Below are 144,179 nucleotides of genomic sequence, written 5' to 3' on the forward strand. Positions count from 1 at the left end.
CACTAGCACCAAAATATAGACATGTGTATATGCATGGGCTAATACACATATACTCCCTAGTGCTGTCCAGTGAGAGAGCCTGGAAACAGTGACACATACCTTAGCAGCAAAAAGCACACCTGGCACCAAGATCTTGGCTTCTAACACCGAAAATCATTATCCAATAAAAGAAATCAGGATCCTTGGAGACACTAATTCTAGAGCTGGGTTAGGGAATACACAAGATAAGCCAGGAACATCTTCAGTGACAGGAAAAAAAAGATGTAAATAAAAAGGTCATGAGAGAGGGGCATAGTAGGGGGATGGGGGGAAATGTCAAAGAAACACAACACAGGAGCCAACCTAAAAGATCTCCCAACAATTAAAATGAATAAAATATATAACATGGCCTCAAAATATAAAATAAATACCCATGTGATTATTTAAAGTATAAATATATTAGTAAAAATAACTAAATGGGAGAAAAGAACCAAATCTCCTGCACAGAACTCCAAATAGTTCATGTAAATATCCCCACCTTCCACTCCCCACCTCCCACTCCAGCTGCTTGCCAAGAGTAGAGTATGGAAAAGAGGGGGAAAGCAGTTTTATAGCTAATGTCAGGCAGTAAGAAGACAAGGAACAGAGGGCGTAAATAATCAGGCTTACATAGCTGAGGGGTGGATAGGTATCCAAAAGCATTTTAAGCAAATTATAATTGGACCAAGTCACAATATAGGTACTCCAACTGCCTGCACCCAATTTATACACCCTATTTTTGTTTTTCCTAGAAGGCAAAAGGGAGAAGGCAATGGCACCCCACTCCAGTACTCTTGCCTGGAAAATCCCATGGATGGAGGAGCCTGGTAGGCTGCAGTCCATGAGGTTGCTAAGAGTCGGACACAACTGAGCGACTTCACTTTCACTTTTCACTTTCCTGCATTGGAGAAGGAAATGGCAACCCATTCCAGTGTTCTTGCCTGGAGAATCCCAGAGGAGCCTGGTGGGCTGCCGTCTATGGGGTCGCAGAGTTGGACACAACCGAAGCGACTTGGCAGCAGCAGCAGAAGGCAAAAGGCTCCAGAAATGATGCATGGCTCCAAAATGATCCAATTGCTTAAAACAAAAACAAAAAAAAACCCACACTGATTTCACATTTTCTCCCCAAGACATTTAGTTGCAAAAGTGTTTTAAATTGAGACAGGCTGACTTTTGGTGCTGAAAGATAAAAAAGAAAAGCAAGCAATTAAAATAGAACTCTTTTTGAGGCTGAATCAAAAACTAGGCTGGTAAAGAGTTCTGTGCCTCAATCGATATGGGAGGAAGCAGAGGGGGAACTGGAGATCTGGGAAGTGCTTAACCCTTGTTATGCAAAAAGGACACTTACGTAAACCCCTACACCATTTCTGAATTATTAGACAAAGATGTATAGATTTTACTAGGCCAGAGTTTTACTGTCTAAACTGCAAAAATGAACTAAGATTTTTTCCTCCCTTTGTTCCTCAAATTTCAAGTTTTGATCATTTAAAGTGAAAGTCGCTCAGTCGTGTCCGAATTTTTGGAGACCCCATGGACAACACAGTCCATGCAATTCTCTAGGCCAGAATACTGGAGTGGGTGGCCTATCCCTTCTCCAGCGGATCTTCCCAACCCAGAAATCAAACCGGGGTCTCCTGCATTGCAGGTGGATTCTTCACAACTGAGCTATGAGGGAAGCCCCCCTTTTGATCATTTAATGTCCACTGTAAATTGCGTAATCTGTGGACTCCCCTCCTCACTCTTTGGTTTGGTTCTTTGAGGTCCTACTGCCAAGTTCCTATCCATCATGCAAGTCATGACTGGGATCTACAAGCCAAGCACCCTATACCCTAGTGCCCCAAGTGATCACACTGGAGCTCTCCAGGAAAACGAAGCCTGCTTCTGTCATGATTCTCTGATGCTGAAAGGACCAAGAGTCCTGGGGGCAAGTGGACCTAGAGACCATATTGCAGACAATTCTTCATTAATTCCCCATCTAGATAAGCTCACCAGCCATCAGTTCTACAGACATTGCATGAACCTGCCTAACTAGCTGGACTAACTAGCCTTATTAGCTGTCTAACTAGCCCTCGAAGGATAGGGGGTAAAAGCAATAAAGCCCACATACCACACGATGCCACTCTTCTGTTTTTTATGGCAAGACACTGAGGGCCACCCATCCCTTCTGGAAAACTACTAAAAGCTACTAAGAACTGAGTCCACTCACTCTCTTGCTTTCCCTCCCTCCCTCTCCACACCTCTCCCCCAATCCCTAATCCTCCAATCCCTGCTCCTTCCTGAACATCTCTTCTGTTCTCATTTAACCACTTTCCCCTGCTTACTTATAATATCACCTTGCACAGGGCGAACACAGCCTCTCAGGATCCAATTCTAATTTATCTTAAGTTCCCACATCCTTATATACCTCAGTCTTTCAAAAGCCTCTAGTTTAAATTCCCAAGCCAGGAAATAATAATCACCTCTACCTGAGGGAAGGCCTTCATGTGAACAGACTGCCTTTGTCCATTCTAGTCAGTTGTTGTTTAGGGGTATGGAGGGTCACACAGAAAAGAACCAGTCCAGGAAAACTGCTGTGCCAGCAGTTGCACTAGGTACTACATCTAATCTTATTTAGTCTTACGTCAGTCCTAGTTAGTACGTAGTATTTTCACCTGATTACAAGTGAGGGAAAACTTTCAGAAAGATTAAGTAATTTGTTTAAGATTACACAACTGATAACCGGTGAAGCTCGAGAAACAACCTCCGGACTCCCTATCCATGTTACTTCTACTCTGCTGACCTGTTACACACAAATCACCTTTCACCTTCATCACCCAACCCCTACTAAGTTTGGGTGTGGGATTCCCAGGTGGCTCAGTGGTAAAGAACATAGCTGCCAATGCAGGAGACACAGGAGATGCACGTTTGGTCCCTGGGTCAGTAAGGTCCCCTGGAGGAGGAAATGGTAACCCACTCCAGTATTTTTAAGATTGATATATTTATTGGCTGCACTGGGTCTTCATTGCCATGCAGACTTTTTCTCTAGTTGCAGTAAGCGGAGGCTACTCTCTAGTTCTGGTGTGTGGGCTTTTCATGGTGGTGGTTTCTCTTGTTGCAGAGCATGGGCTCAGTTGCCCACGGCATGTGAGATCTTCCTGAAACAGGGATCGAACCAGTGTTCCTTGCATTGCAAGGAGGATTCTTAACAACCGAACTACCAGGGAAGCCCCACTCCAGTATTCTTGCCAGGAAAATCCCATCGACAGAGGAGCCTGGTGGGGTACACTCCATGGCATCACAAACAACTGGACATGACTGAGCATGCACACATGCACAGATTAAGTATGGGTGACAAGTGTCTAGTTTCCCTTTTAAGCATCAGTGCTGGTAATTTATGAAAACTAAGACAGGCTGGGGGCCACAAGGCAAGGAATAACAAACATGGAATGTAACATCAATCAAGCATTTGCTGAGGACAGCTACACAAAAATCAAGACCCATTTTCTGTTCTCACCAAGTTAACATGTGGGAAACAGACAAGCTAACTGCAGAACAGAATGCAACAAAAGCCTAAGACAGATGCACATAATGTGCTATGAAAATGTAGAGGAGAGAGCACATGCTCTGACCTGAAAGAGCTGAGGAAGACTTCTAGGAGAGGTGACCTGAACTGGGCCTTAAAGCCCAGCCAGTTTCATACCACACCAGCCCAGGCAGAGCACAGCCTGGACACACAAAGATGCCTAAAGTTCGAGGAGTTCCAATGGCTGCAGGATAGTCTGCAGAAGATGAAAAATAATCATGTGCTATGGAAAGCAGTCTGGGCATAACTCTATAGACACAGTAAGTTATTTATGTGTTTTGAGGAAACAAGTAAGGCGTCCAGAACATTTTATGAGTCCATGATCTGTGTTTGGAAAGAGATACTAGCTTGGATAGGGAAGAAATCACGGGCAGAGATGACCCCTAGGTTGCTACTACAATGAGACAGATGAGAGACAGCTGAGGCCCTGGACTATGGTTGAAGCTGGGAATGGAAAGGAGCAGACTGAGACATCTTGGGAAGAGAAACAGTCATTTGAAAACAAAGTGGATATACGTGTGGAGGACTGGGTGTGGTGAGGGAGCCACAGCAGTCAATCATAAAACCATCTCCTCCAGGCTTGGAGCCTCATTCTCTGGAGTCCAGCACAGTGCAAGGCGGGCACAGAACAAGTGCTCAACCAGCAGTTACTGCCATGAATGAACCCATGTTTACTTTTTGGAGGATAATAATGTCAAGTTACATATACCTTCCCCTTACTGAATAAATGCAAAATGTTTATAATAACAGACAATAAATCTCTCTTGCTCTTATACCATTAAGCCACAATATACATGCAGTGTATGGCTGTCTCACATTTTGCCAGGCAACACAGCAATATATTGGTGCTCAAAAATAAACCTCATATGACAAACACATTATTTTTGTAAGTAACGAACTAGCGTCTCTCTGCAGCAGCAAAAGATGAAAAACAGCACTGAAATCCTCACTCAAGATTAACTGCTTAAACTTTTCCAAAATTCTGCTTTTATCTTGTGAAAAAGAGTATTTATAATATGTCCTGAGAACTAAAGAACTGAAGGAGAAGGACTATAGACCGTTTCTAAAGAAAACCTCAACTGTCAACTGGACTACCTAACCATAAGCACCATGGAAATCCTTCAGAACACCTTAAGCCAGGACCACCATTCCACTTGGAATTCTGTGGTTACTGTTTCCCAGACGGGGAAGCCCTTAACCACCCCATCTAATTGAACAAATACCAATAACTAAATGCTATTCTCTAAGCACTCACATTTTAATTTATAATTCAAACAGAATTTATGGGGGAAAAAAGACCATACTGTCTAGAGTTTAAAAAAAAATATTGTTTAAAAAAAAAAAAAAAAAGCAGCACCCTTAGGGCTGTAATACAAAGGGCCAAAGCTACAGGTAATAAAAAAATGTAAGTGGTTTCCTATTTAGTGGTATCACAAGGGTATAGGCCAGACTATCTGCCTGAGCTTAGCTTTTTCACTTAAGTGTCTTAATTTGGAATTCTACTATCAGATATGTCCTCCTTTAAAGAAAGCTTTACGCTCTTCTTGCAGGTTTCTAAAAAGCATTCCATTTTCACATTTTATAAACCAGGGTCTGAGAGTTCAAAGATGAGTAAATCATTGATCTTGCCTTCAAAAGTTTACAGCCTGGCTGAAGAAAATAACTGTAAACAAGTACAAGAGAAGTAAGAAATTATAAACAAATAGTCATGGAATTCAACACATAGTGGGAGCTTGAAAAACAAATTAAGTTTTCACAGAGGAGACCCTCTATTGAAGTGAAGTGAAGTTGCTCAGTCGTGTCCGACTCTTAGCAACCCCATGCACTGTAGCCTACCAGGCTCCTCCACCCATGGAATGTTCCAAGCTAGAGTACTGGAGTGGGTTGCCATTTCCTTCTCCAGGGGATCCTCCCAACCCACTACTGTAGTTGTGACTGTTTGCAGACATTAAGAACGCTAGAGCCGGCACTCTGAGCAAGGGGAGCAGTAGAGGCAAAGGCGACACATGCAGCTGCGAGAGCAGGAAGAACCCACAAGTGGATCTGGCCGCAGAAGGCAAGTCTGAGCCTGACTGATGGGCGAGAGTCGGGTTGCGAGAGCCTTAAGAGTTATACTAAATGCTTTTTCAAACATATAGCATGCCACTTGAACCACATAAAAGTATCACGGAAAAAGTATATGTGACTGACTACAGACCTTACTCACAGCAAGGGAAAAGGGTTGTGTCACTCTCTGAAAGAGTAGCTTGGCTACCCACCAGCTTCTCCAGCCCTTCTGGCTCATCCAGAACGCACTCCCAACAGGACACAATTCAAACCCTTGGCTGAATTATAGCCCTCCACTAACTAACATGAGCTACGCTGATTCCCTCTTTCTGCCTAACAGAGTGACATCTCCGAACTCTGAAAACACATTCAAGGATGGCCACGCCATCACCATCTACTTAACAAAGATCATCGCTTACATGAGTGTGGTATGAAACTTTCCCCTTGTTTTACAAAGAGAAATTAATATAGTAGTAAATGTATAGATAGCACATTTAGCATAGTCTACAGCCAATAAATTAAAATGCTCACCACTACATACAGGTCTAAAAAGCATGGGAAAGTCTTAAGCCTCTGTAGCAACAAGTACCTGACAAAACAAGCTCCAAAGTGAATGGAAGTATACATCAAACTCGAATTGAAGCACATTCTATACACATATGCTTTATGTAATATACGGTATATCTGTTTCTACACTCCTACAAAGATGCATTAAAATTTTTAAATATCTGTATTTTTGTAAAACATTCCAATTCTCAAATGTCAAAACCAAGAAAGATAACACTTTCAATGTTAAGGACACAATTTAGGCATATTTTAGACATACTCTTCAAAGACAACTAAACTGAAAAGAAAAAAAATGAAGATACTGAGACTCCATGGTTCTCAAGCTGTTCATTCAGGCACTCTGCAAAATAAGGACTATAAGAGTTCAATTCATTACATCATCACCATTCACACTGCAATAGAAGCGGCTTTTCAAAAGAATCAGAAGATGGAATTTTCTTGCACTTTGCCTAATATTAGTTCTAAAATTTATTCCACTGAAACTTTTTTCCTTATTTAGAGCAAATATCAATATCCTAAAATAATTAGGTAAAGGCATCTTGAAAAAGGCTCTCTCCACCATTTAAGGTAGCCACATTAAGTGGGAATTTTAAAATATAGTTTTCCCCATGTAATTTTTTCAAGTGTATATGTTGGCAGGTTACATATTGTCTAAAAGAACAGTAATATACAGCTGCTTAGGGAATAGCATCCTGAAATATATATAAACATTTTATTACAATTCAACACAGTATTTGGTTAACAGTGAGGTTTAAGTGGGATTCCTAGCTTCTTTTACTAGTATCTAAAATATATATCTCATTAAAGAAATTCACTAACACGCTAAGAAAAACCTTAGCTGTGGTGTGAACTAGAGCTTTTGATAAAGATAGCATTTTTTTAACATAAAATGACAGATCTATCAGAGTGCAAGATAAAAATTTTGTAATATTTTTGTTTTGAGCTATGGTAAAACAGAAAAAATTTTACAAAATACAGTTGAACCAAAGTCCTCCCCTTCAGCAGAAGGTCAGACTAGGTCATCAATGTCAAAGGATCCAGCTATCAGAGCAATGTAGTTACTTGAAAATAATTACTGAGTTCAGTTTCTGAACACATTAATTCCTCTAATCTTCATATTGGTAATTCACTAACATAAACATCTCCTTTAATGGGTTTCATCAACTCTGCTAACAGTTACAACAATGAAAAAGATCCAACTGCTGTATTAAATTAGTAAAGACAATTTATGTTTTAAGAAATTGAGAACAGTTTTGATCAAATATAAATGAGTAAGTAAGAAATCAAATAAGCATGTGTGTGTACATACATATGACTTTAATTTTGGAAACACAAACACCTTTGGCCAATTATTTAAATAGAAAGCTACCCAATATTTTACAGCCACTGTAAACACTACAGGTAAAACCCTAACACCCTCCTATATAACTAAGAGAAACATTAACTTTATCATCCAGAAACCTGACGGCAGATGAAATTTCCTCCTATCTTCTCTTACTTCTCATGAACTCTGAAGCTTAGTGACAAATTATTAGTCATCATTTCCTCCTTTATGATGTATACCGAAGACAAAAAAACCACTGAAGTCATTTCACGTTAGTTTAACAAAGCTATATTATGCTAACGTTGCCAACAACATACAATTGACATTTCAGTATACCATGAACAATTTACATAGTATTTCACAACTACACTACTCTAACAAAATATTTATAAAAAATCTGTTCAAAAGGTTACATTCACTTCTTCATTTAATATCAAAACAATGGTCATAGGAGATTCAAAATCAGAAAATTACTTACCTTAAACATTTGTATTCTCCAAAGGCATATACTCTACTGGGATTAGTCAAGATTCGGGCTTCCTGGAATACTCAAAGGATTGTGGAGCTACTGAATTTAGTATACCCAAGAAACAGCCAAACTACCCCCCCATCCCCACCTGAGTTTCCTGATTTTGCCAATCAAGGGGTCCTTAACAATGTCAAAGGATGCCACAGGCTTCACCAGTGAACCAAGACCCTAAATGGGTGAATTAAGATGTAACCACTCAAAAGATTTTCATTCTGGGAACTTAAGTTACAGGTAATTCCTAGTCACTTCGAGCTCTCTAGAGAATTATATCAAAATGACATGGCTCCAGAAGGCTGAGTAATAACTCGGTTAACAGGCATAGCTCACTCTAGGTTTCCTGATCTGGCTAAACTCCCATCTGGAGACCTGGCTGCTGCATAGGGGTGGATCTCTCTTTAAAGAGACTGAGAGGAAGATGGCTGTGTAGCTGCTGCACAGATCTCACTTGACACCACTGCCCTTTTGCAAAAGACCAGAAGTAGATCCTGTTTTCCCAAACTGAAGTAAGCTGGAAAAGGATCATTCTTTCTATGAAAAAGCATGAAAAGTGAAAACAGTAATCAGTGTTTGTTTTGCAGTGAACTGGTGCAGAAGCAGCACACCCCCCAAGCAGCAAGAGGGATACTGCCAAGCTCCTTCCCTGGAAACAACCAGCTGCAGTGGCTCTTAACTGTGTGAGCATCTGTTTTATCTGGGTTTATTTTGTACATCACAGGCAAGATGTGTCCTCAGGTGACTGCTTCTTTGCTTTACACCCCTTTGGCTTATGAAAAAGTTTCACAGGAAAGCTCTACTTTTCAATAGTGGGAAAACCTGTATAGATAAGTCAATTCCAGACTCTGGTCCCTAGCTTTAAACAAACTTAGCTACATAAATGTTTATCAAGACAGTATCTAGGGTCTCCTCACCTATAGGTTTGACCAAGATTTTAAGCTATAAACAGATGCCAGGCCTGTCCCTCAATAACAACTTACTCTAGCTGGGAGATTTTAAACTGTCAATACTTGGGCCTCACCAAGGTTCTAATTTAACTGATTTCATTGAAGGGTCTGAGCGTTATACAGACTTAACTTCACAAGTAATAACAACAGGCATCCAGAATTGAGAACCACTGAAAAAGGTTAGAATTGGGTGGTATACCTGAGCCTCTTCAATATGTAAGACTGGGGTTTTGAGTGCTGGCATTTTGGCAGTCTCTCAGTTTATTTCAGTTGCTCAGTTGTGTCCGATTATGTGACCCCAAGGACTATAGCACATCAGGCTTCCCTTTCCATCACCAACTCCCGGAGCTTGCTCAAACTCATGTCCATCTAGTCGGTGATGCCATCCAACCATCTCATCCTCTGTCGCCCCCTTGTCCTCCTGCTGTCAATCTTTCACAGCATCAAGGTCTTTTCCAGTCAGTTCTTCGCATCAGGTGGCCAAAGTTTTGGAGTTCCAGCTTCAGCATCAGTCCTTTCAATGAATATTCAGGACTGATTTCGTTCTGGATTGACTGGTTTGATTTCCTTGCAGTTGAAGGTACTCTCAAGAGTCTTCTCCAACACCACAATTCAAAAGCATCAATTTTTTGATGCTCAGCTTTATGGTCCAACTCTCACATCCATACATGACTACTAGAAAAACCATAGCCTTGACTAGATGGACCATCCAGTAATATCTTTGCTTTTCAACATGCTATCTAGGTTGGTCATAGCTTTTCTTCCAAGGAGCAAGCATCTTTTAATTTCATGGCAGCAATCTTTGGGGGATTTCAAATCTTCTGTCATTTCCAGATGAAATTTTTGGAAATTTAATAGTCACAGATGCCACCATTGTTATCAAAGTCCCACGCTGGTGAAAAAAGATTCCATGGTTCCCTACAGTGTCTGTGTGTCCCTTCAATAACCTTCCGAGGATAGAGACATCCAACCTGTATTCAGTTCTCTATTAAATTCTAATTGGGGTCCATTGAAAGGAGCACCTACTGAGGTTAACAGCCAAGCTGTGTTCACACCCTATTTCAAAGAGAATTCAAGAGAAGGGGAGAGAGAAGGAAGGTGTGGGGAGGAGCAAAGGGAAAGGTAGAAAGAAGCAGGTTTAACACTGGGAATGAGAGTATCAAGAGGATTCAGAGAGACAGCACTATTTTCAGGAACTACTCACTCACTTATTGTAAGATGATTAACACCTTGAAAGTACACTTATCCCTCATGGTAAGTTATACACTGAAGACTTCTCGTTAAGCCTCACCTTGAAGAGCCCCGGAGAATCACCTCTTCAGTGGAGAGAGCAAAAGACCTGGGTCCTATGTTCCTCAGTGCGGGAGACTTCTCACAGGTCTCCAAGACAGAGCACATTGTCAATTTTTCTAAAAACACGCAGTAAAGAGACTGCCACTAGGACCACATTGTCGATGAGTTATCTTCCCAGTGTCGCTGTCACTACAGAAGATTCTCATGGGGTCAAACCTTGATCTGTGCTTCAGGTTCACAACAGGGTAATTAATCATCTGATTTTACAATATATTTTGATGTTTACCTTTGACTGGGTCCAATCTGATGTTAAAAGCACTTAAAACCACCCCATTTCTCCATTCTATCTCCTGCTATGCTTTTTCTTATTTATAAAATAAGAATTTAGAGCTGGATTTGATATATATATAGTTCAACTGCCTCATCTTACATGTAAATAACCAGAAATGACTTGACCAGTTTCACATGGCTGTTTAATGGCAAAACAAAGCACTAAAGATGAATATGAAAGCAACTGTGAATGCCCTCACTCTCTAGAGGTCTGATGTAAGTTACTCAATAAAAACAGGCTATCAAGAGATAAGCCCAAACACAGTAAGGAAATGAACTTTTACAATGCTTGTTTGGCTACACATATGCACCTATCTTAGGATAAGGGACAAGGCAAAAGATGGGAATGAGTGGGTAACCTTATTTCCCAGATACATCTTAAAGACCTACTCTCAGCAACTGTACCAAGCTGTTACTTCTAGCAGAGCTGCTGATCACAGGTGGCGCCACAAAGCTGGGACAAGATATTTGGTTCTCAAAATTTCTTTCATGCCTACTACTAATCTTAGAAATTATGGCTCAAGGGTAAAGAATCTGCCTGCAAATGCAGGTGATGCTGTTAGATCCTTGGGTCAGGAAGATCCCCTGGAGAAGCAAACGGCAACCTCTCCAGTGTTCTTGCCTGGGAAATCCCATGGACAGAGGAGCTTGGTGGGTTATGAGTCCACGGGGTTGCAAAGAGTCAGACAACTTAGTGACTATACAACAACAACCTCAGAAATAAATGCTTTCACTAACCTGCCTTCCTCCTCCTAATAAAATATATTTTCAGATAGAGAGGTGTCCCAGCTAAGTGGTAAATGAAGGGTGTGCAGGCACGAGCTGTCAAGGATAAACAATGAGGAGTTATTAGATAGGGAGCCACTGTCCAAAGCCTTGGTCAAAGATAACCATCCTGTAAGTTTATATAATTATAAATTATATAATTTTTAAAATAGGTTCAAAAATTCACTTAAAGAAAGAATAACTGAGAAACCCTACATTTAATTCTGAAGTTCTTCAGATAACCACTACTAAGCTGAGCTTGTTTCCTTAACTGTAAAATGGAACTGCAATCTTAACTTTACTCAGGCCCCTGTATAAAATACTGTGAAGGTATAGAGCAATACTACATGACACAAAGTAAAAAAGTGCTTTGCAAAGGAAGACAGGGTACTAAACATTAAGAAATCTTTGAATTCTAGAATTGTTTTTTACTATATCATGTCGACAAGTGTTTTAGAGGAGCAATTTTTCCAATTTTATTATTAAGAAGGATTATATAAAAGGGGGTTTAGTGAACAAATATCAGGAATAATTAGGTTATAAAAAGCAACAACTGTTTCTAACTTCAAGATTTCTTAAGAACTTTGAAAATAATGCATCCCATAAATCTCCAAGATGAAAGGACAAGTGAGCAGCACGTCCCAAAATTATACGCGACCACCTACCCCTTTATCTCTGTGGAACAGTGTTGAGTGAAGGGTGCTCAATATTCATCGTTCATTCAAGTGAACAGTGTTCCACAGAACATACTTTAGGGAAAAAGTCTTCCTAGATTCCTATTACTTGTCTGAATACAAAATTATAAGACACTTTTGCTAGAAGAGGAATTCTTTTGTCACATAAACACAAAGGTTTACAAGCCTTTTATATACTGTCTATTTCAGCTCTAAAATAACATACCTTCAAATCTGTTAAGGCCAGGCCGCTAGTATACCCTCTCTGTAAAAGGCCATTATGAGTACCTCATTGTTAGGACAGAGAAATGAACCCTTCAAGTTTTGTAGAAGTCAAATACTGCTATCTCTCAGATACAGATAAGTTACAACAGTCAGAAGCTCTTCCCTTGCTGGTCCAGGGACATAGTTTTCTTATACCCTGGACCAACCAGAATGAAAGGAAGACTTCTGCCATGCGTAATTTTATTATTTATCTAACAGTGGATTGATTCCAAACAAATTTGTATAGCTGATTAATACAGAAAATCTTAAAGACTACATAAGAGGCAGCAACTTGAGATGGAATTCGTATGAGAAAATACAAGGTAACATTTTAAAACAGTAACATCAACTAAAATATTGAGAGAGAAATGGTTGTAAAATTCAAATCTAGTACTGTCTATTTTTATAGTGCATATATGAATGTTATAAAAGCATCTGTTAGAAACTGGTGGCAATGGCAAAAAGTCCTATACCAGTTCTTGAATGTTCTCTTACAGCTGGTAGAAAGGAGTACAAAGTTTGGCAATACTTGGCATGGGCCAAGACAGGTCACAATCTTCTGAGCAGTGCATTAAAAAAAATATCTATAGATTACACCGAGAGTTCATTTTACAGCTCTTTACTAGATTATGTAAACCGCAGGCATGCATCTGTAAGCTGCGGGCATGCATGATGGTTTCTGTGATCTCAGAGCTTCACTCTGGCCGAACAAGATAAAAATGCTCGAACTTTACACTAGACCCAAAGACAGTCTCTTCTGTGGACAGAACAGAAAATTCCTTCCTCTACAAGGCTATGCGAGCTTGCAACATAAGACTAGGAGGATAAAGCTCCTTACTAATGAACAGGTTGACAGAGCGCAACATGGAGCATGATGTGAAAACATTTTAAATGGCAACCATACACAGTTCCTTCCTCCCATGACTGCAATGACATAAAACCCAAAGTCCTTCAACAAATTCCTGGTGCTTTTCCATCTTAAGGTAGCTTACCATTTTATGGTCCCAGTGTCCTGCAAAAGTGGGTGGGACAGCCCACCCATATCTTTATCTGATATGTTGACCCCTTTGTGGAGGAATAAAGTTACTTACAGGGAAATTCAGTTTCGCCAAAAGGTATACATACTAAGTCACATTGGTAAATAATGGTGTTTCTAACATCTCTTAGAAACTGGCAAGGGGACAGAAGTCTACTACCAGCCCCCAAATTCACCCACTTCCATACATCTTTGATTGCAGACACATCAATAGAAACAGTGAATTTATACATAAAGAACAAGTGAGACAGAGGTAAAGGCAAAAGCAGTGTCAGTCTGTCTGAGTGTAGGCAATGGTGCTTTGATTATACCCGTACAAACTCTTCAGTCCCTTTTAGTTATCCCCAGCTCAGCTCTTAAGCCGTAGACTTTTGCTGCAGAGAATTCAGATGTGATGTGGTTGCTCCAGTAACACTTTTAACAGTACTGCGTTCAATACTGGGAATGGTTTCTAAACAATTTAAACTGCACACGGAACTTTAGTAGAACAAGAAGTTTATTACTCCCACTCAGTAGTTCCTGGGGGCTTTGATGTTAAGTCATACATAATTCGAGAAATACCAGGAATCTTCTTAATCTCAGTGACCATCTTTAACACCACCTGTTATAAAACAAAGATTATAAATAAAGAGCTAGGGTCCATTGCATGTTCAACAGAGCTAGAATTTGTAATTTCATTTGTAATTTCAAATTAAAACACAATCTATTTTTACCACTGTTCTCTATGTATATGGGCTTCCCTTGTGGCTCAGCTGGTGAAGAATCCACCTGCAATGCAGGAGACCTGGGTTTGATCCCTGAATTGGGAAGATCCCCTGGAGAAGGGGATGGCAACCCACTCCACTATTCTGGCCTGGAGAACTCCATGGGCTATACAGTCCATGGATTCGCAGAGTCAGACACGACTGAGCAACTTTCACTTTCTAGGTGTATGGGATACATTTATGATTAATTTACGCAGTGACTCCACAGATTTAAGTGACTTAAATTCAGTAGTACTCATGCAGTCTGTAAGTCATGGGTGTTACTGGTCCACAGCAAATGTTTAGAAGCATCTATAGCAACCTGATACTGCTGCAGCATCCAAGCATGAGACTTCACGTGTGGAAGACAACGCTTCACAGATTCTCTGCGGCTCACAACTCCAAGGCCACTACGGTGGCACATAACACAGGTAATAATAATCACTGCTACATGTATAGACGAGGAAGGCCTTGTCACCTAACTGGCCAGAGGCTGGGCAAATGCAAGCCTAAGGGAAAACAGACTCTAAGCCACATTCTCCAAACCACATTTCTATACTAGCTAGTAATATAATCAGAGCCCTGTATTAGAGTCCTGGAACAGTGGTACAACTAATAAAGTCTTGCTTTGACTTTTACTTGCTATCTTAGAAACAGCTCCTCTGGAAACAACACTCTAGTGGAGGGATAACAAGAAAGAAGAAGATCAAAACTGTAACTGCTAGTTGGCAGAGCATGAAGAAATTCATGGGTGCCTGGCCATAATGCTATTAGATCTCATCCTTATATCTAACTGACTCTTCATCACTCCTAGGGTTTTCTTTTTCACTTGGAGGACATTATTTATAAGGCAGAGGTTGGCACGACTAGATAAAAAGATAGATTAGAGTTGGGAGTCTCCACATAGTAATCAGACATCTGGAGGAGAGGTTAATATACTTAGGGCCTTTTCCTACTATAATGTATTAAATAATGAATTATGTGGAGATTTAAAAAATTAGAGCCTATTTTATGAACAGAAAACCAACCTCAGAAATATCAACATTGCCATAGCCTATCCCATTCACCATTATTATAAAATGTTAAGGTATTAAATATGTACATCAGAAAAAAATGTATCTATTACCTCTATGGGGATCTCACTGCCAGGGGTTGCAGGTATACCAGTCATGAAATCGCTAGTAATAAAGGTTCGAATAACCACGGATCTCTGGCAAGAAGGCTGCTTCTGAAGTGGGTCCCGATCGAAATGCAAAGGTGTCAAAATCACCGGCATCTGGCTGATTTTCCCAGCATACCCTAGGGAAAGGAAGTTAACATGTAGAATCAATCACCATGCCACAGGAAAGCACTCAGTTCAGTTAAATCCTTCCAGACAGGACCTACAATCACACACACAGACACACCTCTTCTTAGGACTGTCATCACGTACTGTATTCAGCTACTCTCATAGCACTGTAAGCAAACGCAATCACAAATACAAATTACAGAGTCTGATGAATGCAGTGATATGCTATACATATAAGTCAATTCATTATTCATATAATTATCTTCTATACTGCAAACACTGAATAAGAAAACGCTGAGCCACTAACCCTAGAGGGAATACGGACTTAGGGTCTTGCAAACCTCTAGTCATAACATATTCATCAACTGATCAATACATAACCTTTCTTTATGTGTTTTCTGTTTAAAGACACCTTACTCAATATTTATTGTAGATTCATTACAGTGAACTCACAGCCAATGGCACTGTAACTCTAGCTTGAAGGAAGCTTATCTAACACACCTATTTTCTCAGTAAGGCACATGATGGTCTTCCTGTGCTTAGGAACCTAGTCAGCAGCACCTCAGCACTAAGCTTAGAGGACATTTTTAAACAGTGAAATCACCAACAAAAAGCATGAAAATGCAAAACAACATGGCATTAAATAGACGACAAAAAAGACACCTGTTTACAGAAACAGAGCTGAAACAAGACAGAGGACTGCCATCTTCAACCTCAGCTGGGAACATCTGAGCTGAGCAACTCAAGTTTTGTCATTTTGTGCATGTCTGCAAGTGACCATAAACATGAGTAAATTCTATATGGATAAGGCAATGTCACAGAACTACCCACAGAATCAAATAGGAATACTAAAAGCTGAATCCTCCTACTAAAAATCATAAAGCCAAGCTTTCAAAATCTAGTTGAAGCATCATGTAGTAATGAACAAAATGGGCAACTTACCAGACTCCCTGAGAATGTTATGGGCCTCAAAATCAGCTTGGCGTAAAGTACTGAGCACCCCTGTGGTCAAGAAAGTGGGAGTAACATCTGTAGGAGGTTCTTTAACTGGTGGGCCAAATATATAAACAACTCTAGAAGGAAGGAAGTGAAAATTATAAAGAAAATACATTTTAGTGTGAGGAAACAAAGCACATAAAATAACATTCTTTGCACTTGTTCTCAGGCCCATCTCTTACCCACTTCAAATCCCCAATGGGAAGGACAGGATTATAGAAGGTAGCTGTTGTCTGAACCTTCCTCAAAATACATTCTCTGAAATACTAGTGTGAAGATAAACTTGATTATCACAATCCTCTTTCCATTTAACATACTGGATTGAAAAGTATACCCAAAACTTCATGTTCATCTAGAATCTGGGGGTGAAAACAGGGTCCTTGCAAATGTAATCAAATAAAGGTCATAACTTGGGTGGGGGGGGCAGAAGGCTAATCCAATGATAGGTGGGTGTCCTTCTAAGCAAAAGGCAATCTGGAAACACAGACACATGGAGAAGAGAGGGCCATGTAAAGATGGAGATGAAGACTGGAGTTCGACTGCCTCAAGGCAACGACTACCAGCAAACATCAGAAACTATGAAGAGAAGAATTCTCCCCTAGACCCTTCAGAGAGAGCAATGCCCTGCTGACATCACCCTTAATATCAGAATTATAGTCTCCAGAACTGTGACATAATAGAATTTTATTGTGTTAAGCCTTCTAGTTCGTGGTGATTTGTTATGGTAGCTCTAGGAAATCCATTCACAAGAGCCTGGGGGAAAATGATTAAATAAATAGGTTTTAAGGGCAATGCTAAAGAATGCTCAAGCTACCGCACAACTGTATCATCTCACACGTGAGTAAAGTAATGCTCAAAATTCTCCAAGTCAGGCTTCAACAATACATGCACCGTGAACTTCCAGATGTTCAAGTTGGTTTTAGAAAAGGCAGAGGAACCAGAGATTAAATTGCCAACATCCGTTGGATCATCAAAAAAGCAAGAGAGTTCCAGAAAAACATCTACTTCTGCTTGATTGACTATGCCAAAGCCCTTGACTGTGTGGATCATCACAAACTGTGGAAAATTCTTCAAGGGATAGGCATACCAGACCACCTGACCTGCCTCTTGAGAAATCTGTACTCATGTCAGGAAGCAACAGTTAGAACTGGACATAGAACAGACTGGTTCCAAATAGGAAAAGGCATATGTCAAGACTGTATATTGTCACCCTGCTTATTTAACTTCAGAGAAGGCAATGGCACCCCACTCCAATACTCTTGCCTGGAAAATCCCATGGACAGAGGACCCTGGTGGGCCGTAGTCCATGGGGTCACGAAGAGTCAGACACAACTGAGTGACTTCCCTTTCACTTTTCACTTTCATGCATTGGAGAAGGAAATGGCAACCCACTCCAGTGTTCTTGCTTGGAGAATCCCAGGGACGGGGGAGCCTGGTGGGCTGCCGTCTATGGGGTCGCACAGAGTCGGATACGACTGAAGCAACTTAGCAGCAGCAGCAGCTTATTTAACTTATACACAGAGTACACCATGAGAAACGCTGGGCTGGATGAAGCACAAGCTGGAGTCAAGACTGCCGGGAGAAATATCAATAATGCCGATATGCCGATCTTTTTCCTTTTTGGGAAGAGAGGAAGGATTAAGAATGGAGGGAGAGAGAAACGAGGGAAAACAGAAAAGACAGGCAGAAAGACTAGAATACAAAAGGACAGAGATAAAGTTTAAACAAGAGTAAGGGCCCTTTGGTAAAAGAAAAGGACGGAGACAGATGAAACTATAAAAATGCTGCGAAATGAAAAATATACTAATTATATAGTAAAGCAATGGAGCCAAACATAGTGAAAGGGAATTTTCTGTATGACCAATGAATTTTATTTAGGTATTAGCATTTTAGAATTTTAAACCATTAACCAAGACAATTACATCCACTCAAAATAGGCAACTACAAATTTACCATTGTTTATTAATAATTCACTCTTTTCAGTGTATTAAAGGTTTATCTATATTTGGAGGCCTTTGGTTCATCTATGCAAGCCTTTTTAACATGTTCCCATTAGTAAAAATGTGACTTCCCTCTGACTTCTTATCTTAAAGGCCAACACCAGTCTAAAAACACTAGCCACATCAGTATATTTCTGTACTGATATACACACCACAGAAATTCCCTGGTAGTCCAATGGTTACAACTCTGTGCTTTCACTGCCGAGGGCATGTGTTCAACCTCTGGTCAGGGACCTAAGATCCCACAAGCCGTGAGGAATGGCCAAAAAAAGAGAAATGTACACACATGCTATGTAAACACCAACAGGTAGGTTTATAAACTCTGTAGCTAATTTGAGTAAACTGAAATCTCAAGTAATCCTTTTTGATTGTCAACTGCCTAACACTCATGAAGGAAATAGACAGAGTAAAAAACTGTGAAATAAGAACATTTAATTAGCAATCTGGTACTAAATGAGTAATATTTTTGAACTGTAAAGGAGACAATGCTACTGAGTATTACATATAGGTTATAAATCAGCTGTTGATATACCCGACATAAGAAATTATGTGTAAATTAAAGGAAAACTGGATCTGAAGAACTAAGTTCAAAATTTTTTAAATATTTAAGGCAGTTATTTTAATGATATCTGGTACGTTTTTATCTTTACTCTGTAATGATTATTAAATTGACCAAGTCCCTAATAGTAAGTAACTTGTACATTTTTTTCAATCTTTCTGGAATAAAACATCATAAAACAAAGAGTGTAAGTTGCTAGTTGGACAGACATTTTTAAAGTCTTTAAATTTCATACCAAAACTATTCTATAAAAGCCATCCTATTTACCTCAAACACCTTTTTTAATAAGCAGATGATTGTACTGCAATGAACAAACAAAATACAAAGTATTATTAAATACCTGCTGGGTTGTGACCTAAGCTGTCTTTCAACAATGGGAAGACCTTAAAAAAAAAAAAACCACCGCCTCATACTACATCTCACCCCTCTGCCAAATGCAGAACATACCTGTTAATGTTGTGACACATACGAGGTATAAGTCTAGCCAGGAAAATAAGAGATTCCCAGTCAGGCTCATCCTTACTGGAGATTCCACACACGTAACTGTAAGAACGACAGTCACCCTAAAAATAAAGATACAATTGATGATTTTTATTGATCTTATATTAATCAAAAGATGGAATGGAAAACACTTCATGCATGGTGACACCATGAAAAGTACTTTTAACAAAAATATGCTTGACTAAAAATATATATGGATATTTTGCTAACAACATAAATAAACCCTAAATAAAAATTCCTCGTTAAATTCTACTTAAATCACCTTAGACATTATAAAGAAAGTGTTACAGTAACTTCAACAATTTACTCAACATACACTTGAGATCCACTGGGATTTCATTCCAAATATCTGCTTAACTACATACAGATAGCCAATACATCTAATTTGGGAGACAAGATCTGTCCATATTTATCAGATAAATAATTTATTCCTTTAAAGTGAGTTAGTTTAAAAAAAAATAATAAAGTGAGTTAGTTTTAAAATAAGTAAAGAAAGCAAATTTTAAAACAAGCAAATAAAACTGATAATATTGATTCCTTTTTCATCTATCTTGTTTAATCTAAGTAATTTGCTTTGAAAAAATTAAACTGAAAAGTAACTCACAAGATTAAATAATTATTAAATACACAGTAAACTTGAGAATATAAGAATTCAGACTATTTGAATGCTAATATAATAGTATCTATTAAAGTTTAAAGCACACATGTTCTTTAATCCAAGAAATATTACTGAAACACATGAAATAACTCCTTGAAGAAATAAGATTACTTGCCTATGATAATGACAAAGTGAAAATGGTTTAAATGTCCACTGGTAGGAGAATAATTAAATAAATGATGGTATAATCATACATGGAATATAAGGCAACAGTTAACAATAAGAATCTACTTGCAATGGCATGAAAAGTTCATGATGCTCGGTTAAAAAGAAAAAGGTGATGTACAAAGTGTCAAATAATTTCCTTTCATTCTCATTCTATATGATTCTGAAAGGACACTTAACTACAGAGCAAAAACAGGGAGATTTAGTTTTTAAATGTATTGTGCCTTTGATTTTTTTTTAAACAAGTAGTTTATTTTGGTATTTAGAAAATAAACCTTATTGCTATACTAACCATGAATTATGATTTTTATCTGGATTTCTAAGTCTCAGCTTCAAAGACCTAAGAGACTAAAAGATAACTAACAACAAAAGAAACTTCTATTTTGACGGGAAAAGTAATAGAGCCTGAATAAGCGTCATTTTTTTTAAATGAAGTGTAGTTAATTTACAATGCTATGCTAGTTTCAAGTATACAAAGTGATTTAGTTATACAAACATATACATACTCTTTTTCAGATTCTTTTCCATTATAGTTTATAGTTCCCAGTACTAGTTGTTTATTTCATATATAGTAGTGTGCATATGTTAAATCATTTTTTAAAAAGAAATCATTTATCCTACAAATTATATTTATTTATCCATAGTATTATCTATGAACTTAACAAAAAATGAGAAGTCAGCATACAGGGCTGCAAGTTTTTTACAACAGACCTAGTTAGAACTGGGGGGGGGCAGGGGATCAACCTGTTTGCTCTTCTATCTTTATAAAGTAGGGTAATACCTGCCTGAAATAGCATATCATGAATTTAAAAATGAATCTATGATGAGATAATCCATATACCATTGAAAGAAAATTACTTCTACAATTCCAGGAACGGTTATTTCAATTTGATTTAAAAACAATGTAAGCAGCTTTCACATAAGGACCCTGGAAGAGGGAGAAAGGGGGAAATAACTGTCCCATATCATTTCCATGAACTAAAATACTTTAGTTTAATTATAAGATAACAATGAAGTTTTACTGTTTATTTACAAACAGGGCTACATGAATTCAGGAGAAAGGGGAATTTAAAAGAATGGGCTCAGATTCACATATTTCGGGAAAAGAGTGAGATCTGTAAAACATTTCTTTTCACGCTCAATTCTACTATACTGCTGCTGCTGCTACGTCACTTCAGTCATGTCAGACTCTGTGCGACCCCACAGACGGCAGCCCACCGGGCTCCCCCGTCCCTGGGATTCTCCAGGCAAGAACACCGGAGGGGGTTGCCATTTCCTTCTCCAGTGCATGAAAGTGAAAAGTGAAAGTGAAGTCGCTCAGTCGCGTACAACTCTTAGTGACACCACGGACTGCAGCCCACCAGGCTCCTCCGTCCATGGGATTTTCCAGGCAAGAGTACTAACTACATTAACCCACTAACACACTCACACAATTTTTAGTAGAATTACTGACACCTTTCCTGGTTTCCATTTAACTTCAAGTCCTAACTCACAGAAAAGAAACCTTACTCCTTCCCTATCCTCTCAAGCTTTTCCCCCCTAGAAGCTCACTGGATGATCATGTAAACAAAGGCAAACAATATAATCTATTTATGAACAGCATCTCAAAGATGAGAACTATGTTATAGTCACGTGCTTTTACAACTGGAAAGACTGCACAACAAATACTGAAAATGTTAGCTGTGCATTATCACAGCTCAGAGGAAGAGAGAAGACAGGCTGAGGAGGCAGAGGACACGGGGTTAAGGGAGACAGAAGCTGAGAACAAGGCCTAAACGGTAAAATCATGTCCATTCAGGGCCTTTCTTGCAGTCAGAGACTTCTAAAGCCACAGAACATTTCACATCAAGGATAAATGAGGACATGACCTCTCAGTACCTGTCCTTCAAAGCAGAAGCAAGCCAATCCTATGACAATTCATTCTTTGAAGTTTTACTTTTGGTTATAGATGACAGGTGTTTCAAAACTACAAAATCTCAGCCTGAATATTTAGTTCCTACAACCTTATTCGCACCATAAGCATTCATAAAATACTGCCTTTTTACATTTTTTAAACTTGTCGTATACACTTTCATATTTCATTTCCTTAAGTCATTCTTATTCCAATATTAGCAGAAAGAGCAGCCGAAGTTATGTCACAGGTCAATTAATTCACACAACTCACCTGCACACCCACAGTTTTAATTGGTAGCAGGAAGGCATTCAGTGAATGCAGACTTGTAATCTGCATCAGCTTTTCCTGATCCTCTTCTGTCGTGCAGGCTTTAACTCTTTGTAATAGCGTATGTGGCTAAGAAAATCAAAGACATACTTCTTAGGATTTCAAGAAATAAGGGAGTCATTCTTTTGGTACCTACTACTGTCTTATGTATCTATACTTTCCAGTTTATAAGCAATAGATTCTATTTGGTATTTCTAACTTGTGTGTGCTAGGCAGTGTTGTCAGAAGTTCATCTCTGAGGGCCAGGGCTATGAAAAGTTAAATATTAGGACAAGAAATACCGATAAGATTTATACACGTGGAGGCTTTTCCTCTGTCACCGGCAAGGAATACCTCACGAGTCAAATTCTCCTTATCTCCAGGGGAACTTTTTGTTATACAGTCAACTTTGTCTGAAATGAATTTATCAGTTTATTTGCCTAGTATTGAATATATGTCTTTCTATTCCTTTATCCTTTTCTATTCTTTTACCTTCCCTCTTTCTACCCCTAGGTAAACAGACTACAGTTAGATTTTACTCCTCAATCTAGTTTGACAGTTGTGTCCTCACTAAAGACGTTAGTCTTTTAATTAAGGCTCAATTCCATTCCACCAGTTTATTCAGTAGTTTCTGTTTGTGTCTCCATTTTTTATGTTTCTTTCTCCTTTCTTACATTTCTCTGAACTGACGATTTTTCCCAACTCATTTATTTCCCCTTTACTAGTTGTGAAGTTAAACCCTCTATTTTCATTCTTTAGCGGCTCCCCTTAAGTGGGGATCTTTAACAAAAGAGAATCAATCTGTGCTCATCTGGCAAGCAATACAAAGGTCTTTGAATGCTTTAACTCCAATCAATCCCCCTATGGCTTACAAGCTATTTTAGCTGTATGTTGTATTTAAAAAAAAAAAAAAAAAAACACCAAAATTGAGATCAGTTTATACAGCCTGTCTGATTAATTTTACCCACTTACCACTTTATTTGCTTCTCAGTTCTTCCTGTATCTCAGACCCTTCAAACTAGGATCCCTTTCCTTCTTCTCTAGTCAGTTCTTTAAAACAGTGGTTCTCAAACCTAGCTACATACTCAAATTATTTAGTACACTCAGGTCCCATTTCACATCAATTAAATAAATTCTAGGCAGAAGGGGTCCAATCACAGTATACTTCAAAAGCTTCCCCTGTTGAATCTAATACACAACCAGGGTTGAGAACCATTGCCGTTAGCTCCTTAAGTAATAGACTATTGGCAATAAATTGTTTCTGTGAAAATATCTTTATTTTGCCCAAGTTCTTTGAGACCATTTATCTGTTCACTATTGTTCACAAGTATTTTCTCTTGGCATTCTGAATTCTTCCTGCTTTTACTGTTCCTTTCACAGCCTGCACAACAGTATTTCCTTTATGCAGAAATCAATCTTTTCTTTGTAGTTGCTTTGTCTTTGGCAGCCTATAGTTTCCATGGCTATGCTTGTGCGTGTGCCAAGTCACTTCAGTTGTGACCAGCTCTCTGCAACCCTATGGACTGTAGCCCACCAGGCTTCTCTGTTCCATGAAAATACATGGACAAGCCAAGAATACTGGCATGGGTTGCCATGCCCTTCTTCAGGGGATCTTCTCCACCCAGGGACTGAACCCGCTTCTCTTGCAGGCAGATTCTTCACCTCTAAGCCAGCAGGGAAGCCCACATAGTTATGCCGATTAGATGTCAAATTCTTCTCCTTTTCCCTGATTGGGATGTACCGTATTTCCTGAATCTGAGGCATGGTGTCTTTCAACAGGGTGCCGTGCTGTGCTTAGGCACTTAGTCGTGTCCAATTCTCTGCGACTGGCTCACCAGGGAAGCCCTTTCAAAAGTGTTACAGAATTCAAATACTTTGTCTATCTCCTTCAGGATATACATTTAAGTTGGCGTTCTCATTTTGTCTTAACTTCTTCTAATCATATTTTCTCTTTGATGCTTTGTTCCAATTTCTGGATAATTCAAGTTCACTAACTCTCTCTCTAGCTCTTTTTAATTTCAGTTATTTTCATTTCTAGAACTTAGTTTTTTTTCAAAGCTCCCAGGCACTTTATATACCTTACATATCTTATTCTCATTAACAATTGCTTCTTTTAATTCTTTGTACTTTATATATGATTGCTAATTCCAGTATCTGAAGTACTTGAGGGTCGTCTTCTACTAGCTCTCATTCATTGTGCCTTATTTTTAGATGTATTGTGAGTTTTTTATTATAAGCTCATATTTGTTAAAGTCCTATTAATGGGGATTCTCTGAAGCCCAGATGAAGAGACTCCAAAGATAATTTACATTGCTTCTTTTCCGACACTCAAAAGCACTACCAACCAAACCCCACTTTAATACAGATTATAAATTTTAAGCACCAAATATACAGAAGAACTGAAGACTTCTCAATCATCCTCAGTTTGGAACTAAAATGATCTCCCTTACTTTCTCACAAGACGTATGAAAGGGTGTTTTAAAACACTTGATATCAAGTATTTTATTTTCAGGAATTCAAAGTATCTAATTTGTTAAAATATATAGAATAGCTGAAAAATATACAGAGTAGATGAAAAGAGAAGTCTGTATTTAAGAGCCTCTGTAGAATACTGTCTTCATAGTCATTTCCAAAGGCTAAATATCTCTGAATTTTCAAGTAACAAAACCCTAAGTAATTCATTGTAAATACTGAAATACAACAAGAATCCATTCAATTCCTTGTATTGATTAGCTGTATCTTTTTAAAGCTCCTATAATATACAAATTCAACACAAATTACCTTTTTAACACTTGCAGAAAAATCAGCTACTATTTTCAAAATATTGTTAGTTTCAGGAAAATCCTTACAAATATAAGGTTCTTCAGCACATATCACTCTGATTGCCAGTCCAGGACCTAAAGAAAGAGTACAATGATAATATAAATGTTATATTTAATATACAATCTTATTTTCTTTTTTCCTGGACAGAGTTTTTATTGGATGCTGCCCTTCCTGGGGGTGTGAGGAAGGAAGCCTACAAACGGGCACCTGAGACAGCCCCTCCAGCCAGCACTGGAGCGGCTGCCGGATCACGAGGGGGGGCCCAGGGTCGGCGGCAGTGATGAGCCCCTGGTGACCCACCGGCTCCGCTCCCTACTCCTCCTCCTGCGAGCTCTGCAGCAGCCGCTCCGCCTCCGTCAGCGTGCAGGCGCCAGGCCCGGGCTGTCGCTGGAGCCCTCATACTCGACCTAACCCCACTTTCAGGAGAGTCACTTATCCAGTGGCTTCGTGCACTGTAAGTGCCCATGTATAGCATCCAGTAAAGTGCAGCTGCCTTCTGTCTACTCATGAACACTACTCACCTCTCCCCTACCGGATATACCTTTAGCTCTGCGTCACAAGATACTGCTTTTATTGAAATATAATTGACATACACACTTTAGGGTTTTTAAAGTGTTTAACATGAAATGCAACTATTAGTTTCCCATACAACTCATCACTTTCAGAATGCTTCATTTCTCTTTGTATCAGTTATTTCCATCTCTTATTTTCATAGTACACGTATTAAGAACCTCAAAATTCTCTAATAATTATTTTTAATACACAATATATGTGCCAATCTATTTAAAACTACTTGCAGACACAATTCTTTGCCAACACACATTGGGACCGAACATCTCGAATACCAGAATTAAAGTTAGTAACATAAACAAGTGCTAATCTCTATGTGGGTCATTATCTTTGTAACACTATTTATGGAGGCAATAGGATAGTTAAGAGTAACCAGTACTGAGGTGGCCTTCGTGGGGCTACACTCCTGGTTCCAAATTCAGTCTGTGTAACTTTTGGCAAACTAGCCTCTGTCCCTAAATTCTCTCAACTGGACAACAGGATAACAGTAGTTATTATTGTGAGGATCAAATAACACAATATATACAAAATATTTACCAGAGTGCCTAGCTCATACTTGTACTAAAGAAATGTTAACTGTTTTTTTTAATTTGATTAGATCACTCTCAACTCATCACCTAATAACTGTAGTAGAGACATAGGAACTGAGGTAGAAGACTTGCCACGCTCAAGAACTCAAAACAAAAACAGGTTAAGACTTACTTACAGTCCTAATTAACAAATATCAGCTCTAATTATTAATGTTTTTATGACTACTTAAAAATGGAATATTTTCATTTGTTCACAAATGAGTTACATACAGCACTGTGAAAACAAATGGTTCATCCATTCAGACAAGTCAGTCAGGGGATAAGGGTTTCAAAGAACTGAGTTTTAAGTGCAAAGTGAAGTCACTCAGTCATGTCTGACTCTGCGATCCCATGGACTGTAGCATGCCAGGCTCCTCTGTCCATGGGGTTTTTTCCAGGCAAGAAACTGGAGTGGGTTGCCATTTCCTTCTCCAGGGGATCTTCCGGACCTAGGGATCAAACCTGAGTCTCCCACACTGCAGGAAGACTCTCTACCACCCGTAAAAGCAAAACTAAAAAGCAACAAAAAAATATGTACTACACTAAAACAAAACCAACTTATTTTATGTCATGTAAAGCAAAGGACTGACATTAAGGTAAGTGACAATGCACAAAGGCAGTGTGTCTTCTATGGGTGGTTTCAGCAGCAATGGGAAATATGGCACAATTCAGTTCCAGCTTTTAAAACACAACAGCAAAAAACTCCCTGCCTCCCTACAAGATGCAGGGCGAGGGGACAGTTCTGGGTTGCCACTGGTGAAGCATTCAGTTTGCTACTTTGCGTCACACTTCTCTTATTTCCAGTTAATTACTATCTGGAATACATCATGGTATAGTAGAAAGAACATAAAAACCCAAGTTCTGAGAATTGCATGGCAATGTTATTAAAATATTTCTTGGTTTTCTTATCTGATGGCAACATTACATGTCAACCTATTTCCACAAGGAGAATGCAACATTTACATACATATATAATAAAAAAATGAGTATTTAATAAAATGAAATATATACAGTAGGCACTAAAAAGAATGTTTATTCCCTACCCATCCTTTCCTTTTTTCCAAGTTACATAATCTCTAAGATGATAAACTACTTCAAAACATGTTTGAATTGATTCTCGTTCAACATGAAGACAATGGCAAACCAAACAGAACTCCATTTCTTACCTGGAAATGGATGCCTGGAAACTAACTCTTCTGGAAGTCCAAGTTCTCTGCCTAAGATTCTTACTTCATCCTTATGAAAATCTTTCAAAGGTTCTATTACTTTTCCCTACATGAGAGAAAAAGGCCAATTAATACAAATTATAATAGTAACCAAAATGACACGAAAAACAAAGAACAACAAATTACTCACTTTTCCTGTTGTCTTTTACCTTTAAAAATCATTTTTAAAACTTCATCTTTTAAAGTATTTCTTCCTTTGTCTTTTTAAGGAATTAGATATATCTCTTTGAGATACATTTTAAACACAAACCTTTTAAACAGACAAAAAGCAGAGAAAACCTACCCACATATCTCTGATCTAGTTCTCATTGTAATATAAGCCAATCAGAAAACATACTGGTGTTTAAAAATTAAAACTCTCCAAATGATACCATCAAGAAAGTGAAAAGACAACCCACAGAAGGCAAATCATGTATCTAATAACCAGTAACCAGACTACAGAATACATAAAGAACACATGCAATTCAACAATAAAAAGATAATAAGCCAATTTAAAAATGGGCAAAAGATCTGAATAGATTTTTCTCCAAAGATATACAAATAGCCAATAAGCACATAAAAGGTGACTGACACCGTTAGCCAATTAGGGAAATGCAAATCAAAACCACAATGAGATACCTACTACTTCTCATCTACTAGGATGCCTAAAATAATAAAAAGGGACAGGTAATTCACATCCATTAGGATGGCTACTTAAAAAAAAAAGAACAGAAAACAACAAGTGTTGGGCAATTTACAAATAAATAGGAAGCTTTTTGCACTACTGGTAGGATTTTAATATAGTATAGCTGCTGATGAGACATTAAGGAAGTTCCTCAAAAAAACTAAAAATAAAACTATCGTTAAGACTCAGATATCCCACTTCTTAGTACATATCCAAAAGAAATGAAAGCAGGGGCTCAAAGAGACATTTGCAAACCCATGTTTACAGCAGCACAGCAAAGTTCACAGCAACCAAAAAGTGGAAGTAATCCAAATGCCCATTGGTGATATGTGTATATACATACAATAGAAACCCTATCACAACATGGAAGAACCTTGAGGACTTACACTAAGTGAAATAAGCCAGTCACACAAAAAAAACAAAAACTATGATTCCCCCTCTAAGAGGCATTTAAAGCAGTCAAATTCATTGAAACAGAGTAGAATGGTAGATTATCAGGGGTTAGAGAGAGGGAGAAAAGGGTAGCTGTTGTTCAACAGGTACAGACTTTCAGTTTTGCAAAATGAAAAAGTTATGCAGATCTGTTTCACAACAATACAAATATACTGAAACTATTAAACTGTACACTTAAAAATGGTGAAGGAGGGAAAGAGGCTTTATGGTAAAGATTTCAAAAGCTTTTACCTCCTCTCTCAACTTTCTGATAAGTTCTGTGTCATTGTGATGGGTTTTGATGAGTTCAGCTTTGCCACTTGCAACAAGAGATGCACTTTCAATTAGATCAGGCCGTAAAGTACCTTGGGCAAGGAAAACCTCCTCTGGTTTCAAGTTCATTTCTCCAATTACTTCATTGGCAATCTATAATCAACAGGAGTAAAACAATCTTTTAAGGAACAAATTTTTTTTCAAGACAGCAAAATTTTATACTTTCAGCTAAATTTCTAAGAGTCCTTTTGCAGTGCTAATCAGGAGATGAAATTCACCAACCCTCAAATTAAACTCCTTTAAGGACAAATTCTGAAAGAGATGAGAATACCAGACCACCTGACCTGCCTCATGAGAAATCTGTATGCAGGTCAAGAAGCAACAGTTAGAACTGGACATGGAACAATAGACTGGTTCCAAATAGAAAAAGGAGTACGTCAAGGCTGTATATTGTCACCCTGCTTATTTAACTTATATGCATAGTACATGGGCTGGAGGAAGCACAAGCTGGAATGGGAGAAATATCGATAACCTCAGATATGCAGATGACACCACCCTTATGGCAGAAAGTGAAGAAGAACTAAAGAGCCTCTTGATGAAAGTGAAAGAGGAGAGTGAAAAAGTTGGCTTAAAGCTCAATATTCAGAAAACTAAGATCATGGCATCCGGTCCCATCACTTCATGACAAATAGATGGGAAAACAGTGGCTGACTTTTTTTTTCTGGGCTCCAAAATCACTATAGATGGTGATTGCAGTCATGAAATTAAAAGACACTTACTCCTTGGAAGGAAAGTTATGACCAACCTAAACGGCATATTAAAAAGCAGAGACGTTACTTTGTCAACAAAGGTCCGTCTAGTCAAAGCTATGGTTTTTTCAGTGGTCATGTACTGATGTGGGAGTTCGACTATAAAGACAGCTGAGTGCTGAAGAATTGATGCTTTTGAACTGTGGTGTTGGAGAAGACTCTTGAAGAGTCCCTTGGACTGCAAGGAGATCTAACCAGTCCATCCTAGAGGAAATCAACCCTGAATATTCATTGGAAGGACTGATGTTGAAGCTGAAACTCCAATACTTTGGCCACCTGATGTGAAGAACTGACTCATTGGAAAAGACTCTGATGCTAGGAAAGAGATCTATTCTTAAGCAATTAAAACAGCAGCCTGACAATGTAAGTACATGTTTTTTAAAACATAAAATAGTTTCTATTACTCAGTATAACAGCAAAACACAGTAAAACTCTTAGCCAAAAAAAGAATCAAAATTAGTCACAAAATTTGACTATTTGGTATAATGACAAGGAAAAAATACTAAAATTCACATTTAAAATAGTACACACTGAGACTATTTTAAAAGTACCTTAACAAAAGTATCCCCAATGATTTTTCTTTTCTCCTCAGGACTTGTAGTCATATTTAACGTTTTGCTAATTCTCTTTCGTGGAGTTCTGTCTTCATCTGATATTGGTAGAGTTGTTGTTCCATTGTAGAAAGAATGAGCAGCATTTATCACTGGGGAAGGGGAGAGAAGATATTTTAAACTAACAGATTTTTGAAAATAGTATGTAGTAGATCAACTACAAAAAAAAAAAAAAAAAAAAAAACCTATATGGATCCTCTGATTCTCCCCTTAAACTGCCTACATATTCCAGAACTACGAATGATTTATGACTAACAGAGTCCATATACGGGCACTCACTGAGTTTTGCTCCTTTGAGAATTCTGCGACATTTTACTATCTAGGACCATATTATGACAAATTATGCTAATCGCTTTCCCTCTATTCAGTGCTTCACCAGAGCAACAAGAAAAATCCCTCAAAGGGAGTCAAAGCAGCGGTACATATACAGAGATCAAAGTCCTTGGAACTGCAGTGACCAGTCCCCTAAAAAACTAATGTCTAAAAACATACTCTTAGTGATCCTTGGCTGTCCTTTTAAAGAGTAAAGTTAAAAAAAAAAAAAAAAAGGCTTCTCTACAAGATGCCAAAGCAGCTGGCTACTTCACTTTACTAAATTTGTAGGTCTTTCTCTCAAGCTGGTCAATTACCCACGGAAGACACCTCTAATTTCCTGTTTCTTAGCATTCTGATAGCCTGAATAGAGGAAGTGGCCAGTGGAGGGGAAGAGATATCATTCAGTACATAAGGCTTTTCCTTAATGTTACTGTTTTTAACATACAATCTTCCTTCCACTGTCAACTATGCCTGGTATTGACATGCCCAAGTCCAAAGCCTCTCTTGTTTAGCCTAGAGTCTAGAGAATAAATCCATGTATTCCGATGAAGGACAGCAGCAGCTATATTCCTGTTTAAAGGGAAAAGTAACTGCTTCTCAGACTTTGATCCAACATGTTCTAGGCTGACCCAGTGAGCAGGCCCTGTGAGGCAGCCAGTGTTCCCAATTCCTGAGCTTCCCCAAAGCCCTGCCTTTTGCTGGGCTTCCTTCCCGGAACCCTTCCCCAAGGTTCTGAGTCCTCCATCGTACCACCTCAGTTAACAAAGATGGATGCAAGTTTCTGTGGGGCTGAAACCAAACAATTCGGAGGGCCCTTTCAAGAAAAGGAATAACAAATCACGCAGGGCTAAGACAAACTACCCACTATACACAGAAACTACTGCAAGTCACAAATATAGCACCAAATCCAAACTAAATGTATCCGCAACTTGATGTTTTCTTAGCATAATTCCCAAATGCCTGCAGCCACTATAAAACCACCCAAAAGAGAGAAAGAGGAGAAAGACAAAGTAAATTAACTATAAATTATTAAAATACCTTACTTCAAACTTCATGTGTAACTATGAGAAGATACTGATAGGGTCATTTCCCAGATTTTGGGAAAGGCCTGGCTGGTGAGTAGTTCTAAAATTTAAGCTTCATTAGGTTATCAGAGAAAACCTATATAAACCATCTGCTTTCCACTTCCCAACATTTTGTTGAAACCATTAGACTGCTATTATCACCTCCTCTCTATTCCTCATCCTTCTGGCATTACACTTGTTTTATGCCTGTATTGTTATTTTAGTGATATTTCCAAAGAAGAAAGAAATAGACTTATTTTTACTTCATGTTTAACTATACAAGTCTTCATTTTACACTCAACTTTTTGGCATCAATTCCAATTAAGTCAATACACAGTTTATATCATTAAACTACTAATTTAATGTCACTATAACTATGGCTTACATCTTTTTTTATAAATGTGCAGATGATATCCATAAATGTAAAAGCAGTTAAGGCCTAAGAAGATGAATAGAAAGAACAGAATGGCGGCTGGAAAATGGTTACTTATTCATCTATATATAACATTAAGAGTAACCAGTTTTCAAAATTTATACTGTGGCCCCTCTTGAACCAGAAGTAATTACAATGTAAAACTAAAAAACATTTCAACCATAAGCTTACTGGGAAAACTGTACTTGATTACTGGGAAAACTCTACTTGGTTAATTTAATCACAAGCTAGATTTGATTAAACAAGTCCTGATATGTAAGTTAACTTTTCAGGAGTTCTTCAATACCTTTGACTTGAATTCCAAGCTTTTTGAGGCCCTCTTCAACAGACTGACTTTCTCGTTTTCTCATAAAGCCATTATCAATGTGCACAGCAATGACTTGATCTTGGTTCAAAGCACGATTTAACAAAGCTGTACAAACTGTTGAGTCTACTCCACCACTGAGTAAAACCTACGGGGTGAAATGAAAAGTCAAATTGAGTAAAATAAGCACAAAGATGGTAAGAGCTTAAATCACTACCTAAAAACACTGGGGAATTCCCTGGTGGTCCAGTGGTTAGGACTCACACATGCTCTCACTGCTAAGGGCTCAGGTTCAACCCCTGGTTTGTATTAAAGGTATGTATGGTAACTGAAAAAGCACTCTGAAACAGGGCAATTCAAAAACACCTATCACCCAGTCAAAATTTAAGGGCTATGCTAAGCAAGTCAACCTTGCGTCTAACATTACTGGCACAAAGTTTTAGACTCTCAGATGTAAACTGCTTACCAAAACTTTCGATGTGCCCACTCTCTCTTTGATCTCTCGAATGCACTCAATTTCTCTGTTCTGCACAGTGAAGGTCCCACTGCACCCAGCTATATCGTAGAGGAAATTCTTCAGTATTACTTTTCCATTTTCTGTAAGGCCAACTTCAGGGTGGAACTGGGCTCCATATAATTTTTTAGATTCATTTGCTATACCTTTATAGAGAAAATAATCATAAATAATTTTTTTCATATTGAAAATACTCAGCACCCACAGTAATTCCTCACAATTTCTTCCTCCATAAATGTGGAAACTGATTCAAATTAGTGGATTTTTAGCTATGGGGAAAAAAAATTTTCAAATAAAAACTACACTGCCATGATCTGGCTTTATAAGGTCTTCCTTCATATAGCAATTAATGAACTACATGGCTGTGACATCACTTCACAGTATCCTCACTTCTCCACACAGGTTACTGCAATCATTTTGTCTATTTAATGCAAGGGTAACTCAGTTTTAGATCTCAGTCTCATATGCCTTCAACACGCAATGTGCAGCTACCAATTTTCTATATTTGAAAATCCTCATACATTAAACCTATCAAAATATCCTAAGTGTTTCTTTCTTGCATACTATTAACCATGAATATAACTCCACTTACTTGACTAATGGGCTTCTGACAAATTATCATCTACATAGCAGTAAACAATAGGCTAGGTGTTTAACATGTACATGTACTACCCGCTGTCTATGGCTCTGAGATATCAAGAAACTGGCTTGCTAAACTCCCAAACTTACACTCATTCTCCTCTTCTAGGGAAGCTCACACTTTCTTTACTTGGCTTCTCAGATACCACTCTCCTGGTTCATTCCTTATTTCACTGTCTAATGCTGAACCTTCTTTGTTGGTTCCTCGTCTTATCCATCTCTACACGTGAAAGTCAACCAATATTCAGTCCTTAAATTTCTCATCTATACATGCTGAATGATTCCAAACTCTCATGACCTTGAATGTTACCTATATGTTGGTATACCCCTGAATTTATCCCTCTAGTCCAGTTTTCTCTTCTACAGTCCTACTCAAAAATATATAAAACTGCCTATTCACACCTTCATTTCAATGTTTAATAAGAAACCTTAAATTTAATATGCAAACCCAAATTACTTCATTCTTTCACATCAGGTAAACAGAAACCATCATCTCGTTGCTCAGGCTGAAACACTTGGAAGTTAAAATTGGACTCTATTCTCTCCTTCCCACTCCACAGCAAATCCTTTGTTTCTGCCTTCAAAAGAGACCAGAACCCAGTCTAACTTCTGGTTTTCAGTCCAGCATATGTAAGAAGCTAGAAGATACCACTATGTTCTAACAACAAATAAAAAGCTGATCAAATACCCTTAGAGAGACTGACAGGTAAATACAGAGAATCACAACTTACTGGAGAACTCCATGACTGCAAACCTCTATAGGCACCATTGCTGAGGTAGGGAAACTTGAACTACAATTGATATCACTGGAGGCTCAGCATGGACAAACCTGAGAGATAAAATGTCCAGGAAGACCCAGTCATTTGGGATCCCCACACTCTCCAGTAGCTTGACTAAGTTCTCACAGTGAATATTAGAGGAAAATCCCCTTGTGCTTCCAAAAGGGGAGGGAAAAAGAAAACATTTTGAAATACACCAAGCCATTCTTTTCTTCTTAATAAGGCTTCTACTCTCAGGAGAAACTATTTAACCAGTCTAATATGACAGGGTTTTATCAGAACCAAACTGACTTGGGAGAAAAGAAAACACCCAACCCTAGCCCATTCTAGTCCTCCTGTCCCATGTAACAGTGGGAAACACTGAAAACACTCATGAAATCTACAGCCCAGAGCCACAGGTTCACTAAGACTGAGACCTGCTCATAGGCCACAGAACACTCTCCCTTTCCCCAACACCTTGCCTTCTATAGCGATTCCTTGTACCCAGTACATCATGTCAAGCTAGCAAGAAAAAAGTACAAGAGACACTAAAAGGGAAAAAATAGGTTTGAAGAGATAGATCAAGTGTTAGAAGAGACTCAGATACTGCAGAGATATTGGAATTATCAGCTTGGGAATTTAAAATAAGTATTATGAAGGAGCTAAGGGCTCACATGGGTAAAGTAGAATATGCAAGAAGAACTGGGCATGTAAGCAGAGAGTTGGAAATTCTCCAAGGGACCAAAATGATTCAAGGGATCAAAAACACTATAACAGAAATGAAGAATGTCTTTGATGGGCTTATCAACAGACTGGACATGGCTTGAGAAATACTCTCTAAGCTAGGAGATAACTCAATAAAAATGGCTCACACTGAAAACTGAAAAGAAAAAAACACTGGAAAAAAAAAAACAAAAAACAGAACATCCAGGAACTGTGACACAAGTACAAATAACATAAACAATGGATCTTCTAGAAGAAAGAGAAAGAGGAACAGAATACTTAAAACCATAATGAATGAGAATTTCCCCTGAAATTAATATAAGACACCAAACTAACCCAGGAAGCTCAGAAAACACTGAGCAGCATAAATACAAAAAGAAAAAACATTACACCTAGGCATATGATTTACAAACTACAGACAACCAAAGAAAAGACAGTTTGAAAGAAGCCGGGGGCGGGGGGTGGGGGAGGGAAGCCTCATTTATAGAGGAGGAAAGATAAGAATTATTGATACGACCAACTGACTGGAAACCAGGGAAGTGAGAGTAGACCGAAATAAGTAAAATGTGGAAAGAAATACATATTCTTCTCGAGCAGAGTTGGAACATTCTCCAGAATAAACCACCTTTGGCCACAAAACAAGTCATACTAAATTCAAGAAGACTGAAATGATAATCAAGTATCTTTTCTGACCACAATGGTGGAAGTAGAAATTACAAGAAGAAAACTGGAAAATTTACAAATATGTGACAATTAAACTACATGCTCCTGAGAAACTAACAGGTCAAAGAAGGAACCAAGAGACCAATTTTAAAATCTTGAGACAAAGAAAAATGAAAACCAAACAACCAAAACTTACAGTATATGCCAAAAGCAATTCTAAGGGGGAAGTTCACAGAGATAAATGCCCACATCCAAAAAAAGGTCAGGCCTTAAACAACCTAATAACTTCAAAGAACTAGAAAAAAGAAGAGGAACTAAGCCCAAAGTTAATGAAGATCAGAGCAGAAATAAATAGACAAATGATGATTTTTAAAAAGATGAAAATAAGAGTTAGTTTTCTGAACAGATAGATAAACCTCTAGCCAGACTTCCCAAGAAAAAGAGAGAACTCAAAATTAGAAATGAAAAGGGAGACATTACAACAGATACCACACAAATACTATGAACAATTATACACCAACAAACTGAAAAACTTTAGAAGAAATGGGTACATTCCTAGACACACGTAACTTACCAAGACTAAATCATGAAGCAACAGAAAATCTGAATGGACTCATTTTAAGTAAGGAGATTGAATCAATAATCAAATACCTCCCCAAAGGTTGCAAAACCAGATGCCTTTACCAGTGAGTTCTACCAAACATTTAAAGAAGAACTAATAAACAACTCATGAGAAATAGAAGGAGAAGGAACACTTCCAAACACATTATATGAGACTAGCAATATTCTGATACAACAGCCACACAAGAAAAGACTACCAAAAAAAAAAAATTATAGGCCAATTTCTCTGATAAACCATGTTGCAAAAATCCTCAACAATAAATTAGCAAATCAAATACAATACATTAAAAAGATCATACACCATAACAAGTGGGATTTATTCCAGGGATGCAGGGATAGTCTAACATCTGCCAATCAATGTGATATACCATATTAACGAAATGAAGGATAAAAATAATATGGTCATCTCAATAGACACAGAAAAAGCAATGGATAAAATTCAACATCACACATGATAAAAACTCTCAACAAACTGGGTACAGAAGGAACATACCTCAATATAATAAAGGCCATATACAATGAGCCCACAGTTAACCTACTCAGTGATGAAAAACTTTTCCTCTAAGATCAGGAACAAGTCAAGAATTCAACAAAGTACTGGAAGTCCAAGCCAGACCAGTCAGGCCAGAAAAAGAAATAAAATTATCCAAATTAAAAGTAATAAGTAAACTGTCTCTATTTGCAGATGACACAACACTGGATCTAGAAAAACCTAGAGACTCTACTAAAATGCCGTTAGAACTAATTATTTCAGCAAGATTGCAGGATACATAATCAACATTCATAAATCTACTCTCTGTGTAACAACAAACTATCAGCCGAAGAAATTAAGAAAACACTGCCATCAACAAATTCAAAAAGAATAAAACACTTAGGAATAAATTTAACCAAAAAAGGTGAAAGATCTGTACACTGAACACTGTAAGACCTTGATGAAAGAAACTGAAGAAGGCACAAATAAAAAGATATTCCATGTTCATGGATTAGATGAATTACTAATACATTGTTAAAATGTCAATTCTAGGGACTTTGCTGGCAGTCCAGCAGTCAAGACTTCACCTTTCAGTGCAGGAAGTGTGTGCCGCTTTGATCCTTGGTCAGGGAGATAAGATCCCACATACATCTTGTGGCCAAAAAAACCCAAAAGTAATGTAACAAATTCAATAAAGACTTTAAAAATGGTCCACATCAAAAAAAAAGAAAAAAAAAAGGTATTTTTAAAAAAGTCAGTTCTACCCAAAGTAATCTACAGATTCAATTCAACCTCTATCAAAAATGGAAGGTACAAATGTGGTGACCTAGGGGTGAGGGAACAAGGGACTAGGGAGAGATGATTAAAGGGTACAAATTCTTGATTTTAAGATGAATAAGGTCTGAGGACCTAATGTATAATAAATATGGTAATTATAGCTGATGGCAAATTTCAGTGATCCAATACAGTGTTGAGAGCAGAATTTAAATGTTCTTACCCCAAAAAAAGTAAATATAGTTGACCCTTGAACAATTCAAGGGTTAGTTACCTACCCTCAGTGCAGTCAAAAATCTGTGCATAACTTTACAGTCAGGCCTCTGGATCTGCAGTTCCATATCCACGGTTTCAACCAACCCAGATCATGTAGTACTGAAGCACATATTTAGTGCAAAAATCCACATATAAGGTGACCCGCACAGTTCAAAACTGTGTTGTTCAAGGATCAACTGTATGTGAGTTGATGGATAGGTTAATTAACTCAATGGGGAAAAATCTTTTCATAATGTATATCAGGGGACTTCCCTGGTGGCTCAGACAGTAAAGCATCTGCCTACAATGCGGGAGACCCGGGTTCAATCCCTGGGTTCGGGAAGATCTCCTAGAGAAGGAAATGGCAACCCACTGCAGTACTGTTGCCTGGAAAATCCCATGGACAGAAGAGCCTGGTACGCTACAGTCCATGGGGACGCAAAGAGGCAGACATGACTGAGCAACTTCACTTTATCAAATAAATCATCACATTGCACACTTCAAATATTTTACAATTTTGCTGATTATACCTCAATAAAGCTAAAAAAGTTAATTTTTAAAAAAATGTTGGGGGAAAAAAACCACCAACCTAGAATTCTGTGCCTTGAGAAATTATCCTCCAAAAAGTTCAGGAAAAATACAAGTTTCAAACAAACAAAACCTGAGACCATCTGTTGCCAACAGGCTGCTATGCAAGAAATGTTAAAAGAAGTTCTTTAGAGAGAAGGAATATGATAAAGATCAGAAACTTGGATCCACATAAAAAAGAGCAGAGGAAGAATAAATGAAGTAAAATAAAAGCTTTCTTCTTCCTAATTGAGCTAATAGATAACTTCATTCAAAAGAATAGCAATAATGATATAATTATGTATGCTTATATAGAGGCATATTATTTATGCTTACTTTTAAGTGAAATGAAGACAGCAATGTACAAGAGATGCGAGGAAAAAAATCGTTTATTTTGCTATGATAAGGTACACTACCTGTGAAATGGTACAGTGTTATTTGAAAGTGAATTTGGGTTAGTTACAAATGTATATTGTAAAATCATGGGCAACTTTTTCTTAGAAAATGTAAAAAAAGAGATAACTGACATGCAAAGAAAGAGAAAAGCAGACCATATAAAATGATCAATTAAAAGCACAAAAGGTAGAAAAAGACAAAAATAATATGAACAAAGAACAAGGACAATAAATAGAAAACAACAGATATGATGGATATTAATCCAACACTATCAACAATCCCTTTAAACTCCAATAGTCTTAATGTACCAATTTAAAGACAGAGACTGTCACAGCGAATCAAGAAAGAAAACATAATTTATATATACTGTCTACAAGAAACCCACTTTAAATATAAAAACCCAGATCAAAAGTAAATGGACAGAGAAAGATATGTCACGATAACACTAATTAAAAGATAGCATGAGAGACCTTCCTCGTGGTCCAGTGGTTAAGAATCCACCTGCCAATGAAGAGGACACCGGTTCAATCCTTCATTTGGGAAGATTCCATATACCAATGGGCAAATAAGCCTGTGCACCACAACTAACGAACACACACTCCAGAACCTGTGAGCTGCAAGCCCTGAGCCCAAGTGTCCTAGAGCCCGTGTTCTCTGCAATGAGAAGCTCATTCACCACAATGAAGCCCCAGCACGGCCACGAATAAATAAATAAAAAGATAACACGAGTAGATGCATCAGTGTCAGAGCAGACTTCAGCCAAGAAAAGTTACCAGGGTTAATTTCTCATATAAATGCTTTCCTCTTTGCAATAATCCTGTGTTTTTTCAGTCTTCAACTTTTTTGAGGCTTTTCATGGCTAGATCCAATGATCTCTCTTGGTAAATGTCATATTGCACTTGAAAACAAGCGAGTTATTTTCAAATGTCTTTTGATACTGATTTCTAACACAATTCCACAGTGGTAAGAGAACAGACTCTATATGATTTCACTACCTTAAGACCACAAAATTTCTGCACCTTGTTTTATTCCCTGGATATGTTCCAGTGTCTCCTACTTTACAGTCTATAGGAACTTGGAATAGAATTTGTATCTGTTGTGTGAAAATTGTATAAATCTTAATTATGCTGAATTGGTTCATGGTGCTTTTCAGGTCTACTATATCCTTCTACTTCTCTGTATATTCACTGTTAATTTTTGAGACTTTTGATACTGCAACTAAAAATTTTAATTTATCTACTTAAAAAAATTTGTATGGTAGAACTATATATAACTTCATTCTGTATTTTTCCAAGTCTCTTGTAAATTTTCATAATTTAAAAAGAAAAAAAAGAGAAAAAAGACAATTTATCAGGGATAAAGAGGGGCATACATATAATGATAAAGGAATCCATTCCTAAAGAAGACATAATAATCCTTCATATATAAGCACCTAACAGGAAAGCATCAAAATATGTAAGGAAAAAACTGGTATAATTGTAAGGAGAAATGAATCCACTACTGCAATTAGATATTTCAAAATCCCTCTGTCAGAAATAAGAGTCAGTTACTATAATCCATCATATCAATAGGCTAAGGAAGAAAAATTATATGATCATATCAATAAATGCAGAAAAAGTATATGAAATATATCCAAATAATCATGATAATAACTCTTAGGAGACTAGGATCAGAGGGGGACTTCAAGTTGACAAAGAGTATTTTCTGAAAACCTACAACTAACATCATACTTAACCATGAGAAACTCAAAACTTTTCCACTAAGATCAGGAACAAAGCAAGGGTGTTCCCTCTATCCACTGCTTTTCAACATCATAACAGAAGTCCCAGTTAATGCAATAGGACAAGAAAAGGAAATAAAAGACATACAGATTGGGGGGAAATGGAAATAAAATGCTCTTTGTTCACAGCATGAGTGTCTATGTATAAAATTTTTAAAAATCAACCAAAAAATTCCTAGAACTAATAAGTGAGTACAACAGAGTTGCCAGACAGAAGGTTAATACACAAAAGTTCATGGCTTTACCATATACGGCAATGAACAAGTGGAATTTAAATTATAAATACAATTAACATTAACACTCCCAAATGAAATATTTTGGTATTAATGTAACAAAATATGTCCAAGATGTCTATGAGAAGCCAATCACTCCTCAGCGTTTATTCCTCTACCACTCTGCTCCTTACAGTCTCCTTTCCTGATTACCACAACAGATTTCTAGCTGGTCTCTGCTCCTACATGTAACAGTCTCTTTACTCCTCTGTAGCCAGGGTAATCCTGAAATTAGATCATGTCTCTCCTTTGTTCAAATCTTCACTCACTGTAAGTAAAGCCAACATTTTCACAATGGCCTCAAAGGTCCTGGGTTTCTAGCTCCCAATAGCCTCTCTACCTTATCTTCTACCACACGCCCCCATGCTTACCCAGCTCTACCCAAGTGGTTTCCTTGCTGTTCCTTAAACAAGGTCCCATCCCAGGAATTCTATACTGCTATGTACTCTTTCCCCAAATATCCAAAAGGGCCAAGCACCTACTTCCTCCATGTCTAGAATCATCTAATAGGAACACCATCTCTGAATATCCTATCTAAAAGATTAACAATCCAAATCACACATTCCATAACACTCTCATCTTTTTATTTTTTCAATGCATTCGAACACTGTCAAGCACTGACTTTTTCTGTATTGTCTGGTTACTGTCTGTCCCACCCCTCCCCCAGCCGCAGCCTCACTAACTAGAACATTAAACAGAGGCATTGTTCATTTTGTTCACTGGCACCTAGAACTGTGCCTGGGACATGTGGGTACTCAAATATTTGTTGAATGAATAAAAATATATAATCTCATCGACCACTGTTGATCTTGTATAAGAAATAGAAACCTGTCAAAAAAGCAAACTATTCTTAATAATTCCTATGCCAATACAATAATCCATTAAGTAACTGCAGGTAGAATACTCAATTCAATTTATCCTTGACAAATTTTTTTTCCCCAACATTTTAGGTGTAACACAACAAAGAACAACTTTATGATAACTCCACTTTTTCTCTTTTACATATATCCAGGATTACTGGTGATTATTTACAATTATTCAAGTAAGCAAGTAAAAAAAATGATGAACTGCCAGAAAATCAACTCCTCTTCAAGAAAAATAGAACAAAAAATTGTTTAGAGCATGAACTGGCAAACTTCCTACAAAGGGCTGGATGTTATAAACTAAGCTTGGTGAGAGGTATGCATACAGTCCCTGTCATTTATTATAACCCTTAAATAATATAAAAAGCATTCTTAGTTCCTGAACATACAAAAAACAGTCTGTAGGCTGGATTTGACCACAGGTTACCCTGGTTCAGAGCAATGTTCTGAATACTTAGTCTGATGTTTTATAGACATCCAAGATACATGCCTATCTATACCTAAAAGAGACATTTTTTAAAAGGGCAATTATGAATACAGCATGCTAGAGAGGTAAATGGTTCTCAAAATTTTCCCGAGTTATAACAGATATATTTACGTTTGAAAAGCATAGTAGAATGAACAATTTTAAAAGTATTTCAGAGCAAACTAGTGACTTCTAGATAATCCTTCTAATATTAAATATCCTTCATGAATTAACAATTGACCTTATGACACCTGCAGTATCTTTAAAAAAATTAAACATCAAAAACAGTATCACATACAGAAACATATGTTTATTAACTTTTCAAATAAACTTTTAAAAAGAAAATCTGCAAAAGTTTTAGAAGTTTTACCTGCTACAATGTTCCCAGAACGTGCCACAACCTTGAATCCATCAGCTACTTTGTCTACACTATCTCCATGGGTAAGTAAAACAATTTCTTCTTTCTGAAGACCCCTAAGTAAATAAAAAATAAAACAATATACAAATAGCTTTATTAGACACGATTAATGGAGTCTTTTGCTTTATTTTTTTTCTAGCTTTATTGAGATATAATGACACGTAACACTGTAAGTTTAAGGTGTACAATGTAATAATTTGATACACCTATATACTGTGAAATGATTACCACTAATTCAGTTAACACATCTACCACCTCACAGAATTACCATTTTTTGTGTGAGGTAAGAACATTTAGGTTCTACTCTCTTAGCAACTTTCAAATATACAATACAGTGTTGTTAACTGTAGTCATCACGCTTTACATTAGATTCCTAGAACTTAATTCATCTTATAACTGGTAGTTTTTTGCTTTAAAAATTACTAGCTTCTATGCGTAAATCAAGAAAACAGAGAAAGTAGGTAACAGCACAACACTGCTAGACTTTAATTTACTCTATTCATTATAAAGCCAATAACAATAATAAATACCAGGAAAAGGCAATCCATAAAAACTGAAACTGAATATATAAAGCTGGTGGTATAACCACACACACAGTTTCAAGAGGCTATCATGGTTTCAAAATTACATCTCTACTGGAATTAATCTTAAGAACAGAAGTAATTAATGGCATGGTTTAAAACAGATGTAAGTAATATTTATCAAATCAACTGTGTGGACTTTCTTTGGACCTTGATGTAAATGAACCAATTTTATAAAAAGATATTTGTTACATTATGAAAAAATTTGAACAAGGACTTTGTATTAAATAATATTAAGAAACAAAAATTAACACTAAAGCAAGAAGATTAAAAAATAAAGCAAGAAGATTAAGTACATTAAAACCAAAAGGATGTTTTGGGGTTGTTGTTACTGTCATCACTGTCCACTGTTATTTAGGATTAGTGTAGGCTGTAATTGAGTACCAGGATTTTAGAACTGTCAAGACAGGAAAACTTCAAATCTTTACCAGATCTTTACATTTAAAGTCTCTTGTAGTATCACATTCCACCAGCAAGATTCCTGAAGTCATTCTCAAGAATCTGTCACTTGAGATACAGATGAATGTAAGCAACACCTCTCCATTATAAAGGAGAACAAGAAATGCATTTCAAAAATGTATTTTGGCAATGAGTAGGTTCAGTTCATAAAATTATTTTCAGCAACTGCTGCTTTTTATTAATATCACTTTGAAAATGAGAATCTCTGAATACTGATATTCTTGCTCTTTCCAATATTAAAGAAAAGCCAGCCACAGCCAGTTTTGTGTAAAAACTGGGATAGCTCCATTTTAGACAAAAGGTCTTAACTTGGATTTTAAAACTGATTTGTCCAATTTGGAGAACACTATCCATTAAGAATTAATTTAGGTACAACTCTATGGAGGATATAAGAATATATGTTAATAAAACAAATCTATAAAGATAATTAGCACAGTTACAAGAAATGATAATAAAAACTACATATGCAAATTAACTGACACCAGCCTACGTTTTATAGATTTAATGCAGTTAGGGAGAAATGTGATTTTTAAAGAAAAATGAAGTCTATTTCAAAAGAAAGTGAGTAACTATCAACTGTTCACCTAAGTGGGTTATACCCAAAACATGGGAAAACCCAAAGAAAGAAAGCAAGTGACTAAAATTTAAGTTTTCTGGTCTTTCAGGAAGCTGAATGCAAACTCACCTGGTTTTTTGTAAAGCAGAAGATAAATGATTCTAGAAAGCTAATGAACAGCTCATTCACCAATCTTTAAATACATTAGAGCTAAATATACCTAAACTATTATCAACCAGCAATAAAAGCAATTAATACATTCACTATATTAAAAAGACAGTACACGAAATACAGTTATGCTCAGTACAAACAGTGCAATACATATTTAGTAATGAGGCCAGCAAATGGGTAGCTAGTTAAGCACCCAGAGAAAGAATATGGCAGAGGAAAATGTGTACAAATGCAGGCAGTTTAAAGCATTATCTGCCACATCTGTCATACTAACATTTATAATCATGCTCTGCTAAAAAGTGAAAAGGGAAAACTACAAATGTTGGCATCACCATCTGCAATCCCAAACAGGGGTTTAAGACTGCGCAAGTGCTTTTCAATTCTGTCATTAAGTGCTTTTCTTATTCCTAATTAGCATCACCACTATCCTCTTATGTCTTGACACTCAATTGGAAAACAAATATGACAATACCTTTGGCCAATGCAGTGGCCTTAATTTTGTCCAAGAATTACAGAATCTCCGATTTTGAAGATAACATTCCCAGCTTTAAGTTACTCCTCTAACATTCTTATTGATATAAAAATATCTATCATACCTGAATAAAGAACATGTGTTATCCACACTAATACTGAAGACTCCATCTTCTCTAACACTTTTTTTGTGCACAGTACCTCCAAATACCTTATTCATCATCTGTTCCAAGAGAAAATAAATTGATGTTAATATAATTCAAAAGAAAATTACCCAATTTCTTACACTAAAAACTTTTATTTCTTGTTCTTAGGATAGCTGTTATGTTTGTGCCTCCAAAATAAAGGAAGTTTGCTAACTGTAAATTACTTGTTATTATTATATATAATTATCTAGTTCTTAAAAGGAATAGTTACAAAACTACATTAGGAATTTGATCTGATGTTAGTTTTTATTAAACACTGGCAAATTTTCCATTTAGCATACTGTAATTCATCTGTTAAAAATAAGGATTTCTTTTATCTGAGTTTAATTTTTAAAGCATTTTAAAACACTCTTTGAACTCAGAAAGTACCTAGTTGGTATTAAAACTAGCAGCTATAAATTCCTCCAAACTGTTTAATCTTTGGCCCCAAAGGAACAGTCAGTCTACAGAAGGCTGTGCTGTGGAGATGGGATAAGCAATATAATCTGGTCTTTAATTTGTTCAAATCCCATTCACCTACAGACTTTTATTTTAACTAGTCTCTCCAGTCTGACCCTTCTGTGTCAATCTTCCATTTACACACGCCTAAACTCTTCTAACACAAAACAGATACACATAGGATTTTTAGGAACATTAAATCTGCATTGATAAAATCAATACAACCCATCTTCATATGTCTGCTCCACAACAGGTGTCACATCTGCCACAATAATACACGATGTAGGTGTACCCAGCACCCAACAGAAAAACAGGCAGAGGGCTAAATATGTGTTCAGTCTTGGAATGCACAATGGCATATTCTTCAAATATGCATCAGCAAATGCTGCCCTCTACATTCTCCTGTTAGACCTTCACAAAAAAACTTCCTGCAGTAAAGGTTTGCAGGAAGTCCAGCAGTTAAATAAAAAACAAAAAAAAAAACACCTCCTAAACCATTTAACCCAGTACTTCCTAAACTAAAGACTCATATGTAAAACACTTTCTGCAGCATCTTAACAAACACATAGTTTAAGAAACACTGCCGCAGTCTAATCAGTCCCTTTGCCTCTAGTCGTGCCCACCTTCCAGAGATCTATGAACGTCAGCTGCTGCTGCTACTGCTAAGTCGCTTCAGTCGTGTCTGACTCTGTGCGACCCCATAGACGGCAGCCCACCAGGCTCCCCCCTCCCTGGGATTCTCCAGGCAAGAACACTGGAGTGGATTCCCATTTCCTTCTCCAATGCATGAAAGTGAAAAGTGAAAGTGAAGTCACTCAGTCGTGTCTGATCCTCAGCGACCCCATGGACTGCAGCCTTCCAGGCTCCTCCATCCACGGGATTTTCCAGGCAAGAGTACTGGAGTGGGATGCCATTGCCTTCTCCGAAAAAATATAAATATGACTGTGTTAGTCCATGATTAAATTCTTAATGGCTATTATCTATATTTGGGTTGGCATATTTTTCCTGCAAAGGACCAGAGAGTAAGTATTTTAGTTTTTGTAGGCCCTACTGTTTCTGAAGCAACTATTCAATTCTTGTCGTTGAAGCACAGAAGGAACCACAGATATTTAAAGGAATGGATATGATGGTGTTCCAATAAACTTTATTTATGGACACTGAAATTTGAATTTCATTTCATTTTCACATGTCACAGCACACAATTCTTTTTTAAAAATGTTTTTCAACTCCAACCATAAAAATCACTTTAAATCATAAGAACCATTCTTAGCTTGCTGGTCATACAAAAAACAGGCAGTGGCCAGCTTTGGCAGCAGGCTGTAATTTGCTGACCCCCCTGTCTACAGGATAAAGTCCAAGTCCCGTATACTGAACGAAGACTTTTCAATGCACTGCCTCTATCTAACTCCACTTCTCATATTTCCCATTATTCTCTACTCAAGCTATTCAAGCTAGTGTGATTAGCAATGTAGAATTAGCATGTTCTCTTCCCATCATGTCTTCAGGTCTGGTCACAGTACCAGTGGCCTAGCTAAGTATGCAGCCCAGAACAGTCATTCAATTTGCTGAATGAAAAAACGAATGTTTTCCTCTATACACCAAATGAACCTTGTGTGCCTCTGCCTCCTCTAAATTTCCAGTTCTTAATCAAAAGACAGCTGAGTGATCAAGCTAACCAAAGCTGCTGGAACACAACACAATTTAAAACTCCACAAAGTCTAAATTAAAGGTTTTTATAAAGCCAAAGGCTTGCAGCAAAATTTAGAGCTATCTCACCTGTTCAGAAGGCTTTCATGTTTATTCTTGACTTCTGACTTATGTATGCATGTATGCTAGGTACAAGTGAAAATACAAGGAACTGAAGAATCAGCTAAGTGTCTGTGTGTGGCAGAGTGGGGAGGGAATAACTTTACGTAAAGCAGAACACTCTACTTGGTTAAAATTTTGTTTTAATATTCTATATTAACTTAAGGAAATGGCTTTCGCTTTGGATTCGTGATAACCTTGAGGTCCTAAATGCCTCAAACAACAACAAAAGCCCTGTAGGTCTAGCAGGTTTACCACTGCAATGGGTCCGGTCAGCTCCCCTTTTATCTATCTTGTATGTCAAGATTTCAAAATAAATCTTAGATTTGGGAGGGGGAAATGAAAGGAAATTCTCCCAACAAAAAATTTAACAAAGTCTGTGTGAGAGTATATACAGAAACCAAATGCTTGTAATAAAGATGTTTCTTTAAAAAAATGAAACTATAGTGAAGAGAGAAGTCAGAATCTAGAAGGTATATGCAATATACATAACTGGCAAAAGTTTAGCATCTAGCATATATAAAAACAATTTTAAAAATTTAACCAAAATGTGCAAAAATCATGACTAATCTTTTAGAGCAAACCAGACACTAATGACTAATGGCAAATAAATCCATGAATCTTAAAATAAGGAAAATGACCATTACGACTACACCATGTCATTTAACACCTCTTCGGCTAGGCAAATTGAAAAAAAAAAAAAATCTAACCTTGTCAAGGCCTGCAGGGATATAGAGCAAAAGGAATTTTTACATACTGCTGTGGGAAGGTATACTGGGGGCAAATAGTTCTTAGTGAAGTTGAGACTCAGCATTTCAACTAATGGTTAGCTTAGAGAAAATTTTGTGTATGTACAATACCAAAATTGAAAAATATTCATGGCAGCATCTGTAATTGCAAAAACTTGGGAAAAGAACAGCAACGCTAATAGTCCAATGTATCACTATTTGTGATATACCTGAATGTATCACTACATTCAAACAATAATTTCAGTAGTGAAAATAACTTAAAATTAGTGACTTTCAAAACCAAAAATGAAACTACACAAAGCATGATTTCACTTACATGAAGATCAATAAACAAAACTAGATAATATATTATCTAGAAATACAATGTGTATAAATCTATAAAGAAAAGAAAGGGAGTGAATAACAATTCAGTGAAAGTGTTACTTACCTCTTGCTGGAAGATAGAACAGTGTAGATTGGAAAAAAGTACAAAGAGAGTTTCAAGTTTTACTAATATTCTATTTCTTATGCTGAGTGATGGATAAACCATAATAGAAATAAACACTGCAAGGAGCAGGACAAACTTTTTTCTTCCAAAGCAAAGAATTACCAGGAAGCAATCAGTAAGACTCAAGAGTTAAGGGGAAAAGACAGTACATAAGATTTCAGACTACCATGGAGGGGGCAAAGGTATACACTAGAGGGAGGCCTTCGGTGCTAACGTTACCCAATCAGGAGTCTCTAGGAAATGTTAGTCCTTTACAAACTGCACATTAGCTTTGAGGCATTATTTATATCAGCATTTCATAGAAAGATAATTTCTGCCCAAAGGAACAAGATCATTCTATTCCATTATCCTCCTATGAAAGCAGTTCAGTTCAGTACAGTCGCTCAGTCGAGTCTGACTCTTTGTGACCCCATGAATCGCAGCACACCAGGCGTCCCTGTCCATCACCAACTCCCGGAGTTCACTCAAACTCACGTCCATCGAGTCTGTGATGCCATCCAGCCATCTCATCCTCTGTCGTCCCCTTCTCCTCCTGCCCCCAATCCCTCCCAGCATCAGAGTCTTTTCCAATGAGTCAACTCTTTGCATGAGGTGGCCAAAGTACTGGAGCTTCAGCTTTAGCATCATTCCTTCCAAAGAAATCCCAAGGTTGATCTCCTTCAGAATGGACTGGCTGGATCTCCTTGCAGTCCACAGGACTCTCAGGAAGTCTTCTCCAACACCACAGTTCAAAAGCATCAATTCTTCGGCGCTCAGCTTTCTTCACAGTCCAACTCTCACATCCATACATGACCACTGGAAAAACCATAGCTTTGACTAGACGGACCTTTGTTGGCAAAGTAATGTCTCTGCTTTTGAATATGCTATCTAGGTTGGTCATAACTTTTCTTCCAAGGAGTAAGCATCTTTTAATTTCATGGCTGCAGTCACCATCTGCAGTGATTTTGGAGCCCAAGAAAATAAAGTCTGACACTGTTTCCACTGTTTCTCCATCTATTTGCCATGAAGTAATGGGACCAGATGCCATGATTTTCGTTTTCTGAATGTTGAGCTTTAGGCCAACTTTTTCACTCTCCTCTTTCACTTTCATCAAGAGGCTTTTTAGTTCTTCTTCACTTTCTGCCATAAGGGTGGTGTCATCTGCATATCTGAGGTTATTGATATTTCTCCCGGCAATCTTGATTCCAGCTTGTGCTTCTTCCAGTCCAGCGTTTCTCATGATGTACTCTGCATATAAGTTAAATAAGCAGGGTGACAGTATACAGCCTTGATGTACTCCTCTTCCTATTTGGAACCAGTCGTTGTTCCATGTCCAGTTCTAACTGTTGCTTCCTGACCTGCATATTTAAGTGGGTCCTAAAAAAATATCCTGTGAGACTCTTCTTTATGTTATAATGGAAAATATAATGGAAAATCATAACAATTAGAAGGAAACAAAATCAACTAAAGCTGTTTTGCAGACCAGCAATTTCTAATATTCTGCCCTGTATTAAGAATAGAAATAAAAATATTCACATTCTTACATGAACACTGATTTATATTTCCTTCCTTTACTGAAAGCTCCAAAGATAGCTAGAAGAAAATATATCGGTCTGCTCACGTTCTAACTTTTGAACAGATTCCCTCTGAGCATTGTTCATATCAGTACAGAGGTTTCAACCAGACTGTTTAAAAAAAGATAATGTGCTGTTTTGCTCACTTTCTAAAATGAGGAGGACACAAAAATGGCACCAGCAGCCGTGTCCTCATGGCAGAAGGAGCGTCACAAATGGCCACCACGAGCATCCACGTCCCTAGGGTGAGCTCCAGTCGCCTTCTGCCCCTGCAGGAGACTCTGTAAGATCAGTCGATGAGTCTGCCGAGGCTCCTTTCAAATTACTGCATCTGCCCTAGGTCTTGGAGCATGGAAGATTTTGTGGGTGCCCCTTAAAAAAGGAATCGCTATTTCCCACAACCCTTTGTCTCTCCCAAAAGTAAGTCTCACTGGCCTTCAAAGCCAAATGTTCTGGGGGCTCATTTTCCTGGCATAGGATGCCTGTGCCCAAGACAGAAGGTGAGCTCAGGGTTTTCCTATTCCACTATCTTGGCCACTCCCCTACATACACTTAATTTACATTACATTGAAGACACTTGGCAAACACCATTTTAATCAAATAATCTAAAGGAACACCACCTATCACAGTATTAATTGACATATGGCAACCCACTCCAGTGTTCTTGCCTCGAGAATCCCAGGGACAAGGGAGCCTGGTGGCCTGCCATCTACGGGGCCGCACAGAGTTGGACACGACTGAAGCAGCTTAGCAGCAGCAGCAGCCTTCTAGTGAGATGCTGCGAAGGGCACAGCATTTGCTGTTGTTTAGTTGCAAAGTCATATGTGACACTTTTGCAACCCCATGCCAGGCCCCTCTGTCCATGGGGTTTCCCAGGCAAGAATACTGGAGTGGGTTGCCACTTTCTCCTCCAGGGGATCTTCCCAGCCCAGGGATCGAAGCCGGGGTCTCCTGCATTGCAGGGGATTCTTTCCCACTGAGCCACCAGGGAAGCACGAGCACAGCATTACTCCTGCGCTACTCCTGCCGAAAACACATAGCCTGAATCTAACAAAGAGGAAACATCAAACAAACCGAAACTGAAGACTATTCTACAAGGTAACTGGGATGTACATTTTTTTAAACTGGCAAGGTCATGAAAGAGAAGGAAAGATTGAGGAATGATTCTAAACTAAAGGAATGTAAAGAGACATGACAACTAAACACACAACACGTGGTCTAGATTAAATTCGTGACTTTTAAGAGACACTGATGAGCCTGTGAAATGTTAACGGAGTCTGTGGATCAGATGTGAACACCAAGTCAATGTTAACTTCCTGATTTTGATAGCCATACTGTGGTTATGTAAGACAGAATTCTAGTACTTAGGATACAACAAGTAACAGAACATCATGTTTGCAAACTACTCTCAAAATGGTTAAAAATTTTATAATTAGGGAATTGAGTAAATGTATAAAGGAGCTCTCTCTGAACTACTACTTCAACTTTTATGTATATTTAAATGCCTTTCTTTTTTTATAATGGACAAGGTTTTGTTGTAAGCAGTAATACATATAGTTGCTCTTTTGAAAATCCTCACTCAAATCAGTTTTGCCATACTAGTGCGGCAATTCATAAACACTTGTAATATGAACAAATTCTCTCATACAACTAAATATCCTAAATGCTCTAAAGACAGAAAACACTAAAACAGTAGGAGTCACAAGCAGAACAAAGTAACTTTTAAGGCAAATTCACAGATGTATGTACCTGCATGCCATAGCAAATTCCAAGAACAGGCTTGCCAATCGTGAATATTGCTGGATCAAACCAGGGAGCATCTTCTGCATACACAGAATTAGGCCCTCCAGAGATGATAATAGCACTGTGGATTTAAAGAAGACAGTAATGAAGAATCTCTGTTAATTTTTATACAAGGTCTATGCCCTCTCTTGCTTGTACCTCTGAGGGAAACTCAATACAGACTCAGATTTTGTTGTTTTCAGTATGCCACAGCAGATCCAGATTTTATCACAGCTAATTAATAGTCTCCTACACAGCTTAATTCTTTTCTTTTTCGGACTGTGCGACATTCGGGATCTTAGTTCCCCAATCAGAGATTGAATCCATGCTCCATCCCGCCTGCAGTGGAAGTCTCAAGCACTGGATTGACAGGGAATCCCCTACACAGCTATTTTTACTCTATTTTATTGCAATATGGGAAAGCTAACCAATTCAACAGTCTCTTGTTAATAAGCACAAACTTCCCAAATATATAAAACCAATGTCTCCATCTATGAAGGTAAGCCTAAATTTGTTTTGTTTTCCTCATCAGTGGAGGAAGTAAATGAGAATTCTCAAGGCAGAAGGTGAAAATACACGACTTCTGAGAGGTTAAGGAGTAACGCAGTTACACAGTAGGACAAGTAAAAGTATTATGAAGGCTCTGGATTATGTGGAGCAAAATATTCTACAATAAAGAATATCAGGAAATGTGAAGAATTACCTAATTTTGCCTGTTTAAAACCTGACCAATATTCCCAACAATTTCACCTGAGACCCTGAAGTAAAAGCTAACATGACCTGCCTCATATGCCCTGCTCTCAGAACCCAAGTCAGTATTCTATAAATTAGAATTTATAGAGCATTCTATGGGTTAACTTGGGAACAGACTATTTGTATAAAGAAAGCTGAAAAATGAGGCTGGCTTCTGATACAGGTAACTTTGGTCCTCCCCATTCAATCAAAAAATTTTGGAACACTTTAATATTATGATTTTTACATAAATATTCAGATGTCTATATTTTCTAAAATCTGCTAACATTGGACTTTCACTCTAACATGGCTACAAATAACTGGAATCACAGAAAGACTTGCACCTTCAGATTACTTAGGCTCTCCAGTTTGTCACACACGCCCACTTATACAATCCAGGCATGTTGCTGTTGCTTGGTCACTAAGTCCTGTCAGACTCTTCTGGGGCCTGGTCCATGGACTGTAGCCAGCCAGGTTCCTCTGTCCATGGGATTTCCCAGCCAAGAATACTGGGATGGGTTGCCATTTCCTTCTCCAGAGGATCTTCCCAACCCAGGGATCAAATCCAAGTATCCTGCATTGGCAGGTGGATTCTTTACCACTGAGTCACTTTGGAAGTCCATATTTCTAAAGGAAAACGCATTCCAACCAAAATCTACTTACAAACAAATCTGGATTACAATCCACTTATAATTAGTGGCTGCCTGCTATGTAAAAACATAAACTAAAATGACAGACTTGTAATACATCCAATAAAATAATATAAATCATGAAAATTACTCAACTTAAAAAATATATATATAATAATCTGAGTGAGCACAAAAGCCCTACTCTTTGAACTTTATATTGGTAACATGAATCTTGGTATACATTATGTTTGTTAGCTTATCTCTTGCAAACAGACTGAAGACAATCTACTTACTCAAGATGATAAATGTGACATCCCTTTAAGATAACAATTTTAAAGGGGAATGGGCTATCCCTAAGGGTAGATATGTAACCTAGCTCCTTAAAAATGAAGAAGCTAAAACTCTGTAAAATATATTTAATAACCAAGATCTCTAGAATTTCAGTATGTTTTAGTTTTATAAATGATAACCACCATGGGACTGCCCAGCATCCCTCATTAATCTGCTATAACATTCTTAATACTATTAAAAAGAAAAAGCAATGGACTTAGTCATGGATAAAACTCAAGCAGCATTTAAGCCAATTATGAAAATTCTTATCTCAATAAGCTTGAGAAGAGCTAATCACTCTTTCTGAGTTTTCTATTTCTACCCTGCTATTATTTTGAAACAACTTGCAATTACAAGGCCCAGTAAGTCTCAAGGCATTCCAGATACCAGCATATGTATCAAGCAGATCAAGCTTCTAAAAACAGGTAGGTTAAGATGTCTTTCAAGTCATAAACCTAAAATTTATTCTAGAAAAAGGGTGATCAAATGGCTATTTCAGCAGAAAAGATCATGGTAATGAAAGCAACAGTGCTATAGTTCCTGTTCTCCCACGGAGAGAAGCCATTGGTGTAAGCAGGACCTAGAAATTGTTTATGATCAGGTAATCAGGTGACAAGAAAATCAGTTAGACTTCATTGTCAATATTGGTTACCCTATTCCACAACATTTGGTTTCAATTAGTTTGCTGGGAATTTCTGTCTGTTTGCTTTGGATTTGGGGAATGATGGAGCTTGGATTTGACAGAGAGCCATTCAGATTTCTTACAGTTTTAATTCCCTTAAAATTGGTTCTCACTGGCAAATCAAGACAGTTGAATAAGATAAACTCAAAGCGTTCCTTCTTACTATAAAATTATCTGCATCCTAAAACTAAAACAGAGTTAAATGTTTTCTGATTCACAATTAACTCCATTTCAAAAATAAGAAACAAAGGATAATGTATACACATCTATAAAGTTTCTGAAAGGTAACCATTTGTCTAAAGGAAAAACCTTATGCTTTTAAGAAAAATTAAACATACTGTATTTTGGAAGAAATACAGCACAAAATCTTGAAAGCTAATTAAGGATATAAACTGTAGTTGCTTGCTTCTGAATAACACTCAATAAACAAGGAACATTAATTCCAAGAGAAAAGATATAGCATTAACCAAAAATAGCTGTTAAAGGATGAAGTTACATATAAATTGAATGTCACTTTGACTAGCTTTAATAGTACAAGTTATAGAATTAGCCCTTAAATTAGAAGTCTTCATAATTTAAAAACTAGTCTCCTGGGATAGGAAGCAAAAGAGACGAACTGTACACAGCATTCTCTAATTTAGATACTCTAACCATTATATATATCCCTTTGATCAAGTAATCTGGGATGAATGAATGACCGTAACAGCCAAATCTAAGTCTGATCCAGAAATCCTATACAACAGCAGTCCCCAACCTTTCTGGGACCAGGGAGTGGTTTCATGAAAGACAAGTTTTCCAGGGGTGGGGGTGGTGTCAGGATGATTCTTGTACATTACATTTTGTGCACTTTATTTCTAATCTAATGCCACCACTGATCTGACAGGTGCTGGACCTTGGCCCAGAGGTTGGGGACCTCTGCTATAAAACATAAAATATTCAAATGATAAATTCTTAAACTGTGCAAATAAAATTAACGTAATCTTTTCCTTTAATTTTAATTTCTTTTAATGTCAAAAGCCATGGAAAATGTCTTGTATTAAAACCAATCCATTTTATTTTCATTAAAAAATTAAGTGTCCAAGCAAATTAGTAATAAAATATCCTGCAATCGAATCTCACCGGAATCCTTGCTCTTTTATGGCAAATGCTGGTGTTTCCAAGGGGAAGATCTCAGACTGCACGAACAGTTCCCTCACTCTTCGGTCTATGACTTTTCCGTACTGAGCACCTGCATCCAGAATGACAACGGCTCCTTCACTGTGCTGGTGGCCATCCTTAAGGTCTCCTCCGGCATTTTCCAGCTGCAAATATTAACACAAACATCTTCCTAACTATGAAAATCAGATTACTTTTAAGAACTACAGTCACTGTCAGCTCCAAAAACACGCAGAAACACAAACTGCCAACTTAGGATTCTGGATTGCTAATTCAAAACACTTCTTTTAAAGGAAAGACTTGTACACATATTCACACACAGGCATGAACAAAAGCTACCATCCACTGACTACATGAGACAGTGACTTCATGTTTCCTGCATCTTACACACTACGTAGTACTAAGGTAAGCATACGGTCCAGCGGTGCCGAAACACTGCACAGGTCTACGCGAGTCTGTTCCGCTGGCATCATTACTAACAGAGCCTCCGTCAGGCGTCAGACGTGTCCCAGTCTGGGTGGTGAATTATATGATCACCCTCTCTAATTGTCACAGCATTCCCATGAGGGACATACTGATGAGACCAGGAAGTTTCCCGCCAGAGCAAACAAGCATACCCAAACTCACTTTACTAGGAGTTTTTATATTACCTGAGGCAAATTACACATATGCATGTGTCTGACCAGCAATACTAAATTTTTTAATGTGATTTAGAGGTTCAAGCGTCTGCCTCCAATGCGGGAGACCTGGGTTCGAGCCCTGGGTTGGGAAGATCCCCTGGAGAAGGATGGCAACCCACTCCAGTATTCTTGCCTGGAGAATCCCATGGATTGAGGAGCCTGGTGGGCTGCAGTCCACAGGGTCACAAAGAGTCGGACACGACTGAGTGACTTTACTACTTTACTTTAATATTTTCTCGGACTCCCCTGTAGCTCAAACCGTAAAGAATCTGCCTGCAGTGCAGGAGACCCAGGTTTGATCCCTGAGTTGGGAAGATCCTCTGGTGAAGGAAATGGCAATCCGCTCCAGCATTCCTGCCTGGAGAATCCCATGGACAGAGAAGCCTAGCAGGCTACCATCCATGGGGTTGCAAAGAGTCAGATACAACTGAGCGACTAACACACACAATCTTATCTCTGACAAGTATACACGGAGAACACTTTTCTGGAGAACAATTTGGTAAAAAAAAATTTAACTGTATGTGCTGAAATAGTTATCTGGAGTGTACTAAAATATTTACCTAGAACCGACTTCAAAATAATAGCATAGGTGGGTATGGATGAAGTAAGATTGCCTGGGAACTGAAATCACTAAAGGTGGGTGATACATGTACTGTCTCCACTTTAAGTCTCTATTCTGTTTTCACACATTTTTACATAAGAAAAAGCTTTAACGTGTATGTATCTTGAAAATCCACTTGGAAGCATAAAGAATAAGAAAAACATTTAAAACATTTTGAGTAAAAATGCAAGAGTATTTGTATATATGAAGAAGAAATGTATAAACAGATATACACCTAAATGAAAAATGGAACTACAGTAGGTGATTTAAAATTTTTCTTCACGCTCTTCAGTATGTTCATATACATGTCATAGTTTTTCCCCCTCCAGTTGTAAAATCTGCACAGTAAAAAATACTTAAGCCCAGCCCTGGAGGCATGTTTTTTAATCCTTTCATCCCTTATCCCTCTCCATTTATGTGAACAAATAAATGCAGGCCACACAACACCACTAACTCTTTACAGCAGTAATGAAAAAAGGCAACAATCACAGCCATCTATGGAGGAGGATCTGCAAGAGGGACCCAACCACAAGCCAGAAGGAATTCCTCAGATCGCAAAATGAAGGTTGTAATCATAACACTGAGCAATGTAGAATTATCAGAAACAGAAAACAGAAGTTTATAGAATATATTAATGCAACAAATGCTAAAACTTTTCCTTTCAAATCTTTACCCTTATTATACATACACAGAGATACACACATTCCCCTGTTAAGGAATTTATTGAAAAAAATATTTTTAATCTTTTTTTTTAAATATTTTTGAAAGACTATCATGTTACTGTATAAGTGTCTCGGATTAGTTCCATTATCATCTTCACAACTGTCACCAAATCCAAGTACAACCTGATATTTCGTATTAAGACAGAGTTCTCACTGTGCATGATTCTGTTGTGTAAGAATTTCATTCCATGTTTTACACCAGGGTTTGGTTAACTAAAGGCGTCCCTGGTGGCTCAGATAGTAAAGAATCTGCCTGCAATTTGGGAGACCTCAGTTTGATCCCCAGGTTGGGAAGATCCCCTGGAGGAGGACATGGCAAGCCACTCCAGTATTCTTGCCTGAAGAATTCCATGGACAGAGAACCCTGGTGGGCTACACACATGGGTTGCAAAGAGTCAGATACGACTAAACAAGTAACACTTACACTTTTTCTCACTTTTAGTTAACTAAAAACAGTCCCCAACACCATGGCTTCAATTTCTGCTAACATATTAACTATTACATAGAGTACAAACTTTGCTCCTCAGTCCACAAATCGTCACATAAATAGAAGATGAACATCATAATTAGTGGCCAATCATGTCCCCTCTTTCAAAGTGTATTGGCAACTAGTCACTGCACAACAAATAGCTGAGGGTACAACTGTGTCGTCTCCTTGTTGCCCAGTGACAAATCCACATTCCATTTTACACATATTCAAGGAGATCAGCCCTGGGATTTCTTTGGAAGGAATGATGTTAAAGCTGAAACTCCAGTACTTTGGCCACCTCATGCGAAGAGTTGATTCATTGGAAAAGACTCTGATGCCGGGAGGGATTGGGGGCAGGAGGAGAAGGGGACGACAGAGGATGAGATGGCTGGATGGCATCACTGACTCGATGGATTTGAGTCTGAGTGAACTCCGGGAGTTGGTGATGGACAGGGAGGCCTGGTGTGCTGCGATTCATGGGGTCGCAAAGAGTCGGACATGACTGAGCAACTAAACTGACTGAACTGAGAAAGGTAGTATAAAGTAGTCAAGTTATCTGAAAGTTTAGAAGGTAGTCTAAAATGCAAAAAGAAATGCTGGGACTTCCCTAGTGGTCCACAGATTAGGATTCTGTGCTTCTACTGCAAGGGGCACAAGCTCAATCCCTAGTTGGGGAACTAAGATTACCACAAGGCATGCAGGTGGTCAAAAAAAGCAAGAAACACACCTGATACTAACACAACATTGTTAATCACCTATACCCCAATATAAAATTAAAATTTTAAAAATTAAACTGCAAGAAGTTAAATTAGAATGTAAGAAAAACAATAAGCAGAGAAGTTAAATCCCATACAAAGTTATCAAAAGTAAAAAAGGAAATAAGGAATAGAGTAATATCTCTAAAGAGAGCAAGAGAGAAAGGCAAACTCAAATGCCAGATCAAAACTGGAATGTGCAAAGGATGAAAGAACGTGAATAAAAATCAGACTAAACCCCCAAAGGATCAATCCTAAGACATACTCTTAACAATATTATTGTAGGCGTCATAGAAAAAAAATCTCGACTATTTTGGGTAAAAACGTAATTCAATCAACTACACATCTGTTATGTAGTTTTCTTGATATGTGTCTTATGTTACAATGAAAATTTTTTAAATAAAGCAAAAGAAGGGAAGTAATAGACTATACCTATTATTTTAGTTGTCTTACGTACTTTCTTATTCATAATACATTTGTTTTACAGATGAAGAAAATGTCAGTTGCCTAGAGATAGGACTAAAATGAAAGCTTTCCAACCCCAAAATAATTAGCACTGCAGAAGGAAAGTGGGTAAATAAGCTTCAAAGTTATTTTATTCTTTAATATTTTGGTACTTAAAAGGGGTAAGCTTTATTATTTTAAAAAGTTTTCTTACATGAGTAACATAATGTTCTGTTCGTGTCTGAGAAAAGTACTATTTTATAAATGATTTTTGAAACTGAATTTCATCAATACTAAGTTTATTCAAGTTCAGTTCAGTTCAGACGTTCAGTCATGTCCCACTCTTTGTGACCCATGGATCGCAGCACGCCAGGCCTCCCTGTCCATCACCAACTCCCGGAGTTCACTCAGACTCACGTCCATCGAGTCAGTGACGCCATCCAGCCATCTCATCCTCTGTCGTCCCCGTCTCCTCCTGCCCCCAATCCCTCCCAGCATCAGTCTTTTCCAATGAGTCAACACTTCACATGAGGTGGCCAAAGTACTGGAGCTTCAGCTTTAGCATTATTCCTTCCAAAGAAATCCCAAGGTTGATCTCCTTTAGAATGGACTGGTTGGATCTCCTTGCAGTCCAAGGGACTCTCAAGAGTCTTCTCCAACACCACCACAGTTCAAAAGCATCAATTCTTCGGCGCTCAGCTTTCTTCAAAGTCCAACTCTCACATCCATACATGACCAATGGAAAAACCATAGCCAAGTAGTTGTCTTTAAAAAGGTCTTTCAAATTAGAACGCTTCAACTGTTAAAATTAGAAGTTCTAGGGTTAAGAAAGATTTTAAAAACACTCACCAACACCTATTTTAGTGATCTGAGAATCTCAACTATTCAGAATAATCCTTTCATTACCAAAAGGCTAGTGGAAGTTTGAACACATTTATCTATCTAATCTCACCACACCTATAACTAAAAAATTATTTTCTTGACAAAATTATCCAACATCTCAGGTACTCTGGATGAATCAACTTCACTAAAGGCTTTTCTATGAGAGACCATCACCTCACTTACAACGCTGAATGACATTGGAACCTGCAACTTAAAGGGTTAAATCAAAGAGTCAAACTCTAGCTCTTGACTTCACCGTATATACCCTCACTTGTTATACCCTCCTTTTATTTTGAAAAATTATGAACCTACAAAATTGGAAGTATGGTACAGTTAACAGCATCCTCCACCTAAATATAACATTAATAACATTCTATCCCCTAAACAACTGGAAAGTAAATTGTAGATATTTCACTCTCCAAGATATTTCTCACCATGTACCTCTTAGAAACAGAGACATTCTCCTACACAACTACAATACTATTTTCATATTCAAGAAATTTAACACTGATAGTATCTATATACAAATTCTCCCAAATGTCACAAATACTTTTGTGGATTTTTTAATTCCAGAACTTTTATCAAAGACCACACACTTTCCACAATTAACCTAATTATTCAGCTTCTTATGGTCTTTCATGACACTCATTTTTTTTAATTTCAGAGATTTCATTTTTTAAATTTTTAAATTCTTTTTGTAGAATGACCCACACCAGGATCTGCTTCCTACTTCATGATTAGATTCTAGACACACTTTTTTTCTTGCAGCGATTTTATGTTGGTGATGATTTTACACTGCCTTCTCCTGATGTCATACAATGGCAAGGACACACTGTCATTTTGTTCCATTATTGGTGATACTGACTTTCATCATTTGATTAACATGATTTTGTGCTTAAAAGAAAAAAAATATCTGATTCAAGTCTTCCCCCTGCTTAAAACCCTATAGTGACTCTCCCTTAGAATAAAGTTCAAGAAAGTCCAAAATACTTTACAAGTCCTGTGAGGCCTTGGCCTACACTTAAGCCTAAATTGCTCTTTTAAACTCTCTATAGTCCCACATAGTAGTATACTGTCCTCTGAATCAATCTCAAATATGTCACTGAGAGAAATCAGACATCTCTGAAATCATGCTATATCTTAACATTTTCCATTTGCCCAATGGCAAAGCTGTCACTGCCATGGTGATAGTTACATATAAGCTGACATAAAATCCTCTAAGGAAAAGAGGATTCCAGGAATCTCTCAGGAAATTTGCCTTAGAGCAGAAAGATGTCCCAAGAGTTCAGAGAAAGAAATAACAGGTGAGTCTGGCTGAAAGTCATCTAGAATAGACATGCTGGAGCTTGATATAGCTCAAGTACATCATTTCTCTATGCAGTCTATGAGTTGAGTAAGATCCATAGAAAGTGTAGTGATTCTTTATTTCTAGTGGTATGACTGAACAAGTGCAACCCCTTAACACTTCAGTCAGCAGAACATTTAAAAACCATTTGAAGAAGGACTGAATTCTGGTTATTATCTGAAAAACTTCCATTGACATCTTCTGGTAAGAACAAGGAAGTACTAGCAAAAAAAAATCCCAGAAGTAATTGAGCACTCGCAAGAAATAATGAATCATCAAAACTCTTGATGGAACAAAAGATCTGTAGAAAAACAACACCTGGACAACTCAAGTCAAAAAGTAATTGAGGAGTCAGGCTAAATGTGAAGGAAGTTCGGACTAAACTGACTTTTATACGAAAACCAATTTATTTCATATAAAGAGATATATAGATATCCTTTCTCTATACCTTAGTAGTATATGATTCTTCTAAAAAAGTCTAAGTCCAGGGACTTCACTGGTTATCCAGTAGTTAAGACTTAGCACGACCACTGCAGGGGGCGTGGGTTCAATCCCTGGTTGGGAAACTAAGATCCCACATGCCACAGTCAAAAATAAAAATCAATAAAATTTAAAGGTCTAAGTTAGGATTTCCCTTGTAGTCCAGTAATTAAGAATCCATTTTGCAATGCAGGGGATGTGGGTTTGATCCCTGGTCAGGGAACTAAGACCCCACAAGCCACAGAGCAACTCAGCCCAAATGTTGAAACTAGAGATTCTGTGCACCACAGCAAGATCCTGTTTGCTGCAGCTAAGACCCGATGCAGCCAAATGAATAAATAATGTTTTTATTAAAAATAGAGTAAATTAAAAGTCTAAGTCTCTGAAAAAAATATATATGTATATATAAAATTCCAGGTGCAATCATTGAATACAAGTGACAATTACACCATTGTTCATTTTACATAATAAATGTATAAAATGCCTTTAGGAAACAATGTCATACACCTGAGAAAAATCTAGAAGTCATGAACCATGCCTTGATGCAATGATACGCAACACTGTATATACATTTAGTTGTTCAAGCAATGCTCACTTAGCATTGACTGTCTCATATTGCCTAAATTATGATCCCTAACTTTTGATCATTTTGACCACTCAATTTGTCTGTATTTATTTTTCTCCATCTTGTTTAATCTACGTATGCAATCTATAGGCCTCCTCAACAAATATTTCAATAAATTACTATGGTTTGAAGTTTTCAGTGTTCAAACCGTTTGTGAAATACAAGTCCCTAGTGACATATAGTGTTAGATTAGCCTTTTACTGCTCCTGGTTTGTTAATGAGCTCATACACTGAGGAAACACTTTTCCCTAATGAGATTTCAAGCTAGCGGTTATTCAACATTCCTACTTTGTTTCTACATGTTATCTGCGATTATGCTACTGTCGTTTCCATATTGCTTCTAATTTATTCTCCTTTACTGACCAATTTACAGTAATTCTGATTACAACCTGATCTTTTTTTGAATAAACTATGTCTCTTGACTCTTCAAAGACGTTCCAAATTCTCTTCACCCCTATCTATAAATGTACTAATAGTTCCTTTCAAGCTCAAGCAAGCACCATCCCAGAGCATAATGAACACAGTCTGAATGTACTATCTAAATCAAGCAAGCACCACCCCGGAGCATAATGAACAGTCTGAATGTACTATCTAAATCAACACATCAAAAGGCAGTTTAGTCTGGACTCAGGCTTCTCTGGTACTTCAGCTGGAAAAGAGTCGGCCTGCAATGCAGGAGACCCTAGTTTGATTCCTGGGTCAGGAAGATCCCCTGGAGAAGGGATAGGCTACCCACTCCGGTATTCTTGGGCTTCCCAGGCGGCTCAGCGGGTAAAGAATCTGCCTGCAATGCAAGAGACCTGGGTTCGATCCCTGGGTTGGGAAGATCCCCTGGAGAAGAGAAAGGCTACCCGCTCCAGTACTCTGACCTGGAGAATCCCATGGACTGTCTGGTCCATGGGACAGACACTACCACTAGCACCCACTTAAAAGACAGCAAACAGACCCCATAAACACAAACTCTATCCATGGAAGTTTCTGGAGAATTTAACTTCTTAGGTAAATATAGTTCTAATGCCAAATATAGTTTAATGGGTTTAACTGAGACATATGATCACTGAGTAAGAAAGTAAACACATAACTGTTTACTTCCTTTCTTTTCTAACTTCAGAGGAAATAAAATTTACTATGTCACAATTGGTAACTCCAATTTTTAAATCTTTTAAAATCAACTATTTTCCCCTTAGATTTCAATGAAGTTTTTGCAGAAAGTTATAGCAATGTTATTCGATTGACAAACAGCATTTATGTAGCCAGTTTTAAATTAAGAAAACTTGGTACTGTTGGCTAAAATCAAAATACACCATTGCTTACCTCATGATTTTTCCAATTCTTAAGTTTTACCATAGCTACTTTTCCCATTTGATGATAAGCATTAGCCAGCTGAGGAACAAAGGTTATCTCTACATAAATCTAAACCATTATTAATTAGCTCAAATCATCCTACTTCTAAAAGTCAGCAATTTACACAAACACACACAAACAACATTCAGTAACAACTGTTGTCATACCATTAGAATATCAGAAGGAAAAGTTCTGAACCATGCTCAGTCTCATTATCTACTTAGTTACACTGCTCACAGTTTTATTTTGGTTTTTTAATGTTGACCTTTAGATTTCCTGACTGACTCTGTACTGAGATCTCTGACTTATGATTGAGATCTACTGTTTTAACAAAAAAATACTTCTTTGAACGGTGACTCAAGTGTGCGGAGCCTGTTCACATGAACAAGAACCAAAGGTTCTTTGCAAAGAAACAAAGACCTAGAATATGGATTTATATACCCAAACATCACTGCCCCTCTTCAGTTCATCTCCGCATACTATGAGTATGCTAAAGGTGACCTCAGATAACAACACTTCCCATGCAGAGACGAAAGATAATCAAACAGCTACCTCTTCTTAAATATACTGAGTTTGTGAACAGACTCAATTTTGTCTCTAATTACTACCCCTAGAATACTTTTAAGAAGTAACCTTAGCTTAGAAGAGATCTGTACATTTTTCCTAAGAAAAACTTTAAAGTTTAAACAGTAGAATGTCCTAATTTCAGTTATTTAGCACACAGACCATTTTTCAAGATGCAACTATTATACTTAATAAACCCAACCTCCTTTCTAATCCTGCCCTTTCTACTGTAGCATGCACCTGAACCACTTTGCTGAAGATAATCCTGAGTTATTAGAACTTGAAAAACCTATGAACAAAACTGGTGCAAGTGAGGGAAGGAATCAAGCACGTGTTCTGCCTTTTTACTATCAACTCGGCCACAAGTAACCATTTAAGTAGATGAGAGAAAGTTCTTTATAAACAGTTCCAGGAAGAACAAAATCAGAATTATCACCATTTTGTAATCTCTCATAAAATAATGACCTAAGCTACTGCAGTCTACAGAAGGACCACTGCTGGTTTGCAAACTGCCACCAGTTCCTAAGAAATAGAGCAGTTCATTCATAAATGTTATATAAGCATTCATAAACTTATATAACAACCTGACAGCAATTTTATTTCCTTGAATCTATAATAAAAATTTGGAGCCTTTATGTTCTACGTCTTAAGAGTTTTAAATTTCATTTGCCTAAAAATTTATTCTATTTTACAAAGATAGCAGCCATGGTAAAACTGAAAACTTTTTTAAAAACTGGCTTTTTATTGCAGATCTATGAGAAGCACAGAACTAGGGGTTGGCTGTTAAATCACTACAGACTGATGAGAAGTTTGACAATGGATGGGTGAGACGGCAACACTCTGATAAATCTTAACTACAAAAATAGAGACCAGACATACATGACTTTTTTTTGTAATTAAGGTGTAGTTGATTTACAGTGTTAATTTCTGCTGTAAAGCAAAGTGATTCAGTTATACATATGTTAAAAAGAATGTGTGTATATATGTATATATTAAAACATCATTTTTAACATTCTTTATATATTAAAACATCATTTTTAACACTTTTCCATTATGATTTATCATAGGATACTGAATATATACAGTTCCTTGTGCTATACAGTAGGACGTTTTTGTTGACCCATTCTGGATATAACATCTTACATCTGCTAACCCCAACCTCCCACAGCATCCCTCCCGCCAACCACTCCTCCTTGGCAACCTGTTCCCTTTGTCTGTTCCCTCCTTGTCTGTTCCCTCTGACTGTGAGTCTGTTTCTATTTCATAGATAGGCTCATTTGTGTCATATTTTAGATTCCACAAATAAGTGGTATCATATGGTATTTTTCTCTTTCTGACTTACTTCACTTAGTATGATAATCTCTAGCTGCATCTATGCTGCTACAAACAACACTTCTGCATTCTTTTATGGTTAAGTAGTATTTCATCGTGTACATATAACCACATCTTTATCCTTTCATCTGTTGATGAAAACTTAGAGTGCTTCCATGTCTTATTGTAAACAGTGCTGCTATGAACACAGGGTCCATGTATCTTTTCATATTAGAGCTTCATCTGGACTTATGCCGAGGAGTGGAACTGCTGGATCATACGATAATTCTATTTTTAACAATATGAATAGCTGAGAAAAGAAAAGAAGCTAAAGGCAAAGGAGAAAAGGAAAGAAATACCCATAAGAATGTATAGTTCCAAAGAACAGCAAGGAGAGATAAGAAAGGCTTCCTCAGTGATCAACACAAAGAAATAGAGGAAAACAAAAGAATGGGAAAGACTAGAGATTTCTTCAAAAAATCAGAGATACCAAGGGAACATTTCATGCAGAGATGGGCACAATAAAGGACAGAAATGGTATGGACCTAACAGATGCAGAAGATATTAGGAGGTGACAAGAATACACAGAAAAACTATACAAAAAAGATCTTCATGACCCAGATAACCATGATGGTGTGATCACTCAGCTAGAGCCAGACATCCTGGAATGCGAAGTCAAGTGGGCCTTAGGAAGCATCACTATGAACAAAGCTAGTGGAGGTGATGGAATTCCAGTTGAGCTATTTCAAATCCTAAATGATGATGCTGTGAAAGTGCTACACTCAATATGCCAGCAAATTTGGAAAACTCAGCAGTGGCCACAGGACTGGAAAAGGTCAGTTTTCATTCCAATCCCAAAGAAGGGCAATGTCAAAGAATGTTCAAACTACTGCACAACTGTACTCATCTCACACGCTAGTAAAGTAATGTTCAAAATTCTCCAAGCCAGGCTTCAACAGTACATGAACCATGAACTTCCTGATGTTCAAGTTGGATTTAAAAAAGGCAGAGGAACAGAGATCAAATTGCCAACATCTGTTGGATCATCAAAAAAGCAAGAGAGTTCCAGAAAGACATCTACTTCTGCTTTATTGACTACACCAAAGCCTTTGACTGTGTGGATCACAACAAACTGTGGCCAATTCTGAAAGAGATGGGAATACCAGACCACCTTACCTGCCTCCTGAGAAATCTGTATGCAGGTCAAGAAGTAACAGTTAGAACTGGACATGGAACAACAGACTGGTTTCAAATTGGGAAAGAAGTATGTCAAGGCTGTATATTGTCACCCTGCTATTTAACTTATATGCAAAGTACATCATGTGAAACGCGGGGCTGGATTAAGCACAAGATGGAATCAAGACTGCCAGAAGAAATATCAATAACCTCAGATACGCAAATGACACTACCCTTATGACAGAAAGCAAAGAAGAACTAAAGAGCCTCTTGATGAAAGTGAAAGAGGAGAGTGAAAAAGTTAGTTAAAAACTCAACATTCAAAAAACTAAGATCATGGAATCTGGTCCCATCACTTCATGGGAAATAGATGGGGAAAGAGTGGCAGACTTTATCTTCTTAAGCTCCAAAATCTCTGCAGGTGGTGACTACAGCCATGAAATTAAAGGACACTTGCTCCTTGGAAAAAAAGCTATGACCAACCTAGATAGCATATTCAAAAGCAGAGACATTACTTTACCAACAAAGGTCTGTGTAGTCAAGCTATGGTTTTTCCAGTGGTCATGTATGGATGTGAGAGATGGACTGTGAAGAAAGCTGAGCACCAAAGAATTGATGCTTTTGAACTGTGGTGTTGGAGATGACTCTTGAGAGACCCTTGGACTGCAAGGAGATCCAACCAGTCCATTCTAAAGGAGATTAGTCCTGAATATTCATTGGAAGGACTGACACTGAAGCTGAAATTCTAATACTTTTGCCACCTGACGCAAAGAACTGATTCACTGGATAAACCCCTGATCCTGGGAAAGATTGAAGGCAGGAAGAGAAGGGGATGACTGAGGATGAGATGGTTGGATGGCACCACCTACTTAATGGACATGTGTCTGAGCAAGCTCAGGGAGTTGGTGATGAACACATAAGCCAGCGTGCTACAGTCCGTGGGGTCACAAAGAGTCGGACATGACTGAGCAACTGAACTGAACGGAATAATTAGCAATGTTGAACATCTTTTCATGTGCTTACTGGCCATTTCTTTGGAGAAATGTCTATTTAGGTCTTCTGCTCATTTTTCAACTGGGTGGGTTTTTTTTTTTTTTTTCCTCGGTCTTTTGGGGGTTTTTTTTGCGGAGTTGTATGAGCTGTTTGTATATTCTGGAAATTAAGTCCTTGTCAGTCACATTGTTTGCAAATATTTTTCTCCCATTCTGTAGGCTGTTTTTCGTTTTGTGTATGGTTCCCTTGCTGCACAAAAACTTTTAAGTTTGACTAGATCCCATTAGTTTGTTTTTGTTTCTGTTACTTTGGGAGACTGACCTAAGAAACCACTGATGGAATTTACAGATATATGCAACTCTTACTATGAGGCACTAAGTAAATATGTGTAGGAAAACTAACCACATGTTTATAACTGCTGAGCCGAATGACGGGACATTATACTCTTTGCTCTGCTTGTGCGTGTTTTTAAACTTTCCACATGCAACAGATTACACTGACCCTAACTCGTCACTATTCCCTATATTCGTGTCTTTGTAGTGTCACTTTGCAGTCTGTCCCATTACAGGCGGAATATATTTCCATATCGTGACACTGGGCTCAACCATGACACCTGCTTTTGCCAGTGTAATGAGGCAGTGGAGACGGTGTGCCAAACCTTGAGCCATCTTCACGTTTCCACTTGTCTCCCGTGCTTCTGTCATCACCATGAAAACGCTGTGAGCTACTTACTGGTCCAAGCAAAAGATGAGAGTAGTGGGGCTCAGCTGAGCTCACCCACAAACTCTTGAGCAAGAAGTAGGCATCACTTGTTTTTCTGAAAATGTTTCTTAATCAATCTAAAGCATTTTTTTTTTAAAACCATCTAACAGCAAAGCATTCATGGCAGGTTATGAATCAGTAACAAATTATGATTCTGCTTTCCCTGGCCACTTATAGCAGAAATATGTAAGAATGTATGGGAAATTGTACAAGATGGTTATTATCATGCTTAGTTCTCTATGACCATGACTTCAAAATACATATTACAGTGAATCTTTGCCTTTAGAGGTTAAAATACAATTGCATACTTCTTTTTTGTAAGGGGGTAATGAATGAAGAACTCCATCAGGAAAGAGAAACCACTTAGAAGCACTATAAAATAACCTCTGGAAGGCCAAGCCTGGTGAACTCAAGAGACACCAGACTGGACATAATATGTCACACAGACAAATTGATAGAAATTTTCTTTTCTAATACCTGAAAACACTTTTCATATGAAAATAGTATACCAATGCCAAGGTTGCATTTTTAAAACATCCACTCTTGTTAAATCCACAATGCTTCAAATTCTATTTAATCAGCTTTACTATCCAATTATTTTTTATTTAAAATTCAAACTGTACTATCAAATAAAGTAGTGGTTCATTTCTACTGTTTTATAAATCTATCTAAAAGAAGCCTGCTTGTCCACAAACCACATGCTATACTGATTAAAATACAGCTGAGTAAGATACTTTAAAAATATCTTAAGGATAAAACATTATACTGCAACTTTTAAAAACTGTTTTGCTATATCAAGTCTTATCTCTTACAAGCATCAAGTAGTCTATTATTACAGCTTAAGTATTCCAAGCTGCAGGAAGTGGGGAATACCAAAACCTATTAGGGGCTATCCTCTGATTCAGCAATTTCACTCCTGCTGCTGCTAAGTCGCTTCAGTCGTGTGCGACTCTGTGCGACCCCATAGATGGCAGCCCACCAGGCTCCCCTGTCCCTGGGATTCTCCAGGCAAGAACACTGGACTGGATTGCCATTTCCTTCTCCAATGCATGAAAGTGAAAAGGGAAAGGGAAGTCACTCAGTCGTGTCTGACTCTTAGTGACCCCATGGACTACAGCCTACCAGGCTCCTCCGTCCATGGGATTTTCCAGGCAAGGGTACTGAAGTAGGGTGCCATGGCCTTCTCCATATTTCACTCCTAGGTATTTACAAAAGAGAAATGAAAACCTATGCCCACAAAACTGGAAACAATCCCAACGGCCATCAATATATGAATGGATAAAAAATTCTGGTATATCCTTATAGTGGAATACTACATAACAATAAAAATGAACAAATTACTGATACACACAACATAGATAAAATCTCAAAGACATTATATTGTATAAAAGAAGCAGAATCATTATATGATTCCACTGATGACAATGAACAAAACTAATGTACAGATATAGAAATCAGAGCAGTGGTTGGTGCTGAAGGAGTGGAGGAACTGACTGCCACGGGCACAAGGGAACTTTGGGAGTGCTGGAACTGTTCTGTATCTTCAATAGGGTAGTGATTACATGGGTACATGTATTTGTCAAAACTCAAACTGTATACTTAAAAGATCTGAGCACTTCACTACATGTGCATTTTATCTCTGTAACAATAAGCAAAAGAAATCACCTATTGGTGACGTTTTTCAAACTACCATTTCTCTCCACAAACTGAAAGACAATGCTACAATAAGCAACATAACCCTCAGCCTTCAGGGGCACTGGTTGGTCAAGCTCTGCTATGCTGTCAATAACAAGGCTAACACTCAAATCCAAGAGCCACTCCTGTTTCAAAACCAAAAATCTATCAAGTTAAATCCATTTAAGCAGACTGATTAATCACCCATTAAAAATTAATACTTTTATCCCTAAAGTTTTCTAGTCTACATCAAGCTATATCCACTCAATGTATATCAATCACCTCTAAAAGAAATACCTTCTTCAGTCCATTTCCAAGTCTTGTGCCTTATTTTGCTCAATCAGGTGCTGCACTTGGGAGGAATGTATCTCACAGCTCATTACAGTAAAGTAACAATATGAAAATGGTCCACTAAAATGTAATCTATGATCTCAGTCCAAAAACTGATCACAAAAAAAGCAAGTTTAGTAAAAAGGGAATGATAGGGAATTCCCTGATAGTCCAGTGGTTAGGACTCTGAGCTTCCACTGAAGTGAGGACGGCTCTGACCCCTGGTCAAGGAACGAAGATCCCTCAAGCTGCATGGTGTGGCCAGGAAAAAAAAAAAAAAAAGTGAACGGGTATACCAAAACTCATTCTATGAGGCCAGTATTGTCCTAATATCAAAACCAAAGATATTACAAGAAAACTCTAAGCCATTAATTACCTCTTATGAATGTAGATGTAAAAATCAACAAAATTATCAAACCAAATCCAGCAACCTGTTATTTTTGTTAATTAAAAAAATGTTTGTTTGGCTGCACTAGGTCTTTGTCGCTGCACACGCATTTTCTCTAGTTGCAGCGAGCAGGGGGCCACCGTCTCCTGACAGTGCTCGGGTTTCTCACTGCTGCGGCTCCTCGTGTTGCAGAGCACAGGTTCTAGCATGCGAGGGCTCAGGAGTTGTGGCGCACAGGCTTAGTTGCCCCACGGCATGTGGAATCTTCAGAGACCAAGGATGGAACCCACATCCCCTGTGTTGGTAGGCGGATTCAACCACTGGACTGACAGGGAAGTCCATTCAGCAACTTATAAAAAAGGACTGTACATCACTGCCAAGTGAGATTTATCCCAGGAATGTAAATTTGGTTTAACATCCAAAAATCAATCTAATATTATATATCAACACAATGAAAAACAAAAACCATATGATCATCTGACTACACAGAGAAAAAGCATTTGTCAAAAATCCTACATATTTTCATAATAAAAACAATCAACAAACTAAGACTACAAGGAAATGCCCTTAGTCTATGACAGCATCTATGAAAAACCCATAGCTAACATCACACTTAACAGTGAAAGACTAAATGCTTTCTTTCCCAACTAAGAACAAGAACAAGGATTTCTGCCCTCACCACTTGTATTCAAAAGTATGAGGTACTGTTGTGCTTCAAGCACTCGGTCATGTCTGACTCTTTGTAACCCCATGGACTGCAGCAGGCCAGGGTTCCCTGCCCTTCACCATCTCCTGGAGCTTGTTCAAACTCACGTTCATCAAGTCAGTGATGCTATCCAACCATCTCATCTCTGTTGTCCCTTCCCCACCTGCCTTCAATCTTTCCAATCATCAGGGTCTTTTCTAATGAGTCAGCTCTTCACATCAGGTGGCCAAAGTATTGGAGCTTCAACATCAGTCCTTCCAGTCAATCTTCAGGGTTCAATTCCCTTAAAATTGACTGGCTTAATCACCTTGCAGTCCAAGGGACCCTCAAGAGTCTTCTCTAACACCACAGTTCAAAAGCATCAATTCTTCAGCATTCAGCCTTCTATATGGTTCAACTCTTACATCCATAAATGACTACTGGAAAAACCATAGCTTTCACTAGATAGACCTTTGTTGGCAAAGTAATGTGTCTGCTTTTTAACATGCTGTCTAGGTTGGTCATAGCTTTTTTTCCAAGGATCAAGCATCTTTTAATTTCATGGTTGCAGTCACCATCTGCAGTGATTTTGGAGCCCAAGAAAGTAAAGTCTCTCACTGTTTCCACTGTTTTCCCATTTATTTGCCATGAAGGGATAGGACCAGATGCCATAATCTTAGTTTTCTGAATGTTGAGTTTTAAGCCAGCTTTTTCACTCTTCTCTTTCACCTTCATCAAGAGGTTCTTCAGTTCTTCTTCGCTTTCTGCCATAAGGGTGGTTCCATCTGCATATCTGAGGTTATTGGTAATTTCTCCCAGCAATATTGATTCCAATTTGTAGGCAGGGCAATTAAGCAAGAAAATAAAATTAAAAGTATCCAAAGTGGAAAGGAAAAAGCAAAACTATCTCTATTTACAGATGACAGGATTTTATATACAGACAGTCCTAAGAGTTCTATTAATGCACTTAATCAATAGGTTCAGTAAGGCGGTAGGATACAAAATAAATATACAAAATAAAAAAATCAATCGTATACACTTGTAATGAACAATCCAAATACATAATTAAGATAAAATTCCATTTACAATAGCATCAAAAAGAATAAAACAATTTTACTAAAGAACTACAAAACCTATATTTAAAAAGCTATGTAATGTTTACATAGAATAAAAGAGAAAACAATTTTATTAATTGTTTTATTAACATTAAACAATAACATAGAATAAAACAATTTTACTAAAGAACTACAAAGCCTATATTTTAAAAGTTATCCAATATTTGGGTCAGAAAACTTAATACTGTTAAGATAGTACTGATCCCCATACTGATCCACAGATTCAACATGATCTCTATCGAAATCCTTTGCAGAAATTGATAAGCATATCCTAAAACTCATACAGAAAGTCAAGGGATGCAGGAATAGCCAAAACAAGCTTAGAAAAGAGAATACAGTTGGCAGACTCACATGTCCCATCTTCAAAATTACAAAATCAAGATAATGTGATACTGGCAAAAGGACAGACATGTAGATCAACAGAACAAAACAGAGTCCAAAAATAAACGATAAACTGATTTCCAACAAAGGTGCCAAGATCATTCAAAAGTAACAGGTTTTTCAAAAAACTGGTACTGCAGCAGTGCATGCGTGCTCAGTCGCTTGTCACATCTAACTCTTTGCAACTTCATGGACTATACCCCTCCAGGCGCTTCACGCCATGGAATTTTCCAGGCAAGGATACTGGACTGGGTTGCCATTCCATTCTCCAGGGGATCTTCTGGACCCAGGGATTGAACCCACATCTCCTGCGGCTCCTGCACTGGCAGGCAGAATCTTTACCACTGAGCCACCAGGGAAGCCCACAGTGGAGAGTCACAAATTAGAAAAAAATAAATAAAGCTGGTACTTCACCTTATAGCAAACACAAAGATTAGCTCAAAATGGATCAAAAACCTAAATATAAAAGTAAAGCTAAAATTATAAAACTTTTAAAAAGCATAGGCAATTTTACAAATCTTCATGATCTTGAATTAAGAAGTATTTTTCAGATATGACACCAAAAGCACAGTGACAAAATTTTAAAAAAATAAGTAGTACTTCATCAAAATTAAAAGCTTTTATTCGTAAGAAGAAGCATTAAGAAAGTGAAAAACAACCCGAAGAATTGCAGAAAATATCTGCAAATCATTTTTCTGAAAAGATTTGTCACTAAAATAATGAATTCTTACAATTCAATAAAGACAAACAACCCACCTTCAAAATGGGCAAAAGAGCTAAACAGACATTTCTTCCAGGAAAATATACAAATGGTCACGAAGCACACAAAAAAGATGTTTACGATCATCTGTCATTGCTGCTGCTGCTGCTAAGTCGCTTCAGTCGTGTCCGACTCTGTGCGATCCCATAGACGGCAGCCCACCAGGCTCCCCCGTCCCTGGGATTCCCCAGGCAAGAACACTGGAGTGGGTTGCCATCTCCTTCTCCAATGCATGAAAGTGAAAACTGAAAGTGAAGATGCTCAGTCATGTCCAACCCTTAGTGACCCCATGGACTGCAGCCTACCAGGCTCCTCCGTCCATGGGATTTTCCAGGCAAGAGTGCTGGAGTGGGGTGCCATTGCCTTCTCCACATCTGTCATTAGGGAAATGCAAATCAAAACCACAATGAAATACCACTTCAAACTCACTATGATGGTTATAATCAAAGACATGTGTTGGCAAGGATTTGAAGAAACTGGAATCTCATATACTGCTGTCAGAATTGTAAAATACTGCAGCCACTTTGGAAAACAGTTTGACAGTTCACCGAAAGGTTAAACATAAAATTACCACAGTGTTCAGTCGTGTTCCCACTCTTTGTGACCCTATGGACTGTAGCCCACAAGGCTCCTCTGTCCATGACCCAGCAATTCTGCTTCTAGGTATATACCCATGAAAATGAAGCTATTTTTATATAAAAACCTATACAGAAATATTCATAGCAACACTATCCATAACAGCCAAAGAATGTACACAATCCAATGTCCATCCATCGATGAATGGATAAATAAAAGGTGCTATATCCACACAACGGAATACCGGAGGGACTTCCCTCGTGGCTCAGACGGTAAAGCGTCTATCTACAATGCAGGAGACCTGGGTTCGATCCCTGGGTCGGGAAGATCCCCTGGAGAAGGAAATGGTAATCCACTCCAGCACTCTTGCCTGGAAAACCCCATGGATAGAGGAGTCTAGTGGGCTACAGTCCATGGGGTGGCAACAAGTCGGACACGACTGTATATCCATACAATGGAATACTATTTGCTAATAAAAAGGAATAAGGTACTTACACATGGATGAACTTTGAAAGTATTACGCTAGGTCTCACAAGAGACCACATATTCTAAGATTCTAGTCATATAAAATGTCCAAAGTAGGCAAATCTATAGAGACAGAAAATACATCAGTGGTTGCCTACAGCTGGGAGGGAAAGGCAGGCATGTGCTGTCACTTCAGTTGTGCCCGACTCTTTGCAACCCCAGGGACTGTAGTTTGCCGGGCTCCTCTGTCCATGGGATTCTCCAGGCAAGAATACTGTAGTGGATTGCCATGCCCTCCTCCAGGGGATCTTCCTGACCCAGGGATTGAACTTGCATCTCTTATATAAGTCTCCTGCACTGGCAAGCGGATTCTTTACCACTAGCGCCACCTTGGAAACCCTGGGAGAGGCTGGGTAAGGGAAAATGAGGACCGATTGCTAAAGGGTACAGAAGTTCTTCTGGGGATAATGAGAATGTTTTAAAATTGACTGTGGTGATAGTTGCACAAATCTGTGCATATACGAATAACCACTGAATTGTGCTCTTTAAATGGAGTGAATTTTATGGTATTTGAATCATATCTTAAGCTGTTGTACAGTAGAATCTACCTGGTAGATACAGATGCCGACTAAAATTTCTTTCAACTTGCTTGTCGTTTCGAAATTTCTCATGAAATGTTAAAGGAGGGGGAAAAAATCACAGCATAAAAATGTTTTACTATTGCCAGTAATACATCAAAACAATGATCTATCTACAATCACTGTATTCATCTAAGAGTCTCCCAAATTAGAGATTGTTCACTGAAAATTTATTCAAAGCAGATTTTAGAATTCTGTAGTCCCTGGCTTACATTCACAATAACACTCAGAGGCTGAGAATTACAGACAAGGTGCTGCTGCTGCTGCTAAGTCGCTTCAGTTGTGTCTGACTCTGTGCGACCCCATAGACGGCAGCCTACCAGGCTCCCCCGCCCCTGGGATTTTCCAGGCAAGAACACTGGAGTGGGTTGCCATTTCCTTCTCCAATGCATGAAAGTGAAAAGTGAAAGTGAAGTCGCTCAGTCGTGTCCGACTCCTAGCGACCCCATGGACTGCAGCCTTCCAGGCTCCTCTGTCCATGGGATTTGCCAGGCAAGAGTACTGGAGTGGGGTGCCATTGCCTTCTCCACAGACAAGGTGAGGGTGACTTAATTTTACACAAACCTCCATGCGTTTTGAGAGTGAAAAAGGTTCTGTTCTCCAGTTGATGAACAAGAGAAACAGGGAATTTCACATGTCCAGGCAGTTTTAAAAGTTTGGAAAATGTCCTCTGTAAATGTTATGGCAGACTAGAACAGACTATTTTACCTTTTGGTCAGTTTCAACACTGCTGGTTCTCAACGTTTAATTTTGGCACTCAATTTCTAAGTTCTGAATAACTCTCAGAATAGGTACTAATTTAGAAAACAAAACTTTTAATGTATACACATTAGGCTTGAAATTTAGCCAAATTTTAAATACAGTCACTAGAGAAATCAAAATTCAAATTCAGGATGATGTACTCCGTAACTGAAGTGACCATATGGCCCAGTTTGCCCAGAACTGTCCTAATTTACACCTGTTATTCCAACAGCCGACCCAATGGAACATATGTCACATGCCTTTCATTTTTAACATATTATGAATAATTGCATTAAAGTAAGATAGTATGGATTTATTATACTTCCACCTTCTGCCATGGCTTTGTCTAGTACTCTGTTGAAGTGCAGGTGCAGTGAATAGAGTTCTCATTTTAACTTCTGGTTCACTCTAAAAGCCAACCACTGAGAACCCATCTCTTTCCTGACATCTTCCTGATAAAATGAAGTACAAAGTACACTTAGAACTTGGACACTGACAATTACTGATAGCTAACTATCCAGTCATGGGTGCTAATAGAAGGAATGTCTGAAGCTGCTGTTCTGGCCAGCCACCTGGTGTACCTGCCAGGAGCACCACTGCCGTTCTTCAGGTTGCAAAATGTACGTGACCTCCAGGCCTCTATCAGCTGAGTCAGTGGGATATACAGCTGTTTGTGAAATACATGCAGGAATGAGACTGTGTGTTCCTGTGCAAAATGTTCAGAGAGAGCAATCTGAACTTACACTACAGTAGTTTTGCCTATTTATTTAATTGGATTTACACAACACAGCAAATTTTTTTTTGATAATATTTTACAACAATTATTAGAAATTTAAACGATTTTAGCACCTCCTTTTATGTTCAAGTGCCCCAGTTTACACAAAGAGTATATGGTCACACTACTATAAACACCTTATTCCCAAGAAGTTGTAGTGGACCGTATTAGGGAGTCTATAAATATAAACCGAACTACGTAGAGTATCTCCTAGGTCCTTAAAACCATTAACCTGAAGGGATGGCAGGCAAGGGTCAGCCAGCAAGAAAACCAACTAATACCACACTATTACTACAGTAAAACTATTTTTTTAACCAATGTGATTCTTGAACAAATACAAAAATAAAAAACCTCTTCCACAACAAGCAAGAATAGTCCACACCTACAACTATATATGCGATCACAAAAGATTCTAAGTTCTATTACTTCTTTGCTGGTTCACAAAGTGCTTCAAAATCATGTATTAACCCTGAGGACTTCATTCATTTTGGGCATTTAAAAAGAGTTTAGGTTAGAAGGAGGCATGAAAATAGTTTAAGCACCGTGCTGTGCTAGGTCGCTTCAGCTGTGTCTGACTCTTTGCAACCCTATGGACTGCAGCCTGCCAAGCTCCTCTGTCCATGGGATTCACCAGGCAAGAACACTGGAGTGGATTACCAAGCCCTACTTCAGGGGATCTTCCCCACCCAGGGATAGAACCTTTATCTCCTGCATTGGCAGGTGGGTTCTTTATCACTATTGCCACCTGGGAAGCCCTTAAGTACCCATAACAAAGGAGAATTTCATCATTTTGGATATCAAATAATTATTCATTCCTTTCTCCAAACCGCACTGATTAATATATAATTCATTAAAGAGACTTAAAAAGTATCAAAGACATTAGAATAAGTATAGGACAAATCTGTATTTTTAAAAAATTCTTAAAAGACAATTATTATCCATAATTGACAAGCTGGCCCATGCTAAATTAAAGACAAAGTCATCTGAGATTCCTGGAGGAATTTAAAAACCTTTCAGGTCTAAGAACAGAGAAAACAATTAAAAAAAAAAAAAAAAACACACACACCATTCCTTTTGTAACAGCTCTTCTAGTCTAGGTGAATACCTTAACAGATGAGATGAAATCTGAAAGGGAAAAAAAAAAATCCACTTTGCCCTTTGAAAAAAATGTACTATAGGGTGGGAAAGATCCCCTGGAGAAGAAATTGCAAGTCCAGTATTCTCACCAGGAAAATCCCAAGGACAGAAGAGCCTGGTGGACTATAGTCTATAGGGTCGAAAAGTGTCATTCGGACACAACTGAATGACTAAGCACAGCACATTAGGGTTACCTTTATAAAGGATGGTTGTTCAAAGTATCCCACATAAAAATCTCAGATCATCTGTCCATTCAATTCAACACTTAAATGTTAAAATGCAAATTTAAATTTTCAACACTAGATATCACTAACAATCCTACATATCACTAAAGATCATATATATATATATATATATAAAACGACTTATATGCAGGTCAGGAAGCAACAGTTAGAACTGGACATGGAACAACAGACTGATTCCAAAGAGGAAAAGGAGTATGTCAAGGCTGTATATTGTCACCCTGCTTATTGAACTTCTATGCAGAGTACATCATGAGAAACACTGGGCTGGAAGAAGCACAAGCTGGAATCAAGATTGCCTGGAGAAATATCAATCATCTCAGATATGCAGATGACACCACCCTTATGGCAGAAAGTGAAGACGAACTAAAAAGCCTCTTGATAAAAGTGAAAGAGGAGAGTAAAAAAGTTGGCTTAAAGCACAACATTCAGAAAACGAAGATCATGGCATCCAGTCCCATTACTCCATGGGAAATAGATGGGGAAACAGTGTCAGACTTTATTTTTGGGGGCTCCAAAATCACTGCAGATGGTGACTGCAGCCATGAAATTAAAAGATGCTTACTCCTTGGAAGAAAAGTTACAACCAACCTAGACAGCATATTCAAAAGCAGAGACATTACTTTGCTGACTAAGGTCCGTCTAGTCAAGGCTATGGTTTTTCTAGTGGTCATGTATGGATGTGAGAGTTGGACTGTGAAGAAGGCTGAGCGCCAAAGAATTGATGCTTTTGAACTGTGGTGTTGGAGAAGACTCTTGAGAGTCCCTTGGACTGCAAGGAGATCCAACCAGTCCAATCTGAGGGAGATCAGCCATGAGATTTCTTTGGAAGGAATAATGCTAAAGCTGAAACTCCAGTACTTTGGCTACCTCATGCAAAGAGTTGACTCATTGGAAAAGACTCTGATGCTGGGAGGGATTGGGGGCAGGAGGAGAAGGGGACGGCCGAGGATGAGATGGCTGGATGGTATCACTGACTCAATGGACGTGAGTCTGAGTGAACTCCGGGAGTTGGTGATGGACACGGAGGCCTGGTGTGCTGCGATTCATGGGGTCGCAGAGAGTCGGACACGACTGAGCGACCAAACTGAACTGCAAGATCCTATATAACATGCAATGAACAGTATTTATTTTTTAAAAAACCTTTAATCCAAGTACAATATACCCTAGTCAACATCTCAGTGAAAGTAGTAGGGCAGATCCTACCTCTATTCCAACCAAATGAGTTTAAGGCTTAGGACTTCCCTAGTGGCACAGTGGATTAGAATCTACCTGCCAATGCATGGGTTTGAGCCCTAGTCCGGGAAGATTCCACAGGCAGTGAGCAACTAAGCCCATGCACCACAACTAGTGAGCCCATGTGCCACAACTCATGAAGCCCAAGCACCTGGAGAGTGTGCTTCGCAGCAGGAGAAGCCACAATGAGAAGTCCATGCACTGCAAGTTTGAGTAGATAGACCCCTCTCACAAGTAGAGAAAGCCAGTACAAAAGCAATGAAGACTCTCAAAATAAAGTGTCTAAGGCTTAGATGGAACCAAAAGTGGAAAGCCTGACAAGCAGCTCAAAGAGCATTACTCTCACAATCTTGCCTTAATAATATTGAAAAAAAGTCACTAAATTTTGCTATATACATATATTCATATATATCACTGAATGGTTGTAAAAAGTTTTTAAAGAAGAGCTGACTGCCTATGCTCTTATTCATATAAGATCTTAACTAAATAATATTATGTCAGGTCTTTAAAGAAAAGAATACTCTCTGCCTTGGATGCTTAACCTAACTAGCCCTGAAGAAAAAAGAAAAGCCAGATTCTAATTCCAGCTGTTTTTTCATCTTAGGAAGCTAGAAAACATAAAGATACTTTCCAGCTCTAAAATAATACTCTGGATAAAACTAATGAAAATACTTTTACAGAATTTAGTTAGGTCTCTCCCTAATGTCTATCAGGCAGAAATGTTACTTTAGAAAAAACTCTGAAAAATACTGAAATGTATAATAGGACTCAAAATCAGCTCTTTCCCCATTCTCATTTATCAACTAGGACTTACAGCTATCAGAGGCACAACAGATGTACAAAGTAAGCCTGGGTCCAGTACTTGTATTTTATGCCAGAAAGAAAGCTGCTTCAGTGGTAAGCTATAGAAAATAGATGCCTACTTAGATTTCTGGGTGGACTGTCAGAATATCATATTTAACCCACTTTACTATGCATATTCCCCCATATTTAAACATGTCTTTACCTGACATGCTCCTTATGATCAAGGACATATCACTGTTTACAACACCATTTAGAGATTTTTTTCCCCTCTTTAGGAGCATATGAAATAATCATAGATTTGATGAAATGTTATTTTCCTGTGATTGCTCCTCCTGAAAATGCTTTCAATTCGATTGACATCTAATTGTTAGCAAAGTTAAAAAACAAACAAAAAAAACAAACACAAAAACATGGTTAGCTTTCATGTGCTTTCAATGCCTGAGGTCCAGGTTGGATCCCTGATCTGGGAACTAACATCCCAGCCATGCAGCAGAAACCAAAAAACAGCATGGCCAAAAAACAGAAAAGACACATGTTTGATTATACTACAAAACCACCTTGAAATAAAGGTAATCAGCGATTCAACGGAGTCTCAACTATATGAAACTGGTAAGATTCTCTGTAAAATTCCAGTTGAACGAAACAAAAACATCCCAGCTAGAAAAAATAGTGTATGTTCTTTACACCTGAATCAAGTAAAGTAATTTGGAAACTGAATTTTTAACTTTCTGTTGTCACTTAATTTTGGAAAACACTGTTTTCAAATCAGCACATATTTTTCAAAGTCTGCAAATTAGGTTTGAATCCTCCTAATAGTCATTTCCTTTACCAGCACAAAGATGACTCTTTTCAACGATTTTACGACTCAATATTAAAGAGAAGAAAAATGCTTTGTAAGTTAACTTGTGTACACGAAAGAGCTGTACGTTAAGATTTACAGAAGCTTCTTTTAAAATCTTCGGAAAGATTTCCAACTAGTCTGAGCATCAGTTTCCCCGGTTTAGAAGTTTATTAGATAGCTTATAATCTTTACTCATTAGTTCAACACATAACTTTTTTGAATATTTACTAGAGACTAAGCAATTATTCAAAGAGAGGGCTAAGATGTGACGAGGTACCATCTTTATAAGAGAATGCTGCCTGAAAAGGCACTACCTGACGTCTAAAATTCCACACACCTGAATGAAACGTAGCCAGGCCCTAAACAGCGTATATAAGAGGCACACCTGGCTTAAGTCTAAATCCCGATTCAAAACTGCAGTTTCCCGCTGACAACATGGACTGTGCGGGTCTGAAAGAACTCCGGGCCAACGAAAATTTTAACACAGAAGTGAAAGCGAAGGTGCTCAGTTCGGAAGCGAGACGAAGAGGGTCTAAAGAAAAAGTGAGTCGGAGGTGACGAGAAACGCAGCGGCGGCCCAAACTGCTCTCTCCACTCCGCACCTCGAGTTAACTTCCCCAGCGCCCGGGACTCGCGACTTCCCCGGCCCCAGGGCGCGGTGGCGGAGGCCGGCGTACGTGAGGGGCTCCCGAAGGCCGGGCGCCGGTCCCACCGCCAACCACCGTGCAAAATAAGGAGTGGGCGGGGCTGGACACACGCTCCTTTCCTCGGAGAAGACTGGGGGGAGGGGAACGGCGTGAGCGACCCTCCCGCCACCGGATCCGACGGGGGGAGGGGGGCCGCTGACCGGCGGGGGCGGGGGTGGACGGCCACACGGCCTCACCCAGCGCCGGCCTCGCCGCGCCGGACCCCAAGGCCGACGTGGGGGAATTGGGCTAGCCTCACCGAAGGCAGGCGGGAAACCAGGTGGCGGGAAGACGGAGGCCGGCCCAGCTCGAATGCCGCACGCGAGGCCCTGACCCTACCCCCGCCTTCGGTGGGCCCGCAGAGCTCCACAAAAGGCTCCCCGGCTCCCGAAGGGACGGGGTGAGGGCTGAGGAAGCCCCCCTCACTCACTCACACACACATACACACTCGCTCACTCACACACACACACACACCCGCTCGCCTCCCTACCCCCATTCTCGGGCCGCCCTCCGCGGGCGCCCCATAGCAACACCGGGAAGGCGGGGGCCAGCGGCTCGGCCGCGGAAAGCTGACGCCCTCCCCGACGCCCAGAGCTCGGCGGGCGCGGGAACCCCGACACGCAGACAAAAATCAACAAAGCACCTGCCGCTCCCGAGGAGAAAACAAGCCACAGGCCCCGACCGCCCGCTCTCCGACACGCCGCTGCCCGGGCCGCAGGGTTGCGCTGGCGGGCTAGGGGGAGGAAGCAGGGAAGGGCTCCACGCGGTGACTCCCCGGCCCCGGAGCCCTGCCTCCGTCCGGAAGCGGTGAGGCAGGGGCCCCCCACGCCAGAGACTGACCTTGGAGTCTCCGTTGCACAGAGCCATCGGGGCTGGGGCCGCGGCGGCGGCGACCAGAGATGAGACGGGGCGGGAGAGGGCCGCGAGGGTCTACGCCACGGACCACGACTAAGAAGAAGGCCTGGTCGAGGAGCGGACGGGCAAGAGGCGAGGAGAGCAGCTAGCTGCCTGCGAAGCGCCGAGTAGAGCAGCAGCCGCGGAGCGCGGGCCCCAGCGCCGCGGGAGAGCAGACCAGCAGCGCGCACGCTGCCCCCGCCTCCTGCTTCCGCCCCGGCCGGCCACTGGGAGGAGCCAGAGCCCGTGTGGCTAGGCTGCCGAGCGGCGAACACCCGCAGCTGCCGCGGCAGCCACCGAATAAGCCCGCCTCTGGAGGAGGGTACTTCGGCATCCGGCCCCGCCTCCTGATCTGTCCCCACCGCCGAGGCCCGCCTCCAGGAAAAGAAACCCATGGATCTCCAGCCTGCCCGCCCAACGAGGGGCGGGGCCTGCGGCTCATAGCCCCGCCCCACCCCGCTCTGGCCCGCCCTTGGAAGGAGGAGCCGGCGGCAACTAGCTTAGCTGCCCCTGTCCTGCCTCCGCACCCGGCAGCCGGCTTGGCTTCGAGGTCGTGTGGCGCTTTACCCCACCCCCGGCCGCTAAAGCCGGCCTTGGATGGAAACCCAAGACGCAGTCCGCTTGCAGTTTGCCGGCCGGCCTGCAGCCTTGGACGGCTGTGAGAGACTTGTGGCCCTGAGAAGGAGGCCTCCAGAGAAGCTGAGTCTCTGGGGAACGCTTACCGGGTGGTGCGGCCTCATCTCAGGTTGCGGCCCATGGAGGAGGCCAAAGCTGCTTTGAAGAGTTTCGCGGTGACAGCCGTGGGCTTAAAAGTGATATTTGATCACTTAGGTCCCTCAGAAGTTCTACATCGGGTGCAGAATTTTCAAAAGGAAGGGGTTTGGGAGCGGCAGTCTGATGGAAAACTGAACCCGAGGACAGGAGCTCTGTTTGCACAGCAGTGGTTTTTTCTTGTTTTGTTTTGTTTTGTTTTGGATATTTTGTGGGGAAGAGGGAGCAGTTTTTCCAGCTACTCCATGGCATCCATCAATGCAAGGTATTATAGTTCCTTGAATTTGGTCACCTAGGGATCTAAATCAGGATTGGGGAATAAATAATAACACTTGCAACAGCTTTAGTTTACAAAGCCCTTTAACATTCAGTCATTTATAATACAGGCAACATTTGCTGAGCTCATGCTATGTGTCAAACTCTAGTCCAGGTATTAAAGGGCTAAAGTAAGACAGCCCAAACTTCCAAAATCTCAATTTATTCTAACTAATCCCATGGAAGTAGTGCAGTAAGATTGATGTTCTTTTACCAATAAGAAAATTGAGGGTCTTTGAGATTATGTGCTTCTCCCTCAAGAGGCTCCTGATCTGGGAAAGAATAGACGGTTTGTTAATAAAACATTTACATGAACAAAAGGCCCAAGGCCTTCCTAGACTTCAGACTCAAAGAAAGTATTTTGTTTACCTTTTTTTGAGGAGAAAAATGGATACTTGAACTGTCTAAAGCCATAGAGATTGTGTTCTGTTGATAGGTCTGAGTGAACAAACCAGAGAACAGTGTCATAACCAATAGGAGAAGTGCATCAACAGCCACCTGGAATGGAATAGAATGTGATGTGCTGGCATTAAGGATTGGTTAAGCCTCACTGGTATTAGATAATGCCTAGTTTAAATATATTCTAGTGGTCACTTGTGCTTATGGCTAAGAACATCAGCATGTACCACAATCCTTATAGTTTAAGTCTTCTGCAACTTTTGACTCTGTTCACCCGTTCCTCCTTCTTGAAAATGGATTTCCTTACAAGGCACCATAGAGATGTCTTTTCACCTCCATGATTGTTCTCCATCACCTTTTCTTGTCACTCTTCCTGTATCTTTCCTACAGAAGGAAACTTAAGTATTGGTTTTCTTCAGTATTTCCATTCCTAGTCCTTTTCTCATCTTACTGCTCACCTGTTTTCCCTAGGGCACTTATTTAAAAATACAGGTTTGCTTAAAAACACTTTGATAGACTCTATCATGACAGCTCTCTCTTCTGAGCCCCAGGTCCCTATTATAGTGTATACCCCCAGTTAGATGTTCAGTGTCAGAGTGGGTCCTAAACTCAAGTCCAAAGCACAGCTTTGTTCAAGACTATTCTTGCTAGTTTTCTGTTCATTTGTTCTATCAAGTATTGAAAGAAGGACACTAACATTTCCAAACATAATTGTGATTTTATCAGATTCTTATAGTTCTATAAGTTTTTGCTTTATGTATTTTGAAGTTCTGTTTTTAGGGTCATAAATGTTTGCATGTGTGCTAAGTTACTTAAGTCATGTCCAACTCTTTGTGACCCCATGGACTGTAGACCACCAGTCTCTTCTGTCCATGGGATTTTCCAGGCAAGAATACTAGGGTGGGTAGCCATTGACTTCTCCAGGGGATCTTTGAGATCCAGGGATCGAACCCCAGCCTCCTGCATAGCATGCAGATTTTTAACCATCTGAGCCACCAAAGCCCCATAAATGTTCAGGGTCATTATTGATCCCTTTATAGTTTTATAGGATATTTTTTAGATCCCCAGTAATATTCTTCATGCTGACATTTACTTTGTCCAGTATTAAAATATTGAACTTTGCTTTCTTGATTGGTTCTTGGCCTGATATATTTTTTGCAACTGTTTATACTGTTCATGTCTTTATGCTTAAATGTTTCTTGTAGACAGCATATAATTGGGTCTTGCTTTAATTCGAGTGTTTGTATCTTTTACAGTTAAATGTGTTTATTGATATGGTTAACTTTATTTCTTTAATCTGGAGATTTTTCAAGGCAGTAAGCTGGGGCAATTGAAGGGCTCATCTCTTTTGTGCCCTGTCTCTCAGAGATCACTGTCCTTTGTTGCTCAATACCCAGTATTTTGAAACCATTGCTGCATACATTTTGTTGTTCCCAGAAGGGCACATCCAGTTCCTTACTCCATTTCTGGCAGAAATGGAAGTCTTTTAATGATTAATTGAGGTATCTCAAACCTATAATGTCTTCCTTCTGTTACTGGTCCTATCATACTGTTATATGATTATTAAGGTTAAGGGTGAAGATTGCCCTGAATTCAGAACAACTTAGGCAACATAGAGTAGTGATGCTGATTCTTACAAATGTAATTGTGTGGTTTCTGGGACCAACACATTTTTGGTATTTGAATTTTCTTAATTTTATTTTTAATTGGAGGCTAATTGCTTTACAATGCTATGTTGGTTTCCTGCTGTACAAGAACGTGAGTCAGCCTTAAGTATACATATATCCCCACCCTCCTGAGCCTCCCTCCCGCTAGAACCAACACATTTTAAAAAGAAACATTTCAGAAACTCCACAGAAAAAAAATTTATATGACTTTTCAGATCTGGTGAGTGTCATAAAATATTTCAGGTATAATCCATGGTCATCTCACTTCATCTTTCAAATATGTAATATTTTTAAATCTCCTATTAACAAAAAAATTAACTTTTGAGTTTATGAAGAATATTAAGTATAAGCTTAAAATGTAGAAGGAAGTACATAGGTTTTTCAAAACCCTTTTAGGATGGTTGTTGTTGAGTCGCTAAATCATGGCCGACTCTATGCAACCCCATGAACTATAGCACAGAGTTTGATCAAAATTATGTCCATTGAGTTAGAAATACCATCTAAGCATCTCACCCTCTGCCCTCCCCCTCCTTCTGCCTTCAATCTTTCCTAGCATCAAGGTCTTTTCCAATGACTCAGCTCTTCGAATCAGATGGCCAAAGCATTGGAGCTTCAGCTTCAGCATCAGTCCTTCCAATAAATATTCAGGGTTGATTTCCTTCAAGAGAGACTGGTTTGATCTCCTTGCAGTCCAAGGGACTCTCAAGAGTCGTCTCCACATTAGAAAGCATCAATTCTTTGACACTCAGCCTTCTTTCTGTCCAGCTCTCACATCCTTATGACTACTGACTGGAAAAACTATAGCTTGACTAGACGGGCCTTTGTCGGCAAAGTGATCTCAGCTTTTTCATACGCAGTCCAGGTCTGTCACAGCTTTCCCTCCAAGGAGCAAGTGTCCCTTAATTCCACAGCTGCAGTCACCATCTGCAGCGATTCTGGAGCCCAAGAAAATAAAATCTGTCACTACTTCCACTTTTCCCCCTCTATCTGCCATGAAGTTACAGGACTGGATGCCATAATCTTATTCTTCCCAATGTTGAGTTTCAAGCCAGCTTCTCCACTCTCCCCTTTCACCCTCATCAAGAGGCTCTTCACTTCCTCTTCACTTTCTGCCATTAGAGTGGTATCATCTGCATATCTGAAATTGTGATATTTCTCCCAGCAACCTCAATTGCAGCTTGTGACTCATCCAGCCCAGCATTTCACATGATGTACTCTCCATATAAGTCAAATAAGCAGGGTGACAGTATACAGCCTTGTGGTAGTCCTTTCCCAATTTTGAACCAGTCAGTTGTTCCATGTCCAGTTCTAACCATTGCTTCTTGACCTGCACACAGGTTTCTCAAGAGGCAAGTAAGATGGTCTGGTATTCCCATCTCTTTAAGAATTTTCCACAGTTTGTTGTGATTGACACAGTCAAAGGTTTTAGTGTAGTCAGTGAAGCAGAAGTAGATGTTTTTCTGGAATTCCTTTGGTTTCTCCATAATCCAAATAATGTTGGCAGTTTGTGAGTTTAAAAAAAAAAATTCTGAAAACAGCGGTTCTAAATCTGATCATAAATCCTTTGTCCAAAATCTTCTTAATAGCTCCCCATTGCTCTTGGGATAAACTTCAGACTTCTAGCATTTCTTGCTTGGTACTTGGAGACTTGGCCAGTCCCTGTTTACTTTGTAGCCTGCTCTGATCACTGCCCCTCTCACTCTCTCTCTAGCCATAGTAAACTGCCTTCATTCCTTAAATGTGACACGTTCTGTCTTGACTTGGGCCTTTTGCACATAAATATCTCTTGTCTAGAATATTTCTGTCCCCTCCCCACAACTCTGAAGTCTTGAGTTAGATATCTCTTCTCTGTTTTGCTCTGGTAACACTTTGTCCTTCATTATTACTCACCACCCTCTGTGTTTACCATTCACTTGTTTCTGCCCACAGAAAAGCCCTGGAAACAATATCAACCCAGTAGCAACAAGCAAACCTAACACCCAGACTCTGGTTTCTAAATAGCAGTCTCCAGCAAGAGGAATAAGGACTTCTTGGAAAAATAGCTAATTTCAGGATGGAGGCAGGGACAAAGTGACCAGGAATATCTTTTTGTGCAAGAAAGTTAGGAAGTGCTCAGAGAATGATAGGAACATTTCAGAGGGACATGGAATTCACTTAGAAAGAATTTTACTGGCCAAATCTGGAGCAGTATACTGAAATAGTGATGATAAACAGAGTATATTCTCTGAATAAATTAAGAATATATCAGTCTATAATGATATAGATAAATGAATGAGTAAATGGAAAAAAAACACTTTCTTAAGTATGTCAACTAATAAAATTCAAAGGATTGGGTTAGAAAATCATTATTTGTACACTCTACTATATATAGTCAACAAGAACCTACTGTACAGAGACTTCTACACAATATTCTGTAATAACCTATATGGGAAAAGAATCTGAAAAATGTGGATATATGTTTATGTATAGCTAAATCACTTTGCTATCCACCTGAAACTAACACAACATTGTAAATCAACTATCCACCAACATAAAATAAAAATTAAATTTAGAAAGATCATTTGGCAAACATCATAGAAATAATAGATTCAGACAAGAAACATCACTGGATGGTAAAACTCATGGATGAAAATGCAGAATCAAGAACAGGTTTTATTTACATTGTCTCAAAATAATAATTATACAAGGAAAATAGTAACTTTACAGTGGAGAAACTTGAGGAACCTTCTTTCTCAAGTGATAGAAGTTAGCATCAATAGCAGTGGAAAAATCAATGTGTATCTTCTGATGGAGGCAGTAAGCCAACCATAGTATTACTTCAGTAGTGTTTGCCTAAAATGTGTTACCTAAGGGTGAGTAAGCATCAGGCAAAACCAAATGGAGGAACATTTCAAAAATTAACAGGTCTATCATTGGTCCATTACCTTTGCTTTGCAACAAATACCCTAAAATCTAGTGGTTTAAAATAACATTGTCTGTTGCTGTTGTTCAGTCGCTCAGTCGTTTCCAACTCTTGGCACCCCCACGGACTGCAGCACGGTTTGAAATAACATTGACTTTATTACAGTTTGGGCAGGGTAAGTGGCTCAAACAGTAAAGAATCTGCCTGCCATGTAGGAGAAATGGGTTAGATCCCTGGGTTGGGAAGGTTCCCTGGAGAAAGGGAATGGTAGCCCACTCCAGTATTCTTGCCTGGAGAATCCCACGGACAGAGGAGCCTGGCGGGTTGCAGTCCATGGGGTCGCAAAGAGTCGGACACAACTGAGGGACTAACACTTTCGCTTTTCTCTTTCAGCAGGAGCAGCTGTTGTCTGCCCTAATATGTCCGCAGCTCCACTGGACCTCAGCTAGAGGTGGTCAAAGGCTGGGAGCTAGTACCATGTGAAGGCTTTCACACATCTCTAACACCTAAACTGAGAGACTCAAATGGCTGAGAGCCAGGACACTTACAGCCCATCTGGGTCTCTTTCTCTCTGTGGTCTCCCCATTACCAAAGTTCATGGTACCTGGATTTCCTATGAGTCAGCTCAGGATTCCCAGGGAGTATGAGTGTGTGTGAAAGAGACACACATAGAGACAGGAAGAACTGTCTGTCTTCTACTTGAGAGCCAAGTAGAAGCTGTGTGACCTTTTCTGTTACAGTTTATTTCTCTGCACTGTATTCATGGAATAAGTTGAAAGGCTTTTCCAGGTTCTGGAAGAATATGAGAACTGCAAATGTGATACAATGCTTGGAAAATATAATCAGCTAGTGATCTTAGAAAATGAAAGTCAGTCTGAGGAACTGATCTAGGTTGAAGGAAAATAAAGAGACGTGACAGTTGAGTGAAATTTACACACTTAGATCGAAATCTTTCACTATAGGGTATTACTGGGTCTTCCCTAGTGGCTCAGACGGTAAAGCGTCTGTCTACAATGCAGGAGACCCGGGTTCGATCCCTGGGTCGGGAAGATCCCATGGAGAAGGAAATGGCAATCCATTCCAGTACTACTGTGGAAAATCCAATGGACAGAGGAGCCTGGTAGGCTACAGTCCATGGGGTCGCAAAGAGTCGGACACAACTGAGCAAAGGCAATCAATCAATCACTAGGTCAGTTGGCAAACCTTGAATACTCCAAGTGAATGGTTTATGGGAGCTCTTTGTACTGTTATTGCAACTTTGCTATAAGTTTAAAATAATAAATGAAAAAAAATACTTTATAAAATTTATTGTTTAAAACTCTTACAATTAATCCTTTCATGAAGCAACAGATGACAGTGTAATGAAATAACCACCCATATTTGATACAGGCATATTTTTGAATGTCATGTTTTATTAAAGCAGATCATTGAATGATATTATCATAATTATATTTTTTATTGATTACCCCTGTCATACTCTCTGTCTCAACTATTCTCTCAAATTTTCATCCCTTTCTCTTAGAGTTGAACCAGTCTCCTGGTGAGAATTGATTCAGCCAAATCCTGTCTCTTCTTCATCTCTAGGAAAAGGAGGAATACAACTTTTGCCTTTGAAAAGTTTTTAAAACTTCTAATGAATAAAACCTGTAACAATAGTAGTGTCAACTTTAAAAAAATGCACAACATGAGAGTTTCAAGTTAAGTTTTATTTGAAGCAAAATGAGGACTTCAGAGCCAGGAGACAGCACCTCAGGTAGCTCTAAGAAACTGTCCCAAAGAGACCGGGGGAAGATCAGTGTATATATGATTTTGGTGAACAGGGAATACATGTCATCAACCATGTATTTTTTTCAGATGGTTTCTGCTAGTGCTGTGAAGCTTTTAGTCATGAGGAAAAGTCATCACCTTGAAGGATTTTAGTGCCTTTGTATATATGAAGAGATGAAAGAATTGGACTCATAAAATTGGCTCCTGAAAATATCTGCCTGAAGACCTGTGCTGCCAGTTTTTGCCACCGCTGCTTCCCAGCAGCACGTGACTTAAATATAATAGAAGTAGATGGCAAGTGCCAATTTGTAGTTGACAGTAGTAGTAGTAAATCTTACATAGCACGTTATATGCCAAAGCACTGTTCTAAATTTCTTACATATATCAACTCATTTAATCCTCATAACAGTCCTATGAGATGGATACTATTATCATCAGCTTGTTGCCCTTTTATGACTGAGAAAACATTGACAGATTAAGGTTATACAGCCAGTAAACCACAGAACTGAGATTCAAACCAGGTCAGCTAGCTGTAATCTTTTATTGTTTATTAAACATTCAAAATATACACTGCCAGACAATCTTCAAAAGCCACATATCACTTGGTACTTTCTAAACAGAGCAATGGCCCTGTTACCACTGTTTCTTTCAGCTGTTTGCAGTGCCATGATTTTGGTGGATTTTTAAAAAATTGGTTATCCTTAACAAATTCACTGGGTGCTTATATATTTGTGTGCATGCATGGTGCCTCAGTTGCTCAGTAGTGTCCAACTCTTTGCAACCTTGTATACTATAGCCCACCAGGTGCCTTTGTCCTGAGGTTACCTTGGCAGGAATACTGGAGTAAGTTGCCATTTCCTCCTCCAGGGGATCTTCCCCACCCAGGGATAGAACCCACGTCTCCTGCATTGGCAGGCAGATCCTTTACCACTGAGCCACCTGGGAAGCCTTTGTTTATGTATTTATTTGTGGTTTTAAAAGGCTTCCCAGATAGCTCAACAGGTAAAGAATCCTTGGCTGGTAAAGAATGTTTAGCTGGTAAAGAATCCGCCTGCAATGCAGGAGACCCGTGTTCTATTCTTCAGTCGGGAATTTCTCCTGGAAAAGAGATAGGCTACCCACTCCAGTATTCTTGGGCTTCCCTGGTGGCTCAGATGGTAAAGTATCAGCCTGCCATGCAGGAGACCTGGCTTCAATCCCTGGGTTGGGAAAGATCCCTTGGAGGCGGGCATGGCAACCCACTCCAGTATTCTTGCCTGGAGAATCCCCATGGACAGAGGAGCCTGGCAGGCTACAGTCTGTGAGGTCACAGAGAGTTGGACACAACTGCGTGAGTAAGCACAGCACAGTGGTTTTAAAAAATACATAACATAAAATTTACCATCTTAACCATCTTTAAATGTACAATTCAGTAGTGCTAAATATAATCACATTGTTGTGCAACAGAGAGACCTCCATAACTTTTTCATTCTGCAAAAACCAACATCCCATTTCTTCCTCCTCTCAGCCTCTGATAACCACCATTGCATTTTTTGTTTCTATGAATGTGACTACTTTAAATAACTCATATAAGTGAAATCATACGGTATTTGTCTTTCTGTGACCAGCTTATTTCACTTAGCATAATGTCCTCAAGTTTCAACCATGTTGTAGCGTGTGACAGAATTTCCTTCCTTTTTAAGACTGAATAAAATTCTATTTTGTATGAAAAATATATATGTATTATTGTTTATCCATTTAACTGTCCATGGGCATTTGGGTTGCTTCCACATCTTGGCTATTGTGAATAATGCTGCTGTTGGAGTGTTCATATATTAAAAACAAAATATAAGAATGAAACATGGTAACTCAGAAAATAGCTCACAGTGAGGGTGAAGAAAATGAAGCTCTTCAGGTTTTGGAATGTAGTATGCTTTCATACTTATACTTTTTGTATAATTGATGATAACACTTTACATGAAATTTTAAAATTTAGGACTTTAAGCTGTTTTCATATATCAAAATCACCTTTTATAATGTCCATGAGTTTAGAGTTCTGGCAATAGGCATCATAATACTTATACAAGTACATGTGTTACTGAACTGAACTTGGGGCTACTCACCTGCCACAGAGTAGGGGCAATTTATAACACTGAGTTATGCTAAAGCAAAGTACAGCGTTTATTGCAGAAGCCATTCAAAGAAAACAGGAAACTCATGCTCAAAGCCTAGAGAAGGAAATGGCAACCCACTCCAGTATTCTTGCTGGAAAATCCCATGGACAGAGAAGCCTGGCAGGCTACAGTCCATGGGGTCACCAAGAGTCAGACACCACTTAGGGACTAAACCACCACCACCATCCTCAAAGAACCTGAACTTCCCTATGGCTTTCAGGGAAAGATTATTAAAGGCAACATTTAGGGTGAGAGCTGCAGGGTACATGACTTTCTTCTGATTGGTTGGTGGTAACAGATGTTTTCAGGAATCTGGATCATCAACTTTCTGGTTCCACTAGTCTGGGGTCTAGTTCTTGTGCTCAAAAGGTAATCACAATCCTCTCCCTTGGTAGGGGTCTTAGTTCCTGAAGAACAACTGAAAATGTGCGTCAGACTGTTAAGTAAGACAGCTTTATTGCTAAACATTGTTTCTTGACTGCTTATCCTTTGTTTCCTTCACTTCCTTAATTAGTAACTGCTCCAGTCTGCTCTTTGGAATTCGGGGAAGGCCTAGGACAAAGCCTTTTTATTTTTTCCCTAAAAAAAAGAACTGGGGACATGAAGGGACTTTGTACTATACTTGGGAGGGCCCCCAGGATCCTGCTCAGTTTCAATCCCCCCCTTTTCTTTAATACTCCTCAATCTTGAGGGGGATCAGGAGTGGGACAAGAAAAGGAATCAAGTTTTGGGTAGAGAGGTTAATCATAAATTGACAGGGGAACTTGGTTTTAAAGGATCTCAGTTTCACATATATTATGTGCTTAATTTGTAACCAAGAGCTTGAATCTGAAACAGGACAGAAAAGGGCAGGGCACAACTTTTAGAAGAATGACATAGCCATAGGACATGACAAAACCTAGTTAAAACCAACTAGGTCCAAGATGGCAGATTGACTTCCAATGGAGCTTGAGCCTCATTATATGCTCATTGTGATACATTTAGTTCAGTTCAGTCATTCAGTCGTGTCCGATTCTTTGCAACCCCATGGACTGTAGCACGCCAGGCTTCCCTGTCCATCACCAACTCCTGGAGCTTACTCAAAATCATATCCATCCAGTTAGTGATGCCATCCAACCATCTCATTCTGTCGTCCCCTTCTCCTCCTGCCCTCAATCTTTCCTAGCACTAGAATCTTTTCCAATGAGTCAGTTCTTTGCGTCAGGTGGCCAAAGTATTGGAGTTTCAGCTTCAGCATCAGTCCTTCCAATGAATATTCAGGGCTGATTTCCTTTAGGATTGACTGGTTGGGTCTCCTTGTAGTCCAAGAGACTCTCAAGAGTCTTCTCCAACACCACAGTTCAAAAGCATCAGTTCTTCTACCTTGCTGGCATGTGAAATGAATGTAATTGTGCATTAGTTTGAACACTGTTCGGCATTGCCGTTCTTTGGGACTGGAATGAAAGCTGAACTTTTCCGGTCCTGTGGCCTTTGCTGAGGTTTCCAAATTTGTTGGCATATTGAGTGCAGCACTTTCACAGGATCATCTTTCTGGATTTGAAATAGCTCAGCTGGAATTTCATCACTTCCACTGCCTAGCAAATTGTGAGTACCCAACTAATAAAGACTCTACCTGCAATGTGGGGGACCTAGGTTCAAATCCTGGGTTGGAAAAATCCCCTGGAGAAGGGAATGGCAACCCACGCCAGTATTCTTGCCTGGATAATTCCTTGGACAGAGGAGCCTGACTGGTTACAGTCCTTGGGGTCATAAAGAATCAGACACGACTGAGTGGCTAGCACTTTCACTTTCATTATATTCTCTGTCCTAATTTTTAAAACCATGTACATTAGAACATGACAAAAAGTGGGAAAATTTTAACAGCAGAAGAATAGATATGTTAATTTCTAAAATATATGCAGCACATTATAATAAATAAAATAAAAATTACCAAGACCTGAGTGAGAAAGGTACAGACAAAATTCACAAAATAGGCAGTTGTTGTTGTTGTTTACTTGCTAAGTCGTGTCCAACTCTTTTGCAACCCCATGGATTGTAGCCCGCCAAGCTCGTCTGTCCATGGGTTTTTCCAGGCAAGAATACTGGAGGGGGTAGCCATTTCCTTCTCCAGGGTATCTTCCTGATCCAGGGATCGAACCAGCATCTCCTGCGTTGACACATGGATTCTTTACCACTGAGCCACTTGGGAACCCCAAAATAGGCAGTACAGATAGTTAATAAACATGATATGCTATTTTAAATATTTTGGTGTCATTTTCCCAGCCTTCTGAAATTCCATAAAATGAGAGAAGAAAAAATTTTAAGTAAAGTATGGCAATACTGGATAAATAGGTAGAAGGTAATAAGCAGAGAAAAAATGTTTCTGACAAGAGTGCAAAATGACACAACTACTTTAAAAACACTGGTAGTATCTTGTAAAGTTAAATATACCATAGCATGCTGCGCTATGCTTAGTCGCTCATTCGGGTGCAACTCTTTGCAACCCCATGGACTGCAGCCTGCCAGGCTCCAATATCCGTGGGGATTCTCCAGGCAAGAATACTGGAGTGAGTTGCCATGCCCTCCTCCAGGGGATCTTCCCAAACCAAGAATCAAACCCAGTTCTCCCGCATTGTAGGTGTAGTCTTTACGATCTGAGCCACCAGGGAAGGCCATACACAGCATACAACTCAGCAATCCTATCCTAGGTAATCACCCACAAGAAATGAAAACTTTATTTACATAAGAACCTGTACGCAAGGGTTTATAGTGACTTTCATCACCAAAATCTGCAAATAATCCAAATGTTCTTGAACTAGTGAATGGATAAACACATGCTGGTACATTCACACAATGAAATGTTACTCAGGGAAAAAAAAAAAAACGGGGCTGGGGGGAGGTACACAGGAAGGAACTATCAATACAGGCAACAACATGGATGAAACCCAATGCATTACATGGATTGGAAGAAGTCAGACTTAAGCAGTGCTAAGAGGAAAGTTCATAGCAATACAGGCATACCTCAAGAAACAAGAAAAAAGTCAAATAAATAACCTAACTCTGCAACTAAAGCAACTAGAAAAGGAAGAGTTGGAGAACCCCAGAGTTAGTAGAAGGAAAGAAATCTTAAAAATTAGGGCAGAAATAAATGCAAAAGAAACAAAAGAGACCATAGCAAAAATCAACAAAGCCAAAAGCTGGTTCTTTGAAAGGATAAATAAAATTGACAAACCATTAGCCAGACTCATCAAGAAGCAAAGAGAGAAAAATCAAATCAATAAAATTAGAAATGAAAATGGAGAGATCACAACAGACAACACAGAAATACAAAGGATCATAAGAGTCTACTATCAGCAGTTGTATGCCAATAAAATGGACAACGTGGAAGAAATGGGCAAATTCTTAGAAAAGTACAATTTTCCAAAACTGAACCAGGAAGAAATAGAAAATCTTAACAGACCCATCACAAGCACGGAAATTGAAATGGTAATCAGAAATCTTCCAGCAAACAAAAGCCCAGGTCCAGACGGCTTCACAGCTGAATTCTACCAAAAATTTCGAGAAGAGCTAACACCTATCCTCCTCAAACTCTTCCAGAAAATTGCAGAGGAAGGTAAACTTCCAAACTCATTCTATGAGGCCACCATCACCCTAATACCAAAACCTGACAAAGATGTCACAAAAAAGGAAAACTACAGGCCAATATCACTGATGAACATAGATGCAAAAATCCTCAACAAAATTCTAGCAATCAGAATCCAACAACACATTAAAAAGATCATACACCATGACCAAGTGGGCTTTATCCCAGGGATGCAAGGATTCTTCAATATCCGCAAATCAATCAATGTAATTCACCACATTAACAAATTGAAAAATAAAAACCATATGATTATCTCAATAGATGCAGAGAAGGCCTTTGACAAAATTCAACATCCATTTATGATAAAAACTCTCCAGAAAGCAGGAATAGAAGGAACATACCTCAACATAATAAAAGCTATATATGACAAACCCACAGCAAACATTATCCTCAATGGTGAAAAATTGAAAGCATTTCCCCTAAAGTCAGGAACAAGACAAGGGTGTCCACTTTCACCGCTACTATTCAACATAGTTCTGGAAGTTTTGGCCACAGCAATCAGAGCAGAAAAAGAAATAAAAGGAATCCAAATTGGAAAGGAAGAAGTAAAACTCTCACTGTTTGCAGATGACATGATCCTCTACATGGAAAACCCTAAAGACTCCACCAGAAAATTACTAGAGCTAATCAATGAATATAGTAAAGTTGCAGGATATAAAATCAACACACAGAAATCCCTTGCATTCCTATACACGAATAATGAGAAAGTAGAAAAAGAAATTAAGGAAACAATTCCATTCACCATTGCAATGAAAAGAATAAAATACTTAGGAATATATCTACCTAAAGAAACTAAAGACCTATATATAGAAAACTATAAAACACTGATGAAAGAAATCAAAGAGGACACTAATAGATGGAGAAATATACCATGTTCATGGATCAGAAGAATCAATATAGTGAAAATGAGTATACTACTGAAAGCAATTTACAAATTCAATGCAATCCCTGTCAAGCTATCAGCCACATTTTTCACAGAACTAGAACAAATAATTTCAAGATTTGTATGGAAATACAAAAAACCTCGAATAGCCAAAGCAATCTTGAGAAAGAAGAATGGAACTGGAGGAATCAACTTGCCTGACTTCAGGCTCTACTACAAAGCCACAGTCATCAAGACAGTATGGTACTGGCACAAAGACAGACATATAGATCAATGGAACAAAATAGAAAGCCCAGAGATAAATCCACACACATATGGACACCTTATCTTTGACAAAGGAGGCAAGAATATACAATGGAGTAAAGACAATCTCTTTAACAAGTGGTGCTGGGAAAACTGGTCAACCACTTGTAAAAGAATGAAACTAGATCACTTTCTAACACCGTACACAAAAATAAACTCAAAATGGATTAAAGATCTAAATGTAAGATCAGAAACTATAAAATTCCTAGAGGAGAACATAGGCAAAACACTCTCAGACATAAATCACAGCAGGATCCTCTATGATCCACCTCCCAGAATTCTGGAAATAAAAGCAAAAATAAACAAATGGGATCTAATTAAAATTAAAAGCTTCTGCACAACAAAGGAAAATATAAGCAAGGTGAAAAGACAGCCTTCTGAATGGGAGAAAATAATATCAAATGAAGCAACTGACAAACAACTAATCTCAAAAATATACAAGCAACTTCTGCAGCTCAATTCCAGAAAAATAAATGACCCAATCAAAAAATGGGCCAAAGAACTAAATAGACATTTCTCCAAAGAAGACATACAGATGGCTAACAAACACATGAAAAGATGCTCAACATCACTCATTATTAGAGAAATGCAAATCAAAACCACAATGAGGTACCACTTCACACCAGTCAGAATGGCTGCGATCCAAAAATCTGCAAGCAATAAATGCTGGAGAGGGTGTGGAGAAAAGGGAACCCTCCTACACTGTTGGTGGGAATGCAAACTAGTACAGCCACTATGGAGAACAGTGTGGAGATTCCTTAAAAAATTGCAAATAGAACTACCTTATGACCCAGCAATCCCACTGCTGGGCATACACTCTGAGGAAACCAGAATTGAAAGAGACACATGTACCCCAATGTTCATCGCAGCACTGTTTATAATAGCCAGGACATGGAAACAACCTAGATGTCCATCAGCAGATGAATGGATAAGAAAGCTGTGGTACATATACACAATGGAGTATTACTCAGCCATTAAAAAGAATTCATTTGAATCAGTTCTGATGAGATGGATGAAACTGGAGCCGATTATACAGAGTGAAGTAAGCCAGAAAGAAAAACACCAATACAGTATACTAACACATACATATGGAATTTAGGGAGATGGCAATGACGACCCTGTATGCAAGACAGGAAAAAAGAAACAGATGTGTATAACGGACTTTTGGACTCAGAGGGAGAGGGTGGGATGATTTGGGAGAATGGGAATTCTAACATGTATACTGTCATGTAAGAATTGAATCGCCAGTCCATGTCTGACGTAGGGTGCAGCATGCTTGGGGCTGGTGCATGGGGATGACCCAGAGAGATGTTGTGGGGAGGGAGGTGGGAGGGGGGTTCATGTTTGGGAATGCATGTAAGAATTAAAGATTTTAAAATTTAAAAAATAAAAATAAATAAAAATAAAAATAAGTAAAGAAAAAAAATAATATGAAAAAAAAGAAGTCAGACTTAAAGGCTACATATTGTATGATTCCATTTAATTGACATTTTGGAAAAGTGAAACTATAGGGATTAAAAACATATCAGGGGATCTTCCCTGGTGGCTCAGTGGTAAAGAATCCTCCTGCCGATTTAGGAGATGTGAGTTCCATCCCTGATCAGGAAGATCCCACATGTCTCAGAGCAACTAAGCACCACAACTATTGAGCTTGTGCTCTGGGGAGCTGGGGGCTGGGTGGGGAGGCTGATTTCAAATGAGCCCAGAGAAGTTTTCAGACTGATAAAACTATTCCATGTTTTGATGGTGGTTGTGGTTATTACAACTATTAGTGGAAATGGCTCATATTTGTCAAGACTCATAGAACTGTCCCCTAAAATTTTACTCCTCCCTGCCCCTGCCAAAAAAAAGCAATTAAAAATTCTGAGGAAGATACAGAAGATTCCAGTTCACTATCATATGAATGAAAAGTTAAGAAATCTGCAACCACACACAGTTTTAGGAAGAGACCACTAGATGGCGGTATTAATTCTCTTAATAGAACCCAGGAAAAATTTGAAGCTCAAAGACCAAAGGCCTGGGAGTGGAGCAGTTTTTTGAAAAGTTTCCTGAAAATCCATAGCTATAACTCCTGCTGTCAAGATTGCAGGAGTTTCTGTGTTTTTCCTAAGGCCGGTTTCCCAGTCTTCCACTGATTCTGCAAGGCCATCAATATCCTTCCAGTAAAGCTCTCTGTTTTTGTTTTCTGAAACAGATTAAATAGCAGAACACTTGCTGTTGCTCAGTCGTTCAGTCGCGTCCGACCCTTTGAGACCCGTGGACCACAGCACGCCAGGCTTCCCTGTCCTTCACTAATTCCCAGAGTTTGCTCAAGCTCATGTCGATTAAGTCGGTGATGCCATCCAACCATTTCATCCTCTGTCGCCCCCTTCTCCTCCTGCCCTCAATCTTTCCCAGCATAAGAATCTTTTCCAATGAGTTGGCTCTTTGCATCTGGTGGCCAAAGTATTGGAGCTTCAGCACCAGTCTTTCAAATGAATATTCAGGGTCCATTTCCTTTAGGACTGACTGGTATGAATCTCCTGGCAGTCCAAGGGATTCTTAAGAGTCTTCTCCAGCACCATAGTTCAAAAGCATCAGTTCTTCAGTGCTCAGCCTTCTTTATGATCAATTCTCACATCTGTAAATGACTACTGGAAAAACCATAGCTTTGATTAGGCAGACTTTTGTTGGCAAAGTGATTTTCAATACACTGTCTGGGTCCGTCAGCTTTTTTTCCAAGCAGCGTCTTTGGACAGCATGTCTGTCCTCACTGTCTGCAGTGATTTTGGAGCAGAACATTAGTTAATCAATTTTTGTTGTTGTTTTTTTTCTTACCTTTCATTACATAGAATATTGAACATGTATGAAATAAACAGAATGGTATAATGAATTTCAGTATTACCAAACATCAGTAGTTACTGGTAATCTACTATTCTTAATTTATCAAACCTTCATCCTTCCCAATCCCCGTGCAAATAGCTTTTTATAGTCATTTTCCTAATGAGATAAGTTTACATCATTTTGAAATGCACAGTTTTTAAAAAAATAGGCTTATTTTTTCACAGCTAAATTGAGCAGAACACAAATACATTTCCTGCATGCCCCTTGCCCCACACATGCATAGTCTCCCCCATAATCAACATTGCCCACAGAGTGGTACATTTGTGATACATCAGTATCACCCGCAGTTCATAGTTCATGTTGGTGTCACACATTCTATGGGTTTGGACAAATACATAGTGACATATAACTATCATTACAGTATCATACAGAGTAGTTTCACTCTACTAAGCATCATCTGTGCTCCCCTTATTCATTCCTCCCGCTCCCTAATCCCTGGCAAAATCCACAGATTTTGATTATGTAAGTCCCATTTGTTTTGGATAGACCTAGTTTGGAAGTTTCTAGTAACATAAAGCAAAAAGAAAAGGGAACATTGTGGGAGAATGAAATGGAGCAGGACCCTATGGTCCTTGCCACCCCCACCCCCATGCATATTCTCCGCCTGCCTTTTGTCTATGGAAAAACTTTAGCCAAAGAATAAATTTAATCAGAGAAGTGAGAAAATGCAAAAGCAAAGAAAAGCAGTCAGATAGGACAAAGCAATAATAGCTTGGTCAGTAAGCAAGACCAAGGACCTTTAGTTCTTTCTCAGGGGCTATAGATAATATTCTGAGCCATATCCCATGAGCTATCTTGTGGATACTGAAACCTCCCCTGAGTGAGATGTTAACTACATGATGACCAGACTGTAGCCACCATATAAGCTGCCACAGTTCCAAGAATCGACCTCAAAGAAATGGAAACAAACTGACCCTGTAACTGAAGATTAACTGTACTTAAAATAATCAAGATGACTCTGGTCAGACCACCAGTGACCAATTTTAAGGTGACTGAGCTGACTGTGCTCTTTCTGCCTGTAGCCCCTCCATCTATATAAGCTCTTATCTCCTAATTGTTGAGGATAGGAGGAGTCGGCCTTTGGACACACATGTGTCTCTTCCCCGACCACTACTCTGGTTGTCTGAAAGAAAGCAAATTTTTCTTTTCACCAATCTGGCTTCTTTACTGGCTTTTGAGCAGTGAGCACCCAGACCCTACTTTCAGTAACAAGAAGGCTAAAGAGATAAATCCAGTAAACAACTGGATTTCCAGGAGGAGTTAATGAAGAGGAAAGAAAGAAAGGAAAAATCAAATGAATTATAAAAGAAAATTTCCCTAAATTCATGAAAAATTCTAAACTTTGTTCAAAAAGACCTAATAAATGTTGAATAAGATTAATAGAAAAACATACATGGTGAAAATTCTGAACTCCAAAAACAAAGGAAAACTCCACAAGCTTCCAAATGGAAAAACAGGATACCAGCAAAGGAATAAAAATTGATAGTGTCAACTAAAAAAATAAAGAAAGCACAATGTGAGAGCTGTGAGTTCAGTTCTGTTTGGGAACTTATTAAAGACTATAGCCCAAGAGACAGTCTCTCAGAGAGTTCTGATGAACCACTAGGAAGAGGTAAGGGAGAGATCAGTGTGTATGTGATTTTGGCAAAGTAGGTGCAATCGAGTAAACATCCGAGTAGAAGGTTGCTGCTAGTCAGGAGGAGCTGATGTCTCCTTTAATGATTTTAGAGATTTCTAGACATAAGAACATGAAAGAAATTTGGGTCATAAAATCTTCTCCTGAAAATAGCTTACTATGAGAAGGTCTGTTCGGCCAGTTTTCCCGAGCATAGAGTACCTCATTCTTGATCTTCACCCTGAACTTTCAGGGTGTGTCAAGGTCAGCAACTTCAGTGGCTAAGGACTTCATTCCTGTAGAACCAGGTGGTGAGTGACATTTTTTTGTTGGCAAAAGTAAATAACAGGGAACTTGCCTGGTGGTCCAGTGGCTAAGACTCCTCACTCACAGTGCAGGGGGCCTGGGTTCAATCCCTGGTCAGGGGACTAGATCCCACATGCTACAACTAACTAAACAAATAATTTTTATAAGTAAACATCAATAATAAGTAACTTTTTTGATGTAATTAAAATATCTTGTTTTTGAGAACTTCAGCCCTAAATCATAGGAAAAAAGAAATAAAAATTTTTAAAATTGATATAAAAATATGTATTTTTGTTGTTCTTTGCTTTTGGCTTCCTTGACCATGGATTGAACCCTGACCTCCGGGGGGTTCAATTCACTAGACTACCAGGGAGTTCCCAAGGTGAACATAGGCTTTTATCATTAATAGAAAACAATTAAAATAGCATCACATTTTGGTGTTCTCATATTGGTGTACACTGACAAGTCTGAAATACAAAGGTTGATGAGGGGCAAGCAGATGCAATTAATCACAGCTAAGCATACATTAGTATAAAACTTTTTGGAAGACCATTTGGCAATATTACATTTTACATTTTAAATATATATTTCAACCCAGAAATTTAACTTTAAAATATATGTGTTTTATATTTATACCATTGATAATATTGATATATATTTTACATTTTACGTGTGTATTTGGGGCAGTTTTGAGAAAACAAATCATCAAACCAGAAAGAAGCTAAATGGTCATCAGTGTTATCAGTATGAGCCTGGTTGGTAAATTTTAGCAAATCCACACAATAGACTCTGACAGGCCTAGTGTAGACCCTGTGTTCATGCTTAAGATTATTCAAGCGTAAGTAATGGAGGATGGAGTGGGGCAACTGAAGGCAATAAAGGATTATGGCTACCTCCAGGAGGGTTTTACACTGGCAGTTTCACTAGCTTTATCAGAACACGCCAATCAAGGCAGGCCAGTTTCCCAAAGGAAAGGGAGTTTTACTCCCTTTTACTCCCTTTTCTCACTTAACAGAAGTGAGTAAGGGGTCCTCAGTATGTAAAAAGAGCAGCTGCTCTCGATAGTATTGGCTGAAAGTCCCCCACGGTAGCAGCCTTATTTTCATAGTAGTGGTGACAGTTGTTCCACTTTTGCTGAGCCTGGCACGGGAGTGCTCCCAGATATGTAGGAAAATGTCTCAGTTTGTCAGGCAGGAAGACCACCACAAGGCCTTATGATGAGTCAACAGCAATCTGGGCATGACTTAGCTGTGGACATCGCTGGTGGCTGAGACATTAAAGAATCCGCCTGCAATGCAGGAGATGCAGGTTACACTCCATGGGGTCGCAGAGTCAAAACGACTGAGCAACTAACACTTTCCCTTTTTTCACTTTAGCAGGGAAGACTTGCCTCTGTTCTATGTGATGGCAGCAAGGGCAGTTCAACCTGGGGCTGGACGAGTCCATTTTAAGATGGCTCACATACACAGCTGTCAAGTTGATGCTGTTGACTGGGAGCTCAGCAAAACTTCAGTATATTTTGTTATGGCATCTGAATATCTAATTCCCTTAGTGTATGGAATTCAATTCGAAGAGTGGATTATCTCAAGAGACAGAAAGTAAAAACTACCAGTTCCTTAAGACTCAAACCTGGAAATTATTCCAGCATCATTTAACCTGTATTCTATTGTTCATAGAGCCTAGATTCAAGGAAAGGGACATAGATTCTCCTTCTCAAAGGGAGAAGTGATAAAGAATTTGGAAGCTATGTTTCAAAACTGCCATATCAAGTTGAGGGAAGACGTTAGGGTTGAAACCTCTAAAAAGCCTCAAGAGTTTAGATATTTAATGTGAAATATACATAATGTATGACCAGCTGGCTTACTATACATACTATCTGGCATTATATTACACCTTACTTACACCAAGATTACACCATATCTTATATTAGGATTTCCTGACCCATTCTTCACCCTCAACATACTTTTGGGCAGAATTCAGCTTTTAAATCAAAGGAATTGACCAAGACGGCTTTGGACTCTTTGATTCAGTGTTATCATTTGAATGTCAGATCTGGATAGCCATGCTATAACGTTTAAACCTCTGGCAGATTGTGGAAAATGGAATAATGAGGACAATCATAAATATGAGAGGTTTAGAAACTAACTTCTATTTAATTTTTTAGCTAGCCTGTACATAATCAGGGGACTAAGTATCAAAGATCAGTTTGATCAACTTCAGGCAATCAAGTGAAAATGAAAGTGAAGTCACTCAGTCATGTCCGACTCTTTGAGACCCCATGGACTGTAGCTTACCAGGCTCCTCCCTCTATGGGATTCTCCAGGCAAGAGTACTGGAGTGGGTTGCCATTTCCTTCTCCAGGGGATCTTCCCACCCAGGGTTCGAATCCAGGTCTCCCACATTCCAGGCAGATGCTTTAACCTCTGAGCCACCAGGGAAGCCTAACCAAGTGGCCTTTAAAATAAAAGAGTAATCATTTCATCTTTTCTTTTTGATGGGTTCAAGACGTATTCGCTATTGTATGGCTCTATTGGTTGGCCTGAAAATAGCCAAAAGCAATTGTATTATTTTGGATTATTTTAGACAACAAGTTAATATTAGTTGTTGAACTTCTTGGTTTGTGCTTGTGTGTGACTGTGAGTCATAGCCAGTATGACCACATGTTTTAGATTAGAAACTTCTAGTCAGTGTAGACACCTATGTCTGGATTCCTCCTGGTAAGTTTACTGGACTTTAAAAAACAATATGTTACTAAGAGATCTGTTTTGACTGCTTAGAAATGCAGGATTACTTGTCCACACAGGTCACAGTTGATATAATAAGTACACAAAAGCTATCTGTACATACAAGAATAGTTCTGAGGTCTTACATTAACAAGACACAAAATTTTTGTTTATAATACTCCACTAGTACCAATTGCTATTGAATTTCTTGGCCTAATGGACTTCAGTATATTTTGTTATGGCATCTGAATATCTAAGAAAATAATTGGCCTATAGCATATTTCAGTAGTCTATGTTCTTTTTTACCCTTGACGTTCCTAGAGTTTCTTTGAGGCTCTAGGAAACATCAGTAACAATACTGGTATCAGAGGTACTGAATACAGTATCAGAGTAGGTGTAGGTATTACAGAGTTGGTATGCTGAGGTTAGTTATATTAACAACAATAATAATATAAATAGTCATAAATTAATATATTTAATATATTTAACATTTAATATTAATGTTATTTAATATATGTAACTATAGTTAATATTAACTCTGCAACTGATAGGATTTAGGGGTTAGATGACAAATATAATAGCAAATTATAATTCAAATTATTTATAATATATCAAAGTCCTTCTATTGGTACCTACACCTGAATTAAGCCAATATTGTACCTTTCCTTCATGAGAATGTCTCAATTTTTAAAATCCTTAAAAACCTATAGATAAATTATTACATGTAATTTTTTTAATAATACAAGAAAACTTCACTGAATTGGAAGATTTTTATCTTCAGATTGAAATGATTCACTGATTCCCAGTGTGACAGATTAAACTATGCTCACAAATCCTTTGACATGCTTCTGTTCAAACACACTTTACTGCTTGAGCCCCAGGGAAGTGTCTCTTCAAGAGGTGGAGCTTTATTCTCCTTCTCTTGAGTGTTGGCTGGACTTTATGATGAACGGAATATGGTAGAGATTTTAAAAAAAGTGACAGTATGTGACATTTGCAACTGAGTCATAAAAGCATTGTAACTTCTTCCTTCCTCTTTCTCTTAGACCACCTGCTCTGCAGGAGAGCAACCACCATGTTGGAAAACTATCTAATCAGTTTTACAGGGAGCTTCACATGGCAAGGAACTGGGGCCTCCTTCCAATGGTCATATGAGTGTGCCATCTTGGAAATGGATTCTCCAGCCCCAGTCAAGCATTCAGATGATTGACAGCCCAGCTGACATCTCACTGCAACCTCGTGAGAGATACCAAGCCGGAAACACCCAGCTAAACCATTTCTGAACTCCTAGCCAACAACTGTGAGATAAAATGTTTACTCTTTTAAAGTGCTAACTTTTGAAGTAATATGTTACTCAGCAATAGACAATGAATATAACCAGAAAGGATTATGATTTATTTTATAAAAGGCACATCTAGAAATTAAGAAAAAAATCTTAAGTATCAGACAAAAAGAACAAGCTATTTACAAAAGAAATAAAATCAGGTGAATATTTGTTACTTATCAGTAATAGTAGAAGTTGGAAATCAACAACTACATTTTTTGAACATACAAGGATTCAGTTTGCCTATACATCCTGTTTTTTAAAAATAATGCAAGAAAATTTCTAACCATATAAAAATTGAATAGAATTTAATCATGATTGTATCAAGAACTTATGGGCAAGATAAAAAGCACACACACACACACAGATAGCTATTCTGCAATATGTAAATCTAAATGGATGCTGACAATATGAATGGGAATTTGTAATATGTTATAAAATTAGTCTTGAAATGGAAATAATTTCCACTTTCATACTTACTAGAAAATTAGAGATACCAAGGGAACATTTCATGCAAAGATGGGCTCGATAAAGGACAGAAATGGTATGGACCTAACAGAAGCAGAAGATATTAAGAAGAGATGGCAAGAATACACAGAAGAACTGTACAAAAAAGATCTTCATGGCCCAGATAATCACGATGATGTGATCACTAATCTAGAGCCAGACATCTTGGAATGCGAAGTCAAGTGGGCCTTAGAAAGCATCACTACGAACAAAGCTAGTGGAGGTGATGGAATTCCAGTTGAGCTATTTCAAATCCTGAAAGATGATGCTGTCAAAGTGCTGCACTCAATATGCCAGCACATTTGGAAAACTCAGCAGTGGCCACAGCACTGGAAAAGGTCAGTTTTCATTCCAATTCCAAAGAAAGGCAATGCCAAAGAATGCTCAAACTACTGCACAATTGCACTCATCTCACATGCTAGTAAAGTAATGCTCAAAATTCTCCAAGCCAGGCTTCAGCAATATGTGAACCGTGAACTTATGATGTTCAAGCTGGTTTTAGAAAAGGAAAAGGAACCAGAGATCAAATTGCCAACATCTGCTGGATCATGGAAAAAGCAAGAGAGTTCCAGAAAAACATCTATTTCTGCTTTATTGACTATGCCAAAGCCTTTGACTATGTGGATTACAATAAACTGTGGAAAATTCTGAAAGAGATGGGAATACCAGACCACCTAACCTGCCTCTTGAGAAATCTGTATGCAGGTCAGGAAGCAGCAGTTAGAACTGGACATGGAACAACAGACTGATTCCAAAGAGGAAAAGGAGTAAGTCAAGGCTGTATATTGTCACCCTGCTTATTTAACTTTTATGCAGAGTATATCATGAGAAACGCTGGACTGGAGGAAACACAAGCTGGAATCAAGACTGCCGGGAGAAATATCAATCACCTCAGATATGCAGATGACACCACCCTTATGGCAGAAAGTGAAGAGGAGCTAAAAAGCCTCTTGATGAAAGTGAAAGAGGAGAGCGAAAAAGTTGGCTTAAAGCTCAACATTCAGAAAATGAAGATCATGGCATCTGGTCCCATCACTCCATGGGAAATAGATGGGGAAACAGTGGAAACAGTGCCAGACTTTATCCTTTTGGGCTCCAAAATCACTGCAGATGGTGACTGCAGCCATGAAATTAAAAGACACTTACTCCTTGGAAGAAAAGTTATGACCAACCTAGATAGTATATTCAAAAGCAGAGACATTACTTTGCCGACTAAGGTCCGTCTAGTCAAGGCTATGGTTTTTCCTGAGGTCATGTATGGATGTGAGAGTTGGACTGTGAAGAAGGCTGAGCGCTGAAGAATTGATGCTTTTGAACTGTGGTGTTGGAGAAGACTCTTGAGAGTCCCTTGGACTGCAAGGAGATCCAACCAGTCCATTCTGAATGAGATCAGCCTTGGGATTTCTTTGGAAGGAATGATGCTAAAGCTGAAACTCCAGTACTTTGGCCACCTCATGCGAAGAGTTGACTCATTGAAAAAGACTCTGATGCTGGGAGGGATTGGGGGCAGGAGACGGGGACGACAGAGGATGAGATGACTGGATGGCATCACGGACTCGATGGACATGAGTCTGAGCGAGCTCTGGGAGATGGTGATGGACAGGGAGGTCTGGCGTGCTGCGATTCATGGGGTGGCAAAGAGTCGGACATGACTGAGCGACGAACTGAACTGAACTGAGCTTAGTATTAAACTTTCTATTACATAATTCACTATTCAGCAAGTATTTACTTTTAACTTATTATGCCTAAGTACTTTAAAAAAATTATCAGCAAGTACATAGACCTTTGATGCTCACAAATGGAATTTCATCTAACAACTACCATTTCTGCCAAAACTTTCCTGAAACATTACAGAATGTTAGTCTTTAGAAGTACATTATTTGTATAGCTTGGTTTCATGTGTAAACTATAGGTTACATGTAATAAATGTGTAACTTTTTAATTCAAATTTAAGGTCCATCTTCAGGAATCCAACTTTTTTTCCCTGAATAATTTTGAGATAAACAGTTGTCAAAATTTCAACATTTGTATATGGAAGAGGCCAACAATATGATGCTTTATCTCTTAAATGGTGTAAGATTTAGTATGTTTATATTGAATTATACGTTTTTCTTTTTGGCCTAGCCATGGGGCTTACCAGATCTTAGTCCCCACCCCCCCCCACCCCCAGGGAACAAACCTGGGTCACCCAAGTGAAAGTGCAGAGCCCTAACCATTAGACCACCAGGAAACTCCCTCCTTAATTTTAGGATTCCCACTTTACTTGATAGTGTATTTATGTAAAACTTAATCTCCCAATTCATCCTAGCCTCCCCTTGCCCCCTGTGGCTACCACTGGTGTTCCAATCAGCGTTTCTACTCCAGCCCTGCAAATAGGCGCTACAGGTTGCTCAAGATTAAGTTCTCCGTGATCATTTCAATAATGCACACCTGTTAACAATAAATAAAATTTTAACATTTGGTTTTTACTAGATATTTTACAGTAACTAAAAAATAGAACGATAAGGAATCTTATTCCAATCTATCCAATTTAACTAGTTATCCAGACACCAGTTCCCCTAAACTTCTTCCCCCACTTTAAAAAACAGACTACGAAGAAAGCTAGCGCGCCTTGAGCAGTTTCATTCATTCCAGGAATAAGGAGGTACTGTAAGGAAGGCGCTTAGCCTTTTAGCCAGGACTCTTTTTTTACCCAGGACTCTTTTTTTTACCCTTTGGAGGGCACAAACCGTCTCTGCCTGCTAAGTAAATTCCATAAACTCAGTCCTTCTCCTCACTGTTTCTACCCGACCCATGAAAGCGGGAGCATCACAAAATACCCCGTCATTGTTTGGGCTTTGCCCACCTCCAGCCTAGTGACTACATCAGTCCTGAATATTCATTGGAAGGACTGATGCTGAAGCTGAAGCTCCAATACTTTGGTCACCTGATGAGAAGAACTGGTTCATTGGAAGGGACCCTGATGCTGGGAAAGGTTGAAGGCAGAAGGGGACGACAGAGGATGCAATGGTTGGATCGCATCACCGACTGGCTGGACAGGAGTTTGAGCAAGCCCCGGGAGTTGGTGACGGACAGAGGCCTGGCGTTCTGCAGTCCATGGGATCGCATAGAGTCGGACATGACTGAGCGACTAAACTGAACTGAGCTTAGTGACAAGCCCTCTTTGAGTCACCGGGAATCAGAGGTTGCACCATAGAAATCTTCGGCTGTCGGCATAGGCCTAGCTGAATCCGCCCTCACGTGCCTGCAGGGGCCCAATGAACGAGACCCACGCTTTCCATACAGTCGCATGCGCTCACAGTGCCGGAGCTCGAGCGATGCCCCGCCTCGGCTGCGCGGTGCGTTCGCGTTAATCCTCCCAAGAGGTCTCGACCACTGGGGCTTCAGGTTCCTACCGAGCATTGTTTCCGAACTCGGCCACGAGAGTGTGTCCTGATTGGCTTGCCCTGGAGGCGGGTTCAGGACTTATTTGAGACTAGGACCGCTTCCTGAAGCTCCAGACAGGAAGTTATCAGAGGTCTATGGTGTCCGGTGGAGAAAGTGCTGTCTGCTGCTTTGGTGACGGCGAGAGAGGACCGTGGGTTGGCTGGACTGGCCGTTTGGCCTCGCCGCAGCTAGGAGCCCGTTTCCATAGCAGCACCACGGCCCCGTCCTCCAGCCCAGACCCCGGCGCGGCTGCCCGGGGGATTTCTTCAGGCTCCTCGACGCCGCTCCACGAGGCACCTACTTGGGTTTTGCCTCGGCTTGCAGCCAGCGGACTGGCTCCCGGCTTCAGCTCTGCGGGCCACAGTAAGAAGTGCCCTTATCAACCCGCGCCCTGCCCCTCTTCCTGAGCCATAGAGACCCCGGTCCAGAGCGACAGCCTTGGACCTGGGACTAGACGCATCCAAGACGCTCAGCCCCGGCCCCCCTCAAACGGGGCTCTGCATCGTCTCTGATATGTCACCCACCGTCTCCCACAAGGACAGCAGTCGGCAACGACGGCCAGGGACTTTCAACCACTCTCTAGATTTGAAGAGTGGTCCTCTGCCGCCGGGCTCCTGGGATGATAATCTTCCGGAGGTGGTGGGCGGGGAAGGGGACAAAGAAGCTCTTCTTCGGGATATCAGCACTGTTGATTTCTCAAAAACCCCACGGAGCTGCCGGGCGGAATTGAGCAGCATTTTGCTGTTGCTCTTTCTTTACGTACTTCAGGGCATTCCACTGGGCTTGGCGGGAAGCATCCCACTCATTTTGCAGAGCAAAAATGTTAGCTATACAGATCAAGCGTTCTTCAGTTTTGTCTTTTGGCCTTTCAGTCTCAAATTGCTCTGGGCCCCGTTGGTTGATGCGGTTTACTTTAAGAACTTTGGTCGTCGCAAATCTTGGCTTGTCCCAACACAGTATATATTGGGATTCTTCATGATATATCTCTCCACTCAAGTCGACTATTTGCTCGGAAATACAGATGGCCGAACCCCCGACGTGGTTGCTCTCACTGTGACTTTCTTTTTGTTTGAATTCCTGGCAGCCACCCAGGACATCGCTGTGGATGGTTGGGCGTTAACTATGTTATCCCGGGAAAACGTGGGTTATGCTTCTACTTGTAATTCAGTGGGCCAAACAGCCGGCTACTTTTTGGGCAATGTTTTGTTTTTGGCCCTTGAATCTGCCGACTTTTGTAACAAATACTTGCGGTTTGAGCCTCAACCCAGGGGAATCGTCACTCTTTCAGGTAGTGTATTTATTGTGCTGTGAGGTTTATTGTACGTTTGTAAATCCTTTCGACAGTGTGTGTGACACTGTGTGTTAAAACTGTTATTTAATGAGCTGGAAATCATATTATGGGAGATGATCCGAGGTAAATTACCTGTTCTGCTAACATGAGCTTCAGCCAGAATGATTACATTAAAGCAGTCATAATTGATCGGTATTCTGAAGTGAGCAGGGAAAGGCAACTCATCCAATAAACGTTGTGTAAGAGCAAACAAAACTCTGAGTCTAGGGATACCTTGGCACTTGCATAATAATAGGTGCACAGTTTTTAAAAGTCTGGCTGGTGTGAACACATGAATTTTCCTTTTGTCTTTTGTTAGATCGAGATTTCTAGCTCCATGCTTTCTAGTCTGTTCCTACCCTTACTCTTATACCAAGACCCTGTTTCTGTCTCATCTAGTCTTCTGATGAATGGAACAGGGTTAATCCATTCAAACATTAGTGAGTGGGCTAAGTGACAGAGTTCAAAGGACCTTCTGTGATTGAAGCCAATTCCACCCCTCACAAAGAGCTTGTGAGAGTCAGGCTTTACATTTGCCCTTGTTGAATAAGGTTTCATGATGTGGGTAAGTAAAGTTCCAGAAGCCACCAAGCACCAGCTGAAAAAGCGGTGAAACAGCAAAGTACCAAAAGATACAGGACAGTACATACAGTGTTCCAAATGCCTGAAGCACTGGTTTGTGGCATCTGATTTTGGGAAATGGTGCTGAAAGAAAGGTTGTGACCAAATTAAAGATTGTTGACCGAATTGTTTAGTTGCTACCAGTAAGAGTTTAAAGCTTGTCCTGTAGGAAATTGTGAATCCTATAGATTTTCCCTTCTTTTTACATGAGCGTAATACGTGGCCCTGTAATGTTTTCTGTTTTTTGGTTTTCTCTTTGTTTTTGAACTTTCCTAAACACTAAGAAACTGTGTAAAATTAACAATATCAAGAACAACACTGCGACTATGAGGAATAGAGTTCTCTATTACTATTGGTACTAGAGTTCTTAATTCTGGTGGTGACGATGAATTTAGGATGAATTTGTGATGATTGTCTTTTGAAATTTAAACAGCTACTTTCTCTCATCTTCCTAGCATTAGGGGATTCCCAAAAGGTAAATGTCAGGGTATGGTGTGTGGTGGGGGCTTCCCTGGGGGCTCAGTGGTAAAGAATCTGCCTACCAGTGCAGGAGATGAGGGTTCAGTCTTTGGGTCAGGATGATCCCCTTGAGAAGGAGATGGCAACCCCCTCCAGTATTCTTGCCTGGGAATGGACAGAGGAGCCTGGCAGGCTACAGTCCATGGGGCACGAAAGAGTTGGACACGACTCAACAAACAACAACAAGGTGAGTGGTGAGGGCATTTTAAGGGTTACAACATTGAAGGAAGGGACGAAAGGATTTACAACTGTATTTCTGAAATCTTCTACACCCCCTCCACATCCCTACACCCTGTCAGGGACCCCCTTTCTACTTCTTCAAACTACTAGTGAGCCACTATTACTGATAATATTAATAGTTACACTTTTCCTCAGTTGGTTTAAGGCTGAAGATAGTTGAGTGATACTGCTATGCACCTAGACAGATTTGTCTCTTAGTGTTCTGGGGTAGCTCTCCTGCTCTATGGATAATTTTCTGCTCAGAAATACTTTGTGAATGCATCATATCAGCATCTTGTTGCTTTTTACATGTTTTGCTTTTTGTTTTTTATTGGGACTGTTCATATCACCAAAAAGGGCTAATAGGATGATGTGTGCCTTATTATGGGAAAGCCTCAGTAGAGAAGTCAAGATTGAAGAGGCTACAGAAGCTAAATTACTGAGTAAATTAGAGCTTTCTTGTGTGTTAAACAAGTGACTAATACAGTATCCTTCCAGAGAATGCAGTTATCCGTTCAAGAACCATTATGGCTGTATCCTCCTTCAGCCACTGCCGTGCCCCTTTGGGAAGATCAGAAACATACCACTAGAGTTTTATTTGCACTGGTTTATTATTTTAATAGCTTTTTTTTTCTTTGGAATTTGAACTGTGTTCTCTAGGAAACTGTAAAAATAGCTTACTTTTTAATTGAACTTTTATATCCGTAGTATATTGCTGTTTTGGGTTCAAGCATTTTAATAAGAGTTGAAGAATTCTGGCTTTTTTCATTCATCTTTGTACAACTGTACATACCACATTTATAGTTTTTTGTTTGTTTGTTTGTTTTTGGCGGGGTTTGGGGAACTTAGTAGTATAACTAAGAACCAGTGGCTTTGAGGAATTTAGAGAGCACAGAGAGAATCATGGAGGAAATACTCGCTCAGGTAATAGAAGAGGCAAACACTGAGGTGACTTTAGAAAACGAGAAACTTTAAAAGAGGCGTAATTACTTTTTTTTTAATTCTGAAATATATTCTGTGATTAGCACTTTGTTTTGAGCTACAGATACATAGAGATAGAATACATTCAGAAAGAACAGTTTTTACATCAAGAAAACAGTAATCTAAATAGTCAATTTAGAATGGAAGGATAGGATTAAAATATTTAATAGAATCCCTTAGAAAGAAAAACTTAGTTATGCTGAGATTGGCTTTTGGTTCCTTCAGGAATACAGAACAGTCCTTAACCCAGAAGTAACCTTCTTTTGGTCCTGCCTTGTTGGTTTTCAAGGATCTTTAGTAGCAAAAAGAGACAAGCTTTTAAGCTTCACGAAATGTGAGAGTAACCCAGAAGAACACAGAGATTACAACATTAAGTTTTATGACTTGAAAAGATATATTTAAGTCCTTTCATTCGTATAGATGAGGAAACTGATAAGGAAACTCTTAACTGGCTAGTTAGAGATTTACTTATGGCTTAGATTTCCTGACTATTTGGTATTTTTCCTTCAGTTGTTAAAAAATTAGGAAAAACTTCAAGGAAAGCTTCAAAACCTAAATATAATATATGCTGATTGGGCTTTTCTACCAGAGAAATCAGCACTCTGCTGATGTCTTAAAAAACATCAGCATGCTCCCAGAATGCCAGATGCCCAGAAGTGATAGACTAAGGGGTTTTTGTTATTTTGTTTTTAAAGTGATCCACATCTTTTTATTTACTCAGCATTGACTCCTTTTTTGGTACTGGTCGTATGACAGGTGTTATAATTTGATGACTAAAACCTGGCCATTCTCTGCCCACAAGTAATTTATAGTCTATAGTGGGGTTTTGCCAACTAAAATGAGTTGGTGCAGGGCTGTAGTTATTGGAGAGGACAATGATGACCTGAAAAACCCATGCCCTTTTAAACGTTAGGTAGCCTCGGGCCTGGGCTTCTCAGGAGGCTCTAGTGGTAAAGAACCTGCCAGTGCAGGAGATGCAAGAGACACAGGTTCAATCCCTGGGTCAGGAAGATCTCGGAAAAGGAAATGGCAACCCACTCCAGTATTCTTGCCTGGAGAATCCCCATGGACAGAGGAGCCTGGTGGGCTACAGTCCATGGCGTTGCAAAAGAGTCCAATATGACGTTACCACGTCAATAACAACAACAACTGGGGCTACTAGATTCAGGAGAGATTAAATATTAAAAGCTGGAGACCATACCCCAGAAAGGAGGTCTGAAGCCTTTTTTCTTTTTCAAAACAAAGCAAAGGAGAAATGGTACTATAAGCTTCCTTTGTCCAGTAAAGAACTGTGGAATTTTGTGGATGGGGTGCATAAAAGTCAATTTACAAAATACACTGTAAACTAAAAACGCATTTGATTTTATTTGGTATATGTTGAATTTCACTTCTAATTTCATTGAAATGTACTTGGAGGCCAGTTGTAGTAGCCTTTAGTATGTAAGTGTATCAATAAAAGAATTATAGAACCTCACTAATTACAGTCTTCTACTTTACTTTATAGTGTTCCTAAAAACTCTTTATTGGAGAAAGCAAAATAGACTTCCTTAATATAAGATACTCTCCTAGAAAATTAAAAATGAAAAAATAACCCCCCTGATTTCATCTGTTCTTTTAAATACAGTTTGGGATAAATCTTTCATTTTATCCATGTTCTTTTCATTATTTTGTATTTTTTACTGTGGAGTTTATATCTACAATGTATGTGTGTGTGTATATATATGCGTGTGCATGCACGCCATTTTGCTTTAGTCATGTCCAAATCTTTGTGACTCTATGGACTGTAGCCCACCAGGCTTCTCTGTCCATGGGATTCTCCAGGCAAGAATACTGGAGTGGGTTGCATTGGATCTTCCATACTCATATCTTGGTATGGGAGATCACAAATATGTATTTTATATGTCAGTGTGCATGCTCAAATATTTATTAAGGATAAGGTGCCTATTCAGAAAGCAAGATGTTTGTTACCTTTTAGGACTTCTATTTCTTGGTTTGGTGTTAAATAAAAACTTTATAAATTTCATTTTTTTCTCTTTACTTTTGAACATAATAGCTGAATTTCAGTTGTCATCAGTTAAAGCCATAGAATACATGATTTCAGCACATCTAAGGGTTTCTTTCCTTTTAGATATTTTATATTGTCTTGTGTTTGAGACCTACATTTTTTAAATTTACTTTAAAAATTCTTATTGGAGTATAGTTGATTTACAGTATTGTGTTGAGACCTGTATTTCTTATTCCTAGCACAGTCATAGAACTTTTGGTAGAACTTTTTCTTGCTTAAATTTCCCACTAGTTTTTAAAAACTTTATTTTAAAATAATTACAGATTCACAGGTGGTTGCAGAGAAATGTTTAGGGAAGTCCTATGCACTCTTTCCCTAGCCTCCACTGTTAAAGTCTTATGTAACTAGTACAATATCAAAACCAAGAAATTGACATTGGTATAATCCATAGAGTTTATTCAGATTTCAACAGTTATACATATACTCATTTATGTGTGTATTGTATGCAGTTTTATCACATTTAAGCTTATGTAACCTCCAACACCACTATCAAAATACTCAACTGTACCTTCACCACAATACACTTTCTGTTGTTTCTTTACAGCTATGCCCATTTCCTCCTCACCATCCCTAATCCCTGTCAGCCCCTAATCTGTTTTCCATCTTTATGTTATTTCAGAAATGTTACATAAGTGAAATCATTTAGCGTATGTCCTTTGGTGATTGGCTCTTTTCACTTAGAATAATTTCTTTGAGGTTTGTCCAAGTTGTTACATGGATCAGTGATTTGTTCTGTCTTGTTGCTGAGAAATATTCCATTTTTTTTTTGACATACCACACTTTGTTTTACCACTCATTTGTTGAAGATGATTTGAGTAGTTTCTAGTTTTTCGATAATTATTATGTGATAATAAATCTTCATTTCTCTCAGATAAGTGCCCAGGAGTACAAATGCTGGTTTATTTGTCAGTGCATTTTTAGTTTTGAAAGGAACTGACCAAATTTTTTCTGGAGTGGCTGTATCATTTTATCTCCTTACCAGCAATGTATGAGCGATTCAGTTTCTCTGCATCCCTGCATTTCATGTTATCATTATTTTTCACTGTAGCTATTCTCATGTACCCTGCATCTTCATGTGATAGTTTGGACTGCTTACTGTCAACCGTTTCATAAAAGTCAGAATTCAGCTTTCATCTTATAAAAAGTGATTTTGGGGTGTCAGGATATATAGGTTGTACAAAAACTGAATGCAAGAACCTCCTATCATAGCATCAGAGTAGAGATTTATATGTATGTTTAATTAATATGGATTTTGTGCTTGACCTGAACATATTTTGAAACATGGAAAAGTAAGAGTGAAAGTTGCTTAGTTGTGTCCAACTCTTTGTGACCCCATGGACTATACAGTCCATGAAATTCTCGAGGCCAGAATACTGGCGTGGGTAGCTTTTCCCTTCTCCAGGGGATCTTCCCAACCCAGGGATTGCACTCAGGTCTCCCACATTGCAGGCAGATTCTTTACCATCTGAGCCACAAGGGAAGCCCTTAAAACATGGAAAGAGTGGCTCATTTCCTTCTGTTCAGTGATACATGCTCCAGAGTTAGCAGGAGATGGGAACATTGCATCTATTGGTCTCTAAGCTTCAGTTTTGCATCCTGGGCTGAGTTTAATGTTTTGGGACAATAGGGCTTTTGATAACCAGACAGCTGCTTAATCTGGTGCTTGATTGAAGAAACCATTTCTTCTATGAGGAGAACCTAACATTGTTGGAGTTAATGAAAAAGTATGTGATCTCAAACATGGCACCTCTTTAAGGGGTTAGGAAAACTAAAGGATTATGAAGATTTCAAAATTAGCTTTGAGTTTAGTCAATTTTTCTGTTGCATGCTGTCTTTCAAAAATTGTAATCCTCAAATAAGAAATACTATATTGTATAATCGAAACAGCATTTTCTCTTTGCCATAGATGTTTTGAGAAAATGCTTAAGGGAGTGGTTTGTGACATAGAAGAAAGATCTGTTTGACTTAGCTGGTGACCCAGGGCGAGATACATAGTGTTTCTATTTCAGTTTCTTCCATGGTGAAAGTGAGAGCAGTGGACTGATGATAGCTGTCTAAAGTCCCTTCATACTTTGCCGTGTGAAGCAGAGAAAGCTGTGCTGAAAGCAAGATGAAAGGAAGGCCTGATGGTAATGTAAAACAGAAACTGAAAGTTTGTTTCCCTGCCACTGACTTCTGAAGGACTGAGGTTAATTCCCATAGTGGGAGAGTTAGAGAGAAGCTGTTCTGATCCAAGGATGGTTGTTATCAGACTGTGCTTAATTTTTCTGCCTTTTCCGATGGTGGAAGAGAATGAACCTACACCACAAAGGATCTGGAGGCCTGGTCCAGAGCCTCAAAGGTTGAAATTTTTTGGAAATCTAATGTTTTATCTTAAAAATTCTTAGAAATTTTACCATTTCTTTAATATACACTTTTCATGAAAATATTTCTAAGTTATTGAGTAAATGAACTGTTTAGGAAGATGTACCATGTTTGGTCTACGTACCTTACAATATACCACCCATATGGGGAGATGAAAGTGGGTAGGGGTGAATACAAGTAACCAGTTTAAAAGAGGTTAGCTCAAGTATCTATGTTCCATACTTCATAATTGGAGCTAAAATAAATACCTTTTTCCTCAGGTCTATCTGTTTGATTGGAAGAGAGCTTACTTGCAGTAGGTGTGTCTGAGCATCTGGGTAGTATAATGGGACACATTTTTGTTTCAGAATCAGATCTGAATATGAATCCCCCCTCTGGTACTTTCTGGTTTGTGATTCTCTTTCACTGAGTATAAAGTAGGAATAATAATGCTTGTCTTAGAGAGTGATTTTGAGACTTATTGCACTGTCCTGTGTTTTGCCTTGGCATAATTGACACTCAAGAGTTGACTGTTAAATCCTTTTTGAATACTCGTGAATTGTTGCATAATCTTATCTGCAGACAATACTGAAACCTGGACAGGGGAGCCTGGTGGGCTGCTGTCTATGGGGTCGCACAGAGTCGGACACGACTGAAGTGACTTAGCATTAATTTTTTTTCTTTCTCTGCACTGGGATCAAAGAGTTTAAATTTAGATAAAGATGTTCATTAAAACTGGGAGAATATACTAAACAAAAAGTACTAAAAATTTTTTGCTGAAAGTAGTATATAACTTAAACCTTTAAATTTTCACTTAACATTTTTATAAAGACCATTAATTGAAATTTCTGGTGACAGTGAAAGCATTTTTCAGGGTTTCTTGAATTGCTAATTTAAATCAAATAATGAACAAGAACTTTACCAATGAGAATAAATATTATAGATGATATTCCATAAATGTCATTATTTGTCAGTTTCACAGACGAAATTAAGAATGCAAAAGTAATGAACATTAGCCTCACTTAATTATAAGAATAATCTTAAATTGTTATTGGTTTTGAACTAGATTTCAAAACTATGTTAATACAAACTAGAAGTTATGTTGTGATGTTATTTTAATGAGCTTTAATCATAAGATATGTATTTATTAGTGCATTTTAAAGTGAATACCTTTGCATTTAGGAATCTCAGTTTTTCCTGTTTCTTGTTTTTCTTCTGATATCTAGAATTAATGATGGATTCTTCTCAACTTTTGATGGGGTTATGTCTAGTAAGCCCAGTATAAGTTGAAAATTTTTAAGTCTTAACTTAGTCTTGCCTACCATAAACATGCTCAGAACACTTACATTAGCCCACAGTGAGGCAAAATCATCTAACAAAGCCTGTCTTATAGTAGGGTGTTGAATATCATGTAATTATTGAAACTGTACTGAAAGTGAAAAACATAGTGGTTGTCTGGGTACAGAATGGTTGTGCATTTACCATTGTGATTGTGTAGCTGACTAGGAGCTGTAACTTTCGGGTGCTGCCCAACTTCACAGCAGAGGATCATAATGAATATTGCTAGCCTGGGAAAAGATCAAAGTTTGAACTGCAGTTTCTACTGAATGCATATTGCTTTCACACTATCACAAAATTGAAAAATCTCAAGGGAGACCTTCATAAGTTGGGGTCCATCTGTGTAAATTCCTGTTACGGAGAGAAGAATTCACCTCAGAATACAAATTTCCACGTATGTTTGAGAAGATTTAGCTTTTTTATTTGCATAATTTGAATAGCAGAGCCTCATTTTTGGTTATGCTTCTGGAGACTAAATAATTAGCCAGTTCTAGCAGATTCTTTTTTATTTTTTTCAGTTTATTTATTTATTTCATTTTGGCTGTGCTGGGACTTTGTTGCTGCGCTGCCTGGTTGCAGTGAGCAGGGGCTGCTCTCTAGTTGTGGGACATGGGCTTCTCTGCTGTGGCTTCTCTTGTTGCAGAGCACGGACTCGAGGGCATGTGCCCTGCAGTAGTGTGATGCATGGGCTTAGTTGCCCCACTGCATCTGGAAGCTTTCCAGACCAGGGATCAAACCCATGTTCCCAGCATTGGTAGGCAGATTCTTAACCACTGGGCCACCAGGAAGTCCTAGTAGATTCTTAATTCAACAGTATTAAAAATAACTTTATATAAGCAGCATGAAATAATGGGACCCAAATCGGAAGATTTAGGTTCTGCCTCTTAATTGGGCCTATAGCAAAGACTGAAATATTCTGAGCTTTTCCTTGTCTCTCATAGTAATAGTGCCTGCTTTGCTTGTGTCGCATGTTGACTACAAAAATCAAATGAAGTAGGGAGCTCGCCTGATGGTCCAGTGGCTAAGACTCCATATTCCCAATGCAGGGGGCCCAGGTTTGATCCCTGATCAGGGAACTAGATCCATGTGCAGCAGCTAAGACCTGGTGCAGTCAAATAAATAAGAATATATATTATTTTTAAAAAATCAAATGAAATAACATATAAGAAAGGGTTATTTAAATACTAAGCTGAATTTGGTCTATACCGTGAGTTAAGTTCATCTGTGGTGCTGTCTGCCTTCATCACAAGTGAGCTTTAAACTGTAGTAGCTACCTTCACCTAGCACAGCAGAGCAAGACTGAATAGAGGAAAACCTTGACTTACGGAAGGTCTACCTTTTTGGGAAAAAGATGGCTAGACTTCATGAACAGTTAGTTGATTGTATTACATTAGCAATAAACTAAAAAGCAAACACATGTAAAGTTGAATACAATTCCAGAATGTTAGAGCTAGAAAACACCTGGGATTTTCTAGGCAAGTCTTCTTACTTTACAAATGAAGGAACTGAGAGAGAGAGTTATACATTTTCATAGAGATAAAATAAGATGCATTCTCAGGGTAGTTAAGGAGATGCAGGTTTTAAAATGGGTTTTATGAGGCACTGACTTCAAATGTAACTTCAGGCAATGTTTCAGCCTTCTCTCAGCCTGTTTCATCATCTGAAAATTGGGACTGGTGATAACTTCATCTATTGTGTTGTTGTAGTAAAGGGAATGATATGTGTAAAATGCTTAGCACACTTATAGCACATGGTATGCACTCAAAATAGTGCCTCTATTATTACTATTATTTTTAGCTGTTATGCAGAATCTTCCAGAACGGTATTCACTCTCTCTGCTTGTTTGAAATATTGGCCAGTGGCCCAGCTCTCTTCCACTGAAACAACCAAAAGAGTATGTCATGTTTATGTGTCACAGAATTGAAAGAGAATATTCTTAAACAGATTAAAAACAAAGTTTAAAAGCAAAAGGCAGAAAATTTAATGTAAATGATCACCTGTTTGTTGTCTAAGTTGTCAAAATTTAATAAAGAACTGAAATGACTTAGATGCTTAAGAATTATGACTGATAGATCTTATGGGATATGAAAATCATCTCCTGCCCTTGAATAAAATGACACAATAGACTATTATTTCGTTCAACCCACTAAACCCTTTCCTTTTTCCTTGTTAAGTATCGCTGTTTGTTCTGGGTCTGTGTAATGTCTTGTATCTGCTGTGCTTGGTCTGGTGCCAATAACAAGCCCTATGTGTTGATTTTTTTTTTTTTTAACAGATTTTAGTTGAGAAAAAGTTGTGTACAGAATTATTTAGTATCAGTGAAGATATGTTATTTCACATGTTAATTATAGACATAAAACATTTTAAATTTCAGATTTCCTTTTCTTCTGGGGAACTGTATTTTTGATAACAACAACTTTAGTTGCCCTTCTGAAAAAAGAAAACAAAGAAGTATCAGTAGGAAAAGAAGAAACTCAAGGGATCACAGATACTTACAAGCTGCTTTTTGCAATTGTAAAAATGCCCGCAGTTCTGACATTTTGCCTTCTGATTCTGACTGCAAAGGTAAGAGATTTATAAAGCAAATCCCTCATTCTGTTACAAGTACCAATATTGTTGAATACTTCTGTTGCTGTTTCATAAGTCCCTTTCCACTAATACTAGAACTTAACAATAATAACTAATATACTTTATTTACTAAATGTATTTAAAAAGATGTGATGATATCAAATCAGACATAATTGCAAACTAAGCTAAATGTCCTAGGATCTTGAAAAAATTATGCCAATTTGAAGTAGTTCTAGTCAGTGTGCGGAGAAGGCAATGGCACCTCACTCCAGTACTCTTGCCTGGAAAATCCTGTGAACGAAGGAGCCTGGTAGGCTGCAGTCCATGGGGTCGCAAAGAGTCGGATACGACTGAGCGACTTCCCTTTCACTTTTCACTTTCATGCATTGGAGAAGGAAATGGCAGTCTACTCCAGTGTTCTTGCCTGGAGAATCCCAGGGACGGGAGAGCCTGGTGGGCTGCCGTCTATGGGGTCGCACAGAGTCGGACACGACTGAAGTGACTCTATTAGAATGAGTCAAAGGTATTGAAATTACTTACTTAGAATGTAATTTGCAAAAATATGGAAATGAATATTAGAAGTCTATTTAAAAATCAGTTGAACTATTTCAAAATGTTAAAAGGAAATATACCATCAAACAAATGGAGGTTTTAGTGACAATTCTATATGTTTTCTCTTAAGATGTCTTAATTTTTTATAGTTCTAAAACATTTTAAAGAGATTATGCTAGAAGAAAGTAAGTATACTTTGTTATAATGAACTGTTAGAATTGTTATTCCTAAAATATAAAATTGGTTACAGGATTTTTGAACTATATATTTAAACCTATCTACATAAACAGTTTCATAGCTATATTTTGATAACACTAAAGCAAAAATTATAGTCTCATTGTTTTGAAATAGTGAGTTTTCCCTCTCTAGTGATAGGGAGGGTTGTTTTTAGGAAATTTTAGGAAGGTTTAAACTTAAGGTTCAACTTTAGAAAATGCTAAAAGGTTCAGTTCAGTTCAGTCGCTCAGTTGTGTCTGACTCCTTGTGACCCCATGAACCGCAGCGTGCCAGGCCTCCCTGTCCATCACCAACTCCTGGAGTCATGTATGGATGTGAGAGTTGGACTGTGAAGAAAGCTGAGTGCCGAAGAATTGATGCTTTTGAACTGTGATGTTGGAGAAGACTCTTGAGAGTCCCTTGGACTGCAGGGAGATCCAACCAGTCCATTCTGAAGGAGCTCAGCCCTGGGATTTCTTTGGAAGGAATGATGCTGAAGCTGAAACTCCAGTACTTTGGCCACCTCCTGCGAAGAGTTGACTCACTGGAAAAGACTGTGATGCTGGGAGGGATTGGGGGCAGGAGGAGACGGGGAGGACAGAGGATGAGATGGCTAGATGGCATCACGGACTCAATGGACGTGAGTCTGGGTGAACTCCGGGAGGTGGTGATGGACAGGGAGGCCTGGCGTGCTGCGATTCATGGGGTAGCAAAGAGTCGGACACGACTGAGCGACTAAACTGAACTGAACTGAACTGAGGTTGGTCGTAACTTTCCTTCCAAGGAATAAGTGTCTTTTAATTTCAAAGGTTCAAGAAAGTTAGTTCTGTTATAATGATATTATCTAATTACATCATTTAGACATAACCATTGGTAATATTTTTGGTATATTTCTGCTTTCCCCTGTGTGTGTATGTATGTGCATGCACATGTGTATACACACACTTAACGTGTATAAATATTATTAATTCATTAGCTATAGTTAATTTACACACACAAATACTTTAAAAGTGAAATTGTATGTAATTTTTATCTTATTGTCTTATCCCATATTCCTATATCATTAATATTTGATAAGATACTTTTTAATAACTATAAATTGTTACAGTATATAAATGTGCTATAATTTACTCATTTTTTCTGTTATTGTATATTTAATTTGCCATGTGTTTTAATTACAAAAATGTACTAGTGAATATATTTGGGTGTAATTCTTTGGTGTTCTGAATATTTCCTTACAGTAGATTCTTAGGTTCTTTCCTTCCAATAGATTCAGTGAGTATGATTGTTAAATTGCTTTCTAAAAGATTTTATAATTTATACTGTCACCAGAAATATATAAGGAATTGCTTCAAATACAGAGTCTAGAATTCCATGTTCCCCCTTTAAAGTAAACCTCATTAAAAGTAACATCTCTCCTAACTTTTAAAATCATAGATTAGGTTTCCCTACTTTCCAGTTATAATATAAGTGGAGTATCCAGTATGTTTTCTTATGTCTGGCTCTTGTACACTTTAACTCAACATCATATTTGTATAATTTATCCATGTTGTTATTTATAGCAATAGTCTGTTCATCTTGTTGCTTATAATATTCCTTTGTAGGAATATACCACAATTTATTTATCCCATTCTATCAGCAGATGTTTAGGTTATTTCTACTTTTGGACCATTATAAATAGTGCTTCTGTGAAATTTTGTGTACGTTACTTTTGGTGAATGTAGGTAAACATTTCTGCTGGGTAAATACCTAGGAGTAGAACTGCTGGGCCATAAGAAATGCATAGTATATATGCATTTATATAAGAAATGCATAGTATATATGCATTTATATAAGAAATGCATAGTATATATTATAAACAGTTTTGTGATTGTTCCAATTTTCCCTACCACAAGCACTGTGAGAGAGTTTTTGTCATTACACAGCCTTGAAACCATAGTATTGTCTTTTCAATTTTAGCCTTTCATAGCATCTCATTATGATTATAATTTTTCATTTCCCTGATGACTAAAGAAATTGAGCATCTTCTCATATGGTTATTGGCCATCTGAATATCCAGAGTTTCCCTTTTCTTTAAATTTGTAGAATTTTTATTTTGTATATATCCTGGATATGAGGGGTTTTGTTAGATATGTGTATTGCATATATCTCCTACACCACTTTTAAGTTACGAAGAGAAAGTATGAAATATCTTTGACTTTTAATTTTTTTGAGTGAAATTTGCTCTTTTGCTTCATTCTGAGAAGTTAAAGTATTTGAAGTAATATTTAGCATTTAAATTTTTATTTGTATATTTTCACTTACTGAAAATTTACTTGTATAATTGAAGGACTACCCATATGTTTATCCAAATTCTATAATTAATTGTTCATATTTAGCTCTACTTTTTTATTCTGTAAATTGTTATTTTACATATCTCTTATAAGTATTTGATAGTAATTTGTACATATCATGCCCTTTTATCCATAAATACTTGAAGTATGTAGTGTATCTCCTTAGAATAAGGACTTTGTCTTGCAGAGTCACAACTTGATAAAAAGTCAGGAAGTTTAAATTGACACAATATCATTTTCCTTTTAGAAAATTATTTATTTTTTGCTATGCTGAGTCTTCATTGGTGCATGCAGGCTTTCTCTGTTTGCAGTGAGTGAGGAGCTACCCCACATTGCATGCACCGGCTTCTCACTGCAGCTGGTTCTCTTCCTGTGGAGCAGGGGCTTCAGTAGCTGCAGCGCACCAGCTCAGTGCTCTGGGCTCCCAAGCTCTAGAGCACAGGCTTCAGTAGCTGCAGCGTACCAGCTCAGTGCTCGGGGCTCCCAAGCTCTAGAGCACAGGCTTCAGTACCTGCAGCGCACCAGCTCAGTGCTCGGGGCTCCCGAGCTTAGAGCACAGGCTTCAGTAGCTGCAGCGCACCAGCTCAGTGCTCAGGGCTCCCGAGCTTTAGAGCACAGGCTTCAGTACCTGCAGCGCACCAGCTCAGTGCTCAGGGCTCCCGAGCTCTAGAGCACAGGCTCAGTAGTTGCAGTGCACGGGCTCTAGTTGCTCCACAACATGTGGGATTTTCCTGGACCAGGGATTGAACCCATGTCCCCTGCATGGACAGGTGGATTCTTATCCACTACCACCAAGGAAGTCCAACACAATACCATTTTCTAGTCACAGTCCATATCCAGATTTCACCAGTTATCCCCCAGAGCAGCCTTTATAACTTAATTTTTTCCTGGCCAGCAATCCAGTTTAGGATCACATATTGTGTTTAGTTGGTATGAGCCTTTCTTTGTTCTTCATGACGTGCTGGGCACACTTTCGTTTTTTTTTTTTAAGATTATTTATTTGTTTATATTTGGCTGGCTGGGTCTTTTATGCTGCGTGGGCTTTCCCTGTTTGCACCAAGTGAGAGCTATGTTCTGGTTGGAGTACACAGGCTTCTCATTGTGGTGGCTTCTCTTACTGAAGCTCCTGGGCTCTAGGGTGCTGGGCTTCGGTGTTGCAGAGCACAGGCTCAGTAGTTGTGGGGCTTAGTTGCTCTGTTGGACCAGGGATTGAACCAGTGTCCGCTGCATTGGCAGGGGGATTCTTTATCACTGGACCACCAGAGAAGTCCGACTTGCACCTTTTAAAAAATATTTTTTTATTTTATTGGAGCATAATTGATTTACAATGTTGTATTAGTTTCAGGTGTACAGCAAAGTAATTCAGTTGTACATATACATATATTCATTCTGTTTTAGATTCTTTTTTCATATAGGTTGTCAGAATTTTGAGTAGAGTTTCCTGTCCTATACAGTAGGTCATTGTTGGTTATCTATCTATATAGTGGTATATAGTGATCTAGACGCTTTTAAAGAAGACAGGCTGGTTATTCTGTAGAAAGGCCTTCTGTTTATGTTTGTCTAATGTTTCTTCATGTTTAGGTCCATTCTGTGAATAGATGTCAGAAATATCACAAATAATACTGTGAATCTTTAGGGAATTTTATCAGGAGCCATATCATGTCCCTTTAACCATTAATTATTGTGTTAACCTTGATTACCTTGTTTAATACATTGCAAAATTACTATTTTTCCTTTTGTAATTAAAAATCCATTTCTAGGGAAGTACTTTGAGACCATCTAAATATCTTGTTTCACCTCAAACTTTTACCCACTACAATATTTTAGCATTCTTACTCTTTTTTTGTTGTTGTTTTTAAGAATTAGTCTAAGCATACCTTTTTTTTACCCATCATTTAAATCAACCTCATAGATATGTTTTCTCAGAATTACTTTTGAAAAGCGAGATGACTTTTTGTTGTCAGTCAGAAATCATCAAAAATGTGTATGGTATGTGGCAATGATACTTCATTTTAACTAGATTTATTTGGAGTCAAGAGCTTTTCTTTTAAACTTAAAATATACAGAGCAATAAGTTTGGATTTTGACACTGTTTATTGTAAGACAAATTTTTGAAATGGAAATTTAATTGTAATTAAAATTACAGTTCATATGAGTGCTGAATTTTCACTTGTTTTCCACTCCATATTTGTAAGTAGATCATAGAGCTGAGTATGCCTCCATAACTTGATTGTTGTACCAGATATACTAATATGATACTTACTTCTAACTGGCATGAGTCATTGATAAGACTGAGGTTTCTAAATTACGTATACTTGGAGGAAAATATTTCATAAGTCATAAATTAAAATATTTTTTTGTTTTTATATTGCAGATTGGTTTTTCAGCAGCAGATGCAGTAACAGGACTGAAATTGGTAGAAGAGGGAGTACCCAAAGAACATTTAGCCTTACTGGCAGTTCCAATGGTTCCTTTGCAAATAATATTGCCTCTGATTATCAGCAGATACACTGCAGGTCCCCAGCCACTAAACATATTTTACAAAGCCATGCCCTACAGGTAAAAATGAAATGAAACCTTACTAAATAAGAGAGGTTAAATGAGGAACAGTCATCAGTATCACTAATGTCTATGTATAGAGTGTATATGGTAAAAGGCTTGCAAAGCATCTTAACTTCTGTATCATTTATATGCACTTTTATCTCTTTTAAACTTCCTAACAGGTTTTAGATTCAGGCTTCTTTCATATGGTAGGCACACAGATTTCTGTTTCTGTTATTCTTAACCTAAAATAGAAGTCAACTCCACCTTTCTTTCTTATTCTGTAGATTATTGTTTGGATTAGAATATGCTCTACTGGTCTGGTGGACTCCTAAAGTAGAACATCAAGGGGGATTCCCTATATATTACTATATTGTAGTGCTGCTGAGTTATGCGTTACATCAGGTAAGCTTGCTGTGGTTTTTCCCAGGAAGTAAACTGTCCTGTGTAAAATAAAGATGTTTTTCTACAGTTGCCTTAAAATAATGATAATAAATTTTAAGATTTATGCATGAATCAGATATTGAAGAAATTAGCGAACTTTAAACCTTGTGGATTTAAATATATATATACACACACACACATATATATATTTATTTGGCTGTCTTGGATCTTAGTTGTGGCACTTGGGATCTTCTCTAGTTGTGGCATGGGCTGCAGAGTGTGCAAGCTCAGTAGTAGTGGCACACAGACTTAGTTGCTCCACGGCATATGGGATCTTAGTTCCCTGAACAAGGATCGAACCTGTGTTTTCATGTTCCTGAATGGAGGGTTAATTCTTGCTGCTTAAGCACTTTTTGCCTCTCAAGGACATTTTCCTCTTCAGTTTGTCATGCAAAATTTTAATTACATGTAAGAAAATTATTTACATATAATTATATATTCATATTACCTTTGGATATTTGAGTGCTTACATGTATAATACATATATACACACATATGATATATTTAGGTATAGTATAAATACGAAGTTTTACTTATTACTGTATACATCCTTCAGTGCCACCTCACTTGTCATTCTCAATTGAGCCTTCCTTGAATACATGCGATAGAATTAATCTCCTATTTATTTAGGCCGTGATAGCATGATGTATGCACTTCCTCTGTTTACAGTATTTACTGCATTTAATTGTATTTATTTATTCCTGTTTTCCCAGCTTTAGAATAAATTCTTCAAGGGCACAGAGGGACTGTATCTATTCATCTTTGTGTTACCGTGACCAGACTTAAAGCCTGGCCTGTAGCAGGGGTTCAATAAATAATTTGTTGGTTTGAGTTTAATAAGAGTCATGAAAATTAATTTTCAGATTTATGCTTTTAATGTTCTTAATTTAGACCATATCTTTCTAAAGTTTAGTTGTCCTGAAGATGTTTTATGTTTTCCTTGTAGGTTACATTGTACAGCATGTATGTTTCCATAATGGCTTTCAATGCGAAGGTTAGTGATCCACTTATTGGCGGAACATATATGACCCTTTTAAATACCGTGTCCAACCTGGGAGGAAACTGGCCTTCCACGGTAGCTCTTTGGCTGGTAGATCCCCTCACAGTAAAAGAGTGTGTAGGAGCATCAAACCAGAATTGCCGAACACCTGATGCTGTTGAGGTAAGTTAAGTTGCAATTTTAGATAATAGTAAGCGAGTATTAAGATACTAATTTCCTCATTTTGCCTCTAGAGGTATTTCATCTTTTAAAAATCATATCTGCCCAGAGTCTCTAATAGTTTTTTTCTTTCTCATCATAACTGAGGGTATAACACTCAAATCAGTAAAAGTAGCTCACTTGGAGTTGCTTCTCAGCAGGGAAGGAACATCTCCCCTACCTTGTGTATTATTGTCCTATACAATAGGAATTTAATATTAGTACATGATTAATAGCTAAGTTTTATAGTAATAGAAGGGAAATTCCATTGGCTTTCATGGTACAAATGGAGCTAAAACTGAGTGGTTAGTAGTTGGTTGGTAAATTATTTCCAAGTAACATTAACCCACTTCTAGAGTAAACTCATTGGAAATTTCTGCACACTTCCAAATATGAAAAGCTGTATCTTGAAAATGAATATTGTTTACAGCAAGAGCTGAAAATTGTTTTTAATACTGTTAGTAGCACTAGACAGATTAAGATACATTAACTTTGGAGAAGGAAATGGCAACCCACTCCAATATTCTTGCCTGGGAAATCCCATGGGCAGAGGGGCCTGGCAGGCTACAATCCGTGGGTCCAAGAGTTGGAAACAACTTAGCGACTGAACAACAGCAACAAAATTTTACTTAACATTGTGACATGAGCATGACCCTGTATCCTTAAATACTTTGTGAGTGCATGCCTTTTTTCTTTTTATAGTTGTTTTATTTAAATTAGGGTCCATGTAAGTTCCCTTTACTGTGTTTTATTATTTTGCCTGTTAAATCTCTTTAATCCTATAACAGTTCCCTGTTCCCCTCTTTTTCGGGGGTAGTAATAAAAAAATATATCTAACATTTAAAAAAAGATACATTAACTACTTTTGTCACTTGAATGAAATGTTTGAGTACAAAAATGTTTTGATTAATCCTTTAAATCACAAAGTAGAAACGTGTAAAGTGCTGAATACTTCCATTTTGAAATTGTGGAGTATTTATTATAATTTTATTTTTACAGCTTTGCAAAAAACTTGGTGGCTCGTGTGTTACTGCACTGGATGGTTATTATGTGGAATCTGTTATTTGCGTTTTGATTGGATTTGGTTGGTGGTTCTTTCTTGGTCCAAAACTTAAAAAATTACAGGATGAAGGACCATCTTCATGGAAATGCAAAAGAGACAAGTAATGCATTCACTACTGGACATTCTAGGAAGGTAACTCTAATTTAGTTTTAACTCAGAGAGTTATGATAATCAGTGTACAGGAGTATAAAATATTATTTTAAACAGGAAATTATTAATATAAAATGCCAAATGGTTAAAAATATAGAAACCTCTCTGTATATTTAAATATACTGTCAATGTATTTAAAGTTTACTTAAGTTCAGGGAATTGGTACTAAAATAACTTTTCTGGTCTTGTTATTTGATTTATAGATTTTTTTAATTTACTGACCAAAGCATGTTTTAAGCTGCAGTGCAGTAGTCATGGGTGATAACCATGCAGTCAAGTATTGTTATCAGTACCTATCATTGAGCTATGTTAAAATTTTTGGTAAAATATGATAAGTGGAACATAGCTTGATATTCATGTACTATCCACAACTAGTCTGGCCTTGTCAGTTAAATCTTATTTTGAATTGCAAGTTGGTTAAATTTTATGTGGAATTTGCTGAGATGAGAATGTAAACTACTGAAATACCATTTTAGTTGTTATTTTCTGACTGTAACCACATTGTGCTAATGAATCTGTGTTAAAGACTATTTTAAATGTATTTCCTGCTTTTGTAAACATTAAAGATTTATAAGAAGATTATTCAAACTATTTTTTATAAAATGAAAGCTATGACTTCTAATTTATTGATTCCCCTTCTCCTCCCCCTTTTTGGAAGCTGTCTTGATTCCTTTTTAACTCTTATCCTAAAGCATACATACGTTTTTTGTCATAAGTACTTCATGGCACACGGACAGCTCACAAGGGCATCGAATTTAATGTTGTATGTATGTTTGTGGCAAAGTTTTGAAAATAAAAATTAAATGTTTTTCTTCAAGTAGTTTGTTTTTGTTATTGATAGGAAAAAAAAACAGTAAAACTTACTGATTAAGTAAAATTTAAATTAATACTGTAGTTTTAAAAACTAATGTTTTGAAGAGAGACATTTTATGCCTTTGAGAGGTTATGTATTGGAAAAGGTTACTTAATTAAGCATTTTACTAATGAGAAGAGATCTCACAATTGCTTTATACCTAATCAGGTATTATTTTTCCACTTATTAAAGCACAGCCTTCTGTTTGTAAGCTGTAGTTTCCAATGGAGAATTGCTTTCCCAGGAGAATTAAGGTTTTGAGTACTTTCTAAATTTCCAGCATATTATGTGTGCCTGGTGATAAGGTTCTATGCGTGTTTTTTGTTGTATGGTACTTTGACTCTTTAGAGAGTACATAAATGTTTCAAAAGTTTGAGAAAAGGAGATAGTAAGTTGACTTTTATTTAATAACTGTTATTTTGTGGGAAAATGCGTACTAATGTTTGATTTTGTTAATGACATAGATTGAGTTTTAGAGTGGGATTTTTGTAAGTAATGGAGGAGGATATGGTTGGGAGAAAATCGCATCTGAAGCATCTGAAGAAACATAGAGGCATTGGCTTCTAGAACTCATGCGTTGCCATTGGAAAGCCTGTGTTGGGCATTGATGTCAGATCCTGAAGAATCACCTGAAAAATCATCCTAGAGATACACCAAATGATAGACTACAATACTTTTTCTCGTGGGTTTTCCATTGTCATATATTATAATCAAAATATTTACTTGAATAAAGAAAACCCACTTAATCCTCATGTGAAATTAATTTTGATTTTTTACTTTTGGATTAAGATACATCGCCATAATTACCTTTATTTTTTCCCCATATTGTTACAAATTATATGTAAACGTACTTAAGTTTATAGATTGTTAGGACTTAAAGTTTTAAAGTGTATTTTAAGCCTTAGCTATATGGTGAAAGCCATTCTTTGCATTTGCTGAATAAATGAACTCATGCTTTGAGTTAGTCATTTGGGTATTTGGATACATGCTTGTAATATATGTCAGAAATAACTTGTTAATATCAATGTTTATACACTGATCATTGATGGCATCTTACAAATGATCGACCTGAATGTGAGGATCTGTTTGTTGTAAATCTACTAGAAAATACTGCCTATTTTTGTGTGTGTTTTTCCTCATATTAATAGATATATACTAATAGATTAATATATTAATAGATCCTGATAAACTCTTATCATCAAGTATGAACATTAACTCCTCCAGTTAATGCATTATATATTTCAGTTCAGTTCAGTCGCTCAGTTGTGTCCTACTCTTTGCGACCTTGTGGATGGTATCACTCCAGGCTTCCCTGTCTATCACCAACTCGCAGAGCTTACTCAAACTCCTGTCTTGAGTTGGTGATGCCATCCAACCATCTTATCCTCTGTCGTCCCCTTCTCCTCCCACCTTCAGTGTTTCCCAGCATCAGGGTCTTTTCTTGTGAGTCAGTTCTTCACATCAGGTGGCCAAAGTATTGAAGTTTCAGCTTCAGCATCAATCCTTCCAATGAATTATATATTTACTGGCTAATATTGGATATCAATATCAGTATCAGTTCAGTTGCTCAGTCGTGTCTGACTCTTTGCAACCCCATGAACTGCAGCACGCCGCGCCTCCCTGTCCATCAGCAACTCCCGGAGTCCACCCAAACCCATGTCCATTGAGTCGGTGATACCATCCAACCATCTCATCCTCTGTCGTCCCCTTCTTCTCCTGCCCCCAATCTTTCCCAGCATCAGGGTCTTTTCAAATGAGTCACCTCTTCACGTCAGGGGGCCGAAGTATTGGAGCTTCAGCTCCAACATCAGTCCTTCCAATGAACACCCAGGACTGATCTCCTTTAGGATGGACTGGTTGGATCTCCTTGCTCTCCGAGCGACTCTCAAGAGTCTTCTCCAACACCACAGTTCAAAAGCATCAGTTCTTCGGCGCTTAGCTTTCTTTATAGTCCAACTCTCATATCCATACATGACCACTGGAAAAACCATAGCTGTGACTAGATGGACCTTTATTGACAGAGTAATGTCTCTGCTTTTTAATATGCTATCTAGGTCATAACTGTCCTTCCAAGGAGTAAGCATCTTTTAATTTCTTGGCTGCAATCACCATCTGCAGTGATTTTACAGCCCCCCAAAATAGAGTCAGCCACTGTTTCCCCATCTATTTCCCATGAAGTGATGGGACCAGATGCCATGATCTTTGTTTTCTGAATGTTGAGCTTTAAAGCCAACTTTTTCACTCTCCTCTTTCACTTGGATATAAATACATATATATGTATATAGATACATACTATATACACATCCATTTGCACATTGGTTGCAACATGTTTGAATCAAAGATAAGTTTAAAAAGTTATTATAAGATTAGCTAAGACTAAAACTAAAAACTTCCTCCTTTGTAAATATTTTAATTTTACCTCATTAATCATAAGAATTTGTTTAATACCTAAAACAGATTTCTCTATTTTAAAAAATATTAAACCTTTTAGAGAATTCCCTGGTGGTCCAGTAGTTAGGTCTCCGCACTTTCCCTACTGAGGCCCTGGGCACAATCCATGGTCAGGGACTAAGATTCTGCCACCTGCTCAGCTATCAAAAAAAAAGTTAAACTTTTGAGAGCCAAGCCTATTGTTTGATTTCATCCTTTTATGACAAGGGTTTTTATCCTAAATAGATGACAGTGGGATCTTGAAACTCCTGTACTGCTTGCAAAACTCTGGATATGTAATTTTTAATTTTTCTAGAGAGAATTCTTATTACAATTGTAAATGGCCTGTTATCCAAAAAATGTTAAAGCCATGGCCTTATTGAATATGGGCTATACTATGAATCTTAAACATATATTTGAGGTAATAGTTGTAAAACTAATTGTGTAAAGCATTCTGAAAGTGAAAGAAAGTGAAAGTGAAGTCAATCAGTCGTGGACTGTAGTCCACCAGGTTCCTCTGTCCGTGGGATTTCCCAAGCAAGAGTACTGGAGTGGGTTGCCATTTCCTTCTCTAGGGGATTTTCCCAACCCAGGGATCAAACCCCGGTCTCCAGCATTGCAGACAGACGCTTTACCGTCTTGAGCCACCAGGGAATCCCAGAGCATTCTGAAGATAATGTTAATAGAAAAATCTGTGATGAAAATGTCAGCTACAAGTTGGCACTTACCAAGAGCATTGCCAGTGACGGAACAACAAAGGCATATTTGCCATGCTGGTGCAGAGGTTGAACCTCCTGCTGCTATAGCCATTGACCTTCAACAACCCCTGAGGGAGTTCAGGGTGGAATGAGGCACTGTGTGCTCCAGGGAATCAGATGAGAGGGGTCTTTAAATAGTTGGATGTTTTTAGGAACAGATTTTATGATCTCAGTCCTTTTCATCTCCCCATAACTAGGGAAGGGGTAAATCCCTTCAGGGTGACAACAGATCCTCATGACTGAAAAACATTTTGTAAAATGAATATTTAATAGTATTGAACTCCCCCTTCACCATAACCTTATAGATCAACCTCCCCCCACTGCGCCTTTGGAGTAGTCTCTCAGAGCTATCTGAGATGCTGCCTCCTGAGCCGCAGTCCTCATTTTGCCCCAAATAAAACTCAACTCTCAAGTTGAGTATCTTTTTTAGATGCACAAAAACTAGAAAGTCTTGTATAGTAGTGAACTGCAATCTTGACGGGATTAGAGCAGACAAGATATTACTTGTAGAAGAAGGACATAAGATTGGATGATATTCCACAAAAGACACGTGGAATTAATCATATAATCCTTTTTTTCCCATAAACTAACAATTTTGCCTTGTTAACAGAAATCCCAAAGAAGTATGTTATTTTATATTAAATGGTTGAGATCTTTTAATATAAGACTAGAATTGTCTTTGTGTCTTGAGGGATCATGTCTTTTCACATATTTGAAAAAATGAGTAATCTTATATGTCAGACCTTGATAAAAAAAAACCAATGTGTTGAACATTCTATGCAGATTTCCAAAATGTGTTTCAGTACCGTTCAATCGCTCAGTCGTGCCCGACTCTTTAATTCCATGGACTGCAGCACTCCAGGTTACCCTGTCCTTCACTAACTCCTAGAGCTTGTTCAGACTTATGTCCATTAGTCAGTGATGCCATCCAGCCATCTCATTCTCTGTTGTCCCCTCTCCTTCTCTCTTCAATCTTTCCCAGCATCAGGGTCTTTTCCAATGAGTCAGTTCTTTGCATCAGGTGGCCAAAATATTGGAGTTTCAGCTTCAAAATCAGTCCTACCAATGAACACCCAGGACTGATCTCCTTTAGGATGGACTAGTTGGATCTCCTTGCTATCCGAGAGACTCTCAAGAATCTTCTCCAACACCACAATTCAAAAGCATCAATTCTTCAGCGCTCAGCTTACTTTATACTCCAGCTCTCACATCCATACATGACTACTGGAAAAACCATAGCCTTGACTAGACAGACCTTTGTTGGCAAAGTTGTGTCTCTACTTTTTAATATGCTATCTAGGTTGGTCATAGCTTTTCTACCAGGCAGTAAGCATCTTTTAATTTTGTGGCTGCAGACACCATCTGCAGTGATTTTGGAGCCCAAGAAAATAAAGTCTGATGCTGTTTCCCTTGTTTCCCCATCTATTGGCCATGAAGTGATGGGACTAGATGCCATGATCTTTGTTTTTTGAATGTTGAGTTTCAAGCCAACTTTTTCACTCTCCTCTTTCACTTTCATCAAGAGGCTCTTTAGTTCAGTTCAGTTCAGTCGCTCAGTCGTGTCTGACTCTTTGCGACCCCATGAATCGCAGCACGCCAGGCTCCCTGTCCATCACCATCTCCTGGAGTTCACTCAGATTCACGTCCATCGATTCAGTGATGCCATCCAGCCATCTCATCCTCAGTCGTCCCCTTCTCCTCCTGCCCCCAATCCCTCCCAGCATCAGAGTCTTTTCCAATGAGTCAACTCTTCACATGAGGTGGCCAAACTGCTGGAGTTTCAGCTTTAGCATCATTCCTTCCAAAGAAATGCCAGGGTTGATCTCCTTCAGAATGGACTGGTTGGATCTGCTTGCAGTCCAAGGGACTCTCAAGAGTCTTCTCCAATACCACAATTCAAAAGCATCAATTCTTCAGCACTCAGCTTTCTTCACAGTCCAACTGTCACATCCATACATGACTACTGGAAAAACCATAGCCTTAACTAGACGGACCTTAGTCAGCAAAGTAATGTCTCTGCTATTGAATATGCTATCTAGGTTGATCATAGCTTTGCTTCCAAGGAGTAAGCGTCTTTTAAATTCATGGCTGCAGTCACCATCTGCAGTGATTTTGGAGCCCCAGAAAGTTTGCACTGTTTCCCCATCTATTTCCCATGAAGTGATGGGACCAGATGCCATGATCTTCGTTTTCTGAATGTTGAGCTTTAAGCCAAATTTTTCACTCTCCACTTGGTTTCATCAAGAGGCTTTTTAGTTCCTCTTCACTTTGTGCCATAAGGGTTGTGTCATCTGTATATCTGAGGTTATTGATATTTCTCCCGGCAATCTTGATTCCAACCTGTGTTTCTTCCAGTCCAGCATTTCTCATGATATACTCTGCATATAAGTTAAATAACCAGGGTGACAATATACAGCCTTAACGTACTCCTTTCCCTATTTGGAACCAGTCTGTTGTTCCATGTCCAGTTCTAACTGCTGCTTCCTGACCTGCATACAGATTTCTCAAGAGGCAGGTCAGGTGGTCTAGTATTCCCATTTGTTGAAGAATTTTCCACAGTTTATTGTGATCCACACAGTCAAAGGCTTTGGCATAGTCAATAAAGCAGAAATAGATGTTTTTCTGGAATTCTCTTGCTTTTTCCATGATCCAGTGGATGTTGGCAATTTGATCTCTGGTTCCTCTGCCTTTTCTAAAACCAGCTTGAACATCAGGAAGTTCATGGTTCATATATTGCTGAACCCTGGCTTGTAGAATTTTGAGCATTACTTTACTAGTGTGTGAGATGAGTGCAATTGTGCGGTAGTTTGAGCATTCTTTGGCATTGCCTTTCTTTGGGATTGGAATGAAAACTGACCTTTACCAGTCCTGTGGCCACTGCTGAGTTTTCCAAATTTACTGGCATATTGAATGCAGCACTTTGACAGCATCATCTTTCAGGATTTGAAATAGCTCAATGGGAATTCCATCACCTCCACCAGCTTTGTTCGTAGTGATGCTTTCTAAGGCCTACTTGACTTCACATTCCAGGATGTCTGGCTCTAGATTAGTGATCACACCATCGTGATTATCCAGGTCGTGAAGATCTTTTTTTTACAGTTCTTCTGTGTTTTCTTGCCATCTCTTCTTACTATCTTCTGCTTCTGTTAGGTCCATACCATTTCTGTCCTTTATCAAGCCCATCTTTGCATGAAATTTTCCCTTGGGATCTCTAATTTTCTTGAAGAGATCTCTAGTCTTCCCCATTCTGTTGTTTTCCTCTCTTTCTTTGCATTGGTAGCTGAAGAAGCCTTTCTTATCTCTTCTTGCTATTCTTTGGAATTCTGCATTCAGATGATCTTATATCTTTCCTTTTCTGCTTTGCTTTTTGCTTCTCTTCTTTTCACAGCTATTTGTAAGGCCTCCCCAGACAGCCATTTTGCTTTTTTGCATTTCTTTTCCATGGGGATGGTCTTGATCCCTGTCTCCTGTACAGTGTCACGAACCTCATTCCATAGTTCATCAGGCACTCTATCTATCAGATCTAGTCCTTTAAATCTATTTCTCACTTCCACTGTATAATCATAAGGGATTTGATTTAGGTCATACCTGAATGGTCTAGCGGTTTTCCCTACTTTCTTCAATTTCAGTCTGAATTTGGTAATAAGGAGTTCATGATCTGAGCCACAGTCAGCTCCTGGTCTTGGTTTTCCTGACTGTATAGAGCTTCTCCATCTTTGGCTGCAAAGAATAGAATCAATCTGATTTCGGTGTTGACCATCTGGTGATGTCCATGTGTAGAGTCTTCTCTTGTGTTGTTGGAAGACGGTGTTTGCTATGACCAGTGCATTTTCTTGGCAAAACTCTATTAGTCTTTGCCCTGCTCCATTCCGCATTCCAAGGCCAAATTTGCCTGTTACTCCAGGTGTTTCTTGACTTCCTACTTTTGCATTCCAGTCCCCTATAATGAAAAGGACATCTTTCTGCCATAAGGGTGGTGTCATCTGCATATCTGAGGTTATTTCTCCCAGCAATCTTGATTCCAGCTTGTGCTTCATCCAGTCTAGCATTTCGCATGATGTACTCCGCATACAAGTTAAATAAGCAGGGTGACAATACACAGCCTTGACGTACTCCTTTCCCAGTTTGGAACCAGTCTGTTGTTTCATGTCCAGTTCTAATTGCTTCTTGACCTGCATACAGATTTCTCAGGAGGCAGATAAGGTGATCTGGTATTCCCACTCTTGAAGAATTTTCCACAGTTTGTTGTGATCCACACAGTCAAAGGCTTTGGCATAGTCAATAAAGCAGAAGTAGATATTTTTCTGGAACTCTTGCTTTTTTCATGATCCAACAGATGTTGGAAATTTGATCTCTGGTTCCTCTGCCTTTTCTATATCCAGCTTGAACATCTGGAAGTTCATGGTTCATATACTGTTGAAGCCTAGCTTAGAGAATTTTGACCTTTACTTTAGCTTTCTTAAAATGTTTTTTACTTTAGTATTACAGAAAGAAAGTAAACTTGAAAAATAGTTCATAATATAGGATTAATGTATTTAACAGCCATTTTATTTACAGAAGGGAAGATGTTATACTACATGGTAACTACTTTTTTTTAAAATCAATGTCTTTGGTAGATAGTAAAGTATAATGATTTGATTTTCTCTTAGAAGATTTGAAGTATGTATGGTAGATACTTTTCCACTTTAGTTTAATCTTTGGCAAATTTGGAAAACTCAGCAGTGGCCATAGGACTGGAAAAGGTCAGTTTTCATTCCCATCCCAAAGAAAGGCAATGCCAAAGAATGCTCAAACTACCGCACAATTGCACTCATCTCACACGCTAGTAAAGTAATGCTCAAAATTCTCCAAGCCAGGCTTCAGCCAGTACATGAACTGTGAACTTCCAGATGTTGAAGCTGGTTTTAGAAAAGGCAGAGAACTAGTGATCAAATTGCCAACATCTGCTGGATCATGGAAAAAGCAAGAGAATTCCAGAAAAACATCTATTTCTGCTTTATTGACTATGCCAAAGCCTTTGACTGTGTGGATCCCAATAAACTATGGAAAATTCTTCAAGAGATGGGAATACCAGACCACCTGACCTGCCTCTTGAGAAATCTGTTATGCAGGTCAGGAAGCAGCAGTTAGAACTGGACATGGAACAACAGACTGGTTTCCAAATAGGAAAAGGAGTACGTCAAGGTTGTATATTGTCACCCTGCTTATTTAACTTCTATGCAGAGTACATCATGAGAAACTAAACGCTGGGCTGGAAGAAGCACAAGCTGGAATCAAGATTGCCAGGAGATATAACTCAGATATGCAGATGACAGCATCCTTATGGCAGAAAGTGGCGAAGAACTAAAGAGCCTCTTATGAAAGTGAATGGAGGAGAGTGAAAAAGTTGGCTTAAAGCTCAACATTCAGAAAACGAAGATCATGGCATCTGGTCCCATTACTTCATGGCAAATAGATGGGGAAACAGTGGCTGACTTTATTTTTTGGGGCTCCCAAAATCACTGGCAGATGGTGATTGCAGCCAAGAAATTAAAAGACGCTTACTCCTTAGAAGGAAAGTTATGACCCACCTAGACAGCATATTCAAAAGCAGAGACATTACTCTGTCAACAAAGGTCCATTTAGTCAAGGCTAATGGTTTTTCCAGAGGTCATGTATGGATGTGGGAGTTGGGACTATAAAGAAAGCTGAGCACCGAAGAATTGATGCTTTTGATCTGTGGTGTTGGAAAAGATTCTTGAGAGTCCCTCGGAGAGTAAGGATATCCAACCAGTCCATCCTAAAGGAGATCAGTCCTGGGTGTTCATTGGTAGGACTGATGTTGAAGCTGAAACTCCAATGCTTTGGGCACCTGATGCGAAGAGGTACTCATTTGAAAAGACCCTGATGCTGGAAAAGATTGAGGCTGTGAGGAGAAGGGGACAACAGAGGATGAGATAGTTGGATGGTATCACTGACTCAATGGATATGGGTTTGGGTGGACTCCGGGCGTTGTTGATGGACAGGGAGGCGTGGCGTGCTGCAGTTCATGGGTCGCAAAGAGTCGGACATGTCTGAGCGACTGAACTGAAGTGAATTTGACAGTGCTAATTTTATAATGTAATTACTATTTAGTCTGAGATGGAGAGCCATTCCATTTTTCACCTGTTAAAACTACTATTAGAGTCTATTTGAGTCTTCATTTTAGTCCTCTAAGTTGTTAGCAAGGTAGAATGGGCATGGAGATTAGCTCTCCATGCTAATAGTCCTTACTGGAATTCTGTTTTGGTAGAAAAGTGAAGTCGCTCAGTCGTGTCCAACTCTTTGCGACCCCACGGACACCAGGCTCCTCCGTCCATGGGATTTTCTAGGCAAGAGTACTGGAGTGAGTTGCCATTTTCTTCTCCAGAGAACTTCCGACCTAGGATCAAACCCAGGTCTTCCACATTGTAGCAGACGCTTTCAGTCTGAGCCACCATTTGATCTTAGCCAAAAGGCCAAGAAGTGAAGCAAGCCTTATATCAGAGCAGGATAGTTAATTGTACAGGATTCATGTCCTCTCCCTTAAGCTAAGTGAAACTTTGTTGGATATTGTTTTTAAGGAGGTCTGTTTGTTTTTTGTTTTTTACCTTCGGAAGGGGGCAGACATTTATTTTGGAGAAAATAGTTTTATGTAGCAGAATGAAAATTTTATTTATTTAAATTAATTGATTTTTATTTATTATTTATTTTATTTTTTGGCCACACTGTGCAGCATGTGTTATCTTAGTTCCCTGACCAGGATCAAACAGACTCCCCCTGCAATGCAAGCATGGAGTTTTCATCACTGGACCATCAGGGAAGTCCCAGAATGAAAATTTTATGATTAATTATAGTTCCTCTTTTAAAAAATGTTTAAAAAGATCATCTTAATATATCAGCAGTATTAATTTGCATAATTTATAAGAAGTCTTGAAGCATGGAGAAAAGGTTGCTACATTTTAATAGTTTTCTATTATCAATATAGGTATAACTTTTTATACTAATTTTGTGTGAAGAATTATGATTAAATAGCATGTTTGAAATGAACAAGATTTTGGTATAATTCTTAGGGAGTTATCCTAAGTATCTAAAATTTAGCACCTTAATTTCAATAAATAAGTCACTATTATAAAATTATTATTCTATATAATAATTATTTCAACTAAATTTAGTCACTATTATAGAATATGAGTATTAAAGTCTATTCTTAATTCATCAAAGTGACTTTAAATGTTGGGGGAAAGTTTACTTTTTATAGCCTTATAGTTAATGAAATTGAAATTTTTATCACAAGCAACTATACATTAGGAAAATATAAAATTGGGGCAAAATTTTGATATTTTAAAAAGTGAAACATATCTGATAAATTGGTAGATTACCATTGTCAATTATAATGATAAGTCTGTATCTATTTTCCTCTGATAGTGCCTTTGCAAGGATTAGTGTAAAATTGAAAAAATTACTCAATTTTTAAAGCCATCATTGTTGAGGTTAATCACTGCACCTGTGTACAGTTTTGAGTTAAAAATGCACAGTCCAAAATCATTTTAATTAATATTTTTGGAAAATCTACCGTTAGTTTTGATAGCTTTGCATTATTTAAGTACATGTGAAACGTTTATTTGGCTTATTTATTAAAAGAGGTGCATTAAAGTTTGATATGTGTGTAGTATTTAAGTATTTAGAGTACATTTGAAATAAATTCTCCATATTTTTATTTAAACAATGATTAATGCTCAAAATAATTGATTAACATTCTCTAAAATATAAAACAATGAAGAATTGCTTTCATTTTATTAAGTATTAGCTAAGTTTACCTTCAAATCATTCATGTCAAAATTATACTAGCTTGGTATTATATAATTAAAAGCAAATACAGTGATTTCAAGAGATACATACTTAAACCACATTTCTTTTTCTCTGTTTTTATGAAGTCAGCCTGCAGTGTTGATTGTACTGTTAATAACCGGCAAAGGTGAAAATAGTTATCAGCATAACACTTCTCCTTCAAGAAAGGTAATATATATGGGCAGTTTGAAAATATATAGAAATTTCCTTTGACACATTTGTGTATGGATGTGGCTTCTTTAGTAGGTATAGTTTTGAAAATTTCTTTATAGGACAGTTTGGGACAGTAGATAAAATGTTTTGTTTCTGCAGAATTAGAGCTTTTCTGAACAAATTTTACTCAGACTTGGGACCTGGGCTCAAAGAGAAGTCATGAAAGTTAAATTGTGATGAACAGATAGTGAGAAACCATCCAGAATATATTAGTTTGCTAGGGCTGCCTTAGCAAAATGCTGCGGACTACAGGCTTAAACAAAGGAAATTAATTTTCTCACAGTTGTGGAGGCTGGAACTCTAAGATCAAGGTGATGGTAGGTTTGGTTTCTCCAGTCTCTCCTTGTTTTGGAATCCCACCTTCTTGCTGTCTTCACATGACCTTTCCTCTGTGTGTAAACATCCCAGATGTCTCTTCCTTTTTCAAGGACACCAGTTGTGTTGAATAAGACACACCTAATGACTTAACAAACCTTATTTACCTCTGTAAAGGCCCAAGCTCTGGGAGCTCAGAGTCGGTGATGGACAGAGAGGCCTGATGTGCTGCCGTCCATGAGGTCGCAGAGAGTTGGAGACAACTGAGCGACTAAACTGAACTGAATTGAATTAAAAGGCTATATCTCTAAATACAGTCATATTGGAAGTCAGTACTTAAACATAAGGATTTTGGAAAGACACAATTCAGTCCATAACACGGATGTTTACATCTCTACTAGGCACAGTTCAAGGGGAGGATGAGAATGAAGACCATGGAGACAGCTCTGGGCTGTAAATCTGGAGATACAAGTCTTTGTCATCCACTAAAGACATATATTTACATTCCAAAGGATAAGAGTCTAGGATCCTTCCCAAGGAGAATTTGGTTAAATTAAGGAGATAAGGTATATCTTCCTTTTTCTGGAAGAGAGCAGAGCTTCCATACAGCTATCGTTTCAGTTTAGCTCAGTTCAGTCGCTCAGTCGTGTCCGACTCTTTGCAACCCCATGAAT

The 144,179-nt window shown here is 38.6% G+C and overlaps 2 protein-coding genes across 2 annotated transcripts; one reads left to right on the forward strand and one right to left on the reverse strand.

Moving 5' to 3' along the window:
* GMPS (guanine monophosphate synthase) lies at nt 11,832-83,337 on the reverse strand. The gene is made up of 16 exons (XM_018048573.1): nt 82,988-83,337; nt 55,485-55,666; nt 51,960-52,074; nt 45,097-45,194; nt 42,686-42,789; nt 33,019-33,212; nt 32,535-32,700; nt 30,377-30,528; nt 28,996-29,169; nt 27,588-27,693; nt 25,241-25,356; nt 22,424-22,549; nt 19,383-19,498; nt 16,323-16,453; nt 15,219-15,391; nt 11,832-13,950 (listed from the first exon to the last, which is right to left on the reverse strand). The coding sequence occupies exons 1-16, from the start codon at nt 83,012-83,014 to the stop codon at nt 13,849-13,851; spliced, it is 2,082 nt and encodes a 693-aa protein (XP_017904062.1). The 5' UTR covers nt 83,015-83,337; the 3' UTR covers nt 11,832-13,848.
* Nucleotides 110,667-132,925, forward strand: SLC33A1 (solute carrier family 33 member 1). Its single transcript, XM_005675410.3, has 6 exons — nt 110,667-111,895; nt 122,398-122,588; nt 128,067-128,251; nt 128,521-128,638; nt 129,624-129,839; nt 130,875-132,925. Exons 1-6 carry the CDS (start codon nt 111,121-111,123, stop codon nt 131,040-131,042), a joined length of 1,653 nt encoding a protein of 550 aa, XP_005675467.1. The 5' UTR covers nt 110,667-111,120; the 3' UTR covers nt 131,043-132,925.

Source organism: Capra hircus, chromosome 1, assembly GCF_001704415.2.
Source record: "Capra hircus breed San Clemente chromosome 1, ASM170441v1, whole genome shotgun sequence".
Classification (NCBI taxonomy): domain Eukaryota; kingdom Metazoa; phylum Chordata; class Mammalia; order Artiodactyla; family Bovidae; genus Capra; species Capra hircus.

What these genes read in the sequence shown, in the direction of transcription:
- GMPS (XM_018048573.1), bottom strand. Translation starts at nt 83,014, where the DNA reads ATGGCTCTGTGCAACGGAGACTCCAAG. An exon ending in TCAGAAAGTTGAGAGAGGAG is followed by an intron (nt 27,694 to 28,995) that starts GTAAAAGCTTTT and finishes TCTCTCATGTAG; the next exon opens with GGAAAAGTAATAGAACCTTT. An exon ending in TAACATTCTCAGGGAGTCTG is followed by an intron (nt 15,392 to 16,322) that starts GTAAGTTGCCCA and finishes TCCTTTCCCTAG; the next exon opens with GGTATGCTGGGAAAATCAGC.
- SLC33A1 (XM_005675410.3), top strand. Translation starts at nt 111,121, where the DNA reads ATGTCACCCACCGTCTCCCACAAGGACAGCAGTCGGCAACGACGGCCA. An exon ending in TTCTGATTCTGACTGCAAAG is followed by an intron (nt 122,589 to 128,066) that starts GTAAGAGATTTA and finishes TTTATATTGCAG; the next exon opens with ATTGGTTTTTCAGCAGCAGA. An exon ending in TACAAAGCCATGCCCTACAG is followed by an intron (nt 128,252 to 128,520) that starts GTAAAAATGAAA and finishes CTTATTCTGTAG; the next exon opens with ATTATTGTTTGGATTAGAAT.